This window comes from Patiria miniata, unplaced genomic scaffold, assembly GCF_015706575.1.
Source record: "Patiria miniata isolate m_02_andy unplaced genomic scaffold, ASM1570657v1 HiC_scaffold_18, whole genome shotgun sequence".
NCBI lineage: Eukaryota > Metazoa > Echinodermata > Asteroidea > Valvatida > Asterinidae > Patiria > Patiria miniata.
The window spans coordinates 12948152-13078360 of record NW_024037056.1 but is presented as its reverse complement, the minus strand read 5'-3'; the positions used below and the strand labels follow the sequence as shown (position 1 = coordinate 13078360).

At 41.2% G+C, this 130209-nt stretch overlaps 5 protein-coding genes across 9 annotated transcripts; 2 read left to right on the top strand and 3 right to left on the bottom strand.

Moving 5' to 3' along the window:
• The first annotated feature begins 12730 nt into the window (after positions 1 to 12730).
• LOC119724669 (hairy/enhancer-of-split related with YRPW motif protein 1-like) lies at positions 12731 to 18354 on the top strand. 2 transcript variants are annotated; one of them, XM_038195827.1, is made up of 5 exons: positions 12731 to 13085; positions 13613 to 13661; positions 14422 to 14505; positions 15787 to 15859; positions 16304 to 18354. In XM_038195827.1, the coding sequence occupies exons 1-5, from the start codon at positions 13027 to 13029 to the stop codon at positions 16978 to 16980; spliced, it is 942 nt and encodes a 313-aa protein (XP_038051755.1). In that variant the 5' UTR covers positions 12731 to 13026; the 3' UTR covers positions 16981 to 18354. The 2 variants fall into 2 exon arrangements, with proteins under 2 accessions (XP_038051755.1, XP_038051753.1); XM_038195825.1 differs by having other exon boundaries at positions 15787 to 15868.
• A 9881-nt stretch (positions 18355 to 28235) lies between these two features.
• Positions 28236 to 69554, bottom strand: LOC119725151 (cytadherence high molecular weight protein 2-like). The gene is made up of 22 exons (XM_038196511.1): positions 69534 to 69554; positions 67373 to 67441; positions 66708 to 66913; positions 64908 to 65134; positions 61559 to 62233; positions 56878 to 57236; positions 54538 to 54738; positions 49200 to 49304; positions 46475 to 46780; positions 42838 to 42990; positions 41860 to 42078; positions 40228 to 41076; positions 39491 to 39862; positions 38492 to 38659; positions 37964 to 38221; positions 36927 to 37106; positions 36441 to 36479; positions 36178 to 36261; positions 35591 to 35776; positions 33047 to 33072; positions 30202 to 32350; positions 28236 to 28904 (listed from the first exon to the last, which is right to left on the bottom strand). The coding sequence occupies exons 1-22, from the start codon at positions 69552 to 69554 to the stop codon at positions 28632 to 28634; spliced, it is 7125 nt and encodes a 2374-aa protein (XP_038052439.1). The 3' UTR covers positions 28236 to 28631.
• Positions 69555 to 107461: 37907 nt separating this feature from the next.
• LOC119724668 lies at positions 107462 to 111639 on the bottom strand. The gene has a single exon (XM_038195824.1). The coding sequence runs from the start codon at positions 110506 to 110508 to the stop codon at positions 108046 to 108048; it is 2463 nt and encodes an 820-aa protein (XP_038051752.1). The 5' UTR covers positions 110509 to 111639; the 3' UTR covers positions 107462 to 108045.
• A 3395-nt stretch (positions 111640 to 115034) lies between these two features.
• Positions 115035 to 118900, top strand: LOC119724667 (ATPase inhibitor, mitochondrial-like). Its single transcript, XM_038195823.1, has 4 exons — positions 115035 to 115174; positions 115896 to 115944; positions 116149 to 116238; positions 118022 to 118900. The coding sequence occupies exons 1-4, from the start codon at positions 115119 to 115121 to the stop codon at positions 118181 to 118183; spliced, it is 357 nt and encodes a 118-aa protein (XP_038051751.1). The 5' UTR covers positions 115035 to 115118; the 3' UTR covers positions 118184 to 118900.
• Positions 118901 to 122713: 3813 nt separating this feature from the next.
• Positions 122714 to 125486, bottom strand: LOC119724666. Of its 4 annotated transcripts, none has more exons than XR_005270663.1 (3): positions 124547 to 125486; positions 124147 to 124283; positions 122714 to 123133 (listed from the first exon to the last, which is right to left on the bottom strand). XR_005270663.1 is itself a non-coding variant. In XM_038195822.1 (3 exons), the coding sequence occupies exons 1-3, from the start codon at positions 125296 to 125298 to the stop codon at positions 122846 to 122848; spliced, it is 507 nt and encodes a 168-aa protein (XP_038051750.1). In that variant the 5' UTR covers positions 125299 to 125486; the 3' UTR covers positions 122714 to 122845. The 4 variants fall into 4 exon arrangements, 1 of the variants encoding a protein (XP_038051750.1); XR_005270662.1 differs by having other exon boundaries at positions 125337 to 125486; XM_038195822.1 differs by having other exon boundaries at positions 125217 to 125486.
• Positions 125487 to 130209: the final 4723 nt, after the last annotated feature.

Below are 130209 nucleotides of genomic sequence, written 5' to 3'. Positions count from 1 at the left end.
TGTGAGGGTTCTGAGTATTTCAAAAGAAGTTTGAAGTATGGGCATTTAGCACAGTGTCAATGGGAATTTTAATGCTGGATTGCACCCTTAACGCTTGATGCTGCAATGTCGCCATATTCAAACAACAGCTTTATCCACGTGGATCATGCACCCCTTTACACTCGGCCGGAAGAAGAAGCTTGTAACAAAGTGTCTTGCCAAAGGACACACACCCCTACTCAACGGCTGGACTTGACTCACCAACTGCAGAAATATAAACGATTTAGAGTTCAGTGCACCTACCCAGCAGGCCAAATATAAAAAACAAAATGATGGACAACAAGCAGTTTGCTTAAAGGGAATATACAACATTTGCAAACATCGAAAAATAAAACTATCAAGTTTTTGGGAAATACCTTAACAGGATGTTGGTAAATGACAGTCGAAAGCATCCTGTAAAATTATGGCACCTGGTATACTGTCATTTTCAAGAAAAGTGGTATTTTTGTATCAATTTCCAACGCTGATCGGCCGATCAGCGTTGGAAACAACTGGCTTTTTTTCAAATACTGGCCCCAATTGACCATTGCACTTGTTTGCAATCGATTACAAACCTATGAACGGATACGAGCCAGCTAGACTGGTTCCCTGACCTTACAATTCCCCAATGTATGTAAACTGCTCTGTTTCTTCTTATATGGAGTCAGGGAACCAGACTACAGGAAAATGATCGTTTTTCTTGGTTTTTATAGCATTTTCGAACCCAAAACCTCAAAAAAGTCAGTGTAACTATATTTGCTTTATATTTCCAACCCCCCAATTCCATCCATTTCTGAAAATTACAGCAAAAGCAAATGATGTATATTCCCTTTAACTTTGGTTTGCCCGGGTATTTTTTCAGAAAGTGAACAAAACGACACCTGCAAATCGTGAGATCGACACGATGGCGCCGGGAAATGTTTCTATAGTTCCTCTGCAAACAAAGGAGTATCCATCATTTTAAACAACAGTTATTTGCAATGCACAATTTAACTGCTAAAATGCTTGCAATAGAGATCTCCTCTTTCGCAATCTCCCTTTATGATCTGGTCTGCTGGCTTTCTAACGAGCCATTTTTTTTTAGCAGACAACAGGATTTCTCCGCCAAACGGGACGCCTGTAGCAGATGTAGAGCCCAACATGGAATGTTCGCACGCATTGTATGAATGGGATCAGGAAGCCACGTGCACCACAGTATTTCAACATTGAAAGACAAAGAAAGTACTATTATTGTACTTTCTTTGAAAAACCAACGAGCCGAGGCCACTCCATCAAAATATCAAAACCATTGGAATGAGACTGAACTGACAGATGCCGTAGGCCCTATGATAACATTGTAACATTGAAAACCAGGCTTTATTCCCCCCCCCCCCCAAAAAAAAAAGAAGTGAGAATATCTAGTGTAAAATACAAAGAGAATGATTTGCTTCAACAGTTGTCCAGCAACAATTGGATGCGAATTCCTACCTTGGTTTAGCCAAGGTTTTAGGTTCAGACGTGGCCATTTTCATAGCACTTTTTTTGGACTATCCTGGACATACAGCCGCATGTTTGACAGCTGATGTCCTCTTTGTTAAATGGTCAACTTTGCTGTTTGTTGACTTGTCACTTTATTACACAGGGCTTTAGAATTTAGTCAGGTTATGCAAGTGACTTAGTTTAACAAAGTTCACTTGCAAAAATCCGTATACATAGGTCTGTCAAGGTCGTCCCCTAAATTTCTCTTTCAAGAGTGTCTCGTTAAGTCAAGTTCATTCGCAATCGCACGGCTCTCTTATTTCGTCTTGTTAGCTCGCTTTGGTGTCTACCTCCGCGAAGCATCTCAAAAATCTTCCCTTGGAAAGGATCGTGGGCCATCAATGATGGGATATTGTATCCGGGCTAGCGCGGTCCCACCAGCGGGCGTGCTACGGTGAGCTGCGGGGGAGCCGACCCGGTGTGTTGATCCAGGGATCGGTCCGTCGTATCATCGATCGGTGAAGTTGACAATGCTGGTCTCAATACCTAGATACGCCTAACCAAGACAAACAGCTATTACCTGTTTTGTCCTGCTGTTTTCAGCAGTCGTCGGGCACCTTTTGCCGGTTTTGTCCTACTTTTTCCAAAAGTCGTCGGGTTTTTCCTACGATATGCAAGGTGGATTTTGTGTGATTGGTCAGCTGATCGTTGGCAACGCGCTGTCGACTTTATTTCCTAAGTCTAGTTTTCACCCTGCGATAGCCTAATTGTTGGACAGCGCTCAGATATTAAATCTTAGGCCTGGAAGAGTCTGGCCTCTTTGTGCCGGTGATTTTTATAAATGACCGAAAAATTGAGGCTCGTCTCGGTGTCACCATGCCCGGAAAATTGGCAAATAGACGGCGTACGGCACACCGGCTGCCCGCTCCCCGCACTCCCTTTAGAATTCCTCGGAGGGAGGGGAAATTGATAAGATAAGAAATTTCTTTCGTCAGATGACCATTCCTTTTTCGGGTGTTCTTTCTCTCGAAATCGAGATATTAATTAGGAGGATTTCTTGCTGGTGTTTGACAGGGGTCTTGTGGCGGGCGTGCGGCGCGGTAAGTGATCGTATTTTGCCAAGGAAGGGGAAATCTTAGGCGGGCGGTGGCGGACAGGCGCGCCTGGGTTATGGCGTAATTAACGGCGTAGGTTTCCTGTCTGCACGCCGCCTGGTGGGCCACGCGTCTCGTGTGCCGTGAGCACGATCACTATAAGTTTCACTGATTGCTGAACGAGACTCGGTTATTTTTACAAGTAACACCTTGGTGTTTGCTTTGGTTAAGACCAGCTTCGCGCACGACGAAGACCATTGAGAAGAACAGAGAAGATTCGAAATAAGGAAGTTGGTAGAGCGCTGAGTGATGGTATACCTGCAATGGGAGGGAGGGCCGGGGTGGCGGTGTTCGCAATGAATGGGTCTGGTTATAGTGTCGAACATTACAAAGTTTTATCTTCGCTTCTCGAAATCGTGAGCATGGGGGGGGGGGGGGGTGTTTGTCCCGTCCCCTTTCGTTAATACGCCCATAGCAAGATATGTGGCAGAGGGACTCATTCTGTGTTGGTCATTGTGTTCCCCGAATCTCGGGAGATACCGAGGGGTATGGGGGGGGGGGGGTAGGTAACAATCATTATAGTCTATAGAGTGCGTAAAGGATATAGGGACACAGTCGGGGGGGGGGTAACTCCTCTGTGCACGGCACAAATACGCCAATGGGAGGCATTTATTCCAATCAAAGCTTAACTACTTTTGTTTCATCAAATCGTCTAAGGTCACCTTCAAATAATTTTGGATCATTATCGACCAATTTCAACACATTTGTAACACCACCCTTTTTTCATGAAATACACGTTTCTCCTAAATTGCAACTGTGAATGTTGCTAATCGCTGCCCGCGCAACAAGTGCTGATGCGCGCAATAAGCACAGCCAACCTGGAGTTATTGGCTTCGGGTCAAAGTTCACGGGCTCTCGTTAAATTATAAGTGCGCCAATTTCGCAAGCCTACTAGGGTGTTGACAGATTGAAAAGTTACCCCTCGATCAAAAGAACATCAAGTTCAAGGTTTTTGTTTAAAAAAAGTAAAAACATAAAATATGTAAGTTTAACCACTAAGTTTTCTGCTATTCTTCCTGATTTCTTCGTGACCAGTCTCTCTTGCAGTAAAATTAACTAAGCTACACAGTTGTTAAATTTGACGGCTTATATACCTGTGGTAAAGTCAGTAACATTTCGTACAACACATAGCTGAATTGGTGTACCATGCAGACACAAACAACATTAGCTTTGTACTACATGCATATGCATGCACCATCGCTGTGTACCAGACTTGCCATCTTTGTGAGGACCTGAAAACAAAACAGGTCCACACAAAGCAGGCTGTGCGAATCTTCCGTGGACTAAGGTATACGCAAGGTTTCCCCCTCTCTGGAAAACAGGTTTAGAGGCATTTTTGGTTTATGGTTACTTGTCGCAAAATTTATCGCAAAATGAAGAGGGACACTCATCGTATTGAGAAAACCAGTCAACGAAGCCACCACCAGTTTTTACACAAAGACCAATTTTTCTTTTCTTTTTTTAACCGAGGACCTTGCCAGCTAAGCTTAACACACCCCGACTACTGCCCGAGCCTCAGCCCACGACGAACTCGCCTCTGCCCCGCTCGCCTATAAATGGCATTAAATCATAACGCGTTTATGTTTTATGGATCCGTGCATCGCACGGTCGTGCATGCTTCGCAGTAAAATAACAAGCCAGCTATTTGCGGCAAGACCAACTACCCACGCTTTTCCAGTCTGTAAATGTTTATAGTTTTTCGGTGGCGCTGCCTTGTAAATCCACCAAAGGAAAACACAGTTTAATCCATACAGTTGGCAACATTGTTTTATAGCGGCGGGCCATTAAATTCAACGCTTATATAAATTTCATATTTTTGTACACGCAGTTTGTAAGCAGCGCGGTCTGTCGGGGTGAACCGTTGTTACAGTTGGGTCTACAGATGTTACTAAATACTTTGTTGGGCTCCATAAAATTAAAATGGCTTTGAACATGTTGTAATTGCATTGCAAGCAGACGGGGCAAGTATTTTGGGAGAAAGTGGGCTACATACAGCGCAACAGTCGCGTCCAAACTTTCCCTCAATTTGTTTAAAAGTCCCCTAGGAGTTTGGGTTATCCTGAAATGATTTTTGTTGGAGCGTTTCGTTCGCTCCACGTGTTGCTGCCGAGCGGGCACGTACAGCAACGCATTCTTTTGTCACTAGGCGAGATTTCTATAGGGTTTTGTGCGCTGCATGTAACCAGTTTTGCCTGGACGGTACTTTTTCATGGATGGTAACTTTTACACATTTCTTTATCACTGATCGACGATATCTCGGGAGCTAGTTTTTTTTCTATACGTTGAGTTCCTACACTCTATTAGGTCTCTATCCAGATTTTACTAGGAATTCGGATCCTATTTGGCCTGATTTTGTGAAGGTCAAAAAGGACACTTTTCTGAGGCAAAATGACACTTTCACTTTCGCCAAGGTTTTCGGTAAAGGTATAATCTGATGCACTTACTGTGTAAATCCCATTGGAATGAGTGAAAAACAAATAGCCTTTGTCAATCTGTTAGATCTCTGGTTTGCATGAATAGATTTCCATGGCATTTTCACTGATTATACATAAGAGTATAATCAATATGCTCCATCAAGATGAAATACTCATGTTAAGTAGTTTTTGGGGAATTAAAGGATATCTACTCGCACAACCTTTTTGGGACACCCTGTATAACGCACTAAAATTGAAAAACAACTTCTAATGTCTGTGTATAGAGGAAAGCAAGACTGTTTCTCTAAACCCGAATTAAGACGTCAAACATGAACCAGGCACGCGCAGCCATCACGTCCGAAGACTCGGCACCGGTGGCCGGCCGGCCACGTGGCCGGCAGTCGGACCGAGTCTCCCCCACGAAAGGTGTCTGGAAAGTTACGCCTCCCGATCGCACACCAAGACGGAACCGGTGATGACAATAAGACCACCAACGTCCGGCGGATCAACTGAACAAACACACCGGGTAATTTGTCTGGGAGGATCGGTGGGCTGTCAGTGACAAGTGACGTCTTCCGCTCTCTCTCTCGTAGTGAGAAGGAAAGTTGTACTTAGACTTTGGACAATTAACGGTTTTTTTAGACAAGAGGGGAAACAATATTCAGTCCCTTGGGCTAATTTCACGGGGTTGTCAAGAGCGCTTAGCAGAGGAAAGTTTTGCTTTAGCAAAACGCTGATCTTGACTTTTATTTGCTTAAATCAATATTAATTTTAAAAATTGCAAATTACTGTTGTCTGTTTAGCAACCTCATGAAGTTGGGTCTAGGCTAGAGCAAGGTGTCTAAGTTCAGGAACTGGTAAAATTTGCGCTACATTAACAAGGAGATTTTCTGCTTGTTGCTCCACAAGACTAATCCTCTCTCAGACCCCCCCCCCCCCCTTGAAAAAGGCAACATCTACCACTATTCGAATATGTGGCATAGAACAATAAATTGACTCTCTCTCAAAAAAAATTGCCAAATGATGACACCAGGCAAGCATTTCGAGCCAGAATGTCCGGTCTAGCCAAAGCTTTGCCACCGGCAAATATATCAAGGTGAATCTAACGGCATGGCCGGCTGACGCACCGCCGTTGCACGGGGCCTAACGCCCGCCGGGGCCGGCGCACCGCGCGCGCTGCGCATGGCGGGCGTGTGACGGTGACAGGCCCCGCGCGTGTTGGTGCGTCTACCGCAATGTGTGGCAGGGAAGTTTAAAAGTCCATCCTGTCCACTGCAAAAACACGCTGACAAAACAACCGCGGTGAACATTCGGGACGATCATTGGTAAAAGATATCCACACTCCTGATTTCATTGTTCCCCTTGGGAACGGCAATATTGCTCGTTACGCACTTCACACAATGAATTCAGCACGTAACGGTATAAGGCACGCTTGTATAAACTTCTCACTTGATTTTTCTAAGAATTTTAATTACAAATGTTTTGGCTACTCAAATTGAAACTTATGCCGATTTGATTAATTTATAGGAAGGCTCAAAACAATTAGTAAAAGATTATGGATGACTTGATTTTGAAAATGCTAGAAACCTGAAAATAAAAAAAATGTGTAAAATTTCGGAATTTTAAGCCAATAAATGATTGGAGACTATTTTGTTTTAGGGGGCAAAAGTTTTGGTCTGAAGCCTATAACTTTGTCCGGTAATACCGGTTCAAGTTTAACTACAGTAAGATGGAATTTGGGTGCTGGGTAAAAGGCTGATTTTGATCGCAAAGTTTGTTCGGTGTTTCGATACAGGAACAAAGAAATGCAATTGACGAATGGTGAATAGGCCTACACAAATTGTTTCAGAACAAGGGAAGAAAAAAATGACCCGCCTTCAGAAAAAAAAATTACTTCAAGAAAAAAATTCAGCTGTGCATAACTATTTTGTAATTAAGTCTTAATCACAAAACCACAGCTCCACTCTATAAAAGCAGGAATTTGCACTTCCAACCCGGACTGTGTATACAAAAAAAAGCATGGGCTTTTTTTTGTTAACAAACGCTGTATAAATCAGTCCCATCTTTGCTTTAGAATTACTCACGGCTATACAGCTGAGCATTGAAAAGGGAAAAAACCTCATATTTACACTTCGGTGTTCCCTCATGCGAATGACATGCCAACAAATGATCAGCCATTGTGCGGAATTCCTTCCCTTTTTATTGAGATTTTTTACAACTGGTGACGCGTTGAGCTTATTTAAGGTTGGGTGAAATCCCCCGTTGGTTTGCTGGTTTGGCAGCGCGTCAAGGCTTTTGATTTGCCCCCCGGCGCATCGCGCAGCACGCCGGGGATTAGGCGTATAGGTCTGGACCGTGAGAACGCGGCATGGGGAAGGGGCCCAGGCACAGAGAGACCCAATTCGTTTCTCGATGTACTTTCGAATTTCAAGAAACTTTGAGCGAGGAAGTTCAAGGTGACGCACAAGAGCTTTGCTTAGTGTCTTCTGGTTTTACTTAATTGTCTTGTATGGTTCAGTTTGCTGCTGTTGCCCACTTTGGAAGTTGGGCGCAGAAGTGTCTTTGGCGAGATAAAGAAAGGGCAATTCGACATCACTTGAGTTGGTTCCAAAGCGTTCGACAACCAACACATTTGCTGTGTCACAACCGAAAACGGTTGTGACTTGGTAATGTGAACGTTCTTTGAAGTCTTCTATTAAGCTCCAGAAAAAAAATGACCTGAACTGAAGAAAAAAAAGAACAAAAAGCAATTTATTCTATTTTTGAAGATGACTGACGAATATTAGTGTGTATTTCTATTCAGCATTATTGTCCATGGTGCAGCAGTGGAGTGTTATCCCCCCCCCCCCCCCACGGTGGAGCCCTGTTGCACCCTCGTGCCACACCGCTCAGAATTTGGGAGGGCAAAATTTAATGAGCTTTGTATTGTTAAAAACGCAACAAGTGCTCGGCCGCCAGAAAACGAGGCTCCCAACTGCCCCCTCCCCCTCGCAAATTGGACCCAATGCCACATGTGTTCAGTGGATTCTATACAACATAATACTGCTTTATAATGAATGTGTCTAAACACTGCTCAACTTTATTTAAATAATATGGACTCAGAAAGTTAAACGAATGTGATATTTGAAAAGGAAAGCCTATAACAGAAGAAACGACACGGATAGAACTTTAACAGAAACTTCAACCAAAAAAAATCCCTAAACTGATATAGGTATGGTGCGTGTATTGTATTTGAATCCAAATATGCTTGGAGTGTACTTAGATCGCATGTCGCGTGGACTGCACGCATCTTCAGACGTCCGGCGAGGCGCCCGGTCGCGTGAAGAACCCGTGGTCTTCGCGTGGCTGACGTGGTTGCAATGCGCCGGTACGGCCTACGGTCACCGTTAACCACCGGTTATACACTTGGCCACAGGACAAAAATGGCAAGGGAGTAATATTAATAAGGGCAATAAGTGCCTTATTACGATTGAAATTTATGCGATTTAATGGCCGCCCTTACAGAATGGAGCTCACAGTTTGTTAACAAAAGAAAGCTCCATTCGTGATTCCTCTGAATTAGGTTGAGATTATTTCAGTTTTACAGATTATTCCAAACTGCTTATATTGTGTTGTTGGTCGTGGAGCTCTGCAGACCATATAAGAATTAACAAAGTATACTGGTCATAAAAATTTAACAATTTTATTGAAGCGTTCCATAAAATTTAAACAGTGGCTCCGAATCGAGGAACCAATTTGAAGATTTTGTTTTGGGCATCAAGAAACACGCACAGCGTCGGCGTGGCACGCGTGGCGGCCATTTTGAAAACTTCAGCTTCAGAGCAGATCGTCAAGGTTAACGAGTTTGGAGACACGTAAACCGTCCACTCCCTTGTCATCAAGTTGACTAGAGAAGGAAAGAGAAACTTAACTCACCAGTGGCCCGCCAGATCACGCCAGATGGGCTGTTATTTCCGCCTCAATGCGAATTAAGTCAACTATGAATTTTCTCCAGGACATTAAATCGTCCAGCGGGGGTCGGGCTTTTGGCAACCGACGGCCGGGCGCGTGGTCCAGATCTCGGACACCATCAACCGCGTCCGTACTAAAAATAAAAGTCCTTCTTTCAAATAACACCCTTGGGATTATTGAGCGCTTTGAAAAGACCTGATTGGGGCTACTTAATGCCTAATGATATCCAGGCAATTTGGTATCTTTTTAAAGGTTTAGAGTGTTTATGGGTCCGTGGGGATTTGGGGGAGTCGCGTCCTCGCTTGGTTAAAAAAGTGAGGCCAACTTTATCAGCGCATGTTAGCGATCATGCAGGCTTAGGACAGCGACGATCTGCCACGCGCCCTGGCTCGTTTACGGAAATTACGACCGAAGCGCACGCCGGCGAGTATCGTAGGCAGACGCGCTGGCCCGAAACGCCTATATACGGGAGTACAACGGGACCAATTAAGCTAAGACAGATCGTCGTCCAATTCACAACCCAAATTGCAACATAATTGTAGTGCTACCTTTCAGATATGTACTTTCTCGCTCAGCTCACTTTCTTTATTATTATCAAAATTTCCAATTATATACATGGGGCTGCGCTTGGGGAGTTTTGGCCAGAAAACCCCATGGATCGTAACATTCCTGTTATTCATATTATTGAGAAATTTTGGTTCATTGCCCCTCATATTTTTGTATTCGGACGAACTTCTTCAGACCAATTTCACAGCCAGACCCTGAAACGAAAATACAGGGCGTGTCAAAAAAACCACCCAGATATCGGGACCACTGTTGACAGAACTTTAAAACGGCGGTTGTTTTTAAAACTCCGTAACTTAAAAAGTACATGAGTGGTTTGAATGATTCTTGTACTAAAAGAAAGCTTATGAATTGGGCTTTCATATCCTAGATTTGGAAAGTGCTACATGTAGAACTTCACTGAAACAATGGTCCCGACTTTTGGGTTTCGTTTTTTTTTACTCACCCTGTATTTATTTTGTTCCCCACAGGTTGAAAGTACAAGTTTCTTCGAGACCTTTTGAATTGCTGTGCTCAAACAAAGGATAACTGCATGTTAACTGTCTTCTTTTCAGAACCACACTTACTCATGGAAGAGATATTCTATGGTGTATCTGCTTAAAGGGCCTATGTAATGTAATTTGTTTAATACGATCCTTGAAAATGCACCTTTGTGTCCCATTTAACCAAATGTTCAATTTTCATTTTGCCATTTTAAGGGCATTTTGGTGCCTTTTTGTTTTGTTATGCTAATACGAATTTCCATATTCATGAGCAAAAATGCGATGTCATTAAAGGCAGAAACCTCAATGTTATACAGGTATTTTGGTACCAAATTTACCAAAAGTTTGGATATTTTTCTGTTGTAAGTTTTTTTTTTTTTTTTTCGTTGTTGTTTCAGAACATGACATTTAGAAAGTGAGCAACGTTTTATCACATATGTTTTCAGTTAGCAAATGTTGAATTGACAATTTGAACAGAAAACCCCTAAACTGAACAGTGTCTTCCTGAAATGACATCACAGCAACAGCGCCCTCATTTGTCAGTAAAAGCATGGACATTCTTTAAACGCTTAAAGAAGTGCACTTTTCAATACAATTAACCAAAAGGGATGTCGCATATTTTTCACACATTTAAGAGGAGTAGAAAATTGGAGCATTGGACAGACTCTAGCTGGTGAGCTCATTTCGTGTGACAGTCACGTACATGAATGTGTTTTTATGTTTGCTCATTCAGTCATGCACATAATATGTGGCAACATGTGCTCATCGATCGCAACATTCATGGCGCAGTTGCATGAATGCTGTCACTGATTTCAATGAATGAGAATGATTTGTTCAGTACAGGGTGAGGGAAAAAACGAAACCCAAATGTCGGAATCATCGTTTTAGTGAAGTTCTGCATGTAGCACTTTCAAAATCTAGGATATGAAAGCCCAATTCTTAAGCTTTCTTTTAGTACAACAATCATTCATATCACTTATGTACTTTTCAAGTTACAGAGTTTTAAACACAACCACCGTTTTAAGGTTCTGTCCACGGATCACAAAAAGTTCAGTGTTCTTTCAGCAAAACGAAAACAAATCACACAAGGATGTGTGCAAATTGTTTTCGTTTTGCTGAAAGAACGCACACCTTTTTTTGTGATCCGTGGACAGAACTTTAAAACGGCGGTTGTGTTTAGAACTCCGTAACTTGAAAAGTACATGAGTGATTTGAATGATTCTTGTACTAAAAGAAAGCTTATGAATTGGGCTTTCACATCCCAGATTTTAAAAGTGCTACATGCAGAACTTCATTAAAACAATGGTCCCGACATTTGGGTTTCGTTTTTTTTTTTACTCACCCTGTATACATAATATATGAGTTATTTGCATCGCAAAGATGATACAGTAACATTTCTTGAGCCGAAAATCAAATTGTATCATTGTATTTTAAATCAAAAAGTAATATGTCTTTTACAAATTGACATTGAGCTTGAAATAAAATTCACTTGGATGTACAACAAAAACAAAACCAATAGTTTATTGAAACAGCGATGGTTATTTTCAACACGGATGTAGCATACAGATATGTAATGTATCACTTGCGTTCTGACAGTCTAGAAGTATATATATCGACGCTTTTTGATAACGTGGACTGACATTAAAACTTAAATTTTTTAATCGATCGATACGTCGACTGCATTTCACAGCACGACCATTATTTCACCGTGGGATTTTCCTAGTGCCCCCGTACCCATAGCCCGCTTCTCCCCCTATATGCAACCCAACACCCTGCCACAATGATCCCCATTTAGGTTACTTTATAAAACATCACTTATTTACAGTGAATGCTCAAATTGTAATTTGACGGACAGCCTCCCTCCTTTTGGGGGGTTTGAAGGCAATCATAATGACCACACAAACACCGTAAGCGTGTAGGAACGGGCCTGAGTTGCCGTTCACACGGTAGTCGGGAACAATCGAGTCGACCGCAGCCCCGCAGTGATTGGCCGGCCGCGGACGAGAGCTCAACTTTCCCACGGTAGGCCGCAACGCGTGCTGGTCACACGCCAGTACTGTCGAACGGTTTCTAGTCACCCCTAAGAATGAACACCGCAACCAGTTGCGCGGTGTTGATCTATCCATGGTCCATGATCCATCGCTGAAGGTTTTTTTTAAGTCTGAATAAAATTGGGAATACAGTGTGGATATTGTAGGTCAATGTGTATATCGTCTTAATATTTCATGGTTGCACTTTCGTGCTTCCTTTGTGTGAAGAAAGTTATGATATTAATTTTTAAAACAGGCCTGTAAAACCTGTTACTTGTCAAAGTTTAGTAAAACGGCAAAAATACATCCTAATGCTCACGGATTTTTCAGTTTTCCTCTTTCCAGCGACTATATAGACACACAAATTATATTTAACGGTAAACAAAGCTGGTTTCAGCCTCAAGACAAGAAAAAGACAAATTCTATCTTTTTCTCTTCTTCTTTTTCTAGCTAAAACGTAAAACGGGAGAGTTGGGGGAATAGAAACTGCCAGGGGAATGACCGATGACGGCCTGGTGGCATTAGCCAATGGCATGTGCCGTCTGAAGGGGTAACGGTGACCGCGCGAGTGCCGCACGGTTGTCAATCACCAGACAATTGGTCCCGCTGGGTGTTGTGTAAAAAAAAAAAAAAAGTAGCGGTGTTTTTTCTTCTCTTTTTTTTTCTTTTAGGGGCGACCCTTCGCTAGTCGCATGGACTTTTTGAACGGGAGCGTGGGAACGGGTTGCCTCATTCTTGACTTACGACCGTTGCCGACAGGACGTGTTGTTGTTGGTCCAGTCTTCCTTGCTCCTGCGCCTGTTTCCCACCTTAGTCCAACGCTATCCATCTGTTGCTTGCTCGGACTTGGACAGCCACAAAGAATCAACAAGTCTCTTAATCCTCAGCAACAGTTTTCTCTCCTGAGTTTATCTACTTTTTTTTAATTGGGAAGAGACAAGCCAGCCAAGACATCATGAAGAGAACCCTGAGTGATTCTGATACTGACGAGATTTTCGATGATTCCATCAAGGGGTAAGTCTTGAAATTGTCTGTTACCTTACCCCCCCCCCCCTTTTTTTTAGCAAATGAAATTGACCCTTTTAAAATAAAAATGCGCTTCTTGTATAAATAAACTTTGTGACAGAACTGCCCTAGCTGTTTATGGAATGATTTGACGGCGTGGTCATAAATGTTCATGGTAACCGCGGAAGCATCAAAAAGCAATACTTCCAAAATTGAAATGGTGTTCGATTTATTTTGTACAGAAAACCTAACCATCTGTCAAACTTGATGAATAATTTGCAAAACTGACTTAGGTCATATTTGCTTAGTTGTTCTTACATTCTTGCTCGAATTCAACATGAAGTAATTAATCAGGAGCGAATTAAAAGTATTAGTTTTATCTCCTGTTAGTTAAGATCAGGTGATCTTGATCACGTGACTGACGGTCATTTCGGACCGCACGTTGTCCACATGCACATGTGGCAATATGTTAATACAATGTAACAGACTGTCGACTGTAATAAGTCCTGACATGTGTTATCCCTATTTTTCCCCAGGTCTCCTAGCCAATCATGCCCCGTGACGGCCCGCAAGAAGCGAAGAGGGGTGAGTGCTGTCGACTTTAATGTCGATCATTCTTGTCGGTCGTTAATGTCGATCATTATAATCATTATTGTCGACAAGTAATGTCGACAATTTGTTAATAGAGATCGTCTTTTTTCCAATGTCATTAAGTAACTTAAGAAAACATGTATTTAACTTTGGAAGCATTGTGTGTATCGCTGCTATTGTATTTGGAAATATGTGTAAAATTGAGCCCGGAATTAACGATGGACGTCATTTCGATAAGATGAGAGAGAAGCATAGTTCTTGCTTTGTTCAATACTTATTTAGACTGTTTGTTTCTCAGCTTCCAATAGCTTAGAAGATATTCATTGCTAAACTCAGCTGAGATGCTGCGAATATTGTCACAAGCGTTTTCACTGAGCAGTATGTTTGCCTTGCAAAAACTTCTGTTCTAAACATTTTCAGGGCAACTTAGCAATTCAACGAAAGCCTATCCTTCATTTTATCTAATGTATTAAAGTCTTATTGTCCAGTTGCTCTCAGTGGGAACGCAACGTTGCTTTTGCTTTGTTACTTTTGCTTATGTTACTTACGTTGCTTTTGTTACTATAAAGTAACTGAACAATATCAGAACTTATCGACAGAAAATATTCAGTAAAGTCGTACTTTGCAATCTGGAGTAGCGTCTTCAAATCTAAGTGGTTTGAGATTAATTTGATTTTACCACAATGCAATCGGAAACTCGTAGTTCGGAAGACAAAGGAATACATTTTATTATAATTTTGGATTTTTTTTTTAGATCATCGAGAAACGCCGACGGGATCGGATCAATAACAGCCTCACCGAACTCCGACGCCTGGTGCCGGCAGCATATGAAAAACAGGTAAAATTTAGCTTCAGTTTTCCCCCGTTTCACTAAACGGATCCTTTCAAATATTACACAAGTGTAAAATTCTCGGCATTATTTTCTTCTTGATTGTGAGACACATTCACCAAAACGTCCAGGAGATTTTTCACAATTAACAAAAACAGACAGGCTTCATGTATTGTTTTATTATATTGTTTTATTAAGTTAAAGTATAAAAAGCATCGATCTGACAAACAGAAACCAACCACCAACGTAAGACCGAAATAAATAAAAGAAAACACGCAATAAATAAAATAAACATCGGCATGCCATCTGCAAATATTTACACTGCGGTGCTTGGAGAGGCAACCCACCGAACACAAATGTTACTTTGTCATGGATAAATAATGCATATTTTTTTTACAAGTGGCTCTCATGCTGAACAATCAAATCGTGTGAACACGTCGACAAAAAAACACCAAAGCGCAAAGTGCCCCTGGCGCACGTCTCCTCCTTTAACACACTGTGTCTCTCTGTGTGTGTGAGTACGTGTCTCACGATTATTACCATTAACGGCTACCCCCCCCCCCCCTCCCCCCTCGTGCAATCACGGCTCGCATAGCCTTGTCCCCACGGCCCCCCGTCCCATTGTCCCCCCTCAATGATGGTTAAACGCCAACTAAATGGCCCCCAACACAATGCCCACTTCTCGACGGCTCATGAATTTTTCATGTGAGAGCGGGGCTCGGGGGAGTTTTCCACGGGTACGAGGCGAGCTGACGCACGGCCGAGGCCCCTGCTTGCAGTACCCACGGGGCCCAGAGCCCGGGGAAACAATGGCACCCCGGGCCGTCCGCGGGGAGGGGACAATGGACGCACTCTGGCAATTAATCACTCGAAGCTTTAATCACAAGAAAATGATTACAAAGTGGTTAACAGTAGGAGCTGCGGCGCGATCACAAGAAAAAAAAATCGTAATGTCGTGCTTCGTTGGGAACGTGCATTTATTATTTTCAAGAGCTCTCCCATTTAACCCAATTTGTAATTGGAAGAAATATATAAACAAATCAATATATTTTGCCAAACAAAGATATTTCAATAGCTTATTTGATTCACTGCAAAGTGAAATTTATCTAAACCCAAAAGGTATCTCACAATTATACATTAATGTCAAACAAAATATTAAAATAAATCTTCCCCGTATGTCCACAAACTGAATGACAATCACCACCTTTATTTCACATTAGCCTAACTGTGAAATATGCCCAATTTGGAATCAAGTAATCACGACCTGATTTTTTTCCTACTTATGTACAGGGCTCAGCCAAACTCGAGAAGGCGGAGATCCTGCAGATGACAGTGGACCATCTGAAGTATCTGCACGCCAAAGGTAAGCATGGTAAGAAAAACGTGACCAATTTTCGATTTTATCAGCTTAAAAACTGTTTAATTTAAACAAGTTTTACTTTCCTATACACGGACGCTGACAACTCACAAGTGAAGAATAAAGATATTCGAAAAGTTAATTGAGTATGTACCTCAAGAAAATTCTAATTTTTTGTCGGTTTTAGTTTCCAAACTTCCAATTTGGAGTCCTGTTGTCTGCAGATATTGTTGGATCTTTTAAAATCGAAGTGGAGGTTCGAAATCAGACCTGAGGTTTGGCGAGGTTCAGTGACGATGCCTGAGGTTTCATGAGGTAGCATAGAAACCTCACGGTTCATAAGTGTGAGGTTGCATTTTAGAATCCTTTTCGTTATCATGAAGAGAACAGTGACAACTTGTGTTTGGAAGCTTTGTTTTTGACTGAGGTTTTCGTTTTCTTGTTCTTCAGGTATCGATGGTTCCTTTCATCCGTACGGTGAGGCTCACGCCTACGCCATGGATTACCGTGTGCTTGGCTTCCGTGAGTGCGCCTCAGAGGTTGCACGCTACATGGTGACTGTGGAGGGAATGGACATCCAGGATCCGCTCCGCCTCCGCCTCATGAGCCACCTCCAATGCTACATGGCCCAGCGGGAGTTCCAATCCCGCCAGCACTACTCGGTCCCCGGCCACCCTCATTCGCAGTTCACCTCGCACGCTGCCGCCCACGGCCAGACGGGGATGCTACCTCACGGCCAGCAGCACGCCGTCACATCTGAACCCTCACACGGTACCTCAATCCCCTCCGGGGTCCAGCTCACGGACACCTCGGCCACCCCGGGCCGGCAGATGATCCCCATGATCACCAGCTCCAGCCAGGAGGCCTCCTCGCTGACCTCGTGCCACGCGAGGCTCCCAATGCCGCCCTCTACGGGCGCCTCGGTACCCATCAACTCGGTGTCTACCCAGATCTCGCCGCCGGTGGCGCCCATCCAAAGCCTCCACACGCAGTACCCTGGAGTGACGTATAACAGTCTGCCGGTCCTCTCCCCGAATGGATTCAGCCCAACTAGCTCCTCACACATGACCCACAGCACCCTCGTATCTAAACCCTATCGCCCATGGGGAGCAGAGATGGCGTACTAAACCCCCGATCTACACTCTGAACTCTGAACTTCGACCTCTGCTGGTAGTCTTCCTCGAGCTGTGACTTTGACCAAACAAATGTCACATGTCGTCTCATCTTCTGGGGAAAGTTTAACTTCTGCAACCGGACGAGGATAAAACCTTATGCCAGAGTTCACCTTTTAGAGTGCCTCTATAACACTAACAAATTTGAATATTCAAATTCAAATTTGCATATTCAAATTCAAATCTGCATGTGTGCTTTCTGTAATTTTAAAAGAAATACTATCTAACGAGTCCGCAATTTTTAATTTGTTGCCGTTGGCCCACCATACTTAAAGCAGTTCGCCTGTAATTCGTATGCAATAAGTAAACCAAATGAACAAGATCCGTTATTTCAATAATATTACAATTGTCGTTGCATTTTATAAAATGCGGTGCTCTTTTCACGATGTCCATAATTTTTATCATGTTTAACTTTGAAACTAATTTATAAGTAAACTTTTTTACCAAATACATACTGAACAAGTTTTGTATTGTTTTAGTTAAAATGTATAAAACTGACGTATGTAATTAACCATTTTAAAATGGTATGATTATATTAAAGAAAAAGTGTGCCTCTTCAACCAATCATATTGATGCAATTTGCTATGTTTCCTATTCTTACAAATATGATATTATGCATTAATTTATTTATTGATAACCCTTAATTTATTAAATTATTACATTCCACTGGGAGTCCAAATGCCTTAATTAATATTTTATCTGGATAAAGTGTCGTTGTATTTATTGCATTCACGCTTCCAAAAACTGATGAAGCTTTTCACTATTTCAGTACTGTTGTCATAGCAACGCGAAGGTATGCACTGGAATGCTTGTTATAAAGTTTGTGTGAATAATATTTTGTAACATTTTTCTGTAAATACGTTATTTATTTAAACGTTTTGATAAGTAAAAAGCAAAGGCCTCTTTCAAAAGACGGCAGTGTTAATTATACCAGCACAGATGTTCCTCAACTCACGATATTTAAAAAAGAAAGTAGGGTTACCATTCAAGGATGGATACCAGTCATCTCAAAGACAGTTTACTGTTGGTGAAATTCCGTATGTGTGTGGATTTTGATTCACGATTTAAAATAATCAGCAACTTAAAGAGCATTATAATGAAACTTACAAGAGGTCATTCCTTTACGAAAAGCCAGGGAAAACAAAGACAATGCTTCAGCCCACAAAGGTTTTAAACTGCAGATATAAATATTTGAGCATGTCACATATACATCGCACATTTCAAGACAGACAAAGTGATTCTTTTTGTTTTGTTAACTTTTTAATAAATGATCTTTTTATACATCGAAAACGCTGAAATGTAAGAATAAAAAGTTTGAAATGAAATGAATGCTACCACTCATCTTCGTGTTTTTCTTTCATATTTGTGTCTATACTGTAATTTAAAAGCAACGGAAAGATATAGAAGTATGTGTAGGTCTACCCCGTATCAATCGTTATTGAACCCAATGTTATGTGAAGGAAAGTATGAAATGAGTGCCAACATTTTGAGAGTTGATTTTTTTGTTAATATTTGACAGCAAATTTGACCACTACCAGCAAACGGTTGTTTTCAGAATTTTCAACAATAAAGATGAGCCTGAAAATTGCATGTGAAAACTAGAAAACACTCAGAGAGCGCAAACCTCCGCCAAGGCTCAACAATTCCTCGCCATATTGTCAGTGCAGTGAGTGCACCCAAAAGAAATACTCGCATAAATGATGAAGAATCCTTAAGAAAAAAATCCTGGACCCAGACCATGATCACTTCCAAAATCTAATCAATTTGTACCTGTACCAAGGACCAGCCCAAAAACATTTTTCATGCAAATCCGTCCAAAACTTTTTGAGTTATCTTGTTAAAAGACAAGCCAACCAACCAACCAACCAGCCAACAAAATCCGATGAAAACATAACCTTCTTTGAGGAGGTACAAACGCTGCAGAATAATTGGCACAAGATAGTCAAGCCTTGCGTTCCTTCCTCCATGGTCAAGCTTTCTAGATATGCAAACACATTAAACCCAGTGTGCAATTACACTACCTTGCAAATTGTCATCAAACCTAAAGTCAAACCCAACAACTCAAAGAGATCACAACTCCTGCACGAACTTTGTTTCAAGGGCACTTCAGAATTTTCCTTTCTTCCCAAAACTCTCACATTATAATTCAAACAATGTTTAGTTACCATAAGATGTATTGGTGTCAGTGCAAAAAAATACAGGCCAATTGATCATCCGAGTTCAGTGCCGGATTAGTTGTTCAGTTTAACGAAATGAATCCCACAGAGTTGCCGGCGCCCACAGACTCTTAGCCCCATTTCTCATGGTATTTCAAAGGCCCTGCTTTAAATTTCCTGACCCGTTCAGTCATCCTATCGTCCAGAGAATGCAAACAATACTGTCCTCCTTTGTTTATCCTGCCACAAAAATAGAAACCGAACAATAAAAGAAAAGACTCATTTCAGACGCGGAACACCCACTGGGCAAACTGTCCCAATTCCCAATTTCTCGAGATGATAGATTTCTGGTATATTTCCTTTCAAACTCGCAAAAGGGAACACTGTGACAATGGTCTTCCAACTGGGATGGCATGGATCTTTTGGGGAGATGAAAAAAAAATGGACAAGTTTATTTTTTTTGGGACGGTAACTGGCAACAACACGGACCGGAGGGCTGAATGGGACCGGTGCGCGTGGGGGGAGCGTGGGAACTTCACCGGGCCTTTTGTGGCGGGTCAACGGGGCAGAACGCGCCGTGGCGCGGCATGCCATCACGCCCTGGTGGGCTCACGCCAGGAAGGCAGTGTTGTTACCAACCACCGGGGGTCAGGGGAGACACCCCGGTGTGAGTGCGAGGGTTGATGGCACGGGCCCGGACTGTGGGAAACCACCTGCCGGGGATGTTGGGGTGTTGGGGGGGGGGGGGGGAGAGAGAGAGAGAGGAGTGGAGCGGAACAGCCAACCCAACCCAGTTCTCAATGCAGGAGGTGCGGTTGGTATTGTCTTTCCCCGAATCAATCAACTTCCTCTAGTGAAGGTCAGGCAAGCTTGACAAGATCAAGTCGGGCAAAAGGTTAGCGAGTATTCAACTGGTGGGAAGCTTTTCTCAGCGTAATCTGTCTTTTCAGAAGAGATTCGTGGGATTTCGACATTTACAATTTTGACCGATCATCTGCATTTATTAACAAAACCTATGGAGGAGTATATACAGCGATATGGTATCGTATAACGTCACTTCGTTTCAATGAACGGTTGCCATCAATACCCAGAATTAACGAGAATGTCATAAAGGAAAGTAAGTTCGCTCGTCCCCCCGCCCTGCAAACAGAGCGCTGGGCCGGGAAGGGCAGATGAGCTTCAAAGAATCTTGTGAAGGAAGTGGGGATGGCATTCTGGGTAATTTATCATGCCTTATGCATAAAGCATCTGGCTGCAGCTGTAGACCGCGGTTATCCAATGCGCGCAAATACTATCCGAAAAATTCGCCACAGAAATGTATACACACCATACCGGATGCGATTTCTTTTTAATTGCGGACCCATGTGGACACATTTTGAGCGTCGAATGATATGCATTTCGACCCTTCGTGAATTCGAAACGGAGCCTGAGCAACTGATGGGAGTTGAAAATTTACAAAACAGATAAGTTTTTTACGGATTTTCCTACATTATTATGCTTTTAAACCCAAAAAAGGCGCCGCATTTATGAATGTGAATAAAAGAGTGGTGAATGACTCCAGTCTTGACGGCCGTTTCAAACCTTGCAGGGTCGTGGTCGTGATGTCTTGCAGGTCACATGTCACGCAAAATCTATCCAATCAGAGCGTTAATTCGTCAGCCCTTCCCAGCGTCCTGTTTGCAGGACGGGGGTACGAGCGAAAGTTGTACGGAGTCGGTTTGACAAATTGGATTTCTTTTGTATCAACTCATTTTTCATTCTCAAAAACAAAATACTCTTTTTCTATTCTGAGCGTCTGTAACCCTCTGAAAAAAAGGCTATTCTCTTTAGAATGCTTTTGGCCAACGGACAGATCCAGACTAGTTCCCAGTCCATACTTTATCGATTTTAATAGGGGCGGGGAACCGGGGACCAGTTTACCCTGTGAGAACGACTTACAGTCGGCGGACCGTATTAACAAATAATTAGAAACTTGTGAAGTATTTTTGCCACAACTAAAGTGGGCCGATGTTTTCGTGTGATGCCTAAAAATGTGTCGGCTTATTAATAGAAATATGGGGGAATAAAACGAAATCCTTTTTTTTTATGGGCGTAGGTAGCGAAAATAGGATGAACGGTACATCGTTAAAGTAAAATACCTAGTCAGCTACAGTGCAAAAAAAAAAAAAAAAAAAAAAAAAAAGGATCCACACTCGTTACTGTTTGAAATGGTCGAAATTGCCCACTGTAAACGGCTGTTTACTGCCGGTCGAATCACGCCCTGTGTGCAAACATTGCCCCCGCCCCCACACACACACGGACCACGGGCCGGCAATGATGATTCCAACGCGTCCTTATCAATTAGTACACATTCTAAAAATACACAACAAGGGCCGCAGATGGCGCATTGTTCTCTGCTCGCGATGATTCACGCTTTGGTTTGCGATGAATTGAATATATATATCTTTGCCCTTTGCCACGGATTTGGTGACCTCAAAAAGAAAATCCCCTAAATCACACAGAAACTGCACACGGCACACGTATTTTGTCCGAGCGAAGTTATCGAAGTCGTCTCGGGTCCCAGCCGCCCAGCCTCAGTGTCCGGCTCGCTGACTAAATGACCCACCGACTGACCAGGGTGACCAGACGAAAATCGCAAATTTCTGCTAGATGCATGGATTTCCAAATTCTACTAGATTCAATACAAATCTGCTAAATCACATAGAATTATACACAAAATACCTCAAAAACGAACAATAAGCGTGTCAAATTTGGATACACCTCGCACGTGTGAACCAGGGTGACCAGATGAAAATCGCACAATTCTGCTAGATGCACTGCAAAATTTCTGCTAGAATCGTTTTAAATCTGTCGGGTCTAGCAGAAAATCTGCTTGCCAAGGATTGTGAGTTATTAAAACGAAGAGGAATCTAGATGACTATTTTTTGACTTCCCTTTACCGCACGGCTTTATGAAATGTGAAATAAATTAATAAGGGAAAAGAGCGCCCTCTAGCTTCAAAAGAGGTCCCCCCTCCCCCGCCTTTCGAATTTGCAGCAGTTGTGGTGGCATGAACATTTGGGGAAAATGTTGGGTTCGCCCTTGGTGCCCCCTCATAATGAGCTGGTCCCCCCCCCCCCCCCCCCACACTGACAAACAATCCTGGCTACGCCACTACTAAGACTGGTCTCCAAACTGGGACCACCTTCACTATACGTTTGTCTTGTACCAATACAAAAGGAACCATAATGATATCTCGAGAATGAAGTTACTTAAAAATATTTGCAAAATCTCAATTTTGTCAAACTTGTATCGGGGAGACAAAGACACCAGCGTTTTGAACAACCAATTCCCCTAAGAAAAAAATCACCATCTTTCCTACAATACCCCAAACATGAAAGATCCTATACAGCACTTTAATAACAATTACTTTGGAATATGAGCTAAAACAGTCGTACAAAGTGGAGACATAATTTTGGCGAAAATATACGGAACGACTTATCCCAAAGATCCACATCTCTTATGGGTCACAATGCAACGTTAAACATCTTGGACCTATCTATAAAACTTTGTGAGACAATTCGCTGGGGGATCACATTCGTATTGTCTGGTCAATAAAAAAAAAATTAAAAAAATAACCAAAAAAGAAATCCAGAAATCTGGCATTATTTACGAAAAGTTGGATTTGTTTTATACGACTGACAGCTGGCCCATAAATTTCCCGAACATTCAGGACGATTTATGCCTTTTTTTTATCAACGAAAGTAAGTTATCCAGCAGTGAATTTGCCACACGTGATTATAGTCGAAGCGCGCACACAGCTTGAAATGATCAAATGTTTTTTTTGTTGAATTCACGGGGATATTTACAAGGCTGACTTAGTCATTCGGAAAATAGGTACTTCTTGGGACAAAGCGGTGACAATGTCAGCAATGAGCGTGGCCATAAGCCAATTAAAAAAATCCAGGGGGGGGAATTAAATGTTTACCGGATATCATACTATAACTTGTATAGTTCTATTGTAATTACTTTACGGTGCGGGACAGTATTAGCAGGTGTGTTCGTGAAGTTCAATAAATTATAAAACTACAAACAATCAACAAATGAATAACAATTCTTTAATTTAAAACGGGCGCAAGGTGTTTTGTGGAGGGAAGGGATGTGTTGTTAGAAAATACATTCATCGGATGCTTGGAATTAGAAGCGGACTGGAATTAAAAGCGGACAAATGATGTTTTGTCGTATTTAAGAAGAAATCATCTACATGAAGTTTGACTTCATCGGCCTGTACATAACATGTAGGCCTGCTCAGTTACAGGTTTCTCTTCTTGAAGCGGCATGTAATGGTTTATTGAATGAACGACGCTGGGGCTCACGACCATGACGTAATCATTTGACTAGTAAACATAAATAATTTATAAATGATCTTGAACAATACAAAAATAGTCAACACTCAAAATTCCTAAACTGCTGGAAACCGAAATGGTGATGTGTCCTGATTTACTTTTTACAAGAAATTTACAAGGTTTTCATGATCTAGTAAACATTTTCGTAGAAAGTAACTAGAGCCTATCATGCTGCCGTAGAACTTGTCCACCGAAACATTGATCGCCACACACTCTAATTTCTCAGCTAAAATTGACCCAAATTCCGTTTTCGAAGAAGCAAAATGACAAAGATGCTAAAACTCTGTGTCAAATTGTCGATTCCCCCCCCCAAAAAAAAAATTCATCATCTGCAACTCTAGGACAAAAACTGGACATTTTTCAAAATCTGGCCTATCATTGTAACACATGTCAGTACAGCAACATATGGCGCTGCACAGGTGTGTTTGCTTAAGAGAGCAAGAAAAACATGTAAGAAAGATTGATGGTCAGTGGTAAAACTTTATATTTATTGTTTGGCGGAGCGGAACACCGGTTTCACGCATCACATATTGTTGGGATGCAAACGCAAGTGACAGCGCGCACGGAGTGACAGTGAGATTTTGCACATCCGCACTCTGTCTTCGCTGAGTCTCAAGTCCCGACGGCTATTGTATGTCGGAACTTAACACTCCTCAACAACTGAGTGAAATATGATCTATAACACATGTATCATCGGTAATTATGTATTTCTTTAGCTACTGATTTACCGAATTCATGTGTTTGAAGCAGAGATAATTGATCGATTTGCAACTGCAATGTTTAAATTCGCCACATGATCCTAAAACCAGTGTTTTATAAAAAAAAATACATTTTCGACATATCTGAACTTCGGAAAAAAAAGATCAAAATAGACGCGCCATAGGACAAACTGTTTTAATCCTTTGTAAAAAAACAACCGAGGCAGTATTTCTCCACCCCAAAATAATGTCAAATTGTCTACATGCAACAGCCGTTGAGATGACAGGTGCACTGCGTGATCTGTCCATAATCTCAACCCCTCCTCGCACCTGTTCCATCATAAACGTTTATAAGTTTGATCATTTATTATGACGAGGAGGGCCAGTTGGTGGTAAACCATCACAATTTCTGTCGGTCCTCGAGTAGGGTGGGTTCTTGGGGTTGATGCGGAAAGAGGGCACTGGGTTTCACTACGTGGCTCTGCGGTTTCTAGCCGGAGTAGTTGGACCGGCACTTGTGTGACCATTGTGCCTGGAGATGGTTTTAGAGTGCCGATAAATTATAAGTGAAATTGGCAATCCACTTATGCCGAGGACAGTGGATTGGAAACCGACATTGGAATGAGAGCAGAGCTCTTACGGTTTCGGGAACCACCTGGGCCAGGGTATCACCTTCATTTATGCATCAAGACGTGGACAGTCCAATCCACCTTACTGACTCGGAAGTTCGTAGCAAATCGTTAGGGACTTCAGTTGACATATTCAGATGTTGGATGGAACACAACATCGCTCGATTGAAACATACAGCTACCAAGGGTCGGTGGCCTAATGGGAAATTTGGAATTCAGGTGCACTACAAAGACGCAAAGTCCTTCTGAGGATGTACAATGAAACGAACATTCAATGGTCGGCTCTAAGGTCGGATTTAGGGGAGGTGGTCGGGTGGCTTACCACGCCCCTTCCACCTTAACATTGTTAATAATCTACGTATAACTGGAAAAGTCACACATACATGTATTTCATTTCAAATCTCGGTGTACATTTGTATTTTGAAGGGCCTCGGCACTCTGGAACGTTCGAAGGGCGGGTTTAGGGGAGGTGGCTGAGGCGGCTTACCACGCCCCTTCACTTGAACAAAGCTAATCACAATCTGTTGCTTGGAGGTCACGTTGCGTTATTTCTTTTCCAGAGATAACGTCTTAGCGCACGTCTTAGTTGTGTTAATAGGATCATTTGCATTTATCCCATAAGTACCAAACCTAACTACTATCAAAAACCTTACTTTGATTAACGATCGTATACTGGTACTCAACACCCCGTGAAATATTTCCGTCTGGCTTGGTGTCTTTTAAATGTAGGTGACTTCCAACGATCAGTATTGGCTGATTTTTGGAAATAAACAGTATTAGGACGAAATCGTGTTTCGTGATAAAAAGGTTGGGCATGGTTTTTCAATGTTTTCTCGAAAAGTGTAATATCCACTGGGCTGAAACTTCAACAGGTACCGTAAGCGTTTGAACGTTTTTCTTTGGAGTTTGAGTGGTGTTATTATTGGAAACGATACAAAAAAACGATGATAAGGAAATGATCCCAGATGCCTTTGGTCCCCCAAAACGGTCACTGTCAAACGATAATAACATTTGATGATGTCCCGTCCAAGTTCTAATGATCACAGAACTTCGTCAAACGACTCAGGAACTCCCAAACAATTGCATTAGTGGTAGCAGAGGGGGCAAACACAAGGCAGGTTACAGTTGGGATTTTTTTAAAGGCATGATTCAGTCATCTCAACACAAAATAAACGAGGAATTAGAACAATAACATTTTGTTATTAAGTTCGACCGTTATGTCGCGAACCAGGTACATTCTGTTTAATAGTCACTAGAATAATGCGGGTACAGTATCGTATGGAGTACAATACTTCATAAATAACAGCTTACTAAAACGCAAATAATAACGAGACTTTGGTTAAATAAAATAGAACTAAAATATAGTTATTTACTCAATTATAATACATGTACATTAAGATGACGTTAGTTTCAAACCTAATGAAAGTGTGTACAACACGTGAACATAGCACACGATCCAGCGGGTACAAAACAGCAAGGTATTTCACAAATATTTCGTGGAATATTTCCGATATTTCCCCTAGTATAGGATTCAACCTTACAATACTCTGCGTACTGTTAAATATTATTTCCCGAATGAAGACATCTGAACGCCTTAAAATAATGGATATCAAAAGAGGGCGTAGTTTCAGAGTCGCAAGAGGGCGGTGTTCACAATTTACTATCGCACGTTGCTTTAAATCTAGTCATTTCAATATTTTGTGACTAAATTTTGTTAGACCACGGAGCTATGGAAAAACACCTTTATAAACTAAACACATGTCACTTAATAATCGTTACATACATAATTCACATGATAGGCCTAGCCCAACAACACAATGGATCAGGACACATTGTTAAATTTAACGTAGTGAGAATGATTTAAACAAAACAAAAAAGCTCGTTTTCCCCACCCCCACCAAACATCAAAATAACCCTATACAAATGAAAGGTTCACCTTCGTTGATATTTCCCGTGCCGATTGAAACAAAATAATTTACATATGAAACATTCACGGGTAATACTTCGCCCTTTGACCCCAGATGTCATAAGGTCAAGTGTCACATCAAACGTTATCGCCCGCGCGTTATAACCTTCGCTGTCTCCATGCAATACATTTACAATATCTTCATTCACTGACGACGCAACGTGACTTAAATACTTAAGTTTGATTGGCTAATAGCATATAATTGCAGGAAGTCACGTGCATCTCACAAGCCAATCAGATTGTGCCGGTCATTCTCAATCCAAAAGTCACAACTGCCGAATGTATCATATGGCTGTACATAGGCAGTTGTTATTTAAGGTAAAAGGTAATGTTCCACTTTTTTCACTTTAGAAAAGCAACGCTAAAGACAATATATAGTACATGTGTATTTCCATAATATTCTTAGGCAGGTAACTAAATACCCTGTGAACAAACAATGCTTAAATTTCTGTCACCGAAATTACAAAGTTAATCGGAAACTCTAAAACTTTCTGCAATCAAAGTGTTTCTCGGCATCAAAATGTAAGTTCTATAAAAGTAAGAAAGTTAAAAACCTTTTTCCTGATTCGCGTCGCGTCATTTTTGGCAATTTGTATTTTATTTTCTGCAATCCAAGCAGTTAAGGTGTTCTTGCAACGATTACATCGTTGGAAACAATCAGGGTTGCCAATAAAATGGGTAATCGACGAGTAATTGTGGGAAACAAGAGTTGTGCATGCTTGGCCGTTTGAGGGCGCTATCACAACAATTTCGGGTACAAACTCATTAAATTAATTACTGAGACTGTACAATGAACAGCTTACATTTTCAATGTAAGACAATGTAAATGCAGAATATATGTTCTTTAAAAATGCTTGTTACACCGCCACCAAACGGTCAAATTTCACAGCACTGTAACAATTCTCCGTTTGGGGGGGGGGGGGGGGTAAGCTTTAGATGAAAGGCATCTGCTTACAATAATATTGACCCGACATTATTTTTATGCTTCATCTGAGTATCACAAATTGTCGAGCCAAAAACCATTTCAGTACCAATGCAAATTCCTTCCACTCTGAATTTAAGTTCGAAGGTACCTTCAAAACGTTGCAAGGATGGTTTCATCCAGTGTCATAGGGAATTCAGGTTTGTATAAAAATAAATGTGGACTCACACCCTTAAAACGCTCACCGGAGTTTTCTGCGTTTTGGACATGCGCACTATGGTCAAGGTTACCGTTTTCATGGAGTCAGAATCCCATATAACACCGGTGCTTTCAAAAGTGTATTATGTGAAGCAGAAAGTGCTGTTAGTAGCATTGAGGTGAAACCGTTTATTATCTGCACAGAACAGCGACCAAGATCAAATTACAATGTACATGTGATCTAAACGTCGAGATCTTGTGGTTAGCTCAGAACTGAATAAAGTTTATAGCATAGACTGGTTCCCAGTCCCTCCATCATCGATTCTGACTTCGAATGCAAGGGAGCAGGAACCAGTCTAGTCTGTAATTATTTCCACATTTTTTATCGGATGAGGGCGCTGTTAACGACTCCATTTTTTATGGTACAAACGGACATTGCATTCTCTAATTTTTGTAGATGAAGTAAAGTAAACTTCAATAAACCTGACATTTCCTTCTTCTTTTTTTTACAAAGAATGTCGTTACACTGCTACAGCGTCCCCACTCGTTCAATATGGCCAATTCCAAACCTATACAGAGAAACGATCATCAAGATAGGAGAATGGTTTGAACGCATTATCTTTTCGGTTTTAATAAAAACAAAATCTGTAATTCAGACTGTTGTCTCAACGCCGGACCGTTTCCTCTTAAACTTCCCATCCTCCGTTGAAAACACCGAGTAATTGTCTTGCTCCGTTGCCAAGTCGCAGTCGGAGACGGAGGACCCCGAGGGAAGGCGGTCCGGGTAGAACGGCGCCGGGGGCTCCGCGTTGGTCTTCAGGCGTTTGCTGGCCAGCCAGCGCGCCGGCAAGCGGCGGCCGGTGCTCGGAGAGGGCCGGGGGAAGAGAGCGGTCAGGGCCGGTGCGTTGCCGACTTGGCCGGGGAGCTGTCATGGTCAGTGTACCCAGAGGGAGACGGAGTATGGGTTTTGACATGACACAACGGAGAAGGTAACAAGATGGGAGGAGAGAGTGGGAGGGTGGGAGAAAGGAAGGCGAGAGATTTGGACAAAGTAGTTGCCGCAACCAACCGGGACAAAAGATACAATGGTGGAGAACGGAAAATTAATGACAAAACAGTGCCAAAATCAAAATAATAGCATGCATACATTAAACAAGGACTAATAAGCTAAAGACGGCGACTCTGAATGGGGTTGAAGTAGACACAATTTGATCCTAAGTCTTTCGGAAATATGTTGTAAACTTTTGACAGGCACAAATGTCACGAAATCAACAAATTTACAAGAACGATGTACATGTTTCTCCTTTGGTCTTCTGTTAAATCTAGACTTCTTTAGCATACTTTTTGAAAGTTTCTTTTATATCATACTTGAAGTCGTGAAATTCGGGAACTGCAAAGCACTGTATTATCCAAGGATCTGTTTATCCAGTTTAAAAGTGAGCGTTGTTCTTTTCAAGACAAATTTCCAGTGTAAAAACCTTTGATGCTCAAAAAGTTATCACTTTTTTTAATTGTTGATGTCTATTCAAGTTTTAGAATTTTCTTAAAAATCCGTTTTCACCTTCAGATCTCCCGTCATTGTTAAAACTAAAAGGAAGTTAACAAGCATGATGGGTTAGACATTAAGTGTAAACTAAAGGTTAAAGACCATTTTAGTATTGCACAAAACCGAATTACTGTATTGTTGGAATAAAATGAACGATACAGTAGGATGAAAGAGCAAACGGGTCGAAAATGTGGAAATGGAAACAGGTGGTGTCAACAAACCAAACAAAGTGGTTCAGGGTCAAGTGTGGGAAGGACGAAAGTAATTAAGACAAACCACAAGTCCACAGCAACAATTTTGGGCATTGGAAGAGGGAGGAAAAATACGAAAGTTAATAAGCCAATGTCACAAGACAGCCCGATGCACTGAAAATTGGGTTGGTAAAAACGTATGAATGTGGCTATTGGATTTAATAAGCAGGCTTTAATGAGATATTTGAATTAGTGGCAAAACTCGTGTTATGAAAGCACAATGTTTGGAATAATAGGTGCATGCAGCTAACACCCGGGCTGAGTTGGCTAAATGTAAATGGTTTTGTGTTTGGTTTAGGTATTCTATGATCATCCTTGTTAAGTTTTTACACGGTTAAGTCTAGTATCACTATTGTATGCAAGATGTATTTGCTACCAAACATTCTGGATTAGATGTCCGTTTCTATGCTTTCTTGAGAACCTACCATTTCGTCTAGCGAGGCTGTAGGGGCCGGTTTCAGGGGAGGCTCCTGGCCTGTCTTCCCCTGCGGTTTTTCAACCGTGGTTTTTGCAGCATCAGCTGCCCCTTTATCACTAGTGGAAGAGCTCACCACGCGGCACGTCTCCACCGTGTTCACGGTTTTCTTGGACGATACCACGGTGACGCGGGTAGCGTTTGGCTTCAGCGGGCTGGTGGGACTGGAGGGACTGGTCGGCGGGGCAAAGGTCACGGATCGCGCAGGTGCACCATGGGAAGAGTCACTGGACTTGGGTCGTTTCTTGTGCTTGGACACGATAGATTTTTTGTTGTGTGGGGATCCCGAGTCTGGAGAGGTGGTTAGTCTCCGTGTTGGGGAGACGGCAGCTGATGGACGCTTGGAGCTTGTCACTTGAGTCTCAATCACTTTGTGACTGTGCTCCTCAGTTTTAATGTGAGAGTGGTGCTGGGGGAGTGACACAGCAGGTGCAGCGCTCCACAGGGAGCTCTTAGAGGGTGGGCAGTGAGTCTGGGGACTAGACTGACTGGCTGTAGCGCCACCAACCGTCTCGTTGTTATTAGTCACCGAGACACCGAGTTGCGACGGCCGATGGCAGGGGTTGTTATTGTTATTGTTGGGTTCACGGGCGGTGGTGTTGCTGTCCGGAGTAGATTTGACGATGTGTTGCTGTTGCATGAGCAGACTCGGGGGGAGATCCGAGAAGAAGTTGGCTCTGGCCGAGCGAGGCGAGATCCTCTTACGTCTTGACGTTGGGGACTCTGATTCACTCGTGTGATGGCTCAGGTGATGCAGCTGTTGCACCTCAGACACCGGTCTGGTCTTGGCTTGCATTTGGCTCTTAGTCCGCGGCAACTGACCTGGCAGGACTGAAAGAGGCTCAGCGTTCTGCAAAGCCGTCAACTGGTAAGGTGGCAAGGGGATGTTGAAATTCTTCCCCGAGGCAGAAGAGTGCCTCCAGGTGGGCGGGGGAGACTGGGCCGGGACGGGAACGCTCTCGGACCGCTTGGTCGTGGCGTGGACCTCGTTCATTTTCTTTGGTAGCAGGAAGCCCGGTGGTGCACAGGGGTAGCTGGACACTGAGCGGGGCAGTCTGGGCGAGCCACCGGGGCTGGGGCCCTTGATACCCGGGACTGAGCTAGCGGCTTTCACCGGGGCCGTATTACTGTTTGGTTTGGAAGCACTGGGGGATATAAGCTGCTGACTCTTCGCATGCTCACTTGTTTTGGAGGTAGAAGTGTTCCTAGCACTTTGGGAATCAAGGCCACACGGAGCACTTGCCCCTACGCCCTTCAGAGCCGCGGCTGGAGGGGGCGCACTGTCTTTAAGAAGGGATTGCTTGGTGATGTCCTGCTCCGATGTCGATGGGCTGCAACGTGTGTACAGTTCAGTGTCTGTGTGACGCTCACGATCGCTGTCGTTATCTGAGACATTGTCGGGATCTCGCCTCGGCGACAGAGCGCGGCTGGGCAGAGTCCCGGCGCCCCGCGCCAGGTTCTGCTCAAACATCTTCTTCGTGGACGTCACCCGGCTCCTGTCCATCTCGGCCATGCGTTTCTCCAGGTCCGTCTCGAATCTCACCTCGGAATCCGAGGCCACGGGCGAGGATTTCCGGTCGGTTTCCCGGAGTAGTCCCTGGCCGTCGAACCGACCGAACTTGGTCAGCACCGGCTTGGCGGTGAGCTTCCCCGGTAGTGAGTCCCGTTGCTTGTCACTCAGCGCCGGTGACGAGGACGCCGAGTTCGAGTTACTGTTACTGTTGCTTCCGTGCTCACTACTTTTACTATCCTCGTCCTTCACAGTCCGTTGATCGGATGGGACAGGGGTAGAACACATCCGCTGGGAGAGCTGCACGCGCACCGATGACGTCTTCGGTTCCGGAGTCTGCGCCCTGGGTTGTTTCTCGGGCGAATGTTTCCTGATCGGTTTGGGCGATGATGACGTCAGGATCTCCGCGCTGCGCGTGTGGGAACGGGGGTCGCGTTTACCGCCCTCAAGAGGCGGCCGCTCCGTGGTGATGATCTGAATGGAAGAGGTTTCGGTGGTGGTGTCCTCATACTGTTTGGCTCGCTGGCAGACGGGTTTGGAGTATTTGACCACGGAGGCTGCTTTGGCAACGTCTGAATGTGACTTGGACCTGTTAGAATTGTCACAAAGAAAGGAACCAATATCAGATCAACCACAATTACCAAGGACAGAGAAAACAAAGTAACGGACAACAGATTATTAAGGTCAAACTATTGCCGTCATTAAAATCCTAGCAGCTGTACAATATTTTGTTTTCAGAATCTAATTTCAATGTTTTTAGTACAACCCTTTACGGACAGTGAAAGTTTAAAATATTGCTTACGGACAAGCATCAAACTACAACCATATGGTTTTGTAAAGAAGGAAACAGCAGTCCAGGACTTTCAAAAGGAAATCAAGAACCTAATTTTGTTGATAACCTTCCATAACGTTGTTAATTTTTTTTCTTCAAAATCATGGATAACATTCCGAGTTCTCATCAATGGGCCCGACAGTTACCAACAAATACAATTACAGCAGCCTTCGAAAGAAAAGGGAGGGTATCTGACTGGTAGCAGGCTCGTGTACACTACTGGTCTATCCGGGCAGGGAGCACGACCAATATGGCGGCTGCATAGCTTTACCTTCTTGGGCGTGAAGCACACTCGATCTCAAGTCGAGCCTGAAAACACGTTAGGTCATCCCGTACGATTGCGATTCGTCGGAGGGCCTACAGTTGCAAACACCACACCCCACACAATTTGGAAGAAATACCAAAAAAATACTTTGGTAAGAAAATCAGGACAATATGACACACACTGCCTACCTGTAATCTTTCTCCGATGCAGCCACCTTTTTGAGCGCGTGCGCAGATGAGAGGGCGGGAAATGGAAAATGGAAGAAAAACATGGCCGAGTTAGTACATGCGCAGTTAAAAACTATTGCCACCAACATTTAACTAATGCACATCACTACATGTACATGACATTTTGGTACTACACAGTGCACATCTATCCTATAAGACTATCCTAAGAATCTAAAGAGTGCCTGGCTGCCTGCGATTTGAGCCAAAGGAAGGCCAGATTTTGAAAACATCGATTTTTTTTATTTATACCCACTTTTTTTATTACCTCCGCCAAGGAGGTTATGTTTTCATCGGATTTTGTTTGTTTGTTGTCTGTTAACAAGATAACTCAAAATGTTATGGACGGTTTTGCATGAATTTTTTTTAGTTTTAGGGATGGTCCTGTGTGCAAGTACAAATCGATTAGATTTTGGAAGTGATCCGGATCTGCGTCTGGATGCAGGATTTTTTTAAAGGATTTTTTCACCCATCATAATTATGGAAAACTTTCACCCTGTATGACCAGCTTCGTGTGCGCGGCACTGACCCGGTGACCCTGCATACCTTATCACCCACCTAGTCTAACCACACAGGTCAATGGACTAGACCATTTTCTCAATGGGGGAGCCATGGAAAAGTAGACCAACAGAGGCATATAAATGTACCCTACAAAATGTTTGAGTTTAAGGATATGTTTTAGAAACCACATTTGTGCATTGGTGCTGTGTGTAATGGCGGGAAATTGTTCAGCCTTGGCGGAGCTAGGTATGCACTCTCTTGAGTGCTTTCTAGCTGTCTTAGCAGTAAACACATCAATTTTCTATAACATGCCCCCTTTTATATTTGCAATATTTGTGCTTCCCTTTGAGCACCAGCAGTGTTTAAAGGCTTCTTTTTTTATAAATCCGATTTCCTTCTCTTGCAGAAAGCGCTGAAACATAACTGGAAAAGCATCCCCTCCACCAGAAGCACATTGAAAAGCTGAGTTTGAGACCATTTTGGAGATATTTCAAGAAGGAATTCTAGTCTTACAATATAACAACATCAATCCAATTCTAAGATGCACATGCACAAGACATGTTGCTGATGTTCGTAAAATAAACAAGATCAGACCGGCATGCCACAAACAAATAACAAACGTATGCATACTAATTTTCTTTTTGAAAATTGTCGAGAAACGGAAATTCACGTGCAATAAAGCAAAAGAGTTGCAGGCAAAGTAGCCCAAGCTGAACCAAAGAAAGAACAGAAATTAAAAGGGTGGAATTTTGTTGGAAATTAACGCTAACTTAACAAAAGATGAACTTCAGTTTAAAATGTTGTCTACATAGTGTTCTAATTGACTATAGAAGGGAAACTTTTGATCATGACATATGATTGAAGAAGCTTACTTTAATTCAGGACATGCATTATGGGAACGAACTTAACAATATTAAAACAAGAGTACCGAAGTCTGACATCAGCGGTCTTTGTTCTGGTTCACGCGCTGGCTCGCGTGCTGATGTCTTCACGCACTTAAGCTTTGGCGTGAACCATGACGTTTGTTTATGGTGTGAATCAGGATTTCCCATTGTTCCTCTTCCCTTTTCTTTTGTTTATATTCTAACTTTTTTTGCAACAGCTCTCATTGGTTTTGTTCACGTTTTCTAATCGAGATCGTCCTCGATTTGGTTCCTGTCCTCGATTCACCGATGATGTTGCACGTGTGTGTCCTCAATTTGCACCATAAACAAACGCCAGACCACGCGGCACACTTCGGTAGTCTATTGTATTGTGCAGTTGGAGGCTTGTTGATACGAGCTACGGCAGAATCAGAGCGGGTACAGGTACGGGGAAACTATGGTACTACATGTACATGTTACACCGTGTGACATCTGGAACGCGCGCTTTAGATTCCATTCAATGAAATGTTGTTCAGCTACAATAAGTTTATAATGTTTACAGATCAATCGCTGAACATCAACATGCAACAAATATAAGGCTGAAGTAACCCTGAAAAGTTGATACGTTTATGGGCAAATTCACAAGAGGAGTTTATGGGCAAATTCACAAGGGGATTTCAGGTTGGCGCAGTGGTTCTTTTCTCGCCTTCCACCGCTCTGGCCCGGGTTCGATTCCTGTCCTGGTCCACATGAGGATTGGGTTTCCAGTCCCAACCTGCCTCCGGGGGTTTCCTCAGAATATTCTTCTGGGTTTTCCGCCCATTTCTGAAACTGTAATTTCTTCTCATTGTCTCCCTCTCTAGGCCTACAGGTTCCTTTAGTTTTGTGATTCATTACTCCACTACTCGTTACTAAAATTGTAATACTTCTATCTTAGCAGAACTTTGCTTATAATTCAATCTGTCGTTTGGACAAGAAAATTAACATCAGTTCGCTAAACTTCATGGTAAGTTGTGTGTAATGATATAGAAATTTAAGGAATGTTGGTGTCAATTATTTATGAAAAGTAGCGTAACAATTGAGGGCATTAGAGTCAAATATCAGAAAGAGAAAGAACTTAAGAGTAAAAGCAAAATGCAAGAACCTCGTCAAATGCGTTCTTAGCCGACATGCTATCGGATGCTTTGATGACGTCAGGCACTTCTTGCGCATGGGCAAGCTCATCCTTCCCAGCATGCTCTGGCACCTTTTCTTGCATCCGACGCACGAGGTCGCTCTTTTCCGTTTTGGGCGGGGCGGCCTTCTCGCTGGACATTTTGGTTTCTTTAATCTGAATACAGTATTAAAAGTGCTGCAAATTGGATTTCTGCTCTATTTTTATATTTGAAATTTGTACAAATTTTGAGCCCCAAAAAAGAAGGGAAAAAAAACAGAATTAGAAATTAGTTTGCGTATGATACTCTGTTAAAATTGTTGCAAGCGTTTACAAGCTTTTTTGTTTAGTCTTCAACAAGCGAAACATTCACAGCCTATCTCCGTTTGGTAAGATCAAATCCATAAACTGTTAGGATCAATAATTTATTTTGCGATACGGAAGTAGGCATTTCCGTTTATTGCATAATGGCTCTTACGTTTTCGTTTTTAACTCAAAAATATACCAGTAAATGTACATAAAAAAACACGTGTAAATATTAAAGAATGACTGACCATACCAATTTGTAAACAACTTACCGTCATCTCTTGAAACCCTTTAGTGGGCGGCTCTGCTGCATACGATCGGCTTGGGCTGGAAGGCGCATCAGTTTTACTAGATGTCTGTAAAAACGAGAATATAGAACTCTGATCATAGTCGACAAATAAATTTGTTTTGGTATCTTACGAAACTAGCAAATTCGTGATATTTTATACTCTAATAATATAAAAACATGTTTGCATTTCTGTATACGTGTTAAGGTTTGGCTCGAAAAACTTGAAAAGGAATTCGGAACACGTACCTGATTCGTAGAAGCATCACTCATTCGTAACTTTTGCAGCTAAAAAATAAACAGAAATAATATAATTTTCATTTAACGAAACTCTCTTGTACTATCGATTGCAATTGGAAAATAACTATCAATTTAAGACAAATGATGGAAATAAAAAGGGCTTATGCAAATAATAAATTAAATAACATAATAACACATACAAATAATGTATACATTAAAAGCTAAAGCAAAATCAAATGAATCAAATTAGGTTTTGCCCTTCACTCCATCTTATTACAAAATCAAATGTAAAACAACTTTTTTTTAATGACAGGTAAATATATTTCTTGAAGTTGTATATACTTTTCATTTCCTCTAAATTTACAAATATAAAAACGGATACGAATGAATGTGTATCAATAATAGTGTGTGTATATCAGTTTCAAAATCATAATTATGTATCAAGAATTTTACATTAAATTGTCACAAGTTAAAGTTTTACAAATTCTACCATACCTCCTGTATCATTGTCTCGATCCTATTGTGTTCCAGTCTCCGTGAGGTTAGACTCCCCTGCAGTCGTTTTTGCAGGTCTGCCCTCTCGCTTCGCCACAGGTCTCGGTCTCGCTGGTAGCGCTGCTCCAATTGGCTGCTTCGCTTCTGCATGTCCTTCATCGTCTCCATCTGCTCCTCAAGCTGATATCAAACGATCACAATGACAGTAGTCATACAGTATTTGCAACAGATGCTTTACAACAGAATCCACGCATATACACTTTCTTAGCATCTTACAAGAGGAAGTTTAAATATATTGTTCTCACTTGTTACAAAGAGCATGTTCTTCCGTTTTGATTTATCGGCCAATTTAAACAGATTGATTTAATATCCAGTTATTTGAAATACAGCTTGATTGTTCCTACTGAATTCCATTGTGCACATTTGCGGATTGTAGAGGTCCTCCTATGCACGGAGAAAGAGGCCTCCCCCTAAAAGTTGCAACAGTTTTGGACAGTATTAGCAGGGCGAAGGTTGAGGCATCCTCAGTTGATTATAATTCACATTTATTTACCAATTCATGTCACTGACATTATACCACGTCTACTCACCGTTCTGCTAAACAGGCACTTATTTTCTCCCCTAGCGGTTGCATTTGTAATTTTTAACCAAAATTTCACGGGAAGTGGTATTCCGGCAATCTCTAAACTTTACTTGTTTGAAATTCCTGAATTTACCTGTCCGTTATGCAAAGTTACACGAGAAACGTTATTTCAACGTGATTTTCCGATTTTGTGTGAAGTTTTTATACATATTCGCCTAGAAAAAAGGCTAAAGCCACTCTAGGTACAGTGCTTCAAGGGAAATACAAAGAAGAGTCAGTACTGAGGAAAACTGAAGGTAGGAATTAACATTTCTTTTGGAAAAGGATAGATCATATAGGATGGAGGGAAACAAGCAATATGCAAGGAATTCCAAAGAGATTTAGCACCTGTCCTGTGACGGAGTTTAGATTTGGACTTTATTTGACAACGACTCTGCTTTGACGATATAGTTACCTCTTTGATGGAGTCTGAGAGTTGCTGCTTATCCTCCTCCCATTCCTTCTTCTCCTTAGCGAACCTCTCCTTGGCCATGTCCAGCTCCCTCTTCATCTTGCCCTGACGCGCGTCAGCCTGCCTCCGCGTCTCCAGAGAGTTCTGGTTAGCCTCGGCCACCAGTCGTCGGTTGTCAGCCCGCTCGATGTCCCACGCGGCCTGGAGCCGCACCTGGAGCTCTTCCAGTTTGACCTTCTTTAGTTTAGTCTGCTGCTCAAGCTGTCAATAAATTTTCAAATTTTCAGAAGCGATAGTCTTCAAAGTTCCTCTTATACTGTAATTCATATGTACTTTATACTCGGGTATTAGGATCTCGTGAGAACACAAATCACAAGATTGTCCTGTTTCAAATCATTTAAAGGTAGTAAAACAAGGAGTCATGTTTAACTAGCTTTACAGAACTCTCTTCGCAATCCACCTCTATGACCTGGTTTGAATCCTATCCTACAAATTAGATCCTTTCATTCCTCTGAAATTATCACTCTTTACCTTTCCTATCTTAGCCATGAGTTCGTTCTTCTTGACGTCCCAGGAGGCTTTCTCGTTGGCGTAGCTCCTCTGCAGCGCGTCGCAGCGCTCTCGCTCGGCGGCCAACTGGCCGCTCAACTCCCGCCTGTCTCGCTGGAGCTCGTCCGCTAGCTGCTTGGACCTCTTGGCCTGTTACAACACAAGCAAAATAATCAAAAGGGAATGTCATATCTGAATGCCTGAATTGACTTTAATTAAAGAGGAGACAGGATGGTTTTAGAGATTAAACTTGACATCCGATAAAAACAAGCTCATGAGAAATGGTTGACTATTTGGTACTCTTCAACCTATTTAAAGTTAGATTTACTGCTTATACAGTAACCTTATATCAGCAAAGAGATCATCTCATTTACATCCAAGAACGAAATAGACTAGTAAAAGAGCAGGATCCATTTATTGTTTCCCTACATAAAAAAGGTCCATCTTTTTGCATTGGCCTGCATGAATCCGTAAAGTCCTAAACCAGAACTATACATGACTTATACCAGACTGTTACAGACCACTGAAATAAATGACTGTCCATGCACTTTAGTACTGTGAGCAAGAGACGGTCGGCTTTGAATAGAGCAGTTTACAATTTCTTCCTTTGAAGAAAGCCCTGCATTTTTGATATTCTGTGTTTCGTTCGGCCCCATATCTATTAAATATTATTAGAAATGCAATGTGTGATTCTGTGGCATGTGTGTACGTGATTATGTCGTCGAGACTAATTACTGGGAAAATGAGGTTTTAGTGGAACGGTATAAAGTGGTAGATTTGCAGGTACACTATGCGAATAGCAAGTTATAGAACCGATGGTGATTATTGTAAACGACTTTTCAGATAACTCTGTCCGTCCTTGGGAAGTTGTAAACTTTGGCTACTTTAATTATATGTAGGCCTAATTGACGCATGTCCTTTGATAAAGTCCTGTGGTATGTGACCATTTATGGCACCTCTTATGTATACTGATTTTCTTACCGATAGAGATTCCTTCTCAGCCGTTTGTCTCGCTGCCATCTTATCTTCCACAGAGCTTTCAGCGATCGCTTTCTGCTCTTTCGATTCCTTCTGCGCCGCTTCCAGATCCCGCTTCGCGTCCACCTTCTCCTTAGTCTCGCTCTCCAGCCGCGTCTGCAGCCGCGCCAGCTCCTCCTTGAAGTACTTAGACTCCGCCTCCAGCTTGAAGCGGCTGGCGGCGATCTCGGCTTTCCAGATCTTCTCGTCCCGCTGGTACTGAGAGTGGATCTCCAGTCGGGCGTTCTCGATGCGGCGCGACTGGTTGTCCAGCAGACGTTGGAGGCGCTCTATCTCTTTGGACTGATTCTTCAAGTCACTCTCCTTGTCTTCAATCTACATGTACATGGAGGACATTTGTAACTTGGTTTTTATTGATGATGAAATAAATGAAAATCCTTAAACAGCTGAAGTTGAGCATCAGTTCAAAAAGGGCATCAAGAGATTCTCAACAACAAATTAATCATGACTCCTAACAGGTTGTAAGAAAAGTTGTATTTAGACATCGAAATACGGCCTCCTATTTGAAAGGAAAGGTGCAAGGATGTACAATCTACATTTAATAAGGGACTGGGGTTTATAATTAGCCTGAAATGGGTCACGAAGTCAGCTTAATTGTTATAACTTTTTTTTAGGAGAAAGCAAAAAGTACCGGGATCCTTATAGTTGTTGGGGAATAGCCACCAGATTTGTAAACTAACCTGTTTGAGCAGACGTCTTCTCTCATCTTTGAACTTGGCCTCGCTGACTTTATGCGTCTCCACCAGCTCCGTGGCTGCCTCTATTCTCGACATCAGCTCATTGGTTCTCTTCTCAGAGCTGGTCTGAGCCTCGCGTAGCTTCCCTCTCAGATCGGTGATGTTGTTGACAAACTCCGACTTCTCCGCCTTCCAGGCGTCTTCCCGAGTCATCAAGGAGGTCTGGAGAGACTTGATGTTGGCGACAAGTTTGGAGCGGTCGCCCTCCCACGACGCGTCTCTGGCTTTCAGGCTGGACTTGAGCTTCTCCAGGGCTTCCTGCAGCTCGCTGCGTTCTGCTTTCCAATCCTTCTCCCGGCTGGCCAGCTTGGTCTTCAGTTCTCGCATCTCGTTGGCCAACCTGGTGTTCTCAGTTCGGAGCTCATCCTCGCCATTGCGGGCGCTCTTGATGAGTTCAGCCTTCTCTTTGCTGCGCGAGTCCTCCTGCAAGCGAAGCTGCGCGTCCATGGCGTGTATGGTGCCCCTACTCTGCTCCAGTTCTTGCTCCATGAGCTCCACTTTGGCCAGGACCTCTTCCAGTTGCCGGTTCTTGCTGCGCAACTCTACATCCTTCTCGTCCAACTCCAGCCGGCCCTCGGAGGAGGTGAGGTTGAGCTGCTGCTCGTGTACCTCCGTGAGTTTGGCCATTTGGGCCCGGTAGGAAGCCTGCAGGTGCTCGAGTCGGGTTTCGGCTTCTCGGAGTTTCTCTTCGCGGTCTTTCTCGTTGTCTTTCAAGGTTTTCATGTAAGTTTCCAGTTCTACTGTTCTTTCTTGTAGAGTCCGCTTCTCGAGTTGGAACTGGCCGAATTCGTGCTGAGGAAGAAAAACATTTACAGTACTTTACAGTGGAATATGACTGAATTTGTTTACTGTGTTCGAACAAATCCAACTCATCAAAGAGGAAATAAGCTTCGGGAACTCTGCAGAGCTAAATAATTTTTAAACACAGCCAATTTTCAAAAATAGCCTTCAGTAGAGATAATGTGCTGTCAAAAATCCTCGATTTCAGTTATGAGGCTGTCAACATCTCTCCTAAGACTGGTGACACACGTAAGCTTCTGTTTTGTTTAAAAATGGCAAATGAATTTCGGACGTTCGCGTGGGTGAAAACTGAATCTTCACTCGGATATTACAATTTGACAGCGCGATACATCCCCGAGGCCGAATGAACATGTGGATATGTCAGGTGTCATAAATGTTTCTATTTATAGTGAGTGGTTAAGTAGTACCACATGACGTCTTTTACCGGAGAGGTCATTTTAACATGAAAAAATAGTGCTTTGAACTCGTTATGCAGTTTTATTAAATTCGAAGACCGCAACAGATGTAATTAAACGGGACATTTTCTCTGAAAATATTTGACATTAGGCATATGTAGATTTTCTGAGACTCAGAAAAGTCTTTAAAATGTTACTAGTTAAAAATATGATATGAAACACTAGATTTTGGTGATTTGCGGACGAAACTCTACCTTTGTTGTGATAAAATTAGAGGTCGGTCCGTTTAGGCATACATAAATTAGAACACAAGCATACTCAAAATGTAACAATGCCACTCAAAATGTGACGTCATTCAATTAATTAATTAGCAACACACCTGTATGTCACTAAGTTTTCTGGCGTTCTCCTGCTGCTGCGCGTCCTGTCGGGCCACCAGCTGGCTCCTCTCTTTTCCCCAGGCCTCGCGCTCTTTCTTCAGGCGGATGTCCACCTCGGTTCGCTCTTGCTGGATCGTGGAGATCTTGTTGTGGAGCACAGATCGCTCCTGGTTCAGGATGTCGTTGGAGGCTTTCAGTTCCTCGGTCTGTGCTGTCATCTTAAAATAAAAAAAGAAAATATGCTATCCGGGTTGCGATTTTTTTCCCCACTTAACGACATAACCGAATGGGGTGTACGCTATGAGGTTTTGGACTTTACTTCCCTAAAAATAGAACAAATATATATAAAGAAAAAAAGAGAAGAACTCGAACCTAATGAAATTCGGACTTTATTTCCCTTTAAAAAATCTTTCAAAGCCGCAAATTAGAAAAGAACAACGAATTGGAAAAATGTTGTATCGACCTCTAACCCTCTGTTCTAAAAACCATGTCATAATCCAGCTGAGCCATCGAAGAGCTCGACAGCAAACCGTAATTCATGGCATACCTGCGAATATTATATATCTTCGAACATGTCGTTTCCAATTTCACCTATTGCAAGGGACACCATAGTGCATTTGGCGTCGTCTGTCGTGCCTTTTTCTACAAATCTCGTCAATTGCATGGAGTGCACACTCATCAATGGATATTCATAAATGGCGCAAAAATGCATTGCATATGGCAACTTTTTGTTTTACTCATTTTAAGAGGCCTTATATCAAGGAATTTGCACAATGATCATCAAGGATGATAAACTACTGTGAGATATGCTGGTTCCTCTTTTCAGTTCACAAGTTAATAATTGTTTTGGCTATTAAGTATAATTTGTCATTACAATAGTTTAAGGATGGCTTCCTTGTGCAATTCTGTACCTTCGGAAAGCACAAAATGTACATAATAATTGGACGGTTTGCAAAAACGTTTGTAGTGCAACCTACCACTTTCATCTTAGCCTGCATCTCCTCAGCCAGTTCGCGATATTTCCAGCATTCGCCATCCAGGATCTCCACCTCTGTCTCCAATTTACCAAGGATCCTCTTGAGTTCGGCCTTTTCGGCGTCCGGTCGGCCAGGCGACTCCGGCTTCGGTTCCTGGTCGGTGCGAAACGAGGCAAGGAAGAGACACAATTTTTACAAGACATCGAACAATCTGACAAACGTATAGGAAAGGTCCAAAACCTTTTTCAGAATACGGCAAGACTGGAGGTTTCCTACATCAAGACGTTTGGTGTTCCATCAATGTTTAATAAAACAAAAATGGGTTAGGTCTGCTCTTTGAACGGAAGCGGCATAATGCAACAAAATACTGCACATGCAAAGCAAAGACTCTTTCGCGTCACTATTACGTCAGTTGGAGTTACCGTAGATTACTGAGCAGAATTCCTTCCGACACGACCGTGCAAAGACTTCAGAAAATCCACGTATGTGCATCCGAAGACCGTGCGCGTCATTGGTAACATAATGATTAGCATAACAGTAGCATGGTGTAAGATATTAGACGGAGTTATCTGGCAACATAAGACGTTGAGAATAAAAGGACATCTTCATGCTTGAGTGCAACAATCAAACAGGAGTTTGCTGACAACCTGTGTGACTTGTTGACCCAATACAACACTGGGATAACTAACAGACCGTATCGAATGGCTCCTTGTAACAAAACCACTACCTTATTGTAGGAGGGTCATCAAAAGGATGAATTCAGTGGTATCCAGAGGGAATACAAGATGCATGACGCCTGCCTCAAAATATGGCGATCAACAATGGGCTACTATATTCGATCTGAGGCGTATATCTTCCTCCCAGAGTTTACGCAAATTCATTGTCAAACCTTCTGACGACGTTCCATCAGTACTAGAGCTAGTGACTTCGACCCAAACTAGAGAGCATTTGTCAGAAAAAAATCCACAACTGCCAAAATTCATTCACGTGTCTACTCGCAAAACAGCAGTCTACAGTATTCCACAGTGTCTCGTCTCTCGAAAAGCTGGGGTTTTTTTTCAAACTATTCACAGAGAATATTACCAAAATTTCTAAGATCTGTGGAAGATTTTCAAGGTGCATGTCGACGTATGCCTACACCAGAAGTTAACGACCTTTTGGGTAAGAGAACCCCCAACTCGAGATATAACTTTTACTATTTTCCTTCAACGCATCAATAGGGTCGAGGAGGTCAACAGCGACTCGAGCGGCTGTCAATCGATGGAATAACCACAATCTGAGATCTTCCAGAAACTCCATTACCGGTTGGGAAACTGGATATCTCGACGATATTATTGGCTGCTGGGTGAGTCATCGTATCGCGTGAAGTGTGAAAATTAATGGTGTCGATTGGACGGGGGAAGTCACAAAGGGTCGTGTGGCGTACGTGACGCGAACGCGAATTGCGAACGGCATCGAGATGTCTAGAGGTTGATAAGTGATGAAAGAGGTGGGGACATTTTAAAGCCAAAAGGAAGGAATAAAATGACTATCGCTTCAATCAAAGAAGTTCCACTGAATAACGGATTATGAATAAAACGGATTCGTCGGTGTTGACTGCAAAGCAGTTGAAGGGGTTGGAAATTTTGAGTTGTAGTTCACACCTCAAAAGCAGACTATAGGCCTAATGAAAGCAACATAGGTGCATAAGGGCAATTCAACGGTTACTCACGTTACATTTTCGTAACGTGAGTAACCAATTTTGTGTGTCTTGTTTATAATACATAACACATTTTTCTGGATGTAATCTTTGGTGCTTAGGTAGGTCTAGGTCTACGCTATCTATCATGGGGATAACAGTTATTAAACCTTTTCAGTAAGGTAATTACAGCCCAAGGAAACTCAAGTACATCAAAAATGTAACGTGAGTAACCGTGGAAGTGCCGCTAGCTAAGTGAATGGGTGACTGTGTATGATTGTTTCTATCTCTATATAAGAAGCAATATAAGTGAACTATCTTTCTCTCCTGTGGCCCTGTGTTTTTTTTATACGTAGGCCTATCTCTTATCAGTTCATCTAAGTGTATAGTTGTGAGTGCAATGTGCATTTTCAGAGAGGATCTGTTTCTGGCTTCTTAGTGTAGATCGATATGACTGATTCAAATATTTTGTCCTTCGGAGTGACACACGGTTTTCACTTCAATTTACCCTTCAATTTATGACAAGCCTGTAAATTTAACCTTCAATTTATGACAAGCCTGTAAATCGAATGCTTGTCTCTTGATAATCAAGATCAAACGAGTTAATTTGAAACTTCCCGTGAAAAAAAAGGTGTTATTTTGGATAGCTCCGAGTCTCATGCCAAATGATCGCAGTCTTCGACTTGTAGCATATACTACTTGCAGTGAGTGTCACAAAATGACCGATGGGACTGATTCAAATGATTCATGTCAGTCGCTTGATTTCATTACTTCCATTGAGTCGTTTATCAATATTATTCGTGTACTTTCACTTGACCTTGACATCATCAATATTGTATCGAATCAATTTCACGTTCGTTTGAGGAGCAATATGTGTGTGGTTTACGGACATGGAACCATTCATCTTGAATGACGGAATCCTTAAAATGCAGTTGACTGAAATTTGAAAAGGGATATTTAGGCGTTGATTTAGAATCTTTCGAAAACACCGGGGAAATACATGTACATTTAGGAAAAAAACGTTTTAAAGAAGAAGGATTGCAGTTCGTTTGCAGTTCGTGGAGATAAATGTTAATCTTACAGCTGTTTCCGATTGCTTTACGAAAAGAATCTGGATCCAATGTAGTTGGCAGGTCTTCATGGTACCTTTGCTTTAATTTTAAACCTTATTTTTATAGGAAGGCTGACATCAGGATGTGATGATGCAGTGTGAATACACGGAAATTAACATTTACTCGGTAAGCACATTCATCCTGGAAGAAATGATTGGTTAGGTATGATAACATGCAGTCATCGGGACCCTGGTACCCTCATTCAAACAAAGGTAAACTTTGCCGGTACCAAAACCCCCAATCAAAGTGCGTTGGTCACAGCTCTCTGATTGGATACATTTTCAATCGGTGAACCATTGTCTATTTTTTTCCGTGTGCGTATACGACATGCACGCATGCTACCCACAAAGCTTTGCAAAGTCCGCATTTCCTTCGCAAGATCTGTGACCTTGTGGGTTCTTTAAGAGCAGATAACGAACCACGAAAGTTTCGTGTTTATACGTCTTTTCCTGCCGTTGCGGTAGCAACCACGTCGGGTTTGGTCAGGACGAATTCATTAGTAGAATGGTGGTCAGGTTATGGTTTTCACGACATAGTTTACCCTTTTGCACCCCAAAAGCTTCTAATACCCCCAACCAACCCCATGAACAATGAAAGCTCGGTGTTGTAAAATGGTGTATAGGCCTACCCTTTTTCCAGCCGTCGCGGTAACCACACGTTGGGTATAAACATATCTTTTATCAGACCTTACTGTAATTATTGTTACGGTTACCAGAACACAATTTATCACTCTTAGTTAACAAACCAAATGATTAGTTCAATCATGGTAACACAGTTTACCAAATCTATTAAACACATCAAATGTATTAAACAAACCCATCGAACTACGAAAAGCTTGGTGTTGTACCTCTTTTCCAGCCGCCGCGGAGGCCGCTACGTCAGGTCGGGTCTGCAGGTCCTCCATCTTCCGTTTGAGCTCGTCCAGCCTCTTCGACAGCTCCGCCTTCTCCCTCCGCCAGGCCATCGTCTCCATCTTCTTCTGCAGGTCGGCGCTCTCCCGCTCGAAGACGGAGCGCTTCTCCGCACGGTCCTTCTCGTCCAGAGTCTGTGGTGGGGATGGTGCGGCGGGTGGAGGAAGTGGTGATGGTGGTGGTGTTGGTGGTTGTGGTGGAGGTGAGACGGGAGGGATGGGGGAGGTGAATTTCTTAGCGTACTGTCAAGTCGTTTTTTGAGGGTTTTTTTATTGAGAGTTATTGGTGTATTGGTGTTCCCGTGGTTTTGTAGATTTCACAAATGAAATTTTACATCATGCATTGAGCAAAATAAAAGGTTTAGGAACAAAGTGGTGTTTTATAGTGTTTTCATGATTTTGAGTGGAACGGTTTTAGCACAAGACAATTGGATATCATATGGCAATGGTGTTGTCGCAGTTTTTATTGGGTGTCGAGACAGTGTAAGATCAGGACAACGTATACGGGAATCAGGCGGCACGGTGGTGTTTTGAAGGTGTTCACAAAGTGTTGGCCGGGCGTAATACAGCACGAGAAACAACAGTAACGAGGACATCCGTTCATTGGGTGCATGCAGGTTCCGTGAGGGTGACGATTGGGCACCAGACATCATGCGATCACATCAACAGGTGGACAAGACATATCCCACATGGGAGAGACAAGCACGTGGTGGCCGGTCCGAGATTGGTCAGGTACACAAACGGTGACGTCAGGTAAACCATCGATCACACAACGGTCAATCGTTTAAAAACAGTGCGGTGTACGGATCGGTAGACGGAGAACATGCGTGTGAGTAGGAAAGACATGAACAATCATAAACCGGGTTAGTGCTGGTTAAACAGTATAACGATTAGTGGTTAGGTTTAAATAGGTAATAAAAACATACACAAGACAGGTATTGTACTAACCCGTGGTGGGCGATTCATGTTAGTTAGACACCGGCATGTGTGTGTGACAGACGACTGATGGGGTGGGGACTATCGGACTTATGTCAAGGGGGGCATGGATACAGTATGACACATAGCTGGAGATCTTACGGCTATTGCCGGGTGCAGTACGTTTCGAGACCTAGGGCCGGAAGCCTTGCCTTAAAGGCGAGTCATGCTTTCTGGAAACTTAAAAAAAGGTTTCTCGGAAGGAAAGGTAAATTTTACGGTTGATCCGAATCGTGGGATCTTGGTGCTATATAAAGCAGTAGTCAGGCTCATACTTTCTCCTACATCTTTCAATCTTAGTGACGACAAATGAAGCCATTATTGTAGATTCAATGAGTTTCATGCCATGATATTGACATTCAAATTAGTTTTTAAAAACTGAAACAGGTCATTCGGTGATCAGGCAAGGCTTACATAAGGGACTGTAGATGTGACATGCAATCAGCATGCTATACAAAATCAATTTGCCAAAATACTTATTTGTAATAGAGGAAGCGCAGTCCGGTACAAAAAAATACACTCTATTAGTCCTAGAGTCGGTGAAGTCACACAAATGTTATGCATTGACAACGCTCTTAGTGAAGACTTTAATAAAATCATCGCATACGGTATTCAAACCTTTTGATATACTAGGAAAATATACGGCCTTTATAATTTAGATAACATTCACAATGCACAGCAACTAAAATGACATCATCAATGGATCTGGACAAGACCTCAAAAGGTTGAACACCTCATCTTTTTTAACCCAAATACTTCAAAAAGTGATCCCGACAACAACACTTATTTCCCCCCGTGCCAAACACTAGCCCACGCGGTAAGGCCCAATGCCATATAAATACATTCTGACAGTCTTCCTGGCCTCCTATTTGAGACGTTGCAGCTATTTAAAGATTATGTACCGACAGAGAGAGGAACTTCTCACTTAGTCTGTGGGGCGAGTATAGGATGGATTGCATCTGAGATAATACGCTCTAGAACTCTGTCTAGGGAGCCGTGTTACCGGGCGGGTTGCTATTTTGGTGAGGCACAAATAAAACCCAATTCTCTTTGGGTTATACATGAAACAGTTTTAATGCAATTACAAAAATCTGTTCTTTGTTCTTTGGCTGATCCAAAAGAGTAGAATAGCGATAGTGGGCATGCTGCATTTAAGGCCCCTTAAAGGGATAATGACTGCCAAAGACAGCACCTTTTATCCATATTGAAAATGTATCTTTTATCCAACTAACCAACTGGCATTTAAAATTGGCTGTTAATATTTCTGAGGTAAAGCTTGTATGGATGGGTGCCATCAGGATCGCTTCTGCAACTTTGATCCTTTAAATTATTCAAACGATTCACAAGATACAAAAAAAGTTGACAAAGATCTCCGCAATTATAGATTTCTTTTTAAGACGGGACCGAGTTGGAAGTTTCATTTTGTAAGTAAATCGATTTTTTATTTTTTATTTCGAGGCTTACGAATACATTATGTTTGCGAGAAATCGATTCTGAACTTCATGAAAAGTCCTTTCGAGGCAAACGCTTGCTGGCGCACTTTTTTACGAATGACCCGGTCATATTTTTGATCACATGAGGGCGCTATAACGACTCCGTTTTCGTTTATGATAGCAACATGTAAACTAACATCAATAACCTTGAATTCACAGAAAAGATGGAACTGTATAGAAAAGATGGGACTAACCTCGGCTAAGCGGCGTTCCATGTCTGTCTTCTCCTGGGCGAAGCTTTCCTTCTCCTGCGCGAGCTCAGTGGTCAGATCATCGATAGCTAGATGACATTCGGTCAACTGTGTTACCAAACAAAACCAACAGATCAGTGTTGAAGCACAGGGAAGGACACCAATTCTGGAATTTGTATTCCTGTGGAGACATTTCTTTGTTCTCGTGTAGTAAAGTGTTCAATTTTGAAAGTGAAGTTTCAAAATGCTCTTATTTTAACCAGAATTAGTTTCCTTGGCTGAAATTTGGAATTAATATCCCTTTTCTAAAACTCTTCCATTTGCGACACATCAACCCACCTTGGAAATTCCTAGTTTTTTAGTAAAATCCATATATCTATTTCGTGAAAAACTTGTGGGGTACCAAAACGGTACCCCGCAAGTCGGTGGGCATTCCTTGTGGGGTACCTCCCATTGTTCCGGTACCCCACAAGGCAGTGTTTGTACACGCACACATCCTTACATACATAAACTCTTCTTTTGTTCTCCTTTTTTCATATTGAAATCTCAAACTCCGTAGCGTTTCCCTTATGGGGAAGAAAGACTTCCTTATGGGGTCTATTGTTCTACTGCGTCTTCTACCCCATATAAAGGAACCATGTACATGTACATGAGATCTTACGCAGGTTATTTTCTGTGGCACATAACCTTGGATACTAACGTGACGAACGTGAGTTATCAGGCAGACTTAACGTGACAAACGTGAGCGAAATCACCTTCCTCATATTCAATCATAGGTGAGGCGTGTCACAAAATGAATTCAGCCTGTACTATACCGTAGTACATGTTCAAAGTTTCAAATCTTATTTACACCACAAGATGTTAATAATAATCGAGAACAAGCTTTTCATTGGAGATGAAAGCGATGACCCAGTTTATTCTGCACCAATCAAGGCGTGATCACTGACAATCGATGCGAAAGGTATAGATCTGCGATTACCAGTAATTTGTCTCACAAGTTATCATTACGCACACAGACTTACCAGGTCCCGTGAGATAGGTTGTCAAGTTTGACACACTGTGCCTGACTTGCGCAATGGTTTCAGAATATGAATTATTTCTGAATCCAGATTATTCTGTATATAGACACCTGCGATGGAAGATCAGGACAAGCCTCGGTGGAAGATCCAGGCCTGTGACCAGTCTGGTGACCTTTATCCCAAGAGCAAGATGTCACTCGTGTCAGGTAACTAGAAATGGGATACCGGTAAGAGGCGTCTTGGTACAAAACATCAAGAACAAGGAGATGACACACCTTTGATCAAATGGTAAGTAGCTCTCACATACTACGTTCTTTCACTACAAAACCGAAGCGCAGAAGAAACTGAACGAAACCACCAGATGTCGAATAACGCTGACCGTAGAAGCCCATCAGCACAAGCAGCAGCTCCCGTCTGCTGAAGTATATAAACAGCGAGGAAGACCTCTCGATGGCATAACGGTGTCGCTTTCGAAAAACAGCGAATTCCAGAAACACCGCCAGACGCAATTTTCGTGTGGTGTAATGACCCCCTACGTCTCATGCAAAGTTCAACGGTAAGTGCACTTATTGGACGGCGGCCGGCCGTTAAGCATTCGGGAGGGAATAAAGTGCAATGTGATAAGTATCGATCACACCTTTCTATTGGCCGTTTTAACGTCAGATGCAAGTAGGTTGTTCTTTTATATAGGAAAAATATATCTCATTAAGTTTTGTATGCTACAATGTTGTATGGTTTTCATATAAGTTCCTGGTTTGGTAATGGATCATTCACAAAAAAGTACAAGAAAATTTAAGACTTACGACGCTTAATGTAACATGAGTTGTAGGAATATTAATTAAAGATTACTGGCGCATGAAATATTTATTCACAAACTTTACCTAATGTATCATAAGGGTAAATATTGGTCAAATTGGGTTCCTAGATCATTATGATTGTAATCAAAAATGAATGCGAAGAGATGAAACAAAATGAGGCAGCTATCTCCGGTATCTAAGATTTTCAGGAATCAAAACATTTTGTCCTAAACTGATTAACATAATAAAAGGTTAACAACGTATGTTTAATTAAACACAAAATCTGCCATACATATCAAAACGATTTCAAGGTAACTTTTGGAAGACTTCACCACATTCTTGAACGTTTGCGAATATTTCTTTAACATCTTTTTATAACTCCTCCGCGGAATGAAGGATGATTGAGCAAATTGATGGCGCGAGGCGGGGGGCACCCGGCTGACATTTCGGCTTCAGTCTCTGACAGATCACGTGTTCCAAAGATCCGTATCAGATATAACTAAGTCTACAGGAAACAGCAGCAAGCGAAAATCTTCACTATCAGTCTGGAGTATACAATATCATCTACCAAGCACGGTCGTGGGCAAGTTCAGCGGTATCCTTTGCTTAGTGATCACATCTTCAAGGTTCCTCAATTATCGCATTATGATGAGACATCGACAATTGTTCAGTCTGTTCGACAGCCGGATGACGGGAATCCTTTGCCTGCAGACGTGTTCATGACAGGTTCACAAAGGACAGAGTCCTCGTCATCAACCGGAGCTCCAAGATCTTTCGGCTGATCACAGTGAAGAGTAAAGCTTGGTATGCCTTTTTTCTCCGCTTGTCTTCATGCACCAATATGTACTGCACTATGACTTATAAGATGCTGAACCACACGTATTTTTTGTATACTCGCACTGATCACTCGAGAACAATTTTCCGAATCCAAATGTGCCCAGTTACAACTCAGCAGTTATTTAGCTGCTCGTGTAGTCGATTGCATCGTTCTTTCCTCGTTCTTGCACCCACCAAAAAGTTGTCAATAACACCAATCTTCAAACATATTTCGAAGAGAATCAAAAAGATATACACTCTTTTGCTGCAGACGTCGGCCTACTTTAACTCGGAAACTCTAGGTTAAAAAACTGTTAACAACTGCACCAAAGAACCTTTGCTGTTTTCAAACACTTGCCACGGTGAAACCACTGCATATTACTGTACCATGTAGCACTAACAAACAGCAACATTATTCAATAAGTCAGTTTCTCAAAATCGCTGCCGGCTATTCTTTCCTCCATGCACAGTACCTCCGCTCATTATTGAAAAGGTTTTACTAACTGAAAGAATATAAAAGGTATGACGTTTTTTGTTGAAGAAGTAGGCCCATGCCTCCTTTTAACTCAGCAACATTAGAATGTCACACTTTTCCCAGCGACTCGTGGTTTGCGGAATACAAAGCTTTCTTTACAACCAAGCTATACCTTTCTTGTCCGATATAGTACCGACAAAACTTGGCTGCCGACACAAACAGGCACTTTCCAAAATGAAACCAACAGGTAAGCTAGCAATGTACCATGTAACAATAACAAACAGGACCACTACAGAGCGTATCGCTTTCTCAAAATCGCTGTCGGCTAGCACCTACGCTCATTGATACACAATGCGGTTATGTGACTCGAAAGTTTCCAGAGGTCACAACACTGCTACAGGATTACAAAGTTTGCCTACGGCAGAGTTAGTAGAACTTGCGCTAAGAATCTCTTGAAGAACTGTTCTCATACAATAACCAATCGGGAAAATCCAGATTCGAATTGTTCTTTTACTGACAGTTTCATAATTATACAAGCCGCAAAAGTCTATGAGAAGTTTAGGCATTTTGAAGCCTTGCAATCTTTGGCATCTATCATTAATCAGAAAAAGGGCTGGATAAAAAAAAATTGAGTGAAGTTGGTCGTGATACCTTGACATTGAGAAAGCCTATTTCGGCAACTTCGGCCACCGGATTTTTTTTCTGAAACAGTGGCCCATATATTTTTGAAGTGGCTATTCTGAAAAGGGGACAATATTATCACTAGCTGCCATAACACGAAGTGCCGGAAAGCTCAACTTTTGCTAAACAGATCCAATGCGCATTATGATTTTGGTCAAAACTGACTGGTATAGTGCAATATCAACGCCGAAATGACGACACAGTGCTTGTATCAACAAGAAAACAATATCCAGGAGAGGTATCGAAAAGTTTTCAAAATAAGATCAAGTGGTAATATTGGTAAATAAGTATCTCTATTAGAAGACAGATTAATTTGACCGAAGGGGCTGAAAGTATAAGGAGTAGATCGAATTTCTTATTCTCTAAAAAAACAAAAACCTAGAAAATGGAAGCGTGGGCAGTAATCGTGCTTTCACGATCTATCTTCACATGGTTTGCCAATGGGCATGGCATAGCAGGCACGGCCCGTACCGACTGCACAAACGTGAAGTAGCGGTGAATCCAATTATAGGCCTACAGGATATCATTGAAAGGTTACAAGCTGACTCACATACACCCTAGAATAGGCTAACCTGGGACTTGACACAGAGACGAGCGTATTACATGTCAGAGTTACAGGGAATTTAGTTTCTAAAGATTCCTATCACTTTGAACACTGTACAAATCTGACACCAAATGGATAACCTAAATTTACTTTAACGTAATTTGACAGAGATTTTCATCCCAAGTCATTCAATAACTTAAAAAAGTGTTCAATTGATTGCTTTGAGTCCTAGAAAAAAAAAGCACCTGACAAGTACCTTTTGACGTTCGTTATTCAATGATTTTTCTTCTATAAACCAGGTTCACAACATTAATGTCAGTGAAAAATGAGACAAGTCGATCCGCAGTGGCGTCATCGACGTATAGTACCTTATATTGCAGTTTGTTATGATTATGATGCAAGAGCCCACGTCACTGACACCAGACTATTTACATCAACATTGTTTTAAACTATGATGACGCAAATGGTGCACAGGAACTATTAATCATTTATCATGACGTTGATCATACCATAATGTTACCAAACCATTTATGTTTGTCAAAAGAAAGAAATCTAATGCATGCACGTAAACGTTCTGCACATTATGCTATAAAAAGGCTTAGCACTTCCTGCCTGTTACAATGAATCATCAGAAGATTAACGACTGTCAGTGGCCGGAAATTAGAATTAAGTACATTGTTGGATAAGCGTGTCAAGACTTTTTCAAGTACCGATTTCTTTGTTAAGGTTTAGGCTGAAAACGTTCTTTCATTTTAACAAGTAAATTAATAACATAAGTTTATCACAATTATGGAATTTTTGGTTTTCGTACTTGACAGTTTCATTATGCCATGGCAAAGAAATGTACTAAGCACAGAAAATATTTGCTTGCCAAAACAGGTAATCAGCCAAAATGCCATGAGATATATACTGCTTGTCGCGGGTACTCAGCTGATTTTCATTGAGCTTACAAATCTGCTTAGTAAAATACTTGCTGCTCAGAAAATAGTGAAATAGTTTAACCTCTGACCTCAAATCGAAGCAGCTCCTTCTCCCGCTCCTTGTAGGCCGCGTCCTCGGACTGGCTGACCTGAAGCCCGCCCTCGGCGTCGACCCCAGACGAGGTTGACCCCCCGTTCAGCATCTCGGCTTTCTTCTCAGCGACCCGGCGCCTCTGCCGCTCCTCGGCGAGCTGTGACTCAAGGTGCGCAATGCGGTCCTTAAGACATTTCTACAGAGCCAAAATCGGAAACACGGTGGTGTTAGTTTTGATACAGTCCTGGTCCAATATGATACTGGATTTGAATTTGGTATTTGGTACCCTAATGTAGCCGGTAGAGGGCGTCATTAACAAGATAAAAAACGCCCTCTGCCGTCACAACTACTTGACCACATTTGCCAGGGATCGGGGCCGGCTGCAGTAAGGGAACGAAATTCAAATCCAGCTTTGGAGCAAGACTAAGTTTGAGAGTGACCCGTGTGAGCCTTTAAGAACAAAGCACTGTGGACATGCAGTTTAAGAGACGGGGGAAGACGAGGAAATGACTCAAAGACAGCTGGGTGATTTTGGAGGGGAAAGGGCTGCTTCCAAATCCCGCCAACGATAAGTCTCGGGTGGTTATCTTTGGGAGTCAACTGACTAAGAAACAGGTGGTATCAGTCACGTGTTACCATCTTGATCATGTTCCAAGACGGGGAGGGTAAAGTTTATACGAATTTGAAACCAAAAATGAGAGTCCTTTTAGTGTGAGCACCAGATCAAATGGGATACAGTTTTAGTCTGCAGATTATCAAAAGCTTCAAACCGTATATAAAAAGTGGTCCATTCTTAATTTTCATTTCAAAATCCAGGAGGGGAATAAGCGGCTGGAGCCCCCTACTACTTCTTTGCTTGATAGACCCATCTTAACCCTGCCCTAATGTCTTGTCTGTGAAAACGCTAATCTGAGGAAGCTGATTGTCTTCTTCAGCTGTTTTGAAAAGGCCGCACTGTTCCTCAGTTTTCTCGATTCGCCCTCCTTCATTCATAATATTTGACCCTGATTATTTTTTTCCTAAAGGTGCTAAAGCCCACTTGTTTTAACAGTGAGAGACATTGGATATTTGGATGTGGATCTGCTTCTAGCTGACAGGACGAGGCTAATCTTTAACGACGCCAGAACGATAACACCTGACGCCACAGTTGTCGGGAAATCACTCATCGGCTTTCTACTGATGTGACTGTTGCTTAATTGAATGACAGCGCCATTTCGTACGTCATGTTCTCTCGCGAAATTGGCTGAAACTGTGAGGGCGGTAGATAACTTGAATGGCTTCTATCGCAAACCATAGGCATCTTTTTGCACCTAGTCCTGATGGGTCTATGTGTTTTGGGGCCCGAAGCCCTGCGTCGTACTGCTGACATGTTACGGAAAACGCATCATGCGACCGCCTCCCAGGCCTGATGCACCCACGATCATGTCGTAAGTGTGATCATAATTTGGGGTCAGCTATGAGCACGTGATGCAGTTCTTCTCATTGTGTATTTATGACACTGTATAGGCATACTAAAATTTCGTTCGATCCCAGGATCTACCAACAGAGGGGCTGTTGACTTTGACTTTGAAGCGCCCTCATGAGGCATTTAATGATTTTCACGTGAAGTCACAAACTGGAAGTCGACAATTAGTTTGGCAGGCTGGCGATGACGGAATATTTAAGGCCACACACCGACAAGTTACAAGAGTTCCCAGCTTGAATCAGTACACAGTTGAAATATTATGCTTCTCCGCAATTGCGCCCTCTATACCATAGGATGGTGAAGAAGGGTTCTCTGACGTCTTAGCAGGTACCTATTTAAACAGGTTGACTTTCCACAATGCGTCTTTTTGTCGACTCATATTCTGATAATTTTGGTTACAACACATTTTCCACTTTGGGAGATGTTCAAACATTTTTTTATAAATATTACTTATGATGAAATGCCTTTTTTTGCACAATGAAGATCGCAGGTATCACACGATACGCTTCAAATTGAATAGTTGGGAACACAATCCCCATCCTTCAGTTGAAATACCTATGACCAAAATATGGACTAAAATGGTAAGGCAGACACTTCTAATAGACACAAGACATAATGACGTCGCGCTTTATTTACATGGGAGCAAGGTGGGGACGCCAGCCAATCGCCCCACCTGGCTTCCATAGGAAAGCGCACATGTAAACAAAGCATGACGTCATTATGTCTTAGGTCGATGTAATTCTTTCAGACTACATATGGGGCATTTAATAGGTTTGTGCTCCAAAAACAATTACAGGTACAATGCGCAACCTTATAGAGCGCATATCACTGTAAGGTCCCAATACAATCTCAGTTTGACCCGACACTCACCTCAAAGTTGACCTTGACCTCGGTCTTAACCTCTTGTTCCTCAAACACATCATCGGATGCGACCTCGCTCCTCTGAAACTCTTGAACCTCTCTTCCAACCTCATCTCGTCCCGGCTCGACCAGCGCGCAGGCGCGCCTGAGGTCCTCCACCAGTTGCTCGGACCGCTCCTCGGAGATGCTGAGGCGCTGCTCCAGGATGTCCTTGTCGGTGCTGAGGCTGCTGAGGCGCTGCTTGAGGTTCTCTTTGAGGTTGACGTTGTCGGCGCGCAGCTCCTCAGCCTCTTGGCGGACTTGCTGGAGCTCTTTCTCCTGCTGTTCCTGTGTGACTTCTTTGCTCTTGATGACAAGAAGTAGGTCCCCTAGGAAACAAAAGAAATGCAAAATAATACAATAATCTTAGCACTTTTTTAATCATAATTTTGAAATATTGTGTCCATGGCCTTTTCAATTGTAGCTAAAAGTGTTCTGGTGAAAATTTAGGTCATTTGCATCGCATCCATCTTTGAGGTGGGTGTTCCTCAGAGATAAGTATAACCTGTTTGACTTTATTGTTACCGAAAAACCCAAACAAGTATAACCTGTTTGACTTTATTGTTACCGAAAAACCCAAACATTGCTGCCGAATGCAAAGAGTCCATACAGAGTCGTCGTCAAGCTTACCCTGTAAACAAAAAGTTGGGTAAAATACTGGTCGGCAATGTTATTTGCCCAACATTGGTATGAAGTTTACCTCAATCATTATTGGTTAATTTGTGTAAAAACTAAACCAACTATTGGGAAGAATTTGCCCAAGAGTGTAGGCAAATGGTATGTTGACCAACATTGGGCAAACTATACCAACCCATTTAAGTTTAACAAACGCTTGTTACACCATACGTCAATCACAAGTCACCAAGTCGCAAGTCAGGTGACCAGATATTGGTATGATCTGTGACATAGGTATTTCTATATAATGTTTATCACTTCTGGGCCTAGGCCTGCTCGTGCTTTGATCTGTAACTTGACTTGTGATTGACTTTATTGTAAGTGACTTGTGATCTTACTGTGACTAGTATTATGATTAACTTGGTATTGGACATGTGATGGACTAGTTGAAACTTCAGTGCAACAATTTATGGCCGACGTCAGACTTTGGTTTCAATCCAATGCATTTGTAGACAAACTACCAACACGAATTCAGTGTTGCAATGGTTCAAGGCACATGTTAACCTTGTTCTGTTTTGTTTTGGTATAATACCAGAGTTAAGCTGACATATCGATAACGACAGGTGACATGTGGTACACACAAACGGCAAAGCGATCTGGCCAGCAAACATTAATACATAATTGATGTCAAAGCTGTGTACCACAGATGGCAGAAGCATTTTCCAAGCCTATTTCCCAGCAGGGATGCGCTGCGTTTTGAAAATGTCATCAGCAACGTCTTGTCTGTATAAATAATATTAAGTGACAACGACGGCTGTTGCATGTCCGCACAAAGTTTAACATTGGTATAAGCTGATCAAGACGGGTATCAGTGGATCGCTGAATGGAACAGACGTATGGAATTAAAGCTGCAGATGCGCAATATCTGCATGGTATTTCAGCAACTCTTGCAACGATAAGGAGTGAACGGAATATTTTCGGAATTCTTTTGGTGGAGCCTGAGGTTGCTACGGCCAGGACTAATTACGGCACACGTTGCTGCAATTAAATCACGCGTCCCCCGGAAGCATCGATACCTTATCCGATTCGTACAGCAGATTACGAGGGGTTCTCGTGTTGTGCTTGTGACGTCAGCCGCATTGCATGACGGGATACTATCTCAAAAATTGACGTGACAGGTTCTCCTGGGGGAGAGTGGAAGATAACTTATATGCGCCGTTTGAGGGCGTGCTTTATCAATTACGGAAGCTAGGCCAGCAGGATTGTGAGTCACGTCTAATCATTTTAACAAAACTGTGTTGACATTAGAAAATTCTTTAAATAGTGCTCTCGGCAAATATCCACATGTATATTGCTCTATCTAGTTAGTCCTCTATGAATATTTTTGCTTTAGGAAGTATCTAATAGTTTCTTTTAGCAAAAATAAATGTACTGTGTTCTATTTTTTTCTCAACTTTGAACATCCATATTTTTTTGCTTGTAAAGGTTTTACTGAAAGAACTTGAAGCAAATATCAACATCGAAAACATACAATTTATACAATAACTGTCAAACGTTTTTTAGAGAAATAATCACAGCTGTTTTTATTGACAACAAAATCTATAAAAATACAAAATGTTCCAGTGCAACAAACTTAATGTGCAAAAAATGTATAATGGTGTGAAAAACATGAAAATTTGGGCATTTCACAGGTTTTGTGAAAAGTCCTAAAGTCACAGCAAAACAATTCGATTTTTTATTTCACTTCGCCTATTACCTTTAACTTTTGATAATTTTCACATTATTTAATTTTAAATTGGTATATACGTACTTTTTGGGTGTCGCACTTTGAAAAATAAATTTTCAAATTGAATTGATAATTTTCTAGCATTAGGCCTACACTAGTTATGAGCTTTCCAATAAGACATTGCACGAAAAACTCGGCCCATGACAAGTAATCAATTTATTAATTTCAACTTTTGAAATAAGAGCGGGTCGCTCCTAATTCATTCTGAATAGTGTGCGCATTTTCTGAACTGGAGCGCGCCATTTGAAGCTAATTTTTAAAACTGTATAAAGGCCTGCTAAAACAGAGAAGCAAATTTATTTATTGCAGGAAAAAAAACAAGCAAATTTATTTCTTACAGGACATTATATTCATTAAAATTGTGTTAAGAAAAGGAAATCGAAATTCTGAAAAAGCACGTATATACCAACTTTAAGCGGATATCATTATAGGAAAGATATGAAAGAACTTGAAAGTATTCGTGGAGCATTTCCGGGAATAACTATAAATGGTCCAATACCCTACACACGCATGCGCATTGTACCGCAGGGGAATATTAAACGGGAAATAAAAATCGTGGTGATGGATCATTATCACACCGTGCATTGACGTTCGAATAAACACTTTTTCCTTTGGCTTTTAGCCAACCAGAAAAGTTGGAAGCTATGTGACATTTATTATGCTATGTTGGATTAATTTCCACATCACTGGTATGGGGAAGTTAACGGCCACTTTTGCTCATACGTACAGCTGTTTTTGGAATACAAACCATTTCTAGAAAAAAATCTTTTGAAATTATACTTTACACACGAAATCAATCTGCCCCACTGCCAACTTAAAAATAGAATAGATTTTGCGTTTATCAAATACTTGAAGTTCAATGTTATCCCACATTTTTCATAATGGTGTATGCGCAAGACGAAGCGAACCAGCGATTGTTATCTGTGCACTTAAACATTCTACTTTAAAATGCACTATAGTTGCTCCTGTACATCAACAACGATTTCGAAAACCGATTAACGTTTTGAACTTGGGGATAATTTTGTAGGAATAGTTTTGATGGACTTTCGTCTATCCCGTGCTGCCTAGAATCCATGACATTTGGTACATTGATGCAAGGTGGACACGAAAGAAAAAGAGGGGAAAATACTGTATTATTCTTGCGGTCCAATTCGTAACGAAAAAGCAGACAAACGAGGCCTCCTTTCCCTTTGTATAATTCGACTTTCCGTTTGAGAAGATTCTGCAAGAGCCAAAATGTCTAGCCTTCTTACTGTTATTATTTTTAATTCGACAAATATCTTGACACAAAGCTAAGAAAGCCATGGCATCGCCAGCGGGCAGGGCACACTAACCATGAGAAGTGATTATTCATGTTGATACAAAGCATTAACCTGTGATTGCACAAGCAACTGGCAAAGCAGTCCACAAATTGTGTACTTCCTACATCAACGTTTGTTGCCCCCTTGCCAAGTTCCTTAACAGAAGCTTTGATTTGATAACGTCTCAAGAACAGATATAGGAATGAAAATCTGGGATTTGGGTCAATTTCAGGCAGTTCCTTTTGATCGGTGATCGGGGTGATATTACGGCATTAAGATAAGCTGTGGATGTATCAAGAAATGTTGAGAGATGTATACTAAAGGTTGACTCATTGACAAGTTTTAAAAATGTGCCACAAAATTATTTCGAAAGGAGTCACTGGCGTTGATTGACCAAAAAAACCACCAACGATAGTTTCCAGGGAAGAGGATAAGAACAATCACAGGATAACATGTTTAGGCTTCACAAACCATCTAGGCCGAAGAAAAACATCTATACAAAAACATCTTGACATATCACCTTGTCAACATTTTCCTTCAGAGATACCTAAAATAGTTTGGTACTCTCTTCGGGAACACACACACTTTACCAAGGCAAACTTTGCGGTCATTGTGTGACATTCTCGCCAGGATCTTTTGCATGAGACAAATGTGATGGAACAAGTGTAAACCTTTGGTGGCTTGGCAGGTGCCATTTGAAAACTTTCTCAGGGCACCTGCATATAGAAGGGCCATTTTAAAAAACCTTTCTTAAAAAATTAACTGGTTGAAGGTCTGGGATTCTAGTTTTATAGGTGCAACTATCACACACGAGTTTTGCGTTACTTTGCCAATCTAAACTCGGCATGAACGCGACAAAAGCACCAGTCACTCTCTCTATGTAATCTTTAACAATTTAAGCTAAATCCAATCAGCTTTAAAACTCTAGTACATGTAATGTTCTACAAACCTAGTTCCTCTTGTAGCGTCCCGATCTGACTTTGTAAGACCTGTAGCCGTTCGTTGTCCACCTCTGACGCGGTCGATGACGTGGACTCCTGCCTGGTGACCGGCTCGGGTTTGCGTTCTTTCTCGGAGGCCGTCAGTGCTTTCTCGGCGGCTACTTTCTCCGTGAGGGCCCTCTCTGCGGCTTCCTCTAGACGGTCGTTCAGCTCCTCTAGACCCACGAGCTTCCTCCTCATCGAGTCGGCTTCTGTCTTCAGCAGCGCGATCTGCGAGCGCAGTTTGTGCTCGGCACCCTTCACTTTCCCCTTCCCGTGCTCCTTTGCGCCGGCGATCTCACTGAGCTTGCGCAGGCTCTCCGTCTCCAGCTGAAGGCTTCGGTTCTCGAACTCGGATTCCACCAGGCGTCGCTTGAGGGAGGCAATGACCGTCTCGGTCTTCATGCGTTGGGCCCGCGGGTCCTCCGCACCTCCATCCTCGGGTTGGGCTTTGGTGTCGCCCGCTGCTGGGTACAACGCGTTGAGTTCCTCGAAGGTCTCCAGTTTGACCCGGAGAGCCTCGTTCTCGCGAAGCAAGTCCTCCAGCTGTCGCTTGAGGGCGCTAGAGTCGGCCGCCATGTCCTCGTCGGCGTCGCTGAAGCGACGTCTCTCATCAGCTCCTGCCGAGGCTTCTGCAGCTTTGCCTGGGAAAAACAATATGCGAATTTAGTTTGCTTTCATGTTATAGATGCAACGACTTTTTTTGCCTTTTGAAATTGGAACAGAAAGTATAAAGACCATGCGTTATTATTGGTGCTCTTGACAACCCCAGTAGTTGAATATTCTGTAGGCCGAACCACTACAGGATATGTTTTTAAGATCCTAGGATTAACTTGAAGTTTTCTTTTTAATTTAGATGAAAAAAAAACGGTCTTTGAATTTATGAGAAGAAATTCTTGCATGGCCCTTTAAGGCGTTGAGCAGGAAGCTGGAACTTAACTTCAACAACACATGCAAAGCTCATACATTGGTTTGACGGCGAGGTATTAAGGGCAGACTAAAAAATAAAATCCGTCTGCACCTTTAAGATAACCTGCTTAATGTGACCCAGTTTCTTGGGGCATCAATGATCAGGTTTTAGCGGGAGATATTGCCTTAAATCCCTCGACACAGGGACCCTGGGTTTGGAGGAAGGGGCTCGTTAAACCATAGCCAGGGTGTATAAAGTGAATCAGAGGAAGCGGCCGCACAGCTTGCACGTGCTGCCTTTGCTTGTTTAGGGCACTAGGCAAAAAATATTCCATTCCATATGGACCTTGCCTCGTTTTGGACTGACCTTTTAAGATTGACCTTTAAAGCGCCATCTTTGGTTGTGCATTAAAGGCGCTGACACCCAGCGGACGCAGCTTAATTAACGACTGTCTGTATCCCGGGGCGCAGCGGATTAATAGTAACCTTGATTAATCCGTGGACATCTGGGATTAGGATTTCTGTCAGGTCTGTGAAGCACATCGGCAGCTTGACATTGACCCCAAAAAAAGTAGACCGGTACCGGTGATGTAACGGTTGAATTGACGCTGGTGTGACATACAGTCACTCCAGGTATAAGACCGAGTTGTTGTTGTCATATTGATATATTTTTTAAGGAAACACATTTTGTGTTTCGCTTTGTTTCTAAGGATCAGATTGGCGTAGTGGTACTTTCCTCGCCTTCCACCGCTTTGACCCGGGTTCGAATCCCGCCTGGTTGAACATGTCGACTGGGTTTTCAGTCCCTGCCTGATTCCGTTGGTTTTCCCAAGAATATTATCTGGGGTTTTCCTCCCACCTCTAAAACTGTAATTTCTTCTCATTGTCTTCTCTCTACAGGTTTCGTCTGGCTTGCGATCTACAGTGCCTAGGGCGCTTTTGAGAAATCCTTAGTTTCATTACCAGATACCAATAATAAAAATAATGATGATAAGCACCATTAAAACCCTTGAAATCAGTGTTGATCACGATATAACGTGAGCCCAACACCACAAACCAGAACACTATTTTATGTGTCTTTTTTTTCTTTTCTTTTTTGCGGTCTCACTGAAAAAAAAAATCAATAGCAAATCCCTTGCATGTCATAATACATGAATGGCGAATTTCGGAGAAGAAATTAAGGTCACAAATTCGTTTGTTTTTACTGCTCGACCCATGGAGGATGCTGCCTCCATGCTCTACCCAAGGAGGCTTGTCACACCAGTGCCTTCGGGTAGGGCGGTGGTTATTTGCCCGACCGAAAATATAATCGAACTTTGACACCTAACAAGTAGTGCAGCAATTAAACAGAGCGGACACAAATTAAGACCATGGGAATTGATGAAGCCTTGGCCTTATCGTGGCTTTGGCTCTCTTCCGTAAGGGCCGAGCTTCTTATCCACCCCTGGAAACCGCTCGAACATGTGATTCCCCTCGATCTTGCACGAGCTGGCAAAATTCCCAACTCAGTCTCGAACTTGACGTTTCGAACAGGGACAGCCTTTCATCTGGTTGTCAGACCAACGTGGCATGTGGTTTGCATGATAATTTAGCTCTTTGGGTGTGTTCCAAAATGTAGAGCAGACATACTTGTAATCATTCTACTAAAATTAACACAAACACTAAATGACGTAACTGAGGCAAAGATAAACCATCCGAGAGGCTTCGACAAGGCCGCAGTCTCTTTAGAATGTAAGTGCAACAAAATGTATTTTAATTGAATGCAATTATAGACGTTTGAATGGTTGAAAGTACAAAGTGAGCAAAGTGCCCGGATACATTATTGTGAAGTGAATATCTTTAACAGAGAAACAGTTTTAGAGGTCTTAAGCCGACGTTTCGGCCAGTATGCTCGGACAGTCATCAGTCAGTGCAAAGTCACCAACAGAACTATGTAAAAGTAGATGTTCAAAGTGAGTGGGGGAGGGGGAGAGGGTGAGGGTGGTGGAGATGGGGATCTCTTTTCGAAAGGAGTCATGTTAGTCGCCAAAATGTTCATTGGGCATCGAGGCAAAATGAATGAGTTGACTGCAGCATCGATGTAAAAACAGTCGTCAACACCTCTTTAGTTTGATTATTAATATTTTTTTTGGGGGGGGGAGGGGCGTGATCCACATTGGCGCCCCTATAATCCGCCGATGTTGACGGTTAACCTAGATATACATGGTCTACATATCGCAAGAATGAGGGTAAATGGAAGCACTTAAAGTTGATACGTGATTCAAATTACTAACTGTCTGATATGCCAACTTTCAGGATTACTATGTTTGATGACTCCATTGCGTTGAGAGACATGGACACATTATTGGCATTTAGAGCGAAGCGTGGACTTCCTGCCCACGACTCAATCACAATCGCAATAATTTATACCTGATGTCTCATCGCTGGCTGACTGCATGGACCTTCTCTGCCGGTCGAGGGCGCACTCCAGCTCCTCGTTCTTCATGTCCAGCTCGCGCATCTTCCTGCGCATGACCGTTGCCTCTTGCTCCACCAGCATCAGCTGTAGTCGTAGCTCCGCCTCTTTCTCCGTGGATGCCCCGCGACCGTTCTCCGATTTCTTTGATTCGTCTAAGGTTCCGAATCTCATCTTGAACCTGAAAAATGTGACGCCAAACTAGTCTGAAATCCAGTGTGGCAGATTTTTTTTCTATAATGGTTTTGCCCAACGCTGACGTAACACTGTTTCTCACTGTGAGATCGTGAGAAAAAAAAGTGACAAGTTTGCTTTGGTTCGCTCTAGTGTAGTTAATCTCAGATGTTCTCGGACAGCGCTGCGTGTAGTTGTACTTACTTTAGTTTGTGTGTGAAGCACAAAAGCTGATATTAAATGTTATATTTCCCCGAGGAAATCTGTGTCGTAGAGATAACTCTGATTCATTCTCCACGCATGCTCCATGACGTCAACAATTGAAGTTTCATTGTGACGTTGGCACAATGAATATTTCGCTCCGCAATGAAACTAGCGCGAATTCTGAACCGACCTTAAGACAGATGTTCTTCAGCAAGCTTTCGATAGTTAAAACCTAAATGCATATCAGGCAAGCTTCCTGAAGCGTATAACATGGACATGGTCATTCTTATGTACATACCTATGTTGCACTGTAATCGTTTTTGCATTATGTCAGTTCCCTTGCCACAATACAAATGTAATCAACTAGAACTAGGACAAAGGAACAGATGATCTTACAATGCTTCCCTTTTATTCATCGTGATGCCAAACTCTTGGTCGAAGATCAAGTTAAAATTAATTTTGATCCCATAATAATCTCAATCACTCCGATTCAGATCATTGTCAAACAATTTCATGCTCCTAAACTACGATGCCACCAACTGGAGTTCATTCCAACAAGGTCACTTGCATTGCGCCAAAAAGGCCTCCGAGACTTTGATTCGTTCCTTTTGGCTCAGAACCCCCTTGACCCAAATCCTACTCAAATCATTTGAAACTGTTAACACTTGAACCACAAGGTCATTTGAACTAGGCCAAAAAGACCTCTGAGACTTAGATGCGTTCCTTTTGGCCCAGAACCCCCTTGACCCAATTCTACGCAGGTCGTTTGAAACTATTAACACCTGAACCACGAGGCTTGTGATTTTCCTTCCTTCAACGTCATCCAAATTTTACTTCGTGTTGGCCCACATCACTCTGCCCTCTCCTTATCAAATAATTCAACTTCTGCCAAGCATTTACCTCTTAACTTCGTGAGGTAAATTGGCCTCCATCTCCGGAATCACCGGGCTTGTGATTTTCCTTCATGAAACTCCAACCCAATTTTACCCCGTTTGACCCATATCACGTTGCCCTCTCTTATCCCACTTCTGCCACCAATTATACCTCTCAAATACGAATTCCGGCGTTTCCTTCTCCTGAAACTGTGTACCAGAATCACGAGGCTTTTGCTTTTGCTTCCTTAAGCTGCAACACAAGTTTACCCAGTTTGACCCACATCCCTTTGCCCTACATCCCTTTGCCCTCTCTTAATCAAATAATCCCACTTCTGTTGCTATCCAATTCGATGTCCAGCGCTTTCTTCTCCCGAAACTGTGTACCTGAATCCCCAGGTTTATTATCTTTCCTTTCTTAAGCTTCAACCAAATTTTGCCCAGTCAGACCCATATCACTTTGCCCTCTCCTAATCAAACAATCCCACTTCTGCCACTATCTACCTCTCCAATTCGAAGTCCAGCGCTTCCTTCTCCTGTTCCACCAGGGCCAGGTTCTTCCGTATGGCGTTAGCCTCCTCCTCCACCAGTTGCAGCTGGTGCTGGAGGTCACGCTCCCGCTCCATGGACTCCTGCAAGTCGCTGAGCAGCGCCGCCACGTCGACCTCGGAGTCTGAGTCCGAGGACGTCGAGGCACGGAGGACCTCGATCTACGGTGGGAAAGAGTTGTGGATATCATTGTTACATGATAATGGCATGAGGTCATTTGAGAACATCGGCACACTGACCTTTCTCAAACTCTATAAAAACAAGAAACTGAGGCCGTTGACATACACGAATTGAAAATACCAAAACAGAGCCCACTTTGATTGACGTTTGACCCCTTCTTAAAGTTCCTCAAGAACCAAACGAAATCAAAAGTGATTTCTACGTCGGTAGCTATTATCATCAGTGACTAAATCGTTGAAAGAGTCTATTTTGAAAGAAATCGAAGTCCTTTTTGAAAGGGAACACACTCGACCATTTTCAAATTAATTTTTTACAAGTAGGCCTACTGTGCACTTTTTCGTTCCCCCTATAGTACAGTGTTGGAACATCTGAGTACGATATGGAGAGATTATGACCCTTCTGAGATTGTTTGCCAAAAAAATACCTTATTCTTAACAAACCTTCGTCTGGAGTTTCTTAGAAGTTTCTTCATCTCCGGATTTCTTTAATTTGCGCCGAATGACGTCGACCTAACGAAAATACAAAGTAACTTTTGAAATAATGAAACAAAGTATCCTTCGACGTCGGACTTACAAGTGCAACAAAAGAAAACAAAAAGCTTGTACATATATAGTCTGGAAACAATCTTTGAAAGTAAAGTAATTTAGTGCGAAAAGATATTTATTGTCAAAACAAAAAGGTAGAAGAGAGAAACAGAAAAATGCCTCGCAACTTAGGGCCAGGGAAAGCAAAGTAATATATTTTTGGCGAAAAGTGTACATCAGTATATAGGAAACATGAAAGTGATATGCGCAACACGAATGTACGCGTGGAACTTAGATAGCCATTGGTGTGTTTTTCAAAAGGTATTTACTTCGTAGTGTTATTGTAAATTATTCCCAACAGCATTACTTGACAAAATCCATGACTGGGGCTATCACAATGAATTGATTTCGTTTGTTTCTGTTTTGCAATGAAAATTGTCTTGAAGTCATGATGCCAAAGTTGTTAATGTTTTCTCATGTAAAGCAATTTGATCAGTGACATATTCGGAGAAAAGTACATCCAACTGTGATGTATCAGCACATTTGCAAGAACCTAATTCAACCATAGAGCTAGGATTCAACATCAGAGTACAATATGGACAACGACCCTGTCAGAGACCTAAGCCATACGGAACGGGACAAGTCAATTATCACAACTCCCAAAGGAAATGGCAGTAAAATGTCACATGTGGTAAGAAATTATCTGGGGGGAAAAAGGAATATGAGACAGTTTTGTTCAAGAGGAAATTCTGGTTGAAATTAAAGACACCCGTGCGATGAAAGATTTGGATAATTTGAGGGATTTTTTTTTTGTTCAAAGAGACCTTGGGAATAGGAAGTGCAATATTTGATCCAGAAATGAGGAGTGATGATTGGTCCAGTCTGTGTCACGTGACCAAAGGTTGTCAGAGTGCATTTTGCGAGGAAGGAAACGTGTGACCATATGTATTAATGTGCGATTTGATATTAAAGGCCATCTATTAAGTAGAGTAGCTTGCAAGGCGAGTCTTGGAATTGGTACCAAAAGGAAACAGATTGAGAATCCCAGTGCATAGTGCATAGCAAGACCAGCACGAGTATTCTGGGTGCTAGACCAAACAAAGATTAAAAGGGCGCCCTCACAAGAACTATGAGGAGTAGGCCATTTCTCAAACCTCGGCTTTTATCTGCGGCCTGCCTGCAGGTACGTCTGCGATTCGTCTTTTTCACACGATGTCGTAGCCTGGTTCTCAGACCTGACAATTATTCCCGACGCTCACGTCTAAATTGTAGGCCTACAGTCAGAATCTTTTGGTCTGGGAACCAGACTAGGTGGATCGTGGCAAGCTTAATCATAGCATTGAGACGCAACGAATTTGAAACAGCTTCCACAAATGGTGTTGGGCCAGAGACGAGGCCGAGGTTTCACAAATGGCTCCAATAAGACTGACAACGTGCGTGCACAAAGAAAGTGCAAGAGAATAAGACTTCTGGTTGTTTTTAATTGTGGCGTAGTTGCTGCCATGAAGCTTCGTTCTAGAAAGGCAGTTTCCGCTTGACCATATAAGTTGCAAGAAAGATGTAGTCTGGTAACGATGATGTCAACACAGGAACGATCATCTTGGCAAGATGTCCATGTGTCAAAAGAACAAGACTAAAAGGCTGTATACCGTGTGACAGCTTAGGGGGCAACTATTAGCCCTTTTGGAGACAAGGTGGACACAATGTGAGGGCGCTGTTTGGAGGGTGTAAACTCTTTGCATTTACAGAGATTAAGCCACTCCAATTGCTACCATCCTATGGTGCCAAAGCTATCTCAAAAGGGCAATGAAGAAAGTTTGGGTGTTATAATCTAGTCGAAAGGAAGTCGAACAACTTAGCGTTCGTGCCGCTTGAGTGCATGCTAACACTTTTACCGAGAATCGACACACAGATTTGTTCGACAATTTTTTTTTCTAAGTCGAACACCCGAACCCTCTTCACACATGCAGAAAAAAAAATTGATTTCGCCACATAAACTACAAAGAAAAGACGACTTTGTCACAGCTACAAACGAAATACACCAAAAAATCAATGAAAGTAATGGGTTAGTACTTACTTCGCTCCTATGAAGCTGCATGCATGCAAACGGGGGGAAATAATTATATCAAAGTAAATTAAGCTTTTTATATCACACTGGCTACGAATTGATAAAAACCGTAAATCTATACTCCAGGCCCAATGCCTTTCATATGGAAATCAACATCAATCAGAATCTTGCAATCGCACAAAAGGTATGCGCAAATGATATTAATATTCCAACTGATAACAATCTGCTCTGGATGTGCCTGAAGGTTAGAAATTTAATTAACTTTTGGTTCTACGTGGTCATTATCAGCAGCTGGTGAATTGGGAACTCCCAGAGTCTTATCGCAAATTTCTCAAAGGTAACGCCGACTGCATTACATGCATGTCAAAAGAAATTATCAATGATGCTGGAGTTTAATGTGCAGATTAGGGTATTTAATGCCATTACTGTTGGAGATCAAAGTAATTACTGGATGCTTATTTGTCAAAAAATGCACCTGGGTTGTGTGCACATTTATGTTTTCGAAAGAACATTTGCATATTTTGTGGCTATTGTTCTTGTGTCAGTGGAACATAGTCGATTGTTGCAACTTTCAGCAGTGTTGTATTCGAGTCTCTGCAAGTCCATCACAAGTCCTTCAGTCTCAAGTCAAGTCACTAGCTATTCAATTGAACCGTAACAAAACCATTTCTTTGTCACTGTTCATCCAGTTACTTGTGACTGGCTTTATGAAAGGACTTGTGAAAGGACTTATGATTGTAGCATTTTTGTTTCAAACTTCTTGAATATCGCTTTTGGACTAATGCGATCCGTACATTTTGTGTGTTCTTATTTCAAAATGTGCGTCTTTTATATATGATTCTGTTTGCATTTTTGGTTTCTTTGCGGACTTGTTAGTCCTTTTTTTAAGTTATAGGTTGATATGTTTGATGGGATGGGTGGGTGGGTTTCTGTACAAATATAAAGCAGTGATAAGCCATTGTTACTTGTTCTGATTCACTGGGATATCTAGGCCAACCATTTTAATCCATTCTACGGGGAATGCCATCACTGGCTTCATCTCCTTTTGTGTCTCTAGTGGCGCCCCAGCCCAATGACATGTTTCCGGACTAACACCTTGAGTCATGTATAGAAGAATGGAGGCGGGAGCCCTGTCTAAAGTAACAAAGTCATCGATTAATGTTCTGTCTCTATCTCTGGAACATGACGACGACTGTTTCACGTACCAGATCTTTGAAAATGTACGTATCGATTAAGGCAACGAAGACATCGATTTACCCTATCTCCCTAGGGGGTGTACAAAATCGTATTAAAATTGGAGGATTCAGGACTGTTAGGGCTATGGTTTCCTCTTATTTTCTGGTGCATGAAGACGACTGCTTCATTATCAGAGCAGTTGAAAGTTTCATTCAGTTTGAAATTACAAAAAGAAAATCGCTCGTGTGTTTCTCAACAGATGGGAACGGTTTTATATGGTGTTTTAACAACACCAAACACTAAAACACCATCCTTTGTTCTTGGCGTCAGTTGTGAGTATGAACAAAGGAACTCGAATGTCTCCATTCCAAGCAGTTTCCACAAGAAGTAGGAAGTTGTGTTTACGGGCACGATGCAAAATACAATGATACTTAGTATTAGGAAACTAAACTTAAATCGGAGCAAAAAGAGGGCTGATTTTGTCGACGTCCATACGCGCAATTTAATTGTGTGATTAATCAAATTGCCTAATTCGTTGGAGGTCCTAACAAGTAACATGTCTGCTCACACAGGATCGAATATCTCACATTTGAAGTTCTAGACTATCGTTGCATACAGCGATAAGTGCTCCAGGGATGGGCTGGTACAAGTAATGGCAGTAATTCTAACCGATAATGTAATCAGGCACCGCCGCCAATGTAATAGACACAACGATAATTCAATCATGTTACACGTAATGCAATGAAAGAATATATGCTAGTGCTGAGTCAATTCGAATAATTCAATATTCGAATATTCATTCAAACAAACTATTGAAAAACTCGATGGTACCGGAAGCAGGATTATAGCTTAACAAAGAAATATCCATATGTTTTTGAAAAAAAAAACAGTACAAATTTTAATATTTATATTTACCTTTAGGGCTTTTGTAGAATTGTTTATCTTGATTATTTTCATATCTACCCTTTTGTGCAAAAATCGTGCGTTTACTTTATTTACTAATTAGATTGTAAACACCTTGGCACTTCTTCTCACGTCTAATCTTTTACGATAGTCTCATCTTTAAAGATGGCGGACGCTACTTGTCAAAATAAAATGACATCCTGCCTTTATCATAGAACATTAGCAAAGCAACTTGTAACAGCTGTTGAAATTATCTTCAAAGATAAAATTAACTTCCATCACCGGTTCTGATTTGAATCACATCCGAGGCCAGATATTTTATTTCTATTCTCGTTGACAAAAAAATAAGGCATATCCTAACTAAATATAGCCGGTACCGTGTTACAAATATTTTGAAAGCATGTTTAATGTTGACAGAAACTTGTTTGGTGGGTAAATTTAAATTTAACATGCAACAGCCGTTGTGCACCATTTCCTGCTGATGGATGCCATCAGATGGACAGACTCAAGAGACAGTGCAGTAACCTCATTCCCAGGAGCGCCCAACATCGACGTGTCAATCAAAATTGCAGCATACGGTGTTTCTTTCGACATGTTGCGACCCCTGGATTCATATTAAATTCTTTTGGGATTTGAGCACTTTTGGCAACTTTCATCATGCTTAGACCTATATCAGTTTTTAAATGATTCAATATTTCGGGTGTGTGCAACTCAAGACATTCAAGAATATTGCTGTAACGTAACTTCACACATGCATGTATTGATATCATATGAATCTTATTATACTGTATAATAATTATATACAGTGTGTATTTCGAAATGTTGTGAATCATGGATACATATTTAACTCTGGCAACTCTAATTATTTCATCAGTCTTTCGATGATTCACTTTTTTCCCGAGAGTGTGCAATTTCAGACATACAAGAATATCGCTATAAATAATGTTAATTGCCGGTTATCCGCTGTTGGCATGGAGGATATAAAATAACATAATTTCACACGTGCATGCATTGATATCATGTTCTTATACTGTCGTGAATACGGTGTCTATTTTCGACATGTTGCGAAACCTGGATACATATTAAAGTCATGTTTAACTCTGGCAACTCTTAGTATTTTTATCAGTTTATCGATGATTCAATTTTCCCGAGGGTGTGCAATTGAAGCCATTGATGAATATCGCTATATTACATTGCTTCACACATGCATGTATCGATATCAGTTTATCTATACAATACTGTAACAAAGAGTATACCGTGATGATTACTACATGTATAAGGTGTCTCTTTCGTCATGCTGCGAACCCTAGATTCACATCAAACTCTACTGAGCACATTTTAAAACTCTAGTAATATCGGGTTTACGATGATTCAATTTCCAGGGGTGTGCAATAGAATATGGCCATATTACATTACTTCACATATGCACGCATCATTATCAGTTAATATCATATACATTCTTGACATCACCAGTAGATTGGGATTCGCACAATCCAACAATCCAAGTATAAGTTACAATTTCTTCAGTCACATTTAGGCTCATTTTTACATAAATTTTCACTTTACATGAATCTTTATTTTACGTAAAGGTTTCACGTAAATGATTTTTGAATTAATAATTATTATTGAAAAAAAATAATTCACGATTCAAAAACGGCTTTCTGACAGATAGTGGCCAAAGGGTGAGGTTTTCTCATATTGTTCCCATTTACTCAATGGTGAGAGAATTAGGATAAGTGTCTCACACTTTGACTTCCACTCCCAAAAACCGTAAACCACAATACATGTACGCCAAACCAGGCACAACACATGCATGATACATTAGAAGCAAACCAACATACATCTACATCAACAGTATGACTATTATAAACATTGGTTGGAAGTTTTAAAATGTTAATATCATCATTGCTATCTCTAATGTATTGAGAAATGTCAAAAACCCGACGAAATCGAAAGGAATCCCCCTCGCAAAAATTGTCGCCGAAAAGCTCCTGAGGGATACTTTAAAATTAATATTGCGGTTACATGCAGACGGCGGTAAACTGGCGCCTATACAGGGCACTGCCTCCACCTGTCCACTTACGTGCTATCATTTATCGCCATCCAACAGTTACATAGGAAGGAAGGATTACCCCAGGCAAGTGTGTGTGGTTTGGAACTGCCAAGTGCAAAAAGGGGACAGATGTGGTTTTTCCTTCAGTCGAATTCTTTTGGAGTTTACATAAAGGGGGATAGTCAAAGGAAGAGGAGAGGGGCAGAAGGTGCAATCCTTTAACAATTCGTGATGAACTTAGATTTAGATTATTGTTGCTTTCCCCATGCCCGTACAGTGATCGTTGATTGTGGTTGCGCCTGTTCTTCGTCACTGGATCCGGGACTGTTTCTTACATCATCTTTACTCAACAACTGTGATCAGAGGGAGTAAGGGTATATGGGTGTCGAGGTACCGCTTGCGATTCAATTTACAAGGGGCGCACTGTAACAGCTGTCCAGCAAGGGCCAATGAATCAGAACTTCCGGTTTTTCAGATGAGGTATCAACATTTGGTGAACTCTCGTTTAATACAGACTCAGCCGAACCTACTACCTAGCCAAAATGTTTGTTATATCAGAATGTTGTACTAAGAGGAACGTCGGTCCCATTCATTGTGCACATAAACACAGTTGGGACCAACGCTTTCTGTTTGTTATAACCAGAATTTGTATTAACAGTGTTTGTATTAACGAGAGTCGATGTATAACTTCGATTTGTACTGTTTTTTATTAATAGAATGCAACTGAACCAAAGTTGGTGTCGGTATATCTCCACCAACAATTTCTATAGGACTCCATCAATGCCATCATAAGGTCCGGACCCTGAAAGGCAAAATACTTGAAAGTCAATAATTCGATACAAATTATATAATGCTTAAATAAGCACCATCTACTTCTACTTGAGAGAGTTGGGGATACGGACAGCAGAATTATATGTCTTCGGCGGCCCAAAACAACTAATCAGTTAATAACACAGACTTTACATTGATCTCACTGTTTTCGACATTACAGACGCTAAGCCTTAAAGCTCCAAGAACCTCAATATCGGATACGTCGCTCACATTCCCCTAATCAGATAAAGGGAATCAAAAAACAATGTCTTGAAATAATTATTACAGTCATAAGTTCAGCAGGCCACGCAGCGGACGTTGCAAATTAAACCAGAGGGGGCTGTAAATCTTTAAGGCGATCATTTTGATTCGGTGTGTCGTTTAACTGTCAGTCTCCGAAAGGAAAGAAACACTCTAGGGGTGTACCTCCCTAACCCCAGTTTTTAGCTTCGATTTCCTGAGTGCAGCTGGAGGGGGGAGGGGGAGACATCCTGCCCCCTGTCAGTGCTTCATGGAGTACTCCTCCATCCACCTCGCGCCTTGGACGTGTGGATGGCTGACCTGCTTGTTAATGAGGCCTCGTCGTGTGAGAGAAGTCGGGTGAATGTCCTGGCGCACCTCGAGTTTCCCGATAGGTAGAGAGATAGAACGGGAGCGGGGGCGTCCGACCTAACAGCTAGCACATCACCTGACGAACACTGTGTTGTTTGAGCGTTAACACAGTATGCAAGCTGGTACTATTTTCAAGCAAACTCGCACTCAATAATGGATAAAGATACGTTCCACGTTGCTCATTGTGCCGAAATCCGAAAACATGTTCTAGTTGGGGAACGACAATTTGGAGCTTGAATAATGCAAGGTTAAATTTTCTGACAAAAGATTACTTATATATAGCACTTTTGTTTTACCGACCAATGTACATCTATAGTCAAACCGTGTTCATGTTGGTTTGCTTCAAATGAATGGTGCAATTGTTGTGGAGTACCTCCCTGTTTGGCGTACATGCGCTCAATGTACATGTATTGTGGTTTGCGGTTTCTGGGAATGGAAGTCAAAGTGTGCGACACTTATCCAGTAGTAATTGCGTCTCTCACCCCTTGAGCAAAGGGCAAAACCACACTGAAATATTTTAATAGTATGCATTTTAGTGTGTATTATAAAGATGACAACAATTTGGTATGAGCATACCAAGTGTTTTTAATAAATCCACCTTCGATAAAAGGGGTTATTGTTGCCAAAAGTGGAAAGTGCGCCTCCAAACCACCGCAAGAGGCCTGTGCCTCCCATCCTTGTGCCCCTCATAATTTGGTTTACATGTATGTTTAAAAACCCACCGAGTTCTCCGATTCAGAAAAAGAACACCCCTCATCCCACCCGTACTCCTGTCCATCCCCCCCCCCCCCCCCGCTAACTGGAGCCCTGCAAAACCATTTACTTCCATAAACACGACAATATTACAGGTATTACAAGTGCATTTTAATGCATGTTTTTAAATGATACGGTTTAACAAGTTCTGAAAGACCACAAACAGGAAATGGTTAGACTTTTAACAAAAAAACCCGATGTGGTTGAATTGTCACAATCATTGCAAAAAAGACACTCACCTTCTATCAGGACGGAAATAGTTTACAACTCGACCGTGATTCCCTTATATTTTTCATAAAACGTAAACAAGAGCCCCCACTGATATTCCGGAAAGGAAAGTCCGTATATATGTTTATCTCATGGAGAGATATAACACGACACGAAAAAAATATTGTCCCCAAAAAAGTTTTTTTCTAAGCTACATGCGTACACAAGCAGCATATCTTGTAAATGTATCGATTACCTGGGGATAGATGTTCAATAACCTGACAGGAATTCAACTGAGACTAAACATCGTATAGTTTTCCAAAAAACTATTGGCATGATTAATTTTTGAACTGGTACCAGTGACGTGTACTCTTTCATACACAGGATCACTATACCGTGACTTCGTGGAACACGATCAAGATGGGACCTATAGAAGAAACCTCAAGCCTGCCTGACACACTGGTAACCAAATATTATTCATTGAGAGTATTACACCAAAGCATTGATCAAAAGTTACAATATCCACATAACAGCCGTTGTGCTGACATGAGCTCATCGGAAAGACAAGAATTAGAATCAGGTGAGATTGATAGTTTTGTTCTGGCCTGATGCCGCTTGGGTAGCAGGGCCTGTTGCCCCGCCCCCCTCGGGACAAGACACCAACTCTCATAGGAAACTGACGGGTATATAAGTCATCGTCCGGCAGACACAATATCGTGGTCCGAATTTTAAGGATAAGATATATACAAACAAAAAGAAACAATAGACGCCTTATACAAATAAGAGGAAAAACCATGAGTAATTGTACATCGAAGCTCAAAGACTTCTCCCATGACACAATGAACAAACCAAATGTATACGCTAGATATAGCGCAAGTGTAATGCTTATTAAGATTGGACGCTATCTTCTTTTGATCATTGTCTTTTGGTCTCAAAATACAATCAAATTTACCAATTCACTTGAATTAATGCAAACAAAAACTTTTTTTTTTGAGCAAAATAATTGAGAGAAGCAAGATTCGCACCTGCCACCTCTGGAAAAAAACACACCAAAGCGCTCTACCTATTACAGAGTACAAGTCCTTCTGGTAATCAGAACTATAATAAGATATTTCAGCGGTTGCAGATACGATTCCTAAAGATTTGCTTCTTTCCAAAATTATACCGAAATAATTGATTACAATTAGTGAGGTTTAAGTGATTGATCAACACAAATAGCCACAGAAACGGGGCGTCGCCAGGATTTTTTTCTAGGTAGGCCTGTTGTATGCAGCTGCATTTTCAGGCCTCTTTCAGCTGGGGACAGTTGCCCACCCCACCCCATTGACACCCCTGACGACACCCATGTTGTTAAATGTGCACTTAATTAACAGAAATATGACTTCGCACCTCGTGCGACCTCCTTGCCCCTCCACCCTCCCTCGCGACGCCCATGAAAGGAGAGTAAAATCCACAAATAATAAGTTATCACTTGCTTTTGATTCACGCATGGGTCACACCTATCCAAATCCCCCTATGTTAATGACTTCACGATCTAACGAGTGATCCAATTAGGTCATTAAGTCTGCGAAACAACTTTTGTAGGTTCGTTGAACCTCGTCGAGCCGTATCCTCCCTCGAGCATTGCGACCTTTTGATACCTGACTCTGTTTTGAATATCAATTGATTTAATTGGTTTATACCGGCGGCTAATCCAATTGTTTTGAAGGGACAACCTTGGGGCTGTTATGAATCCTCGCGCGGCGACGCTTGGTCACTTCGGCCTTTTGTTTTTGCAGTCCCCTGTGTTTTTTAGTGCATTAAATTGTACGACTGGGCGTGAGTTTACAAAATTAAGTTAAGACCATAACTAAACACTGCATAAATGTCAAACGGAGATGCTCTCCTAAAGGGGTACGAATATAGCCAGTAAAAAAATGCCGTGGATACTGATTCCAAAAAGAATTTAAAAAGTAACGATGCACACTTTGATTACGACCGCAAAACGTCCTCGTTCAACAACCTTCACACATGTGAAAAAAATACCAGTTTATTGATGCCACTGAGGGACGATAATGCCATGATAAGAAAAACATCATCAACCTAAAAAAAAATTGTCTTGGATTACACTAGAAAACCAACGTTGGCTTACTCATTATAGAGAAGTTTACCTAACGTCCCTTGATTAACCCTAACTCCCTAAGCAACAGTGCATCCTCCGAAATCCTTTTGGAGGATTAGGGAAGGTTAGGGTTAATAAAGTTGTGTCTACAAACAGGCTACGATATAAACTGATGTCATACTATGATCCATGGATGCAGCTACCTCTGATATACCATTAACGAGGACCATATTTCACCTGGAGTTGCGCACCGGTTGAGTCACCGGCCCCGTCACGGTCTTATACCTTGGCCACGATCCCAGAAGAGTCTCTGGGCCCCGGTAAGGTAAAAGGGCTCGTGGTACAACTTGACCTAGGTCAACCAGAAGGTCAGAGGTCTCCCCTGAGAGGAACCTTTATTCAACACTTCTTGTACCTTGCGACCATTGTGCCGGACTTGGAATCCCCAGAGTCAAGCGTTACCTACTTTCCTTTAATCGGCCGACATGAGAATAAACAGGAGTCTGCGGCGATTTGGGTGACCAAATGACCAGACCTAAAGGCGACCAGGTACATACAAAGGTCACCAAAATTACAAATAAATTGGCATATAACGAGACAAACAATGTGGCCTGTTAGTCAGTTAAAAGCAAGAAATAATTTTTATGATTTTTTTTTCAATATCTAAAAAGTAAAATGTAACAATCGTTTTAAATATCTTTACATTCTGCACATTATTAAGATTTTAATGAGCGCTTTGTATAAATTACAAAATACTGTATACTACCTCAAAAAAAGACAGTGCCATCACATGAATTGCGAATTTTGACCACAAGCAGAAATGATTTTGTCTAGGTAAAATATTGGAATTTCTGGCTACTTTGCGCATTCGTCAATCGTCGAGGATAACTCAAAACTTTCGTAATACCGATGGCATCTCATTAAAAATTGAACGTCTGACGGGACAACATTTCTTACGACTGCTCAATGTGTCGCTAAACAGATTTATTTAGAGCGAAAACATGTTTTAGATTTGTACAGATACAAATCAATACACAACACTGGGGCATATCCAGCTGTGAAAGCAACCGTACAAAATGTACTGACAGTTTTTACATTGGTGCCGGGGAAAAAAGTAGGGTAACACCCAGAGAGGAACGAAGAACGAGGTATACAGTTCCTAGTGGGTCTTCAGATCTGCACAGATCAAAATACATGTACAACAAGTCGATGTAAAATTGTAAATTCATTTGAAAATGTTTACAACTTCAGATTAGCTGGAAATATTACTAGTCCACAACATCCCTGCCGGTAAATCAGACTTAACTTTGACATTATAGGAGACATGAAAAAAATACTGAACGAAAACTAGTTCCGTTCAATGTTAGACAAATTTCACGAAATTCATTAAATTAATACATACAATAGTGCATGAACCTAACCATGGAACTTTTTCTTGCTCTATGACTTAACTAAGAGATGAAAGCTCATAGCTAAGACAAAATGTTCACATCTTTTCAAAAGAAAATGTGGAGGAAGGGTTTGCCCTCCCTTTAATCTCAAGGGCTTGGCGACGTTCACACTGCATCAGGCGAATTCCTGATCACGCCATAATGACTTCGCACAACGTGATCTGCCTATAAACCTCCACTTTATCAGTGAAACTTGGCATCAGATGCCGCAGGGCTTTACTGCCTGAAACACAGCCCAAGATTACAGGAGACTGCATTGAGCCAGTCGTCTAAAAATAGCGAACCTGATTGGCTTTCTGTTGAGCCCCAGAGTCAAGGCGAGTTTACCCGATATGGGTGGTACCGCAGCTGTAATCTCTTCCGATCATGTCTTACTGGAAAAAAGCTGCAGTTCGTGGGCTTAGTCTCTGTAGTCACAATGGTAAAATGTCAAAGACCTCTATGCAGATATTTTGGTAAAGCCACGTTGGGGAACACTGCAAATGACGTACGCAAGGGGATCGCAGACAATCACAAGCAACAAACTCTGCTCCAGACGATCGCAGCGTGTACGAGAAACGTGTAGCCTCTTCCGAGACACTAATGTCTGTGATCGAGTCGGACGATCTTAAGACGGTCATCGCAAAATAATAGAGAGGACTCGAATGATACTACGAAAGAGGCTGGATCAGACGTCATGACTCAACTCAATCCAAGTGAGAACTGTCTTATATCGGCTGTCTTCTGTCTTTATTGTTCGGGACAGATGTAAACTAACTATTTTGTTGGGTATGGCCCGACGTAATAATGATGTAACTGGGCTGTCATTTCATAATTCAACGAGGGAATACAGTGAGTTTTGTTTTCAATTTCGAGATATAACAATAAGGAAGTGTTTATAAATCTGGGCCCTCCAAAGTGCGGTTTTGCGGTAAACAGTTCACCGCTGTGGTCAAGTCCTGCATGGTTTGGAATTCTCCAAGCAACTTTATGAGGTAATTGTATGAAACTGTCTCATGCATCATGATGTCTAAATAAATGGCTGCTTTCGCAATCAACTATCCCCATCCTTTCTCTCTTTCTCTTTGTTGTGAAGATACATTGTATAGAAACCAGCTCACATGTATACTTTCGTCTTACTTTTCTGGAGAAAAACAATTCTAGGTTTAGTGGTGGATACACGTAATCAAAAAAACGTGCATCAACAGTGTACTGTATACGAGACACTTCATTTATCGCCGTGTTTGTCCGTCATCAGATTGTTGCTTCTTGATGTCTGTCATCCATCACTTTCAAACTTGCTTCCACAAGCCGACAGCTCGAGACAGTGCTAAGAATCTCATGTGACAGATCCGACCCAACAACATTTCCCGCCGTAACCTAAACGGCGGAAGATATAGCTCTTAACCGCAAGAAAGCATCGGTCAAACCAAATTCAGGGCGAACATTTTGTAACCTTTGATTGGTTTAGAATCCGCGGTTAGCTAGCCGCATGCCGCATGCACAGAGCGTAAGGGGCGCTACAAGGACGGCATTTTTGGGGTACCACACTGATCTCCAGCTACAAAGTGAAGCCACCGTCCGCCACATTACCACTCCAAGAACAATCGATTTGTAAAGAAATATTTTGAATTTAATTAACATGCACACTCTTTTACTCAACGAATTATTAGTTTTTGTTTTCCAAAACATCAAAATGGCAATAAAATGTATTTAATTTTATAAAAATTCTGTTAAAAATTATTTGGTATACTTTGAGACAATTCTATGTTAATTCTGTTGAACAATGGGAGTCGTTGAGATTGGTTCCCTCCCCACATTCGAATGGAGGTATCAGGAACCAGTGGATAGCTTCACTTTTTTGTACAGCTCGGAATGGCCGAGCTATCCAGATTTGTGTAGGCCTACATGGAGATCAGTGGGTATAGGCAGACGTGGATGAAAAGTTTTAAACCATTAATATCATGTCGCGGCTATCTTGATTTTTCCCATTCAAATCAACGTAACCAAAGCGAGGCTGGAAGGAAAATCAGTCTGGTTCCTTTTTGCACAAAAAAACATTATCATTCAGTACTGTTATTGGATACAGGAAACATGACTGAAATGGTGGTAGCATAATAAAGGTCTATTGGCGTACGTTTCATGTTGCTACAGCTCAACAATTACATCGTTTACAATCTTCAAAGTATAGACTGAAGTCAAGTTACTAAATAACACCGACAAACGGGAGTTTTCTAGTGTTTGTATACCCAGAAACATATGGCATATTGTTCCCTTGACAAGATTAATATCCAAGGAAGCTTGAGGTAGACGCAAGCCGTCTGAACTGGTAAAGGTAGGGTAGCCGTCTGGACGTAATCTTGATCGAACACAAGTCCCGCATGAGGGGGGTTCCTTAACCATAACCCACACAAGGTGAATATTCGTCCCAGTTTACCAGCCTTACCGTCTATACCTTAATCAGGATGGAACGTACCGATGTACGTGACCTACCGGCCGGACAGGAATTTCACACGCCTTCAGTTCATGACATGCACATCAAGTCGGGTGTGAATGAGCGGCCATTCCACTCCGTCGACCGTGGAGGGGATCAACCCAGTTTGAACTTCACAGTGACATTTTAAAGGAACGGTGCGATGCAAAGTGTACTATAAAAAGGAATTCATGTGGAGATGTCTCAAGCGGGTATTGTGGTGCGTTTACACCACCCACGCATATTGGTAAATACGGGCGTTCGAAACACTTGTCCAGTTGGAAATAGTTCGAGCTGTGTTCTAAAGGGCCAACAGGGTTAACAAACATTCATCCGAAGGTTGCCAAAATTAAGGATTTTGGGGGATGCTTCGCGCGAAAATTACTTGCAAGCCGCAAATGTTCAACATTTTGTGTGAACGTTCGTTTTGTGCTTTAAAAATATCTTTCCCACACTGATACCATTTCGTGGTAAACACACTTTTGAGCCCCAAAAGGCCAATTTCATGAGTGCTCCTTCAATCGCGTTTTCCGTGCTAAGTACACATACACAACTCCACCACACATTCTCAAGACGCTGCAAATACACTGGGCAGTATTACCAACACAAATCACAGTTGTAAACAACACTTTGGTGGATGGTTTGCAAACAGGTCTAAACTCTCATCAAGTGTTAATGGCCACTGTGGTAAAAGATGCAAAAAAAAGGGGAAAAAAGAGTACGCGCGTCTGTACGGCCACAGGGCCGCAGTGGGAAAACAACGAAATAGGTCGAACCATTTAGAACTCATCTTAAACAAAGTTACCCATCAATATTTTTCAACTGTTTCCTCTTGCACAATTTGTTAATTTTATTTAAACACTAAGTACCTATAATGTTTATTTTCAGCATGAATAATTATAACTCGAATGAATGATTAATAATAATTATTTTGTCAATCAAAATTGATAACAGTGGCAATTACATGTTCAAGTGACCATCAAGATGTACAAAAATGTGTAGGCTAAAATTCAAAAAAAGGTATATGCAAACAAAATTTCCACCCTTCATTTTTTGCCTATACGGTATATAAAAGCACCGATTTGTCATAAAACTCGAAGTCCAACACACCACACCGTAGGTAGATGTCCAGGTGATTAACGATGAGCCGGAAACCTACAAATTAAAAGAGGAAATTTCGTACTGCTTTTTTTTAACTTCAGGCAACGGGTCAAACGGAAGTAGGGAATGCACGTTAGGGAAGATGACCGTTCCCCTCAGGCCCCCCCCGGCTAGTTGACCTTTGACCTTTTGTTGATGGCCTGGGAACAGTAACGATTCTTGAACTGTTTTTTTGTTTGTTCACTTGTGTTTAAAAGTGAATTAACATTTTGGGCACTATGTTCAATTTCAAGAGTGCAGTATCTAGATGGAACTTTGCAAGTTTTTCGTTCCAAATACATGTCAACCATGTTATAAACATCTGGCGTATACACATGTACAAACTGGGCAAATTGCTCAACTGCTTGCCCAACTTTTGTCGAAATATCAACTGCTTATATTTTTGGGCAAATAGTTCCCAAAAGTCGATAAAATTGAAATCAAAAGCACTGTCGAGTGACAAGTGATGTAATTGTATACCAAAATGTAAGGTACAAAAATATTGCTAAGCATTTTTAGCGAGTTTAGTTTAGTTTTAACAGTGAATTTAACTTTCCAGCTTACTTTCTTACCCAAAATTTATCAAAATAGAACTACTTACACTTTTGGGCGAATCGTTCCAAAAGTCGGTAAAATTCTAATCAAATGTCATACCAATAGAGGCAATTTCACCACATTTAACGTAAAATATAGTATTACTTGACCTTTTCACCAACCTCTTTTAGCAAAAACAAAATACTTATAACGGTTTTAAAAAAAATATCTTGGTTTCCCCTAGCTCGGAAAGGAGACACTCGAGCTCTCTCGCAGTTGAGATATGCACTAAGCATTGAATTACAGAAATCCTATACGGGACTCTCACATTGTGATGGAGCAGATTACCTATGCTATGCATCTGTCTACTATGTACTATTAAGAGAAGTAACCGTGTTATACCACGGCCGCACAGCCGGCTCCGCTCATCAGCACTTTACCTGCAAATTTGATAATCAGTTCACGTACAGGGCCTCCTTGTCCACGCCTAAATGGATTAGGGGTAAAAGCCATCCCTTGAGTTCCCAAAAGTCGATAAAATTGAAATCAAAAGCACTGTCGAGTGACAAGTGATGTAATTGTATACCAAAATGTAAGGTACAAAAATATTGCTAAGCATTTTTAGCGAGTTTAGTTTAGTTTTAACAGTGAATTTAACTTTCCAGCTTACTTTCTTACCCAAAATTTATCAAAATAGAACTACTTACACTTTTGGGCGAATCGTTCCAAAAGTCGGTAAAATTCTAATCAAATGTCATACCAATAGAGGCAATTTCACCACATTTAACGTAAAATATAGTATTACTTGACCTTTTCACCAACCTCTTTTAGCAAAAACAAAATACTTATAACGGTTTTAAAAAAAATATCTTGGTTTCCCCTAGCTCGGAAAGGAGACACTCGAGCTCTCTCGCAGTTGAGATATGCACTAAGCATTGAATTACAGAAATCCTATACGGGACTCTCACATTGTGATGGAGCAGATTACCTATGCTATGCATCTGTCTACTATGTACTATTAAGAGAAGTAACCGTGTTATACCACGGCCGCACAGCCGGCTCCGCTCATCAGCACTTTACCTGCAAATTTGATAATCAGTTCACGTACAGGGCCTCCTTGTCCACGCCTAAATGGATTAGGGGTAAAAGCCATCCCTTGAGGGACAACTCTCTCCTCCGTTTCCCAGCGACATGACATGACGAGATTGTCTGACCGAGGACTCCCTGCTGAGTTGCAGGCAAAGAGCTTCGAACCAGAATGATGCAAATCTCCAGAACATTTAAATTTAAAGGGCCCAAGTGGTAATTTCTTTATGAGATCCGTGGAATACATCTTTGTGTCTTAATCATTTATTCTCCAATACTCGTATTGCCAATTGTAAGGGTATTTTTGGGCAGTTTTTGTTTTTGGGTGAAGATGCTGATTGCCCTATTAACTATTAAGTGGCGAAGGTAATTTAATCGGCATTAAAATCATCGTTTCAGCAACTTAAGCATCCAAATTATAATTTTTTCTGGAATATATCAATACATTTTCTAAAATCGAATATTTCTTTTCGGTGTTCCTTAGTTGATATTTTAGTACACGACAACCAAACAATAATAAATCGTTCTTACGGTTGATCCTATTTTGTTTTTATTTTTTGGTGCTCCTTTATTGATTACGTTCATGACAGCCAGTCAATGAGAAAAATTTTATACATCACAATTTTCAACGAGCAACATAGTGCATTGAAAACAGAAAATTACGAGTCGTAAAAAGATGCTTTTCAAATTTTTTTACTATAGGCCTATAGGGGTGTCCAATTCTATATTAACAAAAGTCGAAAGAAAAGCTGCACAAAATGCGTTTTACTGTAAACTTCATTGTCATATGTAGAATTGAAAGTTAAGCAGTAGTGTAACTGCCATGATAACACGAATGCTGTTATTTTCCTTATGTCAGCAGGCAATAGGCGCTTGTCAACGGGTGACTATGATGGACACCTGCCATTTTGGCAACTCGTTCCATCATGAACTTTCGAAATTAATTAGGGAAATACAAATTACGCCGTGCTAATCGCTTGATCTTATCACGCGGAGCAATCGCAGAATCATCCGGTCGACATTGCGACCGATGACTTTCGCACGTATCTCAAACGCACGTTGAATGCAAAAGGGTAAAGCGCTTTGAATCACGCCCGAGCGTAACACTTCAAGCGGTTTTGGCGCCGATCGAGTGGACACCACGGCGCTGCCATGTTCAAGATGTGACAGCTTTTCTGGAAGATTTCAACGTAGTGGGAGAATCATTCCCATCGAATTAGCCATATGAATTAAGGTTCACCCAAACTTGTTTGGTTTGGGTGAACACTTTTGTATTTATTCACATTTATCCAACTAAACAACAGCGCCCTCCTTTTTGTCTGCCATATCTTAAAAAAAAAAAAAAGCTGATGAAAAGACTCGAATCAGCTTCGCCGTTCCTGCACTTGTCATGTTACAATAGAATAAGTGTGTGGCGCCCTTGTCTAGTAAGAAACAGGGGAAAAACATAGACATCTTAAAAACGAAGTCTATGGGAAGAACACGCCGCTTCTCAAAAAAAAGTATCGTTATGGTGAAGTGTTTTGTTTGTTTGTGGAGCCCTTCAACTTGGGATGAAGTCGAAAACATCTCAAGTCCATCCCAAGTCCAGTCACAAGTAAATCACAAGTCCAGTGACAAGAAACGGTGGATGAACAAAAAGGAATGCCTTCGTCAAAGCTCAATTGAATAGCCTGCGGGTTGAATTAGGACTGTAGGACTTGTGATAGTCTTGTGATGGACTTGTGATTGACGTGAAAGACTCGACTACATCCCTGCCTTCATTTCTGTATTGTGATCAATGTGGTCTTAGACAAGACAAGAAATCCTACCACAGACCATGACATTTTGATTCCTGTACGTCAGTTAAGATGCTTGAAACGACTACAAGGGTCCAACTGACACTTGCATCAAACCGTATCAAATTTGAAGACGCATGCATATATCCATCTTCAGCATCGGAATAAGATGGAGTGCTTGCCTCAGTAGGTCTACTAGACTGGTACCCGTGACTCATCCAAATCTGTCTCATTAATGCCAGACATGCCCAGGGGAACGTGACTAACATGGCAGCATCTTTTGACAATCTCCAAGCTGTTTACATTGCGAGTCCCTCGGGTGTTGAAGAAAGCACAAGGAAGTGTGACTTTAGACCATATATCAAAAGAGGCAGATTTCCTCTCGAAAAGTATGTATGATGTACGACTTGCATTCTTGTACCGTTAAACGGCGAATCTCTCAAATACGAACAAAGCAAGCAGTTCGAAACGTCGAGCTAACCACAGAGGTATAGGAATAAAAACTGGTCCTTTTCAGAACTTCACATAACTCTCAAAGGAAAAAAACAATATATTGTATAAATTCCAACCAAACTCCCAAACCCATTTTGAAGACAATAAAAATTTCAGTGTAAAAATATTGTTTGATATCACTGAAAGGTATCATCATAGATTTATCACCCATGGCCAATTCCACGGTACAGTGCAAGGCAGTCTCTTTTAATGTGAGAAAAGCATGTTCTCAAATAAACATCACGACATTCAACAGCCGTTGAAATCCATTACACATCAATTATATCGCCGGCCAAATAAACACGTGCAATCAAATTCTCTGGGTTTACGTTTCATTTGTCCATTCTGTCACTCAGTGTGTGACCAAGCATTATCCTTCCCCCGGTGCAAACACTGGCTGTGATAAGTGACAGGCACCGATGCGCATCCTGAGCCAGTGAAGGAGATGTCTCTTTTTAATAGCTTCATATCTCACGGAAATATCTGCACGCTAGCGTTGTGGTGTTTATGAGTTACAACCTGAACTTGTGGTGCAGGGTTACTGTACATTTCAAGGGGTCTAGTGGGGCAGATAGGGGATTTATTCGGGGGAATTGTGACTTAGATTTGATACAAGCATGGCATTTGGCACATAGTCAGAAAATGTCTTATTGTCTTAAGAAAGATATTTGGCTATAGGTTCATCGCAGATGTGTCCTTTGAAAAAAAATATTGGTAGAATATTAAACAAGCTATTTTCAGAATGTTAAAAAAATGACTTCCATTGCTTGTTATTCTACCTATTTTTTTTTCAAAAGACAAATCTGTGATGGCACTATAGTCAAATGTCTTTCTCTTGAATTTACTCTGCCTGTGTGCCAAATGACATGCTTCATCATCAAAGACACAAATCTGCCGTACTCGTTCAACACAAATCAAGGCTGACAACATTGAACACTAATTGTGCTTATTCATTATCATGTAGGCCGAGGTGACTGCGGTTTGTGAAGTAAATTGGCATCTCTTTGAAACGAATTGCGGATAGCTTTACAACAATAAAGAAAATGTATTCTGTGTCAATAACATCTGTTCTATATGCATTCAATGTGGTTGCCAAAAAAGGTTGTGATGTACATGTATATGCAGTTTACATTATCAAGACATCTTTGCGTGCGTTAATTTGCAATAATTTGACTGAAAATGACATTGCCTTATAATTATTCAAGCCGCTCTCCGCCACCCTATACCTTTGCAAAACATTAGTGGTATTAACAATCTGGTGTACATATCTAAATCTGCTTGATACAGTGTGTCAATTATAATTCCAATTTCAGTAACACGGTTACTTTGTGCTACATGTCTCATGAGGCAAAGATCAAGAACGTGCATGAGCCAATGTAAATGTACAAGCAACTGGTCCCAGGCAATCGCCAAGAAGAAACAGTTTCATTTAATATTCTAAGGAAATTCCATAACCTTTTTCTTTTAGGTAAATGTGCTTTGTTCCACCTATAAGTTCTATTACCGTGCATTGCATTCGGTTCTTTCCAAGTTGGCTGCGAAATTAGACTAGTGTGACTTGGCGATTAGCCCGTAGGCTAGGTGTGACGTGCACTTATGTACCAATGGAACAATTTCCAGCTACCTTAGCGTAGCTCCGCCTCCGAAATTCACGGCTTCTGTTCGGTATATTTACAAATAATAACCACCCGAGATCAGATGATATCAGATTCTGTACACGTAGGTCTCAAATTACACGCAACAGTGGCTGTCTCCCTGGCCCTGGCCTCGGATGTCATTGTGCCGCATGATCAGCCCAGGAATGCTCATTTTCACGGTTGCCTGGCAGGATTGTGGGGCTTTTCTTTACTACGGTCTAAAGCCAGTTTATTGTTGTGGGTGACTTTTTATGCATGCACGAGCCTTTTTATTCGGATCGGTGATTAAAAATATGAATTGCTGAATTCGTTGGGTGCGGGACTAAAAGGCAAGTGCTGACAGAATGGAGTCAAATTCCTGAACGCTTTTGAGGCACAGAAGAGAAGGATTTGGATAAGTTCCTTGATCGTTCAGGCGGAAGTACATAAGCTGTGCTTTCATAATAGTTTGAATAGGGTGCATACCTATGTTCCAATGCCTGTGTTCCCAAACTCTAACCCTAGCCCTAACATCTAACTTGCCCTAACCCTAACCCTAAGGATTTGGGGGAACTTATATTCGGGAACATTGGGGAACATCGGGTAGACCCCGTTTGAATACAATAAAATGTCAGCTCTGTTGATAAACGAATATCGTATATTCCTTACCAACTCCGCCTTCACACGTAATCCTAGCTCACACGTAATGGGTTATCAACAAGTTTCCACGTGCGCATATCCCAATGACAAAATCAGAGCCAACATTCTTCGAGATATAAGAACTACACATCGCGCAATACCAAACATGCATCCGCATAATCTCGACCGTATGGCCTTCGTTTCTTCGACCATAAACTTGAAGCGCGTCGCTTCCTACGCCAATGCCCCACGATAAATGCTTCCTCTTTCGTTCCAACTGAACCATATCAACACGTGCGAGATAAACAACTTCACCAGATGTCAAAGATTACCCTTACAGCATTCACCAATTCCAACTTTAATGCGGGACCAGAAATACGTGACGGAATGCAGTAAACAGTACATTGAATTGCCGGAAATGGCTGTTATGGAATAGCAGTGTTTCCGATGTGGGAAGGAACATGGAACGTATGGTATAGACAGTGCACGTAGATCACGTTTCGAATGATCTCTCACAGTACATGTACATATAAATGATACTGGATAACGGGAGTTCAAAGCAAATGCAAGGTTTTGGTTATGAACAAAGGGTTACCCTTATAAAGAAAGGCTTGCTGTGTAGGGAGACTTTGACATAAGAAAAAATCATGCTGGATAGTGATCTCTCACAGCACATTATAAATGATATTTGATAATAAATGTTTAATGGGAGTTCAAAGCAATGCAAGGTTTTGGTTATGAACAAAAGGTAACCATACAAAGAATTGTATAGACAGACTTTGACCCCCCAAAAATCATGGTTGGATAGTGATCGCTCACAGTACATTCAGACTGGATAGTAAATGCTTAACGGGAGTTCAAAGCAATGCAAGGTTTTGGTGATGAACAATGGGTAAATCCTTATGAACAAAGGGGTACCCTCGTGGGCAAAGGGTTACCCTTACGAACAAATTTAAAGGGTAACCCTTATGAACAAAGGGTAACCCAAAGAAAGGCTTGCTGTATACATGCTGTACCATGCTTTGACAAAACAAAAAATCACAATCTTGCTCAAGCGGGATCAGAAGTATCAAGTTCCAAGACGCAAATTCCACCATCCGTCATACTCAGAATTCATGAGAACCTCGATGAATCTCTCCAACACGATTCCACTTGCCTTCCAATTCTAGAGCAATGTTGTTTTGTCAACCACGCGCAGAGACCATATTATTTTTATCCCAACTTTCTTTTCCACCTCTTTATTTAAAAAACACTCTTTCAGGAACCTGACTCAAACTCAACAAATTCTCAAAGACCAATTTGATTTCGAGAGTTCTACAACTGATGCGTCATGCTTTTCAAACTGGCATGATGCCTGTTTACACAAACTTTGCTCGGTTTTTATTGATCTTCTTCGTGCCAAGTCTTTCCGTAAACGACGAATCCCACGATAAAAATAGAATCCCTGGCATCAAAACAAATTTTGTTTTTGACTGCATCGATACATGCCATGAATTATCAATCGAAACTTCCTTACCATGTGTCCACCATTCCCATTCCATATTCATTTTGCGTCTCTCAACTCGTTGTGATCCTATCATGCTGTGACCAAAACAACCATAACACCTGTCATACCCAACCCAAATGATGTTAAACAAACATTCTAGCAATTAATAGGTTACTCATAAATCTTTCGGTTTTGAAATGAGAAGTCAAGATTATCAGCTCCACTTTCGAGAAACATGACACAAGTTACACAACAATGATTTGCCGTGGAGCCCTTAGCAAGTCTCAGGTACTTTAATACATGAACTCTGGCACTTGTATATCCCCACATGTTTTCAGGTTTCAGGTTTCAAGTTTCAGGTTTATTTCCATTCTTAAATACGTGAGGAAAAACTTTAACGGCACTTGAAATAATAGTATGGGGAGGTCCGACAGGAAGCCGAAGCTTGTACTGGGTCTGCCCCCTTCACAAAGAATACATGTACAATTCACAAAGAATACATGTACAATTCATGAAAAACCAAACGTAGATATTAATAATAAATTACAGTCATGAATTCATGAGCTTAAAATTACATGTTCCAAATTACCATCCTTAACTTTGAATGTGTTATTAACGACTTTGTTTGGCAATTAAAGTCATAATCGTGCTCTTAATCATCATTAACATTAACCGCAATCAGAAGAAGTTTTTTAAATACATTTGCTCTAAATGACGTCATCGTGCAGGAAGATAGAATTTTGTTCCAAAGGAGGAGTCCCTGGTGTCTAACAGTTGAAAGGTGTAGGGATGCTCTAACTTTATTGAGATGAAGCTTATTTGATGACCTAGTCTCGTAATTATGGATATCTGTGTTCCTTACACACACACAAAGATTTTATGTTCAGACAGAGTGTTTTTTTTTCTTCTTCAAAAGTATACATTAGAGCACACGAATAATACTAATAGAGATCATATAGGTAAGGTGTTGAATTTAACGTCAAGTGTACGTATATTATTAGTGTTGCAACAGGATCAACCTGCTTGGAGACTCAGGTTTGCCAGACTGAGATAGCTTTCGACTCATGGAAGCATTAATAATTTCCAGCACCCACTCAAACATTAACCCTGGCCTCGGATAATGCCCCAACCGGATCCGAACGGGGGCAGCGTCCCACACACTGTTTCAACCAATGCACTTTGGGGTGTGAGGACAAAAATGGAAGCTGTCAGATATGAAATTAAATTACAGGCGGTTGATAACCACAAGCCTCCCCTCTTCCTTTCAACTGGGATGTTAACACTCAAGGGTTTCGTGGTTAGCACATTCAGTGTCACTGTTCGCCAACACTAATAATATACGAAGCCTTGACTTAAGTCAGGATTTGTGGCTGTAAAATTTAAGAATGCAGGATGCAGAGTGCATAACTCTAAAATTACAGAACAAAATGTTTGTCCTACGCTGATGAGTGCTTTATCTCGATCTCCAATCCGAAAGTGTTCCAGGGCCGAAAAGGACACTGAAGAGCAAATGTTTTAAGAAATGAATGTGTCTTCACTAGAAAGAATTTGGGGCACAATGGACCACCGTTTTTCTCATTTTAGGGTTGTGAATTTGGTGATGGAAGCTGGTCAATGTAAATGATCACTCAACTGTTCTTCAAGAACTGTTATCATTTCACTGATGAATTTTCTGCTCATAAAATGTTTCTATACAAAATTAAATGGTGTTGGTTTCGATGGACATTCTTAGTATGGTATAACCTCGACAAGAACAAATGACTTCGAGTAGTCTTGGTTAAAGGCTTAAACAAGATAGCAACTAGCATTTCAGCACAATAGTTGGATGTGCATGTATATGTATAGACGAGCTGATGTATATACGGTCTGATTCAAGTCCGAAGAGTGATGGGTGCACTTGGAGGATATACACGAGGGTAACCTTAACACCTCTTGCAGTTGAGCGAGAACAGAAAGGACGTGGGGAACAGTTTTTGACGGGCGGCAAATCCGAATTCACCTGTCCACCTGAGGTTCAGTTGGACAATTCCCCAAACACAGCCCACCCCACCGTCGGTCTGATGAGACAGAGGAAAGCTTAATAAAAACGTCGCCGGTGGGGGGATCCAAGACCCCCTGCGTTATCTCAGACCCCCTGGGTCACGCGTGAAGGGGGCATCCGGGCAAACGGGTGCATCTATAAAGAGAGCTTTAATGGACCGAGGTGAGGTGGAATTTGTTAGGCCTCGAGAAAAGTACAGTCTCTTTTCAATTTGTTGTGGGGCAAACTGGTACTTGTGAAGGTTGTTCAATAACATGTCAATATAAGATTGAATTAAAGGGTTTGGACATAGAGTGCCAAACTTGCATTCTGCTTCCAGTCCTTACAAGATATGATGAATTTTGGCTTCAAATTGGTATTCTATATTGTATACGAATACTGTTTAGGTTTGTTTTTAAGGAATCTAAACGATATCAAAGCCCAAAGCTGGTCGATTATAATATTTATTTGAAGCCCTCTTTATACTGTACATCTATCAAAAAAAACATATTCCTCTACAGGTAAGCCTACGTAAATATACCTATAGGTCCTACATCAAATAATCACTTAACAAGCACAAAACGTAACTCAACCCAAGCAAAAAAAATACATCCACAGCCGAAATGAGGGCTTTCATCAAATCCTAACAGCAGGCATTCACCTTGAACGGCTCATGCATCATCACGAGCAGACTTCATCAAAATCGAATGTCTGTGATTACATTACGACATTCGTGGGGAATTTGTGTATTAAACTTTGTGGCGGTTGACCGCGTGGTAACCCGCAGTTTGACAGAACTCATATCCCGCGCGTGGTATCCACGCGCCCAATTGGCGGCTGAAAAATCCTGATGAAATTATGGACAGCTCATGTAATCGGTTTGAGGCAATCCGGAGGATGTGCATAAATTGTGCATATTAAACCGGGCAACTTTTACCAGGACTTGAAAGAGAGACAAAATGTAAAGCTAGATGTTACAACATGCGGGGTACACTTTTAACTATCAATATAGTAAAGTCTGTCCCGAGCCAATGTGGCCCATCAGGCCGGCGTTTATCTCCTGTTTCAGTAGCATGAAACAACTGAGAATATTTCTGTTCCCTCTGGACGGGATGCTAGTCCACCGCAGGTTACTCCCCAGCTAATGCCGGTACCCATTTTACTCCTGGGTGGAGAGAGGTGAAGTGGCTTGCCCAAGGACATATTATGACCAGCAGCTGGATTTGAACCCCTGCCCTCTGATCACGAGTCACGAACCCTAACATCAAGGCCACAATGCCCACTAATCAATATAACAAGGTCCTTTTTAGCAAGCATTTCACCCAGTGAACTCATGAAAGTTGTGGTGAGTTAAACGCAACTGCATTATGAAACTTTTAAGGCCCCTGTAAGTCCAGGACTGATGAATCCCGCCGCCATTTTATATCTAAAACCGTCTTAACGGTGATCCTACTTCCGGGGTCCACAAGAGAGAATATGAAAAAAATAGGCAACGAAAACTAAAACGATTTCCGGAGTTTAATTCGTATATTATCAAGTTCTTCAACTTCGATAAATTTAATAGATCCGCAGGGTGAAATGGCGGTGTATGACCAGTGATATCCTTAGTCGAAGGCCTGGTCGTGTTGATAGACTTTGGAAGTCGACTGCGCCACAGTTTAATGCTGATACGTGGAACTACGCGGATTATTCCCTGTGCATATCATAATAAAGTGTTTCCTCGACGCAAGGCCAGTAAATTATAAACTAAATGTCAGATTATTGTTTATGAGTCAAAAAGTTATTTTTCAATTATGTGGGAGACCATTTCCTCCGAAATGCTGTTTGTAATAAAATATGTCTAATCTTTGCGGGGGATTACTGAGTACAAAATGCCGTTAACATGCACACATAAATCATTTGCACATATTATAATCACATTACACAGATGACCTTTATTGGATGAGTATATAGTTAGGTCTGCATTTATAACTTTGGGTGTTTCACGCTGGCTAAAATTTAGGCGTCAACACACAAACAATTGCACACACAACGCCAATGCGACCATGAAAAAAAGTTTTATACAATCGCACACACAACACCAATGCGGCGATATGGAGATAATGCTTTGTACAAAGACGTTTCAAATTGATCCTTTTCACTATAAATATCCACGTTGAAAGAGGCACATGTGTAATGTAAACACGCAATGTAGCCGCACTATTATGAGACAAGATATAACATAATTGCTCCGTTCCGGTGAGCGATAGTAATATTATGAGTTGCCCTTGACAGAAAAACCCCGGTGGGGGAAATATTAATTTGGAACAAAACATATCTGGTTGCTGCAGTGGGTTCGAGGCTCTCGACAAAACCGTGCTTTTAATAGCGTGATCATGGTATCTGAGATGCTCTCTTTACGAGGAATTTATCAATGAATAAAACTTGTGCAAAATTTGAAACTATTCATAAGATATAACTTTGCTTCGGGTGATGTAAATTCAATATTAGGTTTTGCCCTCCAGGCCTTCACCGACGTAAAATTTTGAGTTGCGTGTTCATAGGCCTATTTGAACGATTTCATCCAAAGAATTTGTAACCATTTCCCCATGTTCTTCAGGCAATATCCTACTACATGTATCACCCATCTATCCGCATCAGTACAAAGCACACCGCGTTCATGTTCAATAACGGAATAAGTTAGTGCACTCCAATTTCGGCCTAGAATGTTGACGACAGATTGAATCAAATCTGATTAAGAACCTGGGAGGTGACTGATTAATTGCAAATCGGTCTCCAAATCAGAGCTGCCCTTTAAAAAAAAATATCACTTGCGTTGTGTGCGAAGATCTTCATCTTTTCCTCCGTTAATAGATTTCATGATAGCTACACGCAGCTGCGGAAGAGACGGATTCGTCTGGGGGAAATCAGGGTTTCCCAAATCTCGCCCCTAAGCCCCCATCAACTGGCGAAGTCAATCAATTATATAACAGGTGCATCGAATACCGACTCATACATGTATCAAAGCACAGATGACCGCATGATATGAAAAAGAAAATCTCTGATGGCAATTTAATATACTTACTGTCTTAAGCCCATGAATTTCCTTTCCAAATGAGAATGATCAAAACATACAGTTTGATGTTTAATAACCTATACGCATAAGTACTAAATGACTAATGAATATACGGGGTAGCGGATTATTTTGGATGTACATGTATAGCGAGTGTGGGCTGGACATCTTCAATTTGAAGACTAGCATCTACAGATTTGCTTGTATATTCAGGATGTTCAAGTATCAATTTGGTCTTTGGTTACATTCCAATTTATTAATATTCTTCAGGCCTACATAGCCCTTGGTGAAATTTCAAAGGAATTTTATCAGATTGAATATCGAAGAACAAATGGCGCACGTAAACAGCCGATAACCGTGAGGCGTTAAATGACATTCTGACTCGATCTAACTTTCTGATTATACTGCCGAATATTATCAACGCGACTGAGGAGTAGAAATACGGGTCAGGGAAACAGCCAGACAAGATGTCATTGCGTGACAGCATCCGCCGATATCCTACCATGCCATTTGAAGATTGGGTTACAGAGCTGCACTGTCATGCTTTCAGAGCAAGAAAAAAATTACGCCGTCAGTTACACATGAATGTCCGATTTAAGAATCACCAAGATGTTAAGAATAGTACGGGATGTTTAGTCTCAGTTGGAAGCTAAAATGCCGAGGAAAGCTGTCTACAAAGAGCTGTGTTTACAGCCTTGATCACTTCCTTTAAATACTTTCTATCCTGGCGTGACGAGAGTTTTATATTACAATCCTAGAACATATAAATTTATATAGACGGATGTATATTTATGGACAGGATATATTCTTCGCATGTAGCCCAGTAAACGCTGGTTTTTCCAGATATTTCAATCTAGTTTTGTTGGTTGTTTTCGCATTACTATCTGCCTCGCCAGACATAACTTCGTGGTCAAACGATCACATGCCAAGTTAAATCTGTGCTGACATCAAACATCACTAACACGTCTTCCAAACACAATGTCTTGTACTTCACGCTGTATATAAAGCATCATGGTGTTTTCAATTATGTGCTACACAAAATGATGAAAACGGTCCTTCCAGACGGTTTGAACATCGTGATAAATGATTACACCAGGTGTGTGCTACAGCGAGAATTTAATCTGACACACGTTTTTCTTCATAGACAGAATACCAGGCTCTTCTAGTCTAGAGAAAGGAATACAAAATTAATCTTTCTTGCCCAATAGAAACAAACAGTTTAAAGAAAAGATTCCTGCTGGTAACTTTGACATGCATAACCATCCTTATGGCCTTTCATAGTCTTACAGAGAGTGGTACAGAGAGATCCAAAATTTCAAGAAATCATCAATGATGTGTATGACCTTTAAAATGGGAGCCGGAAAAATAAATACAGACGGCTACCCAGAACTCTGCGCGTGATAGTATGCATTAAATAACAAACTGTTCGGGTGAAATACCTGGGTTCAAACTTGTGTGCAGTGGGTCTTTTTTTGGTACCTGTCTTCTGAAACATTAGTGAGGATCTTAAAGTATTTAATGTTTAGAATCTTGCTCTGTAACTAGTAGCGGATCTAGAGGGGGTTGCAACCCCCACCACCCCTCCCCACCCCGTTCAGCCGCTGACTAATGATATGATACTAGTGAAAGTGGGCCCAAAAAATGGGAATGCTATAATTATTAATATATTCTCAAATTACATTAGAATGCAAGGTAAAGCATCATAGTTTCAAAACTTTTCCGAGGGCATGCCACAGCCCCCCCCCCCCCCCCTAGCAGGACGCGCATTCGCCCCCCCCCCCCCCGTTTTCTGAAGGCCAGATCCGCCCCTGTTAAAGATTGAAGGACAGCGACAAAACCTCAAACCATCCTTATCTTGAATATTTTTGTTGAGGGGATATTAAATTGTTTCTCAGTAATCGGCTACTAAACAAAAACCTTTTAAATGAGCGCCTATCAGCGTTAGTTTCACTACAAAAAAATATGTCCATCTCTTAAAACTTCGGAAGAAAAATAACTAAATCACTCTAACATGGGCTTGTTTTTCAAATTTCATCTTATACATTCACTGATTACTTGCGGCAATATAAACGATAAAAAATCATTACCCTGTGCACTGAAAAAAACACCAAAACATGTTGATTTTGATTTAAATGTCACTCATACTGTTGATATACAAAACAAACATGCCAATCCGTCAGCGATGTTACTAACAATCCGATGGTCACGCTTTAATCCATGCGTGCGCATGATGACGGAGAGAACTATTTTAAGCCAGACGAACAAAAGACAAGGTGTGAAAAATCATGAAATCCCAGACGTTATCAAAATAAGAACACGTACATTTGGCAGATGGTGTTCAATTTAACGATCCAGTGAGCTGCCCATGGGTGCGATGATACTCGATCATGCGCGCAGAGCCTCATGGGATTAAGAGACAGTCAGATATAGGCGGGAAATCGATCTGTTGTCGGTGGAACATTCTTTAGAAGATTAACACACAAAATAACGGTTGTATTTACATCGCATATATTTTCGTCTACGCCACTTTGAATGATACACATGTTTTGCAGATCATAGCTCATTCAATGGGTTTTTTTTTATTAATTTGTTGAAGATTTCCTTAAAAAAATCATGGAGTGTATATTTTTGAGATAAAACAAAATAACAAGCATGTTGGTTTTTTAGTTGGGGCGTCAATGTATATGTACAATACCATTCATGTGTTGATGACAATATATATGGCGATCAAATAATAAGGTAAATGACACGATCTGTTAATTTTTGGTACCCCCCAAAAAGTTTATATATAACGAACCAAAAACTACAAATATTGACAACATCTGAAACCATTTTTTAATTTAAAATCCAACCTCTTCACTGTTTCTTGCCAGAGTTATAAGTATCATCTTCCGACACAGTTAACAACAATTGCTGTGCAATTATTTTCTGGTTATACTCTTACTTCAATTTGTTTTTACATTTTAGCCTTCAGTACTGATTTTCTTCCACCTAATCACAGGGCATTACGTGCATATGACTTAAAGGGAAGATACAACATTTGCAGACATCAAAAAAACCAAAAATGATAAAATTATCATGAAATATCTTACTGGATTGTTAGGGAATGCAGTCTAAAGCATCCCGTACAGTTGTGGCTCCTGGTGTACTCACATTTTCAAGAAAAACTGTATTTTTCCAACGCTGGTCGACCAGCGTTGGAGAAAACTGGCTTTTTTTTCTCAAAAAGTGCTCCTAGTTTTTCATATTTAGTTCGTCTGCAATTTCTTTGCAATTGATTACTCACCTGTGAAGACTACAAGCCTGCTAGACTGATTCTCTGATCGTACAATTCCCCAAAGTCTATTAATTGCTCTGTTTCATCTTAAGTGGGGTCTGGGAACCAGACTACAAGAATATGATTGGTTTTCTTGGTTTTTCCAGCATCTACGAACCAAAAACGTGAAACAAGTCAGTGTGACAATATTTGCTATAACATACTAAATCCTCCAAATCCATTTATTTCTGAAAATTGCAGCAAAAGCAAATGTTGTACATTCCCTTTAAAAGCATTAAGTTACCACGAAGGTACTTGACTTTAAGCTCCATAAATGGCGCTATGTCTGATGACTCAGAACTCAAAATGCCAAGTTTGACTCAAGAAAGACTACCCTGGCCCTGCGCGGGGTCGCATTTTGAATTAAAGTTTTGGCAACAGGCCGAATTCAAAAGTTGGCATGAGGAGTGAGTGTAGTTCCTGTATTTGTGAGTCATTTGTTACGAATGGTCGCACACGTGTTCAGGTCTTCAACTGTGATTGGCTTCTTGCAGTAAAACAAAATCAGAGGGCAAAGTCCGGCAAACTGAGTTATTGAAATACTGTGTTTAAATGTCAAGTTTATTTCAATTACATTGCCCATTAATTTAAGTATCAACTTGGTCCCAGGTAATTGCTGTACCATTTGTTCAATTCGTTCACAGGTGCACTTGGTCATACGTGTTCTTGAACACACCAAGCATGATCATTGACAAAGTAGTAATGCCGCCATTGATATAGGAAAAGTAGGTACAAATGTAAAAGTGACACTTTTTGGAGATACTAGATGTAAAACCTCAACTCGTACATCATTGTTCGACTATTAATGAACATGATGAACATTAAGGGTTTCTCTTAAAAGCAAAAAAAAATGTAAGTCACCCACTTTCGGGTCACTCTCAAGTCTCAACACGAGATGTTCGTAAGTCCTGCATACATTTTCGAGAAATCTCGTTGATAAACGAGATTCATCTGCTAGCTCATTAAGCCTACATTTTATGATTGTTTTCCTTTTCAGCAAAATCGAGACTCTGTTGGAACATCCATGGTTGGTAACGTCTCATATCTGTCATTCAGACACATTATTTCGATGGGACACGCAGCTGCAATAACCCTATGGAATGTAGCCCGTCCAGACACACGTGCAGAAATAGGTTGGCCGGCCAACGCACAATTGGATTATCAGACAAATTCAACTGAAAGGAATATCATGATCTTTGACAAGTGCTGGGTTCGGTTCCCTTGACATGACACACAATCACGCCTCGCACTGCAGACAACCCGACTATTTGTTCGGTGCGCCCCTGGTGAACTGCACCTCCAACGTGATATGCATCTTGACATTTTACCTCTACAACATGAACCGATGCATCGACGATGGTGCAAGCCCGAAGGATTGGCCTACATGCACATGAGTTTTAAAAAAAGACCCGAAGTGCCCAGCAATGAACATGATCACATATAGACCATTATCATGTTGGGGCCATCTTCATTTGTTCCCATTCAAATCAACGTAACCAAAGCGAGGCTGGAAGGCAAAATAGTCTGGTTCCTTTTTGCACAAAAAACCATTATCGTTCAGTACTGTCACTGGACACAGGGAACATGACTGAAATGGTGGCAGCATGATAAAGGTCTATTGCATCTCCTCGGTTAATGGCATTTAGGTATATTATAACATGTGAATGAAATATCTAATAAGTACAAGTTAAAAATGGCAAAAGTTCCTAGTTTCAAGCACTATTTTAGGGCGGTCTTCCTTGGAGTAGAATTTTACGTACATGTAATTACCACAAAAGTGAGCAATGAGGGGAAAGAATGGGTTATCCAGTCATTTCAATATGGTTGATATTCCCTTTAGTTCGCGCATTTGTTCACTTCTTTGAAATTGGGTTATATTCGTTGACAATAATGATATTGATTTATTGGTGTAGGTATATAACCGTGATGTCACAATTGTCGCTTTGTCAATTTTTCTGAGTCTGTGGCTATTACGAAGTGGATAATGACATTATTGGCGTCAGTACAACTTGGGCAACGTTGACTGACTTTGAATCTATACGTTTAAGAGTGCCTTAGGGTGTGCTTGCATGATCAGTAAAAAGGTATGTTGTGAAGGTATAGACCTTGACATTGCTGTTGATGTGTTAACAAATACATTAATCGTAAATAAGTATAGTACACTTTTCCTAAACCTGAATTAACATGGATGTCTAAACTGTAATAAGAGGAAAAAAAATACATCACTCCCTTAGCTTTTAGATTAGACTAGATTTTGCAAGCGGTCCGATCAATAAATTCCACTTTAAGTGAACATGATACACTGTATTTCGTGCCGACATGCAGACATTTAAAGGTCACTGGTAAGCTTGTAACACAAAACACATGGCATGTTATACCTATATTCCATGTACAAACAGTCATGTAGACCAAAATATGACGACCACTCAAACATGGTAACATGTACATTTATAGGAGGCCATCCCGGAAGCATTGGAACATCACAAAATGTTCTCACTAATGAGTGTTTCGAGGGTAATTTATTACATGTACATGTTTCCGTCTGCTTTCACGCATGTATGGCGGCGAAGAAGACGAGAAACTAATGTGATTGAACATTGTATTGAACAACAATGTCAACACTGTGCAATTTGTACATCGACGAAAGGTTATCTTGGCCGATGTACATACGCGAACGATGCGTGGAATTGTCATCGGTTTTAAAGGAACACACTGATGACAATGACAAAAAAATATTGTGTGTATTAAAATAGCAATATTTAATTTAACAAAATCGTTTTGGTTTCATACAAGATGGTTACAAAAATTGGGGCTAAAGTTAATCAACTTTCTTTTTTATTTCAACAGGTTTTCAATTTTGAAAAAAGAAATAATCCATTTCATTTTCATCAGTTTTTTTTATTCTAATTGCCAGGGTACCAGTGTGACACTTTGAGCCCGCCTCTCGTTTAGCGTGTACATCTTTCCTACCTTTATAACAACCGATTTTGTTTAATTGAATATTAATATTTCATGTTTGTGTATTGATGATACGAAGCCACTTGCACTTCAATGATACATGAGTGCTATGTGCCCAATGATTTCCGAGAACATTAAAAAAAAAAAAAAAAAGCTTCACCTATTCGGGTGGGACTTGAAGCCATGACATTCTGCTTGCAAGTGCAGATGCCTTACCACTCGACCACCGAGCTTGCCCGGCTCGGATGGCTGGTTCAAATCCAATAATTCTTTGTAGCAGCGTCATTACACTATACGACGGTGTGTTTGTATCCCTAAGAAGGTCATTATAACAGATACTGAGATCGGTATTTATAGTAACACCTAAATATTATGATCCAATGTCCAATGTTGTTCCAATATTTGGACTTCCTTGACGTAGGACGTAAAGATTCAATGGAGTTTATTTGCGCACGCTTTGCGATTCGTTTAGCTTAAAGGATTATCTTAACATGAATCACTGTTCTTTAATTATCCCTAAATTGGCCTTGCTAATTGTGTTCTATAGGCCAGACCGTTGTAGTTAAGTTTTGATCCCTATAGCAATTAAATTAAAATTCGATCATTCGGGACGTGCACCCATAAGTAATGATAAGGTGTGATACTGTGATATGAAGATTTATACTGGCGGGAACAAACAAAAAAGTTCTTGTAGAACAGAGACATCATATGGTGGTTTTATTTTACCAGGGTAGTCCCATCAGATGTCTAAGAACTGTTCTCCCTTGGGTTCTTAGGTTACGACACAAAACACGGAGACTGCAATGCATAATAATACAGATTTAACTTGTGAGAACAACAACAATGTTGGGAACTTTTTTCATTTCTCATGTTGGATCAGTAGAATACATCTTTAGAATTATTCTGTTTGCAACGCTTTTTTCCAGGGCGGAGTCGAGTTAAGGTTGGCACAGCGGTCTTTCACTTTTGGTAACCCGATTCCGATCCTGCATCAAATGGCATGGGTTGCTACTTGTTATCCCTACAAAAAAACTGTTTATTGAAGCCTAGCCTACGTTCAAAAAATTTTGAAAATGTTAAAAATGTATGTTCCGTGGATGCTGCATTTAGAAAACGAATACAGCCACCTGTAATTGTGGCTGTGCGGGCCAGCAAAACGCATACTAATGTACATGTAGGGTACTACATGTACTTTATATGGTGCACTAAGACAGTGCTGCCAGGTCGGAAACTGAAGACACATTTTATTGAGGTCAAAATCAGTGAAGCCTAAACTTAATTTCAAGTCTTCCCTGTCACTGTATTTTATGTATGCATGATCATCTTTGCTCATAACGCACATTCCGAAATTTAGTTTGCAAATGTCAGACATTGTAACGTGCATGAAATGCGAAAACATATGGGTGTATGCTTGGTAAGTTCTATGTGTTATTATAAGACGCCGATGGGTCTGAAGCACATTTTATTGGTGAGAGTAATAGAGGATTTGACTGATTTAGAAAGGTTTGCAGTCCCTGCATAGATAAACATCTGAACAACGTCCTCTTCATAAAATCGGCAACCCAACCCACGAAAGTAGGACAGATATCCTGTTTTTCCTAGGACACCTGGATAGGTAAAAACAAAATCTCCATTCTCCCAAAAGGTATAGTGTTAGGAAACACTTTAATTATACGACTAGCATTAAAGACTATCCATGAACCAAAATCAAATTGGTAGACCACAAAAGGTACCAAAATGTTCCCCTTTGTATTTATTACAGAAAATCAAGCTCTGAAACTATAACAGTCCAGTTTGCAAAATTGAACACGGTATTTCAAGTAGGTTTCTTTTTTGTTCTGTCATAAATAGTTATAACAAGGTCGATGGTACTAGCCAAATTACCTCTTTATAACAGGAATGTTGCTATAAAAGGACAGCGAAACAAAGAAACACAAAGAGAACCTGAGATTTGGGACTTCAGAATTTGATTTTTATAAGCAGAACCTCTTTATAAAAGTGCTCTTTATAATTAGAGTCGACGGTAATGATAATGGTGTCTAAGATATGTAATTGCAAGGAGAGTGGCGTTGTAGATGCAGAAATTTGGGTTCTATAATAAACTAACAAAAGGCTAAAAGGCAATGTACACATTGGGGTATGTTACGGTATGGACGCAATTACAGCATACCACGAACAATGCTGTCGTGCCTTGTGATTCGAATTAACCGCACGGACAAAGACCGGCCGCACAAAAGAATCATCGACCAAAACTAATTCGCTGGGAAGACACAATCACATTTGCATATGACATAGTGAATTCAGGATTACGATGAGCTAATGACATTCGCCAACAAAAACTCGTGAACGAAATCAACGAATATAACATTTTAATCACTGCGGATTAACTGCTGGGTTGGGAAGTCACTTGATATAATACATACATGTACCACGATGAATGAAATGCTTGCTTGGCAAATTTAAGCCAAAAGGGTTTTAATAATTTTTCCATAATGAACCATCATAAATGGCAATAGATAGGCCTATGCACTCAATACATGCATATTGACTAATATTGAGCACGTATTCGCTCAGACCTACGTAAATTTACACCTGATTTTAATGAGATAAAAAATACCAAGATGAATGAAATGCTTGCTTGGCAAATTTAAGCCAAAAGCATTTTATTACTTTTTCCATAAGAATCATCACGAATGGCAGATCTGCACTCAATACATACATACATGTATATTGGGTATGTATTCGCTCAGGCCTACGTAAAAATACACCTGATTTTAATGGGAAACAAATTGTGGTTGTTTAATTAATCCAGCGTGGACGTTTAGTAAAATGGGTCATTGTGGAAAATACTGGTTGTTATTTTTAAATAACCAATTACATTTGCAATTACCTCAAAATATCCAGACTGCATAATGCTGGAAAACAAACAGGAATGCTGGTCTAGGCAATTATATAATGTTTGTATTGATTCTTCAGTCACTCATATGATGAAAATGTTTAATGTTATTTCTGTTTTATAAATGAATTGAATTTGTATATTTTTATTATTTATTATTTATAATTATTTATATTTTAGAATCGATTCACATATAAATTGAAAGTGAAATACTATGATAGCAAAAAATGGGGGAAAAAACGACATATTTTTTTTACGATTTTATTCTGAGCCACAATACACAATGTATGTCTTGCAAGCGTATACGCGTGAAAAACAAAACCGAGAATTAGTAATTTCTGGATCGTACCAATTATTCATATTTCAGGATCCTAAAAAAAATCAATTGAATGTGATAAATAATCCCCTAAGTTCTTATTTCCATAATACATGCACATGTAGACCTATATTTTTTCAACACACAATGGCCTCACAGGTTTGGAATGTAGCGTACGACCATAGTCCCACAACGAGTGCAATACAGGTGTGTTGACAACAAGATTGCTTTTATGATAATGCGTTCAACCACGGACCCCAATATCCGTATAAATTATGCGCGCTGCCGTAAATGGAGCGCTCATTTAAAAGTCAAATCTTCGACAGGCCTGTTCATAATTACATAGAGTATGTTAATTCACGGTGCACTTAAAGTTCAGTCCCAGCGGGTCGAAGTGGTTTCTTACGCAAGGAAAGTGCCGCACGACCGTTGAAATGCCAAGCCAAAAACAAGTGACCCCCGTAGATAGTAATTTTCATCGAACGCGTTCACAGTGGGAATAGCGCTGCTGCGCCATAGTGCGTACAGTACATGTACAGGCACGAATGTGACTCAGTGCGCTGGTCAAACTAGGGTTGTAGTAATTGACATAAAAAAATCAATCACATTGAGTTTTTGCATAATCATGTCGTGTATTCCAGCTCCCTCAAAAGCACTAATCGGTTATTTGCAATAGTAATTAAAAATTAGCAATTGATCGCGACAAATTTCACAGCTGGTCCAGACACTATTATGGCGATTAGAAGTAAAGGTCATTTTCTGCAAATTTCATTCCAACTTTTTTTTTTAATTCATACAAATATGTGAGAGAAATTTCATGCCGGGAGGTGCGAAAAGGTCAAAAGGGACATTCATAAGATTTTTAATGGGACCCTGCGGGAAATTCCTTGATGTTCTTTATGCCATTGGGTCGTGGTTGTGAAATGGTTCACCCGACCAAATTTTTTTTAACACTGGCTACATGAAAATTTGAAAATTAAATTTACACGAGATTGTTTAGGGTTAGATGACCCCACTTTTAAATATACTTCACAATTCTCGTGATTTGTTTTGTGTATAAGGCATGAAAATATTTTAAGGGAAGACGGTGTTAAAAATATACATCTTCACTATATTGAAGATGCAGAATGTGTAGACAATTATGCAGAAATACACGCATTGATCATATAAAAAAAATATAACTTTATGACAAAATATCTAATTTATTCATGACATTCAATATTTTCCATGCATTTTTATGTTCATCTATGGAAGTGTACGAGTATGACCATAATGCGAGTGAACATTCGATGAATATAATCCAAGAGATGAAAGACTATTTGACAGATTGTTTATTGGTTTATGAGTAATAGGAAACGTGTTTATACAGTCAAAACATGCACTGTATATTTGGGTTTACATGTAATATACATGAGTTCAATCAACAAAATACGTTCCATATTTAATTTCAAACCACTAAGTGATAAGTACACTTTGAGCCGCTTTACGAATATACTTTTGTTATGTCCAATACCACCTGAAGTGCATACCCATTTCTATTTTAATGCATGTATTATGCTAATGTGTACCGGTATAATTTTATCCTGGACAACAACTTCATGATTTAGAGACAGCAACTGTATAGGCTGCTCTGTAGACAGGCATATATTGCAGGAGATAACAAGGATTCATATTCCATGATTTTTGTTATTGTCACATGATGGTATGATGTCAGTTTTGTCTGGTAGTTTTTAATATCGATGTCATAATATTGCCTCACCTGATCTGCTTACTCAATAGTTCCTTTTAAGCTCTAGTTCCCACATATCTATTCGTCTACTATGTGTAGCTTTTTAATTGAATTTGATGCCTAGTTCTTGTGTTATGTTCTGAGCAGTTTTCTAGTGCAGTTTTGTTTTTGTCGTATATTCGAGGGTGTTTTTTTGTCAGTTTCGCCTGGTACTTCTTAATATGTTAATGTTAATGATGGTATTATTATGAGATTACTATTTTTTTCCAGTGACTGTAAATCATGTTCAATTCAGCCCTTAGCTGCGAGTCATGATTTGTTTCAATAAACTATTTAATGAATGAATGAATGAATGAATGAATTAATTCAGTATGTGCAAACTCATTCTCTGTCACGGTGAATCATGTTCAACGTTGCATCTGTTTCAGAGATCACTTTGCTTTTTGTCGAATACGAACCATGGTTATCTGGGTGGAATTAACACCAGTAAATTCAGAGAACCATGTGTCGCTGTCAAACATGAGGAGAATGTTGTGGATAGTGCAGTGACCAATGATAACTACTGTTTGATATTCGTAAGGCATTTGAAATCGTACACAGGCAATGATTGGTAAAAAAATTATGTAGTCTTTTATTATCCGAGTGAAGATTTTTGCTGGTACAGGTTTTGATGACGTTAGGTGGTAAAGATTAGTTTCAATATTTATTAACATATTTTTAAAGGAATTTAAACTGATGGGAATGCAGCTTTCCTTGTGGATTTTGGTTTTTTGCAGTATAGCGGACCAACTTTTCTATAATGGATTTAAAAAAAAACCTCAAGGTTCAGAGCAAATCTGCATGGCATTTTTTATCATAAAAAAACCTACTGTAAACTTTTCTCCAATTCACCAGCTTTGCTATTTTTAAAGAAGATTGTCGACTTTTTAACTCTAGTGAAAGCACCTACTTCCTAATAACTAACCATACTGTGTCAGTAAAAAAATCATCCAAAGGAGTGAGATGCCATAAAATTATCCTTACCTCTATTCGCGTCTTCTCCAATTCTCGTTTCATCTCCTTCCGGGTATTTTCCGAGTCTACAAGTTTCCTCCTCAGAATCTGGCACTCCTCCTCCGTCTTGGCACGTTTCTCCTCGATCATCTCCAGTTCTTGGTGCAGCCTTATGGAGACATCCTTGGCCGTCCTCAGCTCCTGCTGAAGCTCAGCAACCTCTCCCAGCCGAGGCTCATCGGCAGGGGAGGAGTCCCCAGAACTCCGGGAGGAGCTTAGGCCCGATGGGGCGGGGATTCCGGCCGAGGTGGCTCTGAGACGTTCCTCCAACTGCAGCCGATCTTGCTCAAACTCCTCGTTCTTTCTCTCGGCTTTCCGGAGACGGTACTGGAAGACGCGGCAGTCTCTTACGGCTCGATCCAGCTCCATCTTCATCTCCCGATATTCCTCTATCTCCCCTCCCTCTCGGTATTTATCTGTGGACTCCTCGACCTCTAGACGCATCTCTGTTAGCTCCTCTTGGAGTTTGGCATTCTGGTCTGAGAGATCTTGAGCCAATTGTTCCACGGCATTTAAACGGGATTGGAGTTGGAGGACTATCCGTTCCCCTTCGTGGTCTTCATCGTCCTCCACGAGGGTCTCCACGATCTGCGGCACGTTCACGTTGGTGGCCGCCATCTTGGATCCCGTGTCAACATCACCTGTCCTCGGTTTATCATTTGTTTCGCTCTCCTTTAATATCTGCTCCTTGGTGTCTTTTACAGTGGCGGGGTTCTCCGCGGGAGAGGATGCTGCTGACGATGACGGTGATGACACCATCTTGATCATCTCATTGGTTGTTTCTTCCTCGGACGGGATACTACGTTCCTCACCTCGCCGTGGCTTTGGCGGTGCTGCTTTGTCTTCATTACCACTCGTGACCTCCTTATGTTTCCCCTTGTCCACTGCTTTTCCTCCTTGTGCTGTTGTCCCTGTTTCATCCTCCTCCTCGTCTTCATCCATCTCGATGAGGGGCGAGGGGACCCGCTGGTGTTGATGATACATCCTATCCACGGCAGGTGGGATGTAAACAGGGAAGGCACACAATCGCACCTCCTCTGCGAATGATCGTTCTATGGGTGTCCGTTCAGCGTCTCTCTGCTCTATTGTGACCTCTTCTGTGATATCGTCACTCTCTCGCATGCTCGTATCCGTCGTAATTAATCGGCGCTTCGCGCAGGCGCTCCGCGCCGCCGACCTGCATGCATTATTCTCGCTGCTTGCATTATTATTATTATTTACCGCTTCTCCGCGTGTTGATGGCGCAGGGTCGGGTGACGGCGCCACTGACGATGAACTACCCGGCAGAAAGTTTAAACTCTCCAGGCTGCGTGATCGTTGCAGCGGCTCGCTATCGCTTGCCGAGCGTTTCCGTCCCTCCGAATCCACGTTCGTGGGGATGGATTCTGTAGATTTTGCGAGCCGCTTGTTCAATTTGGTGTCTCGCAAGTCGAGTATACCGCAGCTGGATGCAGAGCTGGAATTGTTAGCGTTAAGCTCCTCGCTACTCAGACTGACGACGAAGTTATCCCCAGACAAATCGGCACCTATCAGAGAGGACAGGTCATCGTAGGTTTCATACATAGATGAGTCCATGCATTGCGCAGGGGGCTGAAACATGGCCGTGATTTCCTGCTCATGTTGGGCCCTGAGGTGAAGATGGACCAAACTGTCCTCATCTCGGTCAGAGTCAACATAATCCTCGTCCTCATCTTCCTCGGCTAGTATTCCATTCTGCCGAGGATGATACACATAATCCATCTGGTTATTACTGCGGGAATTATACCTCCTAGAGCTATTGGTCGCCATCGTGTTGGCCGATATCAAATCGTAGAGTTCTCGTATGTCTGTGTCTTGTTTACGTCCAATCAGCGAAGACAAATGGGATGATGAGACATTGACATAACCCGATTGCTCCTGGTTGATACCAGACACAGCGGCCGGTATCGTCTGATGCTGGCCGATCCAACCGTCTGATAGCGAGCCTCCTTCTGGCGATGTTCCCTCACGCTGGCCCCCGTTCCTGGCGTTCCAATCATGCCTGGCCGTGATTTGCCGAGGATGATCCCCCGTACCACCGCGGTCACTGATACCACAACTCACTGAATGGTCGCTGATGATGCCGTTACTCGTACCACGTGTATTCGTAATGCCCGTAGAGCAGAGTTTGTCCTGGGGGAGCAGTGAACTACGGAGATAGTTCCCACGATCGTCAATCCTTAATAAACCATCCCCAGTTCCACACCCAAGCAGTTGTACTTCCTTGTCACCTGAACTGAAGTCAGCCTCATCAGTAATATTAGCATCAGGGTCCAGAAAAGGGGGTGTTGTATGGGGCCTGAAAGAGGGCCACTCATTCGAAGAAACTCTGTTCATTTTCCAGCAGTTCCAACTTTATCCATGTCGCGTGGTACACGTACACAGGCTTGCACCGTTTACTGACATCATTTCTTAAGGTCCTCTGAGACGAAATGCCAAGCAAGGTCGCCGGTGATTTATAAGGCATTTGGCCGCTGAAACTGCGTATCCATTGGTACTTCAATACGTACAGTCATTAGCCCACGCGGTTCCGCGATATAAAACACTTTGGTATGTACATGTATTATGCAGTACTCGGTTGGTGTTCAACACAACTTCCATTCAGCTCCTGTGATTGGGGCTGCTGTTTTGTACACACACATCGCCGCGGCTATGAATAGGGGGATGCACTCCAATGAACCCGCTCAGAGGATTTGGATGGTGTTAGCGCACGTTCGTGATTGAAAAGCACTGGCCGGCTCCTGTGGCTTGAGTATACACCAACGAAACCTCTAGTATCAGCGAGCTCTTTGGGACACCAACTGTACACAGTCCAGTTGTTTACTGGTGTATAATGTATGCATACGCATACCAGCAAAACTGTCTACCATGAAGATTGTATACTGTCTATATACACCACGCCACGGTCCCGTTGTATTCTGGTATGTGACGGGTTGGTGTACACTTGTTGCTTTTAATGCGACATCTGCGCGAGCCTTCTCGATGACGTGGGGGATTCGGTGTTTTCAGTGCAAGGGTCATTCGGTGTCGTATTAGGTCCTGGGTCGAGTCATGGAGGTAGGAACATGTGTGGTATGTACAGTACATCCACGTACGTGCGGATTTGCTCAACAGGCACCAGCTTGCAGCGAAGACTGATGTTTATACGTTGGCGATTTGCCACTGTTCTGGCATAATTATTTCTGGCATAATTATTCTACCGAAACCATTCACGTGATGGGCGTAACTCCATACTGATGCCTGTGGCATACGCTGGCCTATGCATACACGATGACTTTTTGTTATAACTAGCATGACTTGAAATGGTTTTCCAGATAATCGGAATAAGTTCTGCCTGTACCACTACCCACCTAAGCCTGTGTCACATTTACTATTCTAATTCTAGTAAAGAATATCGCCGCGTCAATTTTTCCTCTTCAGAAAAACTTTAAAAACAACGCAGAAACGATGTCACAATTTTTTCGAAAGACTTCTTCCGAGAATAACACACACACACTGCTCCAAGTTCCTCCTCGAGTCACGTCGGCATGCCCCGCAGTTACAACGAAGCGCTAGCGTTATAACTGGGCCTTCTCCGTAAACTCAACCACGATTAATAATAAATTGGGCACTCCTGATTTTCGTCGTGCGTGTGTCGCATACAGCGTGCTTAAAAAGGCACACACGCGTGCCGGAAATGCAACGGCACTTTTAAGCCAGTCGGGCTGTGCCAACTAATCAGGCTTGGAAAACCAGATTCTCTGCCACCCCCCCCCCCCCCCACCCGCCTCATCACGTATGCACGTCGGGTTTTCACCCCTAAAGCTAACACATCAATCGTCCCCATGTCTTGACTGCAGAGTACAAAGTGCCTCCATGAACAAGTGTATCTACAAAACCACGTTTGTTATCACCGTGCGCAAAATAAATTTCTGTTTGTCGTACCGCAGTTGTAGACACTAGTTTTACTTCATATGAAATTAATATTGACACAGTGGCACTATACCCTGCCATTTGCATATTCTTTTTCTTCAAATTATATTTCGAGTGTGAAAAATGATGAAGACTAACCTTTAATGTGATCAATTTATTCTGCTGCAAAGGGCAAACAAACACAGAACCTAATCAAAAATGTCAAGAGGGAATACCAAACTGCAAACACATTATTTAAACAACTTGTGGTTAGATAATTAGAAACAGTGAATTCGCACTAATGCTATTTGAGTCAGGAGATATTCCCAACGATCAAAACAGAATCCAACACATCTTCCTTCTTCAGAGAACCTGCTATCCGCAAAGTACCTCTTGGAAGCTAACCACAAAATGTCAGGAAGGTCGACCAAACTCCCAACTCATTATCAATTATTAAAACGGCTGGTCCAGCCGTCTGATGGTGGTTAGATTACGAGAAACCCCGTCTTGTTCTGACTTGTCCAAGAATTAAAGACACCAAGTGACTCATCTTTGTAATCACCAACATCATGCAGTTTCCACTGCACATCATCAGCGTGCCCAGAGGATGCTGTGATGACAGAAGCTTGAAGATTGACAAAATAAGACGGAGAAAAAAAAATAAAAGACGTGCGAACTCGACAGAGTTCGAGCGCCTTTATATTGTCATGCTAATTGAAAGCCGAGGAACGGGGTCGTCTCAATTTCCGGACTCAGAATAAATTAGGATCACATCGTCATTGTCGTAATCATCAAGGAACGAAGGTCAATGAATTGTGCGCTTTATCTGAGGTATAGTCTTGTGCAGTTGGTACGGGTATTCGTGGGGAATTATTTGTGGAAGTTGGAACTTTTAGAGGGCGCTCTATAGTTTAGATGCGACTAAAAAACCATTAATCTACATCCCCAGTTTGGTCAAAATGTACTTCGTTCGCTCGACTAATTTCCCAATTTTTCTCTCTATTCATATGAGTTCGTTGTCGGTAAGTTTTGGATGCCACACTTGCATCATTTTCTGTTCTGTTGGCGAATAGTGCTGACAGTCATTTATTTCTTAGTGTGTAATTGATTCAGTACCAGCGATATATACATGTATCAGATTACAGTTTGGCAAAAGATAAATGCATACCTATTGCATGCTCATACTTACTAGTCACTGTGACCCACTTCACAGAAACTGCGTCTGTGAACATTATAAATGCCAAAATCTAACAGAGTATTTCAGGTAAGTTTGGGTTTGGCCATCTGGCTATGATGGTTACAACTATTTAGGTCTAGTTTGACGTACGGAAGTTTTTTTTAAACAAAGTTTTTGAAAATCAATCAGTCTTCTAATTCACTGTATTTGTCATTAATATGCACTAAGTATTAATTATTTTTTATCGGTCAGTGATGGTAATTTGTTTTAGATGTTGCCTTATAAAAGTTATTGTCCATACCATACAACTCAACGGTCGAAGACTCAGTCATAGACCATTCTATTTTATTTTCAACCACTGTCCGAATTAACTTTGCCCATGTCGGCACACTGCATGCAATTTGCGCGCCAGGATCATTACAACAATCTGCTGCGAGGATGATTTATACTGCCATGATGAACAACAAACAAGAATCCAGTATGATTTTGGGGGGATGTCAGGATTCGCAGGTTCAGCTTTTTTACATTTGATTTTACAATTGAAAAAAAAATGCAATTAAAAACAACACACATTTTTTTAAAAAATAAAATTCAATGACACGACAGCTTTGATGAATCATGAATCCTTTAAATTCCCTTTATCCATTAATGTTCAGAGCGAAAACGGGAAGCCCTCTAGCCGTGACTCCACAGTGGTACTCATTTTGCTCAAAATTATTATGCACAGACACATTATTAATTTCCGAAGAGGGCCAACGAATTCTTAATTTATATCATTTGCCCCGGGATAGGTTTAAAAGGCTTATGAAAGGTCCATACTACAGCTCGTATAACCCCTGGAGTCTTTATGAGCATTAGACAAAATTAAAACGAGTGCGAGGTTGTAGAGCCTTCATGATTTTTCCATTCATCGGAATACCCAGGAGGTACATTTTCTCTTCTATTTTTTTTTACTGGATTATGAATTGCCAGAAATCCCTCTCAAGAATTAATTACGATTATGACAGGGTACTGTTAGGGGCCTATAGAATTTGTGGACGAAACATATTTAGCCTCATCATCTCGACTGAACGAAGGAAATTAAACGAAAAAGCCTAAGTAATGCTAGCGACGGACAAAAAAGGCCGTGAACCCTTTGTTCCATCCTTCACTACCCGAGCCGGATCTGTATTTATACCAATAGCAGCGGCGTAACTATAGGGTTAAGCTGCTAGGGGCACCTGGGGTGCACCAATTTTTAAAGAGGGCACTGAGGGCAACATTGTTTATGTGCAATTTAAAATTTCAAGGGGGAACCAGGGGGCACGAACCCCGCTGGGGGGGCACATGCCCCCCCCCCCCCGCCCCCCTCCCCCTCCCCCCCTCAGGCGCGCGTACATGCTTAGAACATACTTTTGAAGACCAAACAGAAACCAGACGACAAGTCAAGTATTTCATACATTTTTGGGTTCTTCAATATACATCATTCATTCGTCTATAAATCCTTGGCATTGACAGAGATCTTTTTAAACAAACAAATGGAATTAATTCAGTCCAGCAGTCTTGACACGTCTTCTCGATCATCAAGCCAAACTGTTTAGCGCCCTCTACTTTCCAAGCGCTTTTTTTATGAACCTCTTAGCTTTCTAAAAAATAATAATGATACATTAAGCCATTGCATAAAGCAAATTGTCTACAAGGAAATACTAATAATGTTTGTTGAATTTATTTATAAAAGGCAAAAGTATTTTTTTTAAACATAAAAACGAATATAGTAAATTTATCATACTTAAACTTGTGATGAATATTACTACGTTTACATACAAATCGACAAATTAACAGAGAGTTAGGGGGTGAAGCAAGGTCAGGTCAAATTAAGTTGCAGTCACTTACTTGCAAAATGGCTCTCGCTAGGGTGTCCACAATTCGTCTTTTTCGGCCGATCGCGGCAATGTGGTAAGACCCTAGATGAAAATAACACAACTTTGAATTAAGTTGTCATTGTGTGATGAATAAAAAACTAAATATTTCAAATAGAGGTAGGGAAAATGATGTACAATCGGCGAAGTTTGCATTGCGTATTGCATAGATTTTTGCGTTAACCAGTAATGTTATGGAAACATCGCAACTAGTTTGTGTAGCTTTAGCCCCATAAATGTGGCTTAAATACTGGATTACCTCCGTATTACAACCGTGTTACAACTGATATACCAAAATTAGTGGAAAGATCCGTTGCAAATGCTAGGGTAGCAGAAAAACAAAATCAGAACTATTTTGTCACAGTATACTATAATTAATATCACCAAAACCAATACAGAACGCCTTAAAGTTTTAGTTTTAGCAACAAAAAAAAACACCCCAAAACAAACACCAATTCCATGCCTTCAGAGATCAAGTTATCCCGTAATTTTGGGCAAAAGTCAGACGGATTTCGGGCAGAAATAACGTAGCGTCCATGTTATACAGTTCAGTATTGGTAAGAGGCCAAGGCGTATAAATTAACGTGTACGGTGAAGCAAATTGTCAGCTAGACAACTTACAAAGCATGCAAAGCAAATAAGCCTACCTTGAACTTAAATAATAAATGAACTTGCCATGGGCATTCTTCTGATTAATTGGCAGCTTGTGAATCATATTCATAAATTACGTATATTTTTACATTTCATTACAATTGCAGTCAACTGCAGCGTGGTTATGCAGGTGAACATGGCTCCGGTGTTGGCAAGGTAAGACAATCTAGTAGATTTATTCAGTTATGTGCTAGGCCGATTTAAACAAACTACGATTAAAACCGGCCAAACAATATATTTAAGAGTTTCTGGCATATGTTATGGTTAAAAAGTAAAACAGACAGGTTCAACAAACAACGTCATATCTGAGGAATTTGTAATTTCAGTCAGTCAAAAATGCACGCCTAATTTGTTATGTAGGGTGGAGGAGCGGGTGGTACTATCCGTGACGCCGGTGGAGCTTTTGGAAAGATGGAAGCTGCACATGAGGAGCAGTTCTTCAGACAGCTGGTAAGCTTTCACCTTGTAAGGGCCAATTATACAGAAGTGGAGTAACAGAAATCAAAAATGAAATGCGGGGCATCCTCCGGTAGGAGACATTAACATTCGGGGAGGAAACCACGCAATGTTTTCAAATTATGAAAGTTTTACTTTGCAGTGTCATAGCCATGCTCCAAAAACGACCATGCATTGGTTGGTCAGAATGCAGATATTGAGCATTTGAGAAAGAATCTTCTCATCACCCACTAAGCTACAAAGTGCTGAAGGTGTTTTGGCAGGCTGTCACCACGTTATGGGGAAGTTTTTTATTGTTAGGGAAATTAGGACCAAGTTATGGGGACTTTCTGCTGTCCCCACAGCGTCTTTGATCCCCATAGTACCATGGACAACTCGTGTGTAGTCCCTACAGTTAAAGAACAGGTATGGGTGGACGTGTTCATCTATTCAAATCGTGGACGAAAAATACCAGAGAACAAAAGAGAACAATATTGTCCACGATTCCCAGCATACGTCCGCGATTGGGGTCGTGTACAAAACCTATGGGAGTCTTCCTAAAAAGTTAAGTACAAACAAAAGAGGGACAATAGGACGTCCACGATTGACGGTGAACACACGTTTGGGTGGGTATGTGTATCTCTGTGTGCGTTCAGGCGTTGTTCGTGAGTTGATTGTTCTTGAGTTCATCGCCCGCAAAGCAGGCGATGAGGCAAAGCCGCCTAGTATGCCAGGCAGGCAAGGAGAAGCCTCGCGTTTCTAAAACTGAAAATTAAAACAAAAATCACTCATTTCTATTTTAAGCTTTGTCCAGGAGTGTTTAGTTTTGACAGAAAAGGTCATTTCTAAAATCAGCTTCTAAACAAACAAGCAAACAAACAACTTGTGGTTGTAAGTGATGCATATTCCCATCACTCCACAGAACATTACAGATGATCCTCATTACTACAGATGCTTATCCACTATCAACTCAAGTCTCTTCACTTGCTCCCCATCACCGATTGCCGATTGCCTTTAGGCCAAAAAAAAAGTCTCCGGTTTCTGGTATGGAGCTTGCCCAAAAAGTGGTGCAGCGACGCGGTTTTTTTTTTTTTTACCTGACTTTTTTGCTTCAAATGTCGGCTGATAACTGCAAATGGTGCACGACTAAACTTAGTGCAAAATGTACGGGAGTCCAGAGAGTCCACATAAAGCTTATTCTCGATCATACCCCCATCTAAAAACACGTTTAAACTGTGCTGCAGCAGAATTCCAGTCAAACCAGTGAATTTGGCGGTTTTGAGACATCATCTTTTATTGAAAAAAAAACTTTTTCATTTTGCCGACGCGCATGGCTACGGCGACGCGCGCGCATACCAGAAACCGGAGACTTTTTTTTTTTGGCCTTAAGGTTCTCCTTCATGTATTTCATTCACTACAAGGCACTTCACCTGGTTATATCAATGACTTAATAACACTGTACCAGCTAACTTGAAATCACCGATCAGGAGAACTACACCAATTGACTATCCCTCGTATCAATCACTCGTGGGGTCAAGGGTCTTTCGCTCATGCTGCCCCGAATCTTTGGAACAATCTCCCACTTGAACTACGCTAAATGAAATCCCTGTCTACATTCAAATCTAACCTCAAAACCCATTTGTTATTCCACCGTTTTTGTACTTAACATTTTTCTTTATATTTATGCGCGATGAGCGTCATGCTTGGTGGATACCGGCACTTTATTATTATGTTTCTAATTTTGTTATTATGTTTCTAATGAATAAAATACAACTTTTCTTTTCCTTTCCAACCACAGCAAGCAGAGCAGCTAAAAGCCCTCAAGAAACACCACGACGAGGAGATTGAGGCCCACGAGCGGGAAATAAACCGCCACAGCGAGGAAATCCAACGGCTAAAAAAGCGTCGGAAGGAGATCGACGCTTCACGGGGAGAGGGTTCCAGTAGCGATAGCGATTAGATACTGTTGTGATTCAAGCTTGCTGTGAATTTCTTTAACGGCACCATTCAATGTGCCATTTTCATCACAGTTTGGTTGCAAAAATTTCAACTTTAAAACTACTGATCATTTCACCCTAGTTATTTGTGCATGAAACACATCATATCACATCATATCAAGTTTGAAAGTTCCTTTCATAAACAAGATTTGTAACGCTAAGGTAAACTGAAAATTGTGAATTTCATTTTCAACTTTCTATTCAAAAAAGCTCCTTTTTCAACGTTTGTGAGGCAAAGCCTCTGAAAAGATAATAAATTTTGTTTTCAAATAATACAACTTAAAAATATTATTGTGATTTTCATAGAGTTGCATGTACATGTATAGTAATTGAAGCATTTGGTGTTTATACAGTATTTGGAGAACTGAAGCTCTTAACGTTAATGAACATACATGTAATCATAAACTTTAATTGTGTGGTTGTTTTTTTAATGGAATTCAAATACAGAACATACTATGAAGTAGAATATGCAATCTAACTTATTTGTTACTTGAAAAACAAACAATTGAGTTGATGGGCCTATGGACTTAGTACACAGGAACCCCTGTTACAATAATCCAGTACGGTTTTCCAACTGTGCATGTGCACATTAAGATTGGACAATTTTTCTTTCGGGATAAGCTTTCCTCGTATGCGTGCAAAAGCCCTCCCAACACCTTCAGTTTTGATAAGACCATCTTTTACGAGCACCAAGTTCATGTACTACCCGTAAATGCAGACCACTACAGACACACGCTTAAAACAGTGCACACATTCTCAAATTTGTATCCTTGTGGAGACATTTCTTTGCTCTCGTGTAGTAAAGTTTTCGAGTTTGAAAGTGAAGTTTCAAAATGCTCTTATTTCAACCAGAATTAATTTCCTTGGCTAAAATTCGGACTTAATATCCCTTTTCTAAAACTCTTCCATTTGCGACAGATCAACCCACCTTGGAATTCCTAGTTTTTGAGTAAAATCCATATATCTTTTTCGTGAAAACCTTGTGGAGACCTATTCATCTATAGAAATTATTACCCTGTGGAGACCTTTGCAATCTTTTGTTCCCTATTGTGGAAATGTCTCTACAAGGATACATATCGGAGCTCACACATGCACTGTGTCTCTATCACTGGAGCTGTCAAAAGTTTATGCCTATATCCCAATACTGCACAAAAAATAGAACATCTTTAATATTTGTGTACTGATATCTTGTCGATTGTAAAGATTGAAGCGCGCCCTCATTTGATGCCAGTGGAGTGGGCATTGTTGGTGTTTGTTCGTTAGTGTGATTTTGGCAAAGCCATGGAATGTTTAATAAAAAGATTTAGTTACGGAACATGTGAATCGTTTCAAATTGTGTTCCATGCAGTTTCTGTCACTGGTTTTGTTCAGTTGCTATTCCTGGGCTCCAATTTGCATGGGGGAACTTGGGGGCCTCATATTCCGGAGGGGGGGGGGTGTTACTAATAAAAAGCTCAGTAATTGTTTGCTTTTCCCTAATTCTGAGGGGGGGGGGTAACCTTCCTTTAGTTTCACCACTATATGTGTCGCCTACATGATATCTTCCATTTTTGGGGAAGGGGCAGTTTGCACACCGAAGTACATTTCTCATGAATTTCTTGCAGATTTTTGTGGACAACGATGAAAAAAGGCGTTTAAAAGATGATGTTATCTTCCCCAAAGAACATTAAACCAAGAAGGAGGGGCAAAAAATGTGCCCCCCCCCCCAAAAAAAAAAAAGATTGAGGCCTTCATCTTCATTTTTAAGTTTTGACTGAAATTTATCCTGAAGGGGCAACATGTAGACTGACCAGCATTATAAAGGAACAATATCTAGTTTATACATTTCCCTATAAAAATGTTCTGCCAATTCAATCACTAATAAGTCTTGGGTTTATGCAAAAACGTGTACTGATTAGATGTTATGCCCGCTGACTCTTCCTCTTCCATCAGAAACTTTCGGTATAGACACACCCACATAATGACTGTTATTGTTTTCTGTCATGAATTAGACAAGCAAATAATTCAAAAAGAAAACCTATTGCCAGTGAGAGAACAAAAGGCTGCTTTGAACGACCAGATGTTTCGCAGCGAGTTAAAATTACCTAGATATGTCACTAGATAGAGCAGGCGTTTATTTAGCATAGATTATTTAAAAGGATTAATACATGTGCATGTCGTATATTGCTGATGCTGATGTTTTGTGCGCATTCTGCAGTCGATGTACATGTACATCGTTGCCAAAATTCTCTTACCGCACGTTTATGATATTGCCATTCCAAAAACACGGCACAAAAGTTGTGTCCGTTAGTTTTCTGCCGAGGAAAATCTGGAACAGTAGTGTTACGAAATTTCTCAATTTCTAATCGTTGCCAACGAAAATTCCTTCACGGATAATTACACGGAATTAAGTCAGAACAAACCCAATAATTATGAACTTGTAAACGCCGCAAAAAAACACCAACAAATTAACGGGTAAACGGGGGTTCCTGGAAACTTTCTTAACAAAGCGACATGCGGTACTGTGTCAGTAACTTTTAGAAAGCATTCAAAATCTGAACTTGGTACTCACTCAACATGTTCAAGCGATGAAAAAATCTTCATGGTGTCACTTTCCCGAATATATTTTGAAAACAACATCCTCTGCTGCTCCAGTGCGGTACTGTCCTCCAAACTTCACACCCACTACAAAATTTCAGTGGCAAGTTTTCCCCATAATAGGCCGAAGTACGTGGAGAGGTTACAGTGACGAAAATAAAAATGGCGAATATGAAAAACTACATCGCTATAATCGCTGGGTGCGCGCCTGCAAATAAATTCCCATAGACACTAGTGCTAAATGTCCATACTTCAAAATTCATTTAAAAATACTCAGAACTCTCACAGGTATTCAAGCTGCACAGAAAAATGATGATCAACATGTCATCTTTCATTTTCTTTTCAATTTTGGGTGGGTTGACCATTGACTTTTTGAGATATTCTCACCCAAATAAGAACACCCCTAAAACGAATGATGTTTCCCGAACTGGAAAAGTAGCCATTTTGAAAAAGAATCCCTCCACAACATGGCTAAATAGCGCCACTTTCGGGCCAGATTGCATCCAAAATGCTCAGAATTGGAAGCTCCAAGTCCAGGCCAGAGGTTCAGTGCCACATGTCTTCAATTCCCCAATTCCATGGTTCTCAGAACTCTCTAATATAGAATATTTTGAGGGTATAACTTTTATTTATGAGCTCGGCGGACGGATTTTTGGTCTATTTACAGGCGTGCACCCTTTAATAGCAGGCAACTCTCAAATTTTAACACAAAACCACATTCAGGAGAAGTAGAATATCTTCAGAGTCATTATTTTGAAAAAAAAAATGAAAAATATTGCCCCTCGGAGAAACCACAGGGGCTAATGTGTAGGGTGTGGCTATGGTGTTTTCTACTGTTTTGAATAGGAAAATACAGCTTGTGTGCATGCAATATGCACATGGAAGTTGTTTTTTCTATCCTTCTCACTTCAAATTTTGCCACATATTCCTTTCTTTTACATTTGCAATGTGTGTGAACTATTTTCTTGGTTCATCTGGGGTCACTTTGTGGTGGCCATAACCACTTTAGGGGCGGATCAAGGGTGAAAAGAAGGGGGGGGGTAAATTAATTTCAGCACAGCTTTAACATTTTGTATATGCAAATGTACAGGGTGCCCTGTATTTTAATGGTGGCATGTAACATAAGCAACATTACAACAGTAGTATTTTGGTCATTTCTTAAATTATTGCAAGCAATGAACACCCTTGGAAGATCAAAAACTGTACACAATGGGCCTTGATGTTGTGCACTAATCCCTGGCTGTGGCTGCCTTTTATTCTCTGAAAGTACATACTGAAGATTTATTATATGACCCTATTTATGACTCCCTGGCCCTGTCCCCATCACAGCCCAGCCTCTTTAGTACTAGCTGGGCTAATTACTGTCTCCAAAGATTCCATTGTAAAACACCTATCTTCCATCCCCCACCCCCCCCCCCCCCCCCCCCCCCCCCCCCCCCCCCCCCATAAAATAACAACAGAAATAAACTCTCTGTACAGACTGGCTTCTGAATTATTAACCAAACTTGTGCTGTATAGTCATCACTCTGGCATTGAGAGTTAGTGTGACCACATGCATTCTGTCACATGCTCACACAGGGGAAAAACAATCTCAATTTTGCAAAACCAGCTATTTCTGCAGCAGTTTCAGTATGGGTCGATTGGGACGAGCAGTGTACAAAAGGAAGAAAAGCTGGTTCCAGAATGGCCATAAACTATTCCCTGCAAAGTGTAAATCCCCAATCAGTCATTTTCAGATGAACTCACCAACAGTGTACACAAGGCCAACACAACAGCAGATGCAACTTGCTGTTGAAAGAGATGAGCGGGGGTTCATCTGTACCACGCCCAATGCAGTGCCGACAAGGAAAGTCATGCTGCTTCGACCAAACGCTGCTGAAACTACTCCCCTTGACAAACTCCAACTCAATAAGGAAGCAGTACCACAGCCCCTCTGTAGAAGAGAACTCCAGCACCAGAGCCCAGCTGATCAGTCAGATGGAGGGAAGCGAGCAGCCTACCGGTTCGTCGACATCAATTCTGCAGTCGACTTGGGAGCGCAGGCTATCCTAGATCACCAACGCACACATCCTGATTGCAGCGGCCGGCCCACATTGATGCCAGATGCTGAGGAGCGACGAGGTTTGGCTGTGTCCGAGGTACTGTCCTGCCAAAAGTGTGGGTTCTGCACTGACAAGACAAAACTGTTCACCGAAATTCCACAGACGGGGAGAGGACGACGGACTGCCACTCCCAACATGGCGTTCCAGGTTGGTCTTTACAACACCGGCATTGCAGCTGCTGGGGCTAGGCGGCTGTTGTCTGCAATGGACACAACTGTTCCCTCGATAAGTAGCCTGCAAAGTACATCAAACAAATGTGGTGAAATTATCACCACAGAAAATGAAACGGACATGTGCAACAAGAGAAAAATCGTGAAAGACATTCATGAACTGCAGGGTTACGAGAGACACAGCGCAATTGCAGTGGAAACTGACAGACAATATAATAATCCCCTTCGAAACTGTCGCAAGAAAACACCCTTCGTCGCAGCCACCCAGACAAGAGATGTTGTCGTTGAAAATGTGACAACCAGCAAGTATGTTGTCATGTACCACCAGGAGAACAAACTTTGCAAAAAATGTGACATTGACGGAGCGAGGGATCACAAGCACGCAGGGAAATGCACGGCCACTCGTCCACCGAACTTCAATATGGGAGATGAGCGCAACGGGGGCATTCAGTGCGCCCAAAAACTTTTAAACTGTAAAGAACCTTTGTTTGTAAATAGGGTGACAACAGATGCCGACGGTTGTCTGGCACGGGGTATGAGATCATATATGCAAAGTAAGGTGGCAGGTATGGAAACTGAACATTCGTTAGATCCGCCTCATTTAAACCGATCACTCTGTGCGGCCATAAGTCGTGCAAAATTCAGTAAAGAGATGTTTCCAGGCAAAAATAAAAGAGCAAAGAAAAACATTCAAGATCGATTTGCCGATGACGTCAGCCACAGGGCACAGGCCGAGGCTGCTGCTATACTGAAAAAAAGCGGTGGGAACTCTTCCCAAATGACGACCATGGCTAGAAATGCAGCAAGTGCCATTGTTCAATGTTACATGGGGAATCACGGCCTTTGCAAAAAGTGGTCCCAAATTTGTATGGGTGGTAAATATCGGTTTCCATACCTGCCAGTCGATGCCCGTGGCAAACTGAAATTAGCAACTTGTGATGAACAGACTCTCATCAAACTCCTAGGCAAACGACTTGGCCAAGAAGCCCTTGAAAAAACTAAATATGGCACCAGTACTCAAAAAGCAGAATCAATGAACCATGCCTTTGCAGTAACCAACCCTAAGGCCACACTAACCTTCTCAAGAAATGGTTCTTGTCGAGACCATAGCGCAGTGCACTTGGTGAATAACAGACACGCCAATTCAATAGTCAAAAAGTGCGCAGCTGCTGGTTGCCCAGTAACTGCAGGCTCCCCAGCTGCAAAAGCCCTTGCTGAAATGGATAAGAAACAAAAACAGTATGTTAAACGTGCTAAAGGTCAGGAGTACAAAACACGCAGAGCACAATTGCGTTCTCAAAGATTCCAGCTGTATTATGCCACACGGCCACTGTATAAACGTGGCCAACTGGATCCTAAGCCAGACGATGGTTTGAAAAATGTCTGCCACATCATCCAATCTGAACACAATTACTGCAAACGTTTTTAAATTATGTTTTTGGAATGTAACTGACAAATTTATTGTTCATTACGATACCTTAAAGCAGGCACTCCCGGTACCCATCGTGCCCTTGGCACTGCTTGAGTCGTTTGCAGACTTTCTGCTATTATTTACAGCCCTAGGTTCAAGGGACAAATGCTCGAAACAAACGCACAATGAATTCTGGCACAGGTGACTTACATCCCACTCCCGTGGCAAATTTACATTTCCGGTGTGTGCCATGTAAGCCGCCCTGTGCACAGACTTCAGAGTGCGTTTGTTCGAGCCTGGCATTTTCATTGAAATGATGCCATAGGATTTTTTTATGCATCCCCGCCAAAGCCGGCATCCTTTTGAAGGCTGAAATCTGCTCTTTTTTGCAATCGCCCATTTAATTCTGGCGCACCACGACTCCATGTCGGCCATTTTGTCTCAGTGTTTTTCAGGAGCCCAGAAATCCATTGGCTAAAAGTTTTTTACCTTGGATGTGAATGTCCACCCTTCACCATCCATTTTATTACAAGTCAAAATTTGATTTGTACAAGCTCAAACAAGTACAAACAATATTATTCACTTATTTTTGTCTGAATAAAGAAAGAACTGTGCCTTCTCTGTGTTCGATTTCAATAATAACCAATTAAAATACCCCGAAATGGAAACAAAATAAGAACATGCACAGACTGGGGTGAATGACTCATTGTTTACATTTTTTTAACGGTTCACTTACATGTAAATGCTAACTTCCACAGTGTGTTTTGAATAAAAACCTGAAAAATCAAAGATACAGAGTGTAAAATGTTTGTTTTCATATTTATTTTAACTCAATTTAAGCTTATTTTGTACTTACAGCAATAAAAAGCACACGTTGAAATCCCCCGTCATAACAACATGGCCGCCACCACTCAGGATCTATAGGGTGCGCGCCTGCAAATAAATTCCCATAGACACTAGTGCTAAATGTCCATACTTCAAAATTCATTTAAAAATACTCAGAACTCTCACAGGTATTCAAGCTGCACAGAAAAATGATGATCAACATGTCATCTTTCATTTTCTTTTCAATTTTGGGTGGGTTGACCATTGACTTTTTGAGATATTCTCACCCAAATAAGAACACCCCTAAAACGAATGATGTTTCCCGAACTGGAAAAGTAGCCATTTTGAAAAAGAATCCCTCCACAACATGGCTAAATAGCGCCACTTTCGGGCCAGATTGCATCCAAAATGCTCAGAATTGGAAGCTCCAAGTCCAGGCCAGAGGTTCAGTGCCACATGTCTTCAATTCCCCAATTCCATGGTTCTCAGAACTCTCTAATATAGAATATTTTGAGGGTATAACTTTTATTTATGAGCTCGGCGGACGGATTTTTGGTCTATTTACAGGCGTGCACCCCGCTGCACGCAGTGTGCATTGTGCGCAACAGGCATTCCATGGCACAGCCGAATACAATGTTGGCTGACAGCAGTCATTTGCATAACAAAAGAAAGTTTCGTCCAATGGGAGCGCTTGCACCTGGAACAGCAAAGTTGTTCGATTACTTGGCGCGCACAATAGTGAAAATATCGTCTGCATGCTAACAATCTCAAGCAAGTCTATGGCCATCAAACATGGAATAGTAAAGGTTTTTTTTCTTTAACTTCCGTGTCTCCATTGTTGTAAGTTTTGCAAGGAGAGGGTTTTGGTAAACCAAAGGCTCATATACAGAACCAAATTTTCGAGGGGGGGGGGGGGGGGGGGGGGGGGATGCTGGGGCAAGAGGGCTCGAGTATTTTTTTTCAAAAAGGGGAAGGGGACTAAGTATATAGTACCGTGCGCTATTTCCACATTGTAATATTAAAACTAAAATGTATGTGTAGCCAATGGCTTGCCAGGGAGATACACACCATTTCATTTTATTTTTGAAAACTTAAGACAAAAATGTGTCTTCACTCCTCCAATTAATAAAAAATCATGGGAGGGGTGGCCCCCGTTGCCCCGCCCCTCTCCCCGTTCCGCCAATTGGGTAAACCAAGTTGTGAGGTACCGTTCATAACTGACCATATTATTAACCGTCATCTTAGATAATTTATTACATTTTTAAAAATTCTAATCAAGCAAACTAAATATAATGGAGGATATTGACATCAATCGTTATTTTTTCTCGGAATTTATTCAATTTATTAAGCTGATATTCAAATTTTATACACTTGGCTTCATGTATACAAATATACAGAGACGTTAATAATACTACATCTGCTGCACTCTTCAATATCAACATGTACCAAAGACAAATATTGGAGACAAGTCCAGTCATACATTGTCGAAATACCAGCAGAAAATGGATTTCAAATGTTGTTAGAGATGGGATGGTACAACAAAGAGGGCGTAATGCAAAACAAAATGCTCAAAGTAAAACACGAGAAAGAAAGAAAACAAAGTTGGCAATACTGAATCCAATAAACGATACCAATTTGCTAGTTGACAATAGATGTTTATATAGAGTAGTTCATATATCCCTGTGGTTAAAGTAGCTCGTCCGTCGGTCACTCGTCCGTGCGTTTGTCGGTTCAAAACCGTCAGTCGCTGAAACTTTGATTCCTTCAGAAATATCTAACGTCTTCCATCAATACCCAAGTAGCAGGTAGGACGCTTCTTGCCGTACTCGTTTTCCCCCCCAAAAAGTTGAGATTCTCTCCTAGATCCTGCAGTACTCGGAACTTTTCTATAAAAAAAAGGCGAGGTTTCGAGGGAAAGCCAGCGAGTGAAAAAAAAGTTTTTGAGTCTTTGTCACTGGTGCTGTATCGTTGTCTTATGTCACAGTCTCCGTCATGTCATCTTCGCTTTGTCTGCGTGTTACTAAGTTGTCATTCCCTTTATTTTCTCCGTCCGTCCGTTTGTTGGTCAGTTTGTTTTTGTACAGTCCATCGGTATGATATGGATTTAATGGGGCAGGCAAATGAAGCACTTTTGTATAGGTTGCATATTAAGGCGATTTGCATTTAAAATGTCGTAATGCAACTGATAAGGTCGTATAAAAGGTCTTGTCAGTATTTGTTTTTGTAAATGTAGTTCCGAGTAAGTTTATCTGCTCACCAACATAATAAAACATTCAGTTGACGCCAAAGTTAAACAAAAAAAAGTACTTGAAAAGTTGAACAAAGAAATTGACAGGAATGGGGCTTGAACCTACGACCTCCGGATAATACCAGTTCCAGTGCTGTACTAACTGAGGTATCAAGCCATATGTTGGCGGTTCCCTAATTCGTCATTATCTTTGCTAGATCCCTTTGTGGTTCATCTAAAAAAGGACTTGTTAGGTTTCGATCTTTCCCTTTCATTTTTATCGATGCAGTTTTGTGTTTTGGTAAAAAAAAAAATTGGCTTCTATTTCGAAAGAGACAAGAACATGTTTATGAGTGAAGACCATGAGAAAAATCAACACAAGTAATTCCAATACCCGAAATAATATTAATTATATTAAAATATGAGTTGAAAAATAAAGTTTTTCTGTACATTATGAATACTTCTGTACAGGTTTCTAAAACGTAAAACACATATGAAAATAATAAATTCAAATGATTACATGAATATGTAGATGATACCACTATAACGAAGCCCAATATGCAAATGCACCATGAATATGCATGTTACATGAAGCCGGTACTATTTATATGCAAATGATATATAAACATAATTATTTTCGTAAAATGAATTTAAACATACCGGAATAGCATTGGAAGAAACAATAATTTCCAAAACCGAAAATGATAATCTCAAAATCGACAAGAAAGAAAGAATAAAAATTCATATACTGTACACTTTTTAAAGTTTTTTTTGTGCATTGAAAATCCCGTCAGGAACAAGTTCGTCAATAAATGTTTTTTGAAGATTCGTGTCTTATGATGGTGCGGTTTTAATAAAGTTGTCTAGTTCAGGGTCAGTTTTAAAAAAACATAGATATTGTCATCAAAAAAAGTGGTTGAGTAATCTTCTGATGCAGCACAGAGTAGCCCCCTACGGCGTCAAAGAAGAACTCACTACTTTCAAAGAATTCTGCAAGAATTCCATAATTCTAAAAGCAGCATGATACATACCCAAACCATGTAACATTCCCGAATAAAAATGCTTTAATTATGATTAGCTACAAGGATAAAAATGAGTTACTTCAGCATGAATTAATCAACAATGGTATAAAAACAAATAGGTAATGTACAGTGGGGATAAGTGAACTAGTGGATTAAATAAATAAAAAAGAACATTTCCCATGTTCTATCAAAATAAGGAAAAGGAAGAAGGGGTTATTTTTGAGAGGAAAAAGTACCAATATTTCTGTGCAGTAATAAAAAAACATTTGAACGAGGTAATAAACAAATCCACTTTAATAGACTGAATCTGATACATTATTTATATCTTTACTGAAATGAGCAATGTAAGTCAAAAAGTGTGGATGAAAATTTAAGACCAAGTAAATTAAAATGAATCTCTCGAGAAAAAGGGGAAAAACTGAGTTGTTACTTGAGCTTTTAGGTTACCTCATACATATTCATGATCTAGCATCACCCCCTCATTGGTTAAACCACCATGATGTCACCACAAAAATGGACTTCTATAGAGTAGCAAACAAAACACTTCTGGTTATGTATGACAATCAGTAAGATTTTAGCGTTGTCTGAGCAAGTCAGTCCTGGGTCCATTAAAAGTCAAGTCGTAAGTAACAGGGGACAAATGACAAAAGAATGCCTTTGTTAAAGTACAGTTGAATAACTTGTCACCTGACTTGTCACCTGACCTGACACCTGACCTGTCACCTGACCTGTCACCTGACCTGTCACCTGACCTGTCACCTGGCTTGCAATGGCTTGTGACAGCTTATGACGATTTATGATTACAAATTGCTCTTTGATTCCTGCTGGCAAGCCAAAAATGGGATTTTGAATACAATGGAATGTATCAATCAAACGTGAATCTTTGAGAAATTGGGGCATAATATTAAATGCAGGGATGTTCAAAGTGGACTCTGGCATTTTTGCCTGAAAATTTGAGATATAAAGCTAGGAAAAGTATGCACACGCGTATGGTGCCAATTATGTTGTCGGTCACATCACGGAGTGACGCATTGTGTACACAAAATCCATCGATGATCCGTCACTTCGTGGTGCAACCAATGATTGTTATTCACAATTTGAATAAAAAGCCTGAAATTAGGCAACTGTAGGAGGGTGCACATCCCTGAAGATTTTAAAAATAAAAACTGTAAACAACAAAAATGAATAATTAACTTTGAGCAAAAGACGCAGGACTGGTTCCCTCGGGATTGCAACCTGAAAAATTGACTTGACCGATTTTAGAAAATTACTTACACCTCAGAAAATTTAAATTGTCTATCCCTAAATCATTTTGTATTGTCTTTGACCACACCCCTTTTTATCCTTGCATTATGCCTATTCTAGCTTAGTCACACAATTACCAATTTACCTAAACTTTGGCAAAAAGCTTTTCTTGTACGTCAGTCAGAGAATGTTATCAGAACACACACCATTCAACAATTTCTGAAAAATTCTGAAGAGATTTATACTACTAAATAATAACAGTAAATAGTTGGTCACGAAATAACAACACAAGTATTGGTCATCTTTTCAACCGTTGCCAAATTTCTGTATACTTGAAAGTAATACTCTCCGAAGATCTTATTGTATCTCATAAACACACCATACGCAAAAAGTAAAAATATGAAATACCT

Coding starts and splice junctions, on each gene's coding strand:
- LOC119725151 (XM_038196511.1), bottom strand. CDS start 69,554: ATGCAGCTTCATAGGAGCGAA. Junction 57,237..61,558: donor GACGCTACAAGAGGAACTAG/GTTTGTAGAACA, acceptor TTTGTTTCCTAG/GGGACCTACTTCTTGTCATC. Junction 35,777..36,177: donor AAGGGTTTCAAGAGATGACG/GTAAGTTGTTTA, acceptor TACTGTATTCAG/ATTAAAGAAACCAAAATGTC.
- LOC119724668 (XM_038195824.1), bottom strand. CDS start 110,508: ATGAACAGAGTTTCTTCGAATGAGTGGCCCTCTTTCAGGCCCCATACA.
- LOC119724667 (XM_038195823.1), top strand. CDS start 115,119: ATGGCTCTCGCTAGGGTGTCCACAATTCGTCTTTTTCGGCCGATCGCG. Junction 115,945..116,148: donor ATGGCTCCGGTGTTGGCAAG/GTAAGACAATCT, acceptor TTTGTTATGTAG/GGTGGAGGAGCGGGTGGTAC. Junction 116,239..118,021: donor AGCAGTTCTTCAGACAGCTG/GTAAGCTTTCAC, acceptor TTCCAACCACAG/CAAGCAGAGCAGCTAAAAGC.
- LOC119724666 (XM_038195822.1), bottom strand. CDS start 125,298: ATGAAAACAAACATTTTACACTCTGTATCTTTGATTTTTCAGGTTTTT. Junction 124,284..125,216: donor GTGGAAGTTAGCATTTACAT/GTAAGTGAACCG, acceptor TATCCATTTCAG/CAAGGGCTTTTGCAGCTGGG. Junction 123,134..124,146: donor AAGAACCATTTCTTGAGAAG/GTTAGTGTGGCC, acceptor TGTACTTTGCAG/GCTACTTATCGAGGGAACAG.
- LOC119724669 (XM_038195825.1), top strand. CDS start 13,027: ATGAAGAGAACCCTGAGTGATTCTGATACTGACGAGATTTTCGATGAT. Junction 14,506..15,786: donor CGGCAGCATATGAAAAACAG/GTAAAATTTAGC, acceptor ACTTATGTACAG/GGCTCAGCCAAACTCGAGAA. Junction 15,869..16,303: donor GCACGCCAAAGGTAAGCATG/GTAAGAAAAACG, acceptor CTTGTTCTTCAG/GTATCGATGGTTCCTTTCAT.